General features: G+C 41.1%; 1 protein-coding gene across 3 annotated transcripts; it reads right to left on the bottom strand.

Moving 5' to 3' along the window:
- Nucleotides 1-6,459: 6,459 nt before the first annotated feature.
- LOC133981753 (SH2 domain-containing adapter protein F-like) lies at nucleotides 6,460-103,396 on the bottom strand. 3 transcript variants are annotated; one of them, XM_062420598.1, is made up of 7 exons: nucleotides 102,715-103,396; nucleotides 87,391-87,523; nucleotides 33,572-33,790; nucleotides 32,530-32,628; nucleotides 15,949-16,123; nucleotides 15,617-15,736; nucleotides 6,460-9,949 (listed from the first exon to the last, which is right to left on the bottom strand). In XM_062420598.1, exons 1-7 carry the CDS (start codon nucleotides 103,144-103,146, stop codon nucleotides 9,763-9,765), a joined length of 1,365 nt encoding a protein of 454 aa, XP_062276582.1. In that variant the 5' UTR covers nucleotides 103,147-103,396; the 3' UTR covers nucleotides 6,460-9,762. The 3 variants fall into 3 exon arrangements, with proteins under 3 accessions (XP_062276582.1, XP_062276590.1, XP_062276598.1); XM_062420606.1 differs by lacking the exon at nucleotides 32,530-32,628; XM_062420614.1 differs by lacking the exon at nucleotides 6,460-9,949 and having other exon boundaries at nucleotides 15,613-15,736.
- Between the last annotated feature and the right edge of the window lie 18,648 nt (nucleotides 103,397-122,044).

The raw sequence follows: 122,044 nt of genomic DNA, 5'->3' as shown, positions 1-122,044 counted from the left end.
TGTGTTTTTTCCCTCTCCTACATCTAAAATCATCCTTCTGAAACCCTCTGTTGAACATGTTTTTGATAAAAAGTGTTTTATTTGTTGTCGGAGACGGCAACATAAAACAGGAGAGATAAAGGTGACAGCTTTATTAACATCCAAGGAGATGTTTGTTGTGCTTGTTGGAGCATTGTTACCATTAGCTGAGCTCTTTTTTTTCTCTCTCCCCCTCCCTCAGCCTTATAACAGGGAGCAACATTTGCTTTGTCTCGTAATCTCCCATCAGTGTATTTTAGGGGAGGACATATTGCACAACCCCCTCTGCTACCTACCGTTCTCCATCTACAGTAATTGCCCTGCTTAGTTTTATTACTGCACCTGTGAATGTGACAGCTCAATCAGTGGATTGCCCTTTCATGAGCACAGCACCCAAACAGCGCTTTGTGTCCGTCTGTCTCCATTACCATTTTATACGCATGCACACCTGCGGGCAATTTCCACCTCCAACTGCCTCCGAGGGTATTTTAAAAATAAAGCATTTCCACTGAGCGGAGGAAACGGTGTCATGGCTTCAACAAAACAATAGTGAATAAAAGTGTCATTGCCTTTCTGGCAAATTAAAAAGGAACCTGTTGTGGTTGCCAGGATAAATTTGTGGAATTTTAAGCCAAGCAGAAATAATGTAGTTATACACTGATTTCAGATTTAGACTTGTGGGGTTTTTTAGTGCGTCACTTGCTACTAAGCTGTGAAATCAGATGTGACATTTGTGACAGCATATATACTTCAAAGTATATCATGTCTATTTACTGTTTTCTAGTTATGGTCTATCATTCCTAGCTTGTAGCTGCAGCTCCCAGGATATTCTAAACATTTTAGCATGTCAAATCACCATGTGAGTTGTCATGGAGACACTCGACGGTGTGAGAAATGCCATCACACACATGGTGTAGAAGAGCTGTTATTACACACCGTATTTAGGTTCCCTTTTGTTGTCAAATGTCAGCACACTTCAAAGTAGTCTTGGCTATATGTTATCTCCAAGGACCTTGCCTGATATTATGGTCAATCATCTCTACCCAACCTAATGTGTTAAAAGAGAGCTGATAAGTACAGTTTTTAAATGTTGCCTCTTTTATCGCCTCTTTCATCAAAATGTATGAGAAACTTCAACTGAAATTAAAGCCGCAAAAGGCGATGGCGGGCCCTCGCTCACCCATGCCACCGCGGGGCCTGAGGCATGGCGGGGCTGTGGCGTGAAGCAGAAAGTGAGAAAAAACCTGGAAGGAGGCCAAAAATGCAATGTTTCGTTCATCCAGTAGGGGGCAGTCACAGGTAGTTACACATATGGTCTGGTGTGTTCAGGGCGGCCACTCATCAGTCATGTGAAGTTTGGAGTGAATTGGACAAAGCATGAAGGAGTTATGAGAGGTTGATGGTTCATCCACCAGGGGGCAGTAGAGTGTAACAAAACACAAGCGGTTGCGTTCAGGGTGAGACAGTGATTACACATGTGAAGTTTTGTGGAAATCGCATAATGATGATGTAAAATATGGCACTTCCTGTTTCCACTAGGGGGCGACACGAGTGAGATCGCCTATGAGCGAATGGAGACGTTGAGGTCGGCACCCTGGACCTGTGTACCAATTCTCATGATGATACGAGTTCAATAAAGCCATCAAAAAGCCAAACGTATTTTCATGGCGAGGAATTGATGGTCGCCGCGTCGCCACACGGACGCCATTACTCGTAGCTTCACAGTCTTCATAATGTAGCTTCACCAACTGGTTCTGAATGAAGTTGATGGGGCAAAGTATGTAATTTTAATGAATCTTAGTTAACTTCCTGTTACCACCGGGGGGCGCTATGAGTTACGTGGGAAGTTAATATATCGGGACGTTCAGGGCGGAGCCATCATCATGTCCAGCAAGTTTGAAGCTGATTGGATGAAGTATGTGGGCGTGAGAACCACTCGTATGTACATGGCGAGCACGCCAAAGTTAGTTGAGCCCTGGCAGACACGCCCTTTGACCTACGGATGCGCAGAGCACAACTTAAGCTCAGCTAGGTCTGGAGATGTTGCGTACCTAATTTGAACTTGATCGGGCGAACGCTGTGGGAGGAGTTAATTTTAGGCGGGAAAAATCAAAACCAAAATGGCCGACTTCCTGTTGGGATGAGGTCAAGAGGCTTTTTTGCATATGTGGGTATAATACATATGTGTACCGAATTTTGTGAGCATAGGACAAAGTTAGCAAAATTCCCTATGGGCATTTTTGGACTTTGTAGGGGGCGCTTTTCCGCCATTCTGCGTCGACCATGTGCGACCACCCAAAAATATCGAATTTCGGATGAGGCCGGACGTTCGTGCAAAAGTATAAGCATTTTCGCATTTGGGAAAGGGGCGAAATTGGGGCACGAAATGTCGGAAGAATAATAATAATAATAATAATAATAATAATAAACATTACAATTTCAATAGGGCTTTCACCAGGCGTCTTGCAGTCCCCGCCCGGCCCTAATAATAAACATTAAAGCCGCAAGCGGCGATGGCGGGCCCCCGCTCACCCATGCCACCGCGGGGCCTGAGGCATGGCGGGGCTGTGGCGTGAAGCAGAAAGTGAGAAAAAACCTGGAAGGAGGCCAAAAATGCAATGTTTCGTTCATCCAGTAGGGGGCAGTCACAGGTAGTTACACATATGGTCTGGTGTGTTCAGGGCGGCCACTCATCAGTCATGTGAAGTTTGGAGTGAATTGGACAAAGCATGAAGGAGTTATGAGAGGTTGATGGTTCATCCACCAGGGGGCAGTAGAGTGTAACAAAACACAAGCGGTTGCGTTCAGGGTGGGACAGTGATTACACATGTGAAGTTTTGTGGAAATCGCACAATGATGATGTAAAATATGGCACTTCCTGTTTCCACTAGGGGGCGACACGAGTGAGATCGCCTATGAGCGAATGGATACGTTGAGGTCGGCACCCTGGACCTGTGTACCAATTTTCATGATGATACGAGTTCAATAAAGCCATCAAAAAGCCAAACGTATTTTCATGGCGAGGAATTGATGGTCGCCACGTCGCCACACGGACGCCATTACTCGTAGCTTCACAGTCTTCATAATGTAGCTTCACCAACTGGTTCTGAATGAAGTTGATGGGGCAAAGTATGTAATTTTAATGAATCTTAGTTAACTTCCTGTTACCACCGGGGGGCGCTATGAGTTACGTGGGAAGTTAATATATCGGGACATTCAGTGCGGAGCCATCATCATGTCCAGCAAGTTTGAAGCTGATTGGATGAAGTATGTGGGCGTGAGAACCACTCGTATGTACATGGCGAGCACGCCAAAGTTAGTTGAGCCCTGGCAGACACGCCCTTTGACCTACGGATGCGCAGAGCACAACTTAAGCTCAGCTAGGTCTGGAGATGTTGCGTACCTAATTTGAACTTGATCGGGCAAACGCTGTGGGAGGAGTTAATTTTAGGCGGGAAAAATCAAAACCAAAATGGCCGACTTCCTGTTAGGTTGAGGTCATGAGGTCAAGAGGCTTTTTTGCATATGTGGGTATAATACATATGTGAACCGAATTTTGTGAGCATAGGACAAAGTTAGCAAAATTCCCTATGGGCATTTTTGGACTTTGTAGGGGGCGCTATTCCGCCATTCTGCGTCGACCATGTGCGACCACCCAAAAATATTGAATTTCGGATGAGGCCGGACGTCCGTGCAAAAGTATAAGCATTTTCGCATTTGGGAATGGGCGAAATTGGGGCACGAAATGTCGGAATAATAATAATAATAATAATAATAATAATAATAATAATAATAATAATAAACATTACAATTTCAATAGGGCTTTCGCCAGGCGACTTGCAGTCGCCGCTCGGGCCCTAATAATAATAAACATTACAATTTCAATAGGGCTTTCGCCAGGCGACTTGCAGTCGCCACTCGGGCCCTAATAATAATAATAATAATAATAATAATAATAAACATTACAATTTCAATATAGCATTTTTCCCCGGGGGTCTTCCATACCACAGGATTACTTGATTACTTGATTACTTTGGGGTCACTTGCACTTTGGGGTCACTTGCACGTTGGGGCATGAACGAATTTCAATAGGGCTTTCGCCAGGCGACTTGCAGTCGCCGCTCTGGCCCTAATACTAATAATAATAATAATAATAATAATAAACATTACAATTTCAATAGGGCTTTCGCCAGGCGACTTGCAGTCGCCGCTCGGGCCCTAATTATAGGAATAAAGGTGACATGGTTCTAAAATACAATACATGAAAGAGACAGGTGATTTTTAGTGTTATTTGCTTTTATCATGGGGACTGTATTGCAAACCAACCACCTTTAGGGAATAGAAACAATGGAACATTTCTCTGTTTGATCCCACCTACCACTTGAATATAGTCCCTCTTCATTGGACTTTGAATATAGTCCTTCTTCATTGGACATTGCCACAGTTATCCCAAGTTTTGCCTGGAACATACTTCAAATTATTGTCACAGAGGTTTTGAATAGTTGTTAAGAGTCACACTATTTTGTGAGTGGTTTGTTAGACTTTCTGTGTTGTCTCTAATGACACAGCGGCGTATGAAAAAGCTGTTTTAATCAGGAACAGGAAATAGCATAAATTAGAGAGATGTCTTCCTAATGAATCAAGCTGGGAGCTTTAAAGCTGGCACAAATCAAACCGATTACTCCCACAGTGACCCTGAATTCAGGTAATATAGGGAGGTTTGCACCATGCTATTATGGGCATTATGTTAAGCCAATAGAAATCATCAATGCCAAACCTTTTCATATGGTGTAAAATCTTCTCTAATCAAGCCTTCACAGACAACCAGAACAATAGCAACACTATTCTCTCCCAGCTGAAATCCTCAGACGTGCCAGATGAGGAGGAAAGGATAGAGTTGGTATAAAAGCCTCCATCCACTTTTGTCTTTGTGAAAGAGGCTACTCACGTGTTATTAACATAAGGTCTGTTACCTGAGATTGCTTTCTGCCTGGCGTGACTGAGCAGAATATGAAATGAGCTTCTGATGGACACAAGGCCATTTTATCCCCTTGTGGCCCACTCATTGCTTTCAAGCCATGCTTTTATTCGTTGCCTTCTTTTTCAGCACTCTTTTTTTTATGTCCACAAAAGCTTCTTTGATGCATTTCATCCCAGGTGCTTTAAGCCTTGATGGAGCTTCTCTGGAGCAGAGGGAGAGGCAAAGACCGTGCAGAAACCACTGGGATCTGGAATGGAAACTTGAAATAGCAACTTTGCTTCTTGTTTTGTCTGAAGTTGTTGGATTTGATCGAGTCAGGGGATATGTGGGAAATCAAAGGCTGCATCTAAAACGGTTGCATATTCTAAAAAACTAATTCAGTGCATAATGTCAAATGACCCGAGAGATTGTGGATGTTCTGCATTTCATTTCATCATCACCCTGCCTGCAGCACTCTTCATGAATGGCTGCAAGTTGTTTTGTGACCAAAGTGCACTGTGTAAAACGTGATTTTAGGGTAAGGGATTAGGGATTTTACTATTAAAATTGCCTTCAACAGTGCTGTGCAGTACTTTACTGAAGCCATCTCATTTACATGGCGCAGTAACAACCCAGAGGGTCTGATAGTTTGTAAGTATCATAGTGATGTGTCTAGCTGAAAAATATCCACAATCACAATGCAGTCCACTGTACCTAGTGTGTTTTTGTTTATGTCTATTAATAATGTCATCCAATTGGTATCTATCACTTTATCCATCATCATTTGTAAAATATACATTTAATATCCTGTATGCTTTTGTTTTTCTCCATTTAGCGCTCATTCAGCCAGACATTGTATTCACTTGCAGACCTAATTAAACACAATAGTACCTACTTTCCTAGTTTATTTATTTATTATTTATTTAAGTGCCAGATGGGGCTAATTGCAGTCTATCAGAGAGAGTGACTAACTGTAGGAAACAGACCAACCACTAAAAAATTAACGATGCTTCTCTGTCTCTCAAATGGTGAGCAAAAAAGTTATCTGGATCTGCGAGAAATGCCAAAAATCATACTGATTTACAATTTCTTAAATTTCTAGTGTAGGATTAAAAAGGCGCATGTGCATAAAATGCTGCTACTTTATCATCAAAGAAAAGATAGAGGTGTGTTTACTGGAAGCAGGGAATCTAATTGTAGAACATATGAACTAGCAACCTTGATTTTGGCTTGCCTAGAGAGGCAGAAACATCAAGGAAATCCTACTGGGATGAACAAGAGTGAAACAAATATATATTACAGGGCTTTGCTGCAAAGTGGATCAATAGAGAACAACAAGTGCTGGAGTACTGGCTTGATAATAGCTACAGCATTCTGTCCTTGCCGCAAACAATGGCTGCCCTTCACCATTTACCCAAGCTTTTCACCACGGTAACTGACGTTAGTCATCAAAGCACCAGGTCACACATTTAACTCATAAACCCAATTTTATTTAGTTTTAAACTTGATGCCTCTATGTCCCCACACAATACATTCAGTATATACATTTGGCCATGAGGGACTGTACAGAGATATGTTATAGTAGTGCATACATACGTGGCACGAAAATGTACACAAAGGAAACTCATACATGCCACTTTACCACAGTAAAGTGATACACAAGATACACACGGGGCAAGTCAATGGCTGATGGCTGCTTACACCAGTACACACACACATATGCACCTGCATACACACATAAACACTGTTTTATGCATGCACAAATGTGTCTCCACACACACATACACACACAAACACACTCACACGCACTTTAAGACACTTCTGAGGGAGGAGTAGGGCTCTTTCAGGTCAGAAATATACGAATGTGAAGAGTGTGTCTGCTGATTGCAGCAAATTCTTCCCTCTGTCAGAAGACCCTCCCCTCTGTCTCTCCCTTATTCTTCCCCTCCATGTCTCCTGTTTTCCTTTTCTCCAAAGCTAAGGCCTCTATCTAGGCAGTGCGGCCATCATACGCAGGCTCTTTCCTATAGTAGAGTAATACTCATCAGCAGCAGTAACTAAATAAAGAGCATCTACTGTCAACATTTGATCTCTTGAACATGGAACATTCGGAGCATAAAGGATACATCACACATATAGTTTATTTAATTTCTTCTTAGGATATCTTCTCTCAAGGAAATACATAGGTCCACTTCGACAACATACTGTCTCCTAATAAAGCTGCAGAGGTTGCCTCATCACGTGATCAGACACATGACATACTAATCTGATGAGTGACATCTGTCTGCTCACTTACTACACCAACTAAATAAACATTTGCGTACATCCCACTTTCTCCAAACTACTTTTTACTTATCAAGTCATTCCGCGGATTACATATCTTCCAGGTGGACATTTTGTACCATCACATTTGTCATAAACATTTGGTGGAGGCACACACTCCAATCATTTTTCCCTTCAATGACTGCAGTTTAGGTTTGCATAGCACACAGTGGAGATATAGTCAAAGCCAAAACTGATTTGACTTTGTTCATACAGTGGTCATGCTTGCTTAAGTCAGCCTCTAATTCTTAGTGTCAGTGATTCCCAGCTTGGACAAAGCCCCCAAAATTTTCATTTTATTTGGATTTGCTCATTAAACCACTTTACTTTTGCAAGTCATAAGACTGACAAGGATTTCCTCTGAAGAGCCAGTTTGATCATACAAGCATTAGGCACTCTCATTAGATTCAGTTCATAGTGTGGATAATGTTGGCTTGTATTTTGTGTAAATCAGCTGTTTCTCATTGTAATTGGTCAGCAATACCTTGTGGGCTGTTCCACTAAAAGACAGGCATGCCTTTCCTATGAATTGCTAAAATCAGCTGTGGTTAATGAGTAAATGCAAGAGGAAATGAAAATAAGTGAGTCATAGGGCTAAATTCTAGTTCCATGAGTTCAGGAGAGAAAAAATAAATCTCTGACAACCAAAGAGGTTCAAGCGAGGGCTGTCACCAGTTTGTACCAGCAGGGTAAAACACACACTGGAACTCAGAAAGTTGCATATGCATACCTACAACATACGCAAGAACATGTTGGACACATGCATACGTGCACTCTCTCGCATTCACACATGTATGCACATCTGGTAATAAAGAATAGATGATAGAGAGATTTAATGCTGAGGAAGTATGACAGGTTGAAGGTAGGTGTTTTTTTTTGTGTTTTGTTTTTTTTCCGGTTTGAACAGGCTGGGCTGTGATTGGTCCGGAGGAATTTGCAAATTGTCTCTCGCGAGAGGCTTGACAATCTCGTTGGTCAGGAGACGCCGTGACTGGAGTTCCGAAGCCAGGCCACCGAGGCAAACGTGCATTTAGCAGAACTTGATACAACGAAAAAGCAAAGCACCACAGTAAAAGAGGCTGATGTAGTCCCAAAAAACACGATCACATCGGCACAGAACGATGAGGGCGAGGGGGCCGACGGGCCATCACAAAGGAGTAACACATCAGTAATAATTACCCCAGAATAAATTACAGTCACAGAACAATCGTTAAAAGCAGAATTGGAAATCAGCTGATCTAGCGGACTGATTTGACCCATGCATTATAAGGCATTAACCAAACATTTGTTACTGACATCACACAGTATCATATTAGTGACTATACATACAGTTGCTGATCTGGAACATCTGCTTATGTTTTCATTTAAAAAAAATATTGGATTAACTGTATAAAAAAAAACATATCCCTAAACGAATGATGCAATTTTGAGGGAATTGGGAATGTCGAAGGAAGGGCAGATCGATGTCTGCAATCCCATTGTACCTATTGATCTGCAGATGGGTGAATGAAATTGATTTTCTGAGGTAGACAATGCAGGCATATTTCATTCTCCCAATGCAAAGCCATTTTAAGCAGGGGTAGCAGGGGTAATTTGGTCCATTTGGACAGGCTCTGGTCTCTAGCCTCAGCCAATTGTACTATGTCGAATGGGTTGACCCATCCATCATGCTCTCCTGCCTGTCTCACCACTATGGTACTTACACTGTCATTGGTGTGATACACCCACTCAGTGATGGATAGCAGACAGCATGCACTATGACAAGATAGAGAGATCAGTCTGCACAGCTCAGAGGCCTGTTGTTTCCGAGCAGCTGGGGGCACACCATTCATACAAGGCCAGTTTATTCAATATCCTGGACACCGTATGGGGCCCATGTGGACAATATTCCTCAACATGCCTCATAAATGTCACTTCGCTTACACGGCTCTTACAATCTTCAAGTCCCCTTGAAATACAATTACTTGTTCAGTATCAACAGAGCCTAACCAAATGAGAGAAGTCAAACAAACTCCTACACAGTTGTCATGATGTGCACTCTTACGAAAACAGGTACAATATTTTATGATAAAAGATACATCCCAGTGACAAATGCTATGTTGTGTACCTTTCTTTGAGTGTTAAGTGCTAAGGGAAATATGCTCAAGAATCAGTGAAATGATGTTCCTCAGATAGTCAGTCTGTGATGTCATGAAGTGGGTGTCTGTCATAAATAAAATAAAATAAAATAACAAAGACTTCTGCAACACTGAGTCTGTATGTATGAGCTAGTATGCAGTAGGCCTTCAAAACAGGTCTGGAATCTGTCGGCCAGTGAGGTGAGTCAGAATCAGCAGTTTGGGATGCCACTGTTTATCTTCCCATGAGCCTGTAGAGCTCTGTTACGAAGGACAGGAACTGTGGAGCCACAGGGTGGCCCAGTGAGTGCTGCAGGGGCTGACACCTGCAGGTGACCCAGAGCACTATAGTGTCCTGATGGCTACAGGGTAGAGCAGGGACATGTGTTCGGCACCCTTGATTGGCAGCTTGCGGCTGGAGTAGAAGTGGATGATCTCGGGCACGCTGTCAAAGGGGCAGCTATTCTGGCCTAGGATGTACTTGTTCTCCTTGGTCCGTGACAGCTTCATGTGCATGAAGCCTTGGCTGCTCCTGGGGAGAGACAAAGACACAAAAGAGGGACAGAAAAAATGTTTAACTCTACTAAAGAAAAACTAATTTAAAGAGAAACATAATAAGCTTGAGTAAACCACAACTTGACAGCTCCTCTCTCATTTACTCCCACAGTAGCAGCTCCCTACAGTACGTGACAGCGTTCTGAATGCTGGATTACCTCTGATAACTTTGGAGCTGTCTGGGGATGACTAAAAGGCAGGTTGCTTAAGGTGCTGGGTTTCACACGCGGAGCATAAGGATAAGGCAAATGAACCCCCAGGATAAATCACTTAAGCTACAGCTATAAATGCACAGAAAATTAAAAGCTCCCTGTGTGTTTCTAGAAGCCTCCGATCAATACATTTTACATCTCACCAGTAATCTTTTGCTTTGGAATAGAAAATTACTTTTTTGGGAGTTGTTAAGTGATGCAACAGTATGCTTTAAAAAGGACCGGATACAAAATTAATGTTCCCTACAGTCTGCTGTAAATATAGTGTTTTGATCATTTGTCTTTACCAAATACATTAGCATAATGGCTTTTTCAAACTGCAGCTGATGCTTCTAGCAAGTTATGATTGCCTTATCCATAAACTACGTACTCACTGGCTACAAGTGGGCATTATGACTTGTCATCAACGTAATGCACACCAGTTCACTCAACCTACTTTCTGTTATATGTTATTTCATTACTTTTCACTAATGTGAAATAAAACCAACGTTGCCGAAATGCAAAATAAGGCAACAAATACAGAACTTTTTAATTACACTGGAAGACAGAAGAGGGAAGAGCAAAAAAACAGCCTTTTTCACAAGCCTTTCAGTTGCATCAGGTAAGCCAGAGAGCTGCAGACCCCATTGACTTATGGGACCAGTCAGTGTTATCTGCACTTTACATTCTGTTTACGTCAAAGATGTTTTGGAAAAGGACTCTCGTGAGGACTGTGCATGCAGGATAAGTGTTTACAAGGTGTTTAGCAGGGGGAGACATGATTTAATCTCTCAACAAAAAGATGATGTGGGAATAGCCTACAGTATGTATGAATATAGCTACAGATACAAGCAAACACTTATGTTTGGTAAGATGCGATGCAGCATCATGGTGGTCATGTCAAGTCACATTACTTCCTTGTTATTTCCCATATATTTGCCTGTCTATAACTCTTTATTAAACTGACAGTTACAACTAACAAAACGTATGTTTTTTAGGTCAGTGAATATATTCCCGCTGTAAATTTGTAGGTATGCCCATTATCTATGATGAACAGGAGCAAGCAACTGGGCTTTAGGCACCTTAAACATAACGCAAGTCCATTCTTTACTTATCTCATAATTGCATGTGTAAACCCCGCGGATGTGTTCTCCCCCTGATGCACAAAGAAAACGGCACAGAGATAACGCTGAAGTGTGGAAAAAAAGCTAAGAGTATACAGGGTTCAATTTAAGGACATCCATCAAAAATAGAAATATACTGTGTATTTCTTCCTGTGAGACTATTCTTTAATTCAATAGATGAGGCCAATCCTCATATGTTCTGTGTTTGGCAGCTGATGGAGAATTGTTTAAAAAGGCTATGTCAGTACTAAATCTTTTTTTTTTTTTTTTTTTTTTAACTACGGGAGCTTAGGTAGACAGCTGCAAGGCTTGCTGGGCTACAAAATTGAAGTAAACACAACTGTCAGATTTCTCTACTTCTCTGCCTCCAGCTTCAATATTTTGAGCATGTCATTAACAAGTTCATCATGATTTGAGGAGAGCAGGACACATTTCCCTTGCCACAGGTCTCCTGCAATCCTACTTTTCTGTGAGCTGTGCCAGGAGAGCTCATTTTAAAACATCTTCCCTGCAAAGTGCCTTTGATGAATCTTCATGCTGTGCCCTTGGAGACAGGCGTTAGGTTACACAGAGCCACACTTAAAAAGGCAAACACATCAATAGCATCATTTTTAGATTCCCAACTGATTTTCCAGTCAGTGTTCAGTGTTGCTTATCACGTTACAGTCCTGCAGAGATAGAAACCAGGACAACAGAGCAATAGAGCAGAGCCGTTGATAAAATGAATATGGGGCTATTTTGGAGGAGACAAGCCTTTGTGGTGTTATCATATCCCTGTGTTTGTGGGCTCCTGTTGTCTAATCAGGATTAATCTCACTGGGAAGGTCTGCTGTCCTGTTTATTGAGGTTTATGACTTTGATTTGAACCCTGAGTCCTGAGAGCAGGAACAGCCTGACAGCAATCACTGCTTATCTCTACCTTCAAGATATTGAATTGCTCCATGAATGATGCTCTCAGTGTTATGAATCTATGGCATCAGAAATGGCAGACATAATCCGCCAAAAGATAATGATCCTTGGCAGATGTGATGACCTTTTTAAGCATTACTGGGCATCAGATATCCTATGCACCCATTATTTCATATGAGCACATATTGAATGAGTCAACTTGGGGATGATCCTTACCAATATGTCAGACATGATTGATGAACAAAATAATATGGTTAATAGTGTAAAGCAGCCTGTAAAGTTTAAGAAACAAAATCTAGGTCCAATATACTTGATAAATGAAATAGGAGGAAAAACTGCACCAGAGCAGAATATTTGGTGTCTTAACTATTGGCTTGGACAGGCTAAATAAGCTTAAAAAGACAGAATCAATATTGTTTTGTATTCTAGACAGCCATGTGTCTCATCTGTGCCACATAAAGGTCATCTGATCTTTTGTGTCTGAACATAATCAAAACAGAAACCAGAAAACCTTGAAGTGTTTTTGGAGTTACATTTGCAGATGCTTTTGAGTTTTGCTTTCAATTGGCTTTTTACTTCCCTCGAGCTTGTGCTCAGGCATCAAACAGATTTAGTTGGATGGATTTTCTTCATTCACGAACAATTTCTCTTTTCAGCCAGTGGAAACATGCTGTGTGAAGCTCTGTCATGGGGCAAGAAACAGGATGAAACTAGGTTCTGAGAGACTTGTGAAGTGTTTAATACATTTCATAAAGATAGAAGTTGTTTTGTTTTTGTTTTTTTAATCAAAAGAGAGAAAGACAGAGGGAAAAGAAGGAGCAGGAAAAAAAGCTAGGAGGGCACGATAGACAGAAAATGCTTTCCGTCAGGCCAGAGGACTCTTGAGACCGGGGGTCTCAGCTACGTTTGTCTTTATCAATAATGCAATACACATATGTGCCACTGCATGGCCTTATACATTTTTCAGCAACCTCAGACATGGAGGACCTTCACCTTGGGTTTCCACTCATTTTCAGTGGCAGCTGGGGAGTCGGGCTCGTGTGAGCCAGCTGAACTTAGAGTCACCTCTGCCTGTGGTGTGGTAGCACCTGTCATTTCCACCAATCAGTCCGCTGATTGTTCTCTAGGCTTTATGTGACTGACGCCAAAGGCACAAGATGTGATGTTCTGTGACACCCAGGAGCTAACTCACAAATGTGTATGTGTGAGAATGTCTGCACACAAAGAAGACAAAGCCCCAAAAAACATTTAATATTTTTTTCAGCATTTTCTATTTTATTTTTTCCTACATGTGCTTTCCCTGCAAGCCATTCAGCTAGCAAAAACAGTAAATTGAGTTTGCTAAAGTATGTTACTATAATTTACAACTTTTGAACAAAAAAATTAAGTAAAAAAAAAAAAAAATCCATCTGTGCAAAACAGTGTGCAGTATTAGGTTCAATAATCCATGTTTTAACTGTGTTAACCCTTGGAAGCTCCTGTGTCTTTAACTTTGGCTCTTAATAATGGGGAAAACATTAGCCTCCCCACAGCGGGTAGAACATCTACACTGGTTGAAAGTCCAGGCTGCAGTTCCCATTAAGCCACATAGATTTAACAACTCTGCTGCCCAGGAAGTAATGCAATATTCTCAGCATGATTTATTTCTTTTTTTTTCAACTTTACAAACAGCTATTATAGGTCAAACAAAAATGTTCCCATGACTCTCTTTTAGTTTTTCAAATCAGCCTTTCGGTTAAAGAAGCAGAAGATGGCCTGAATCCCTCCGGTACTTCCCTATCATCGGCTTTAATAGTGCAACTCATTATTGAGAGTCAGCTGGACAGCTGTGGGATGTGAGTTAGTTTCCATGAATGTTAGTAAGCCCATTACTGAACCAGAAGCTTAAATTGTGTGATTTATTTTAAACCACACAACTGAATATTATATTCTGCTTTTATAATTGCCTGGTTGAGTTCAATCTGTGAAATACGTTTCAGCCACATGAAAGTGTCAGCATGTTTCTTCTAGTGCCTTCTAGTCTGCCTGCTTAAAAACTCCCTAAAGTTTTAAGGGGGCTCCTAAGTTACTTATTAGATTAGTACATTGAAGACATGGGTCAGGTCTACATATTTACAAAGACAATTCTGTATTATGCCCTCCCAATAAACATTCACTGCTTTTACTGAAGTCATTTTATCATTTGCCACAGAAAAAAATAGAATAGAAGGTGAAACTGTGTTGTTAATTAAGTGGTTGAATATGGGGCCATTTGTGTGTGTGTGTGTGTGTGTGTGTGTTGTGCTGAACCATGTGTATTGGTCTTCTTTTGCATTTAGCAGATATTGATCATGGGTCTCCCTATAAGTCGTAGCTATTGTGAGTATTAAATAATGGATTCCCAGGCAGTCTGAATTTTAGTTTCATAGCCCGGCAGTTAGTAAGGCTTTTTGCCAGTCAGTAGGGCAGAGAAAGAAGCATCACATAAGCATAAGCTGATGATCAGTCATTGAGCCGAGAAGTTAGACAGGCAGTGGGCTACAACAGCATGATGAGAACTGGAGCAGCAGTGAACAGCGTTGTGTTTCCCTGCCAAGACATACAAGCCTCCAGCTAGATGAGATCTGCTGTAATAACAAAGGCTAATCAATGTCTTTCAGCGTATTAGAGTTTCATCTCATCTCTGAAGGTCATCATGGGGCTGTGGAGATTTTTTGAAATGTCATATGGTTGAGTCTGCCCCCAAATGTAAAATGGATTTTACACAAAAATAAATGTGAAAAGACCACTTGTCAACAGAGATACTAAGATTTCATAACTGATACTTTAAGCAAATTCACCAGAGTTGGTCTTGGCAAGTTTTAAGACGGCCACAAAATGGCTGGTTATGTTTTTGAAATGGTTGCCATGGCACCTGGTCCTGACACCCAATAGTGAAAAATGATCAAACCAAACCCACCAAAGCCGCACTCTCCCCGTCAAAAGAATGGGATGTGACTGCGCCTGGGCCCTTCATGCTAGAGTAACCTCTACCAAATGTCAGACTAGACTAAACCAATCAGAGTGGCTCCTTTAAACCCTCTGCTGAATGCGGTAAGGATCTGGGGTCGCTGATGAAGGGCAGCAGTAACTGAGTTGTGGGCACATCAGCAAATCAAGGAGCCGACAGTGTCAGACGGGTTACCAGGGGGAGGTGGAGGACAAGGGACGGGCAGTATGTAAGTGGGAACTAAAGGTCTGAAAGGTGAAAATTATTACCATACTGAAAAGGCAGAGTCAGCAAAGACCTTTAAAACCAAGATGTTAGACTAACACATCTCTGGTGTGTGTGTATGTATTATCCTGTTGCAATTACCTTTTCACCCAGCTATCATGTGCATGTGTGTATGTGATTATATTGTTTGTGCATTGTTTTTAAGGAAAACAGAGTGCTGTTCTTACTTGAGGGAGAGGGAGTAGTCATTCTTGCTGGTCTCGCTGTTCCTCACCAGGTAGCTGGCTTCCTTACACAGCCTGAGAAGGGACTCTGCGTCTGTTCGGCTGATCGCTCCGTGGTACCAGCTGCAGTAAACAACGAGAAAAAAGGAGAAAGAAAGAAAAAAAAAAGATAATAAGCATGAAACAATACAAAGGAAATGAAACAACAAGTGTCAAACCTGCTCACAAACACAAAATTAACAAAAGGGCCTTTCATTTCATTTTAGAACAAAGCTGTTTACTTGAAATCATTTACAATTCCAGACATAATTAAGCAACACCAAGATTAGACTCACAACTGGCTTTCCAGTGACATGGTGGGATCAATGCGTTCCCCAAGAGAGGAGCTGCAGTGGTCCAGCGAAGTCATTTTGGTGTTTACCAAACAGCCACTGGAGTGACGCTGCAGTGGGCGAGTTTTCCCTTCCATGGTGGGTGACATTCGAGACTTCTCCACACCATCAAACTGGACTGTAATATAAAGGAAAAATCAACAGTTGAAAGATTTTATTCCTTGAAGGATAGAATTATATATTATTAAACAGTAAGACCATTCACAACTATGACAACAACACAACAAAGGCCTGTACATAAACTTCAGTTAGTATTAGTAAGGTCACTTCAAAAAAGGATAATATGCTTAACAGAAAGTAGAAATTTGAACCATGTTAGTGACATAAATTGCTGTTAGATGTTTCTTCTAAACCTGACAGAGCAGTAAAGTGTGTGTGTGTGTGAACAGAAATCCTAATTGTGCGTTTACACACCCACCCACACAGTGTCACTTTGTGTAACTGAAGGACATGTACACACAGTGGAGAGGCATAAATCAATCCTTCCACACTGTGTACACATTCCACCAAGAGAAAACACACACACACACACACACACACACACACACACACACACACACACACACACACACACACACACACACACACACACACACACACACACGCACTCCAGGCTGCTGAAACAACCCCATGTATCTTCTGTAAATGCACCCATATATGCCACAGTATGTGAGAGTGCGCAAAGAACACACAAAAAACGCATATGCAGTGTCATACAAACACAGACACGGAACAGTTCAAAAGCACACAGACACACACACAAACACGCAAACACACCGAATCCCAAGCACCAGTACTGCAAGTTAAACATTAAACTGGCTTTTCAAAACTCTCACGGTCAACTGTGGACATGACAAGCTCTCTTGGCAACCTCACAGGGAAGTGTTTGATGGTATGCGGGGGCTGGAGGTGACCTGTGCTAAAATTGTGGACTGGCAGAGGTCACTGAGCAGCTTCGAGGCCAATCAAGGCACAGAAAAAACAACATTTACTGTTAGTTATCAAAGCTAACATGAGAACAAAGAAGATAATGTGCACAGGGACAAACTCCCACTTCTGAAATGTTGGCTGGAGTAGTGGTGTGGCTGTTTGTGGGTGTACATGTGTGCTAAAACCATTTTTCCTTCGTCATCCATCACTATAATTGATGTCATAGCACCCTTGACTTTGGAAAGACTTATTTAGAGGCACTGACATGCTTCTTGAGCAATAACGGAAGGCAGATTCCTGCACCAAACATATGACAGGCTTTTGCTGGAAATTGCTGTGCTGCTTGAAGGTTTAAGATCAACATATCAAAGCTGATCCCTCAATAGACTGAGTTAATGTAAAGAACTGGCAGCCACTTAACTGCCTCTATTTTTGCAGCTCCCTGTCACTAATGGCCAGCCTTGTGTCTGGCGTTTAATTACATGGGCTGAACATGGAAGGCACTTTACAGACAAACAGGCACTGTGATCTTAACAACACGTCGATAGAGATGAGCCTACATCTGTCTAGACTCTGCATTCCAGTTAGAGGATTGCATTACACTTTTACAGTTTGTGAGCTCGCCAAGTGTTCCTGCACCACACTGAGTGGAAGGACTGACAGTGTCAATCAATCACTTTAGGCTAGACTAGACACACAATGTCAACACATTTCATCAGGCTTGTTGAAACAGAGAAACTTTTGGAGAAACTGCCACATATTTACTTTGTTAACATGGTTATGGGTATGTTTTCCTTTGTGTGTTTGGCTTTCCCCACTGTCAAAACATTGTAAATGTTAATAATCATTAACTCTCTAGTGCTATCAGGCTTTAACAGAGATTAATACAATTTGAAGTGAGTATACCACTAGCTCATTTGGAGACAGTAAACCTGTGCTGTTGTTGCATCCTAAGACCTATTGATGCAACACAGTCCAATATAAGGATGTTGAGACTGAGCGCTGCTGTTTCAACACCCACCGCCAGGGGCTCCCCTTAACCTCCTCTCAACTCCAGGTTGAACTCGCTGGCCTTGAGCTCACTGATGCGTTTCCCTAAACATAAACTCATGGAAATGATTATTCCAAATGACTCTGTCTACCATTGTTATCTTGGCCTCTGCACTTCTCTTCGTTATAGGGCTATGGCTGAGTCTTAAAATGATGGCCAAATTGTACTGCTTCATTACAGCTGGGTAAATTGTGGCTCTAACCTCAGACCCGTGGAGGAGTATGTGAGACAAGAGCTCCGGTCTGACTCTTGGACTGAGCGGTCAAATGATGCTCCTGTGTTGAACGTAAGTCCACATGAAAAAAATTATTAGTAACTGTCCTTTTTTTTTTCATGAAGTCCATTTAAACCACATGCTGACAGCTGGGAACAGCGTGGGTAGGACGAACATACAGTATACAGTATGTGTAAGGGTGAGAAATAGCGTTTCCATGGAAACTGACCAAGGGGACAAGGGAGATGCATGTTTGCACCGCTCATCCCTGTCAACGCAGACAGATCACAACATGAAGATGCAGCCAATTGCTCTCACTCCCTCCTTTCGCTTTCAATTCCCCTCTTTCCTGTTTGCATACATCCGACCCTTCCTCTCTTTCTGCTCCTTACCTTCTCTTTTGATCCTTCTATCTCACACCCTTTCACTCCCTGTCTCTCTAACTCTTTGCCTTTTTCTCTGTGTTTTTGCATGTGGAGGACAGAAAAACACAGAGGAAAATGGACTGTGGAGGAATGCTCGAGAGACTGAGTGGGAACAGTTACTGATTATATAAATATTATATAAATTGTACATTGAACATTATATATTATCCCCTGAGTCCACCACTGTTGTGAACATACAAGGCTGGAAAAGGTAGGTACTGGTGTGTCATAAAGATGAATGTTGCTATCTTGGGTTTTCCCACACAGTCCATCTCTCAGTGTATCTATAGCCCAATCAACCATCCATCTGACCTCAGCTCTTCACATTTCCTCCATTCTTCGGGTGCCCACACTAATTCCTCCTCTTGCCACGATTCAATACAATCAGTGCTTTATTTGACCTTGATTAAACCCTTTTTTTCCCCTCTCCAACAACAAGTGGCTAATCTTAGTGGAGCTCATCCCATCAACCTTCCCTGTCAGAGCTGAGACATTTCCAGCGGCAGAGTGCATAGATTTTGAAAGAAGAGTATGGCTTTTTTAAGATTTTGTTTGTGGTGTATGGACCCATGTCGGCTTGGACTGCCAGCCATCCCACCAACCCCAGCTTTTCTAGAATTATGTTTTAAGGCTGAATATCAATGGGAATGAGCTAAACTCATTTCACTTTCATTCTCTAGAGCACACAGTCCGAGACATGTCCGACAGGAGAGTGACAAGAGGATTGGCCCAGAGGAGAACAAAAGCCCTGAGAGGCAGCTTAAGAAAGACGAGAGGTTGCACATATAATATATCCAAGCGAACATGCACACACAAAGACACCTACATAAATGTGCAGGGGCATCTGTGTGTGTGCTATTGGTATTGTTGCTTGTGAAGCACAGCAAATGGAATCTGTGTATCAGATTGAACTGTCAGTCAGATGGTGACTGATGGCTGAGAGACCTGCCCCCTTCAAACACATAGCTTCCTTTAGAGACCTCTACAAAAAAAAATAAAAATACATAGGAGGTTGGGGAGAGGAGATTGTCTGTGAGAGGGTGATTGGCTAGGACAGAGATAAACACAGAGGTCAAAATGACATTTCCATAATCACACTACACCCAATTCACAGAAGGAAATCTTGCAATGTAATGCAGCAAAAGACAATACAGTGTGATATAATGCTATAAAAAAACAAAGGGAGGCACTTATAGTGAACATTTCACCCCACAAAAAAATGTGCGAGAAGGAAATATTATATATTGAAATTTTAAACTTTTCAAAAGTGTTGAGGTCACAAATTGCAAACCATTTATTCAGGAAATCTCCCACTACTGAAGGAGGAACACTGAAAAATAGTTACATCACTAGGACTTTGAACAATCGGACTTACCACGAGTCTCCTTGTGCACACTCTCCTGAGCAAATGTCTCTAATTAAGCTAGCTAATTAATTCTCAATTACTAATGGTACTCCTATCCGAAATGATGAGTAGTCTGAAGGGCGATGCGTGCCATCAACCGCTGTACTGTGAGGTGAAAATTAAGTTTTCCAGCTAGGATGTGTGAAATGATTAACAGGTCTGCATATCATTGTAATGTGATGCATGGTAAAAATAGTCCTCAGCCTTGTATGATACCCAAGGAACTGATAGCTTTTTAAAAATATCCCTCACTTTTATGTTGATATTAAGTATGTGCATAGAGGACTGCTAAATACAGCCCTTAATCTCAGATGATTCTGCCATCTAGGAACATACTGTCTTCCTTTATATAAATCCCCAAATGAAATTCTAATTAGTTTTTCCAAGACAAAAGAATGACCCTCCAAAGTGTCAGCTAGTGAATCTATTTAAAATTAAATCTGGATTTCTTTTAATTACTTTGTTTTTTTGTCTGCTTAGATTAAAGGGCGAAGAAGGTAAGAGAAAATGCTTCAAAGTCTGGGTAATTAATTCATGTCAAAAAACAAAGAGGAAAAGCTCTTCATTATATTCAGACAAAAGTGCCCTCCATTTATATGTAGATTTAATATCTGCACTGTCAAGCTGCATTTCAATTTTGATAATGAGGTTGAAAGGATAAATCAGATTCCCCTGAAAAGTAATGGATACTGGGTTTTTTTTTTTTTTTTTTTTTTTTTTTTTTGCTGGTCTATATTAGAGCAAAGGACAACAGCCTTTTAGCTCTGCATCCTGGCTGAGTCAATCTAGAGTGTGTAAGACAAGCAATCCTGTGTATAATGGATGACTAACGTCTTGGTTGTGACTCAGGGTCTGTCTGTACGCCGAGGTCAAGCGGGTACATTGTAACTGTATTCACAGGGGTCATGGAGGGCATCAGGCCCCCTGTGGCTGCCACCGTGACCTTTGACCCCAAAGATGTAGAGTGAGGCCATACTGGCTCAGACAGCCAGAGGATCACTTTACAGCTGGACGCCAATCTTAAACCCACTCACATCACAGAGGGAACCAGAACCTTTCCCATGGATTTATGGACATAAATCAAGTCCTTGCCCTGTCCTCGCCAACAGCACACAGTGGTGTCCTCTTACATGGTCTCACTCTAAGTCTTCCCACTCTGCCAGGGGAAATCCCATTCCTGACATTAGTTCTGCTACACGTCCTTCTTTTCCCTGGGTAATTACGGCAGTGTGAGCCTGTGTAAAGGCTTTAGAAATCAACTAATGGCTGATCTAATGGATGATTGAAAATAGGTTAATTACTTGTCCATTGTGTTTAATAATATAGTAAATATGACTAAACGTGAGGTGAGATCGCCTCAAATGAGTTTGAGTTTTCAATTCATGTAAGCCAGTTGTAGAGAACAGCCAGAGAAACATCTGGGACAGTTATGAGTATGTTGACAAGAGGAAATGGGGGTCACAGCGAATGGAAATTGCGCATGCAGAAGGCAGTTCAGCACAATTAAAACTAAAGAGCCTTTAGCCCTAAAACCTGCACAGGAGTTAGTTATTTTCTGCCAAATGTAATCCAGATGGGAAAATGTAGTCATTACTAAGATAATACCTAATGTCACATTATGGAGTGCTTCTAAAAGATGTAAATCATTTCAGTAAGGCACCACTGACGAGCTACCCTTTATACCAGATGTATAGGTAATGTCTTCTCTTTTACTATGTGTTTAGTTACAATATTCAGGCCATCTGCATAAAATATTGCATGTCCTGCAAAGGTGGCTCTAAGCAAGAAAATTAGATGTACAGATGTACTTGATGCTACTGATTTAGTGGGAACACACATTCTTCACTATTCAAACTGTTCATCAATGAGATTAAAAATACAGATAACCACAATCAATGAAGTGGATGGATGAATGGATACAGGGATGATTGGATGGATGGATGAATGGATGAATGCATGGACAGACGGATGGACAGGGGGTTAATTGATGGGAGAGACGCTGGACAATGGGAACACCAACACCCACCCTGGTGGTGCTGGTCACAGGTTGTCTGTCCTGGCGAGGGCTGAGCTGTCTGGGAGGGAGACTCCAGCTCCTCCACTGGGGGAGGGCTAGTGTTGAGCTGCCCGACAGGAGGGGGCCACGGAAGGTCCTTGATCACTTTAATCTCTACTGCAAGTGTTGCCCATGTCACCAGAGGAGAGATGGAGGGAAGGAGAGGACAGCAACGAGAGGCATAAATGGACAACAACAGAGGGAGTGAAGGGGAAGTAATGACAGAAAACATATAGAATAAAAAGAAAAAAAGGAGGCCAAGTGAAAAATAGATAAGAGCAGAAGATGCCACCATTATGGAAGAGAGCTGGTTATTGTGACTGAAGAATCAGCTGCAGCTGTGGACTAGAAAAGGAAGGAAAACAGCAGGACTGAAAAGGAAGTAAAGTTAGTAGGGTTGGGTTCCGACAGCTGGTTCAACATTGGATCAAGTTCCAGGTTGAAATAGTAAGTGCCGAAGGATTTGAGAGGTGTCAGTTTAGATAAATGAATTTAATACTAGATTTAGACTCAATAAAATGCCACTGTACCCCAACCCACCTGGAAATGTTGGAATTGTGGGCCTACCCCTCTCCACTATACCCAACACCAACAATCTGTGACCCAGCCTTACTAACATAAGTCTCACGTTGGGATATAGAGATGCACTAGAAAAATACAAAAGCAAAATTCGCAATCCCTTTCACAATAAATACACAACAATATGACAGACTTTATTAAAGAGGCAGGCCCAAATAATACCATGCCGTGCCTTATGAGTGCAGACTGTAAAGTATATACCTGCCTTGAGCGCAGCTCCAGATACTCACTGATACAGTGCATCAGCATACACTCTGCTATTATTCTTAGTGCTGACTCCGAAAAACAAAAGACCTTGGGCCTCTATATTAAGATAAACAGCAATGGAGACAATATCCTTCACTAGAGAGGACCTCAGTGCAATCCATCCTGGCAGTGGACATTCCCCAGGCTTTGCCCCCTTAAATAATGTATGCCTCAGCTGGGATATAACCAGGGTAAATCGAGCGTACTTGCAAAAGCGTACCGGTCACTGAGGAAGGGGCCATTTGTTAAATAGCTGAGGATACTTAATAAATTGGATCAAGAGAGGAGTGTTATTCGTCTTTCAAGAGCATGCGAGCATTAGAGGCCAAGAATAATAAAGACACTTAGTGTGGCAATAGTAGCTTTGGAAAGCCACTACACTCTTGGGAGACAGGAGGATCCTGCAGATGAAACAACCATCTGCTGTACTCTGCTGCCCTGTTTCACATGTATTATCGTGGAGATTAAGAAAGTATGATTCTATGACTGCACTTCTACTTTTACATAGATCTCACAGATCTTCCAGCGAGGCAACAGAAAACGTTTTAATGTCACTGTCCATGGTGCTGGAGATGTTTTTACCGAGGGTGAAATTAATGAAAAAGAAAGGGAATTTAGTGTGCTTTCATCAGTCTGGTCACTACTAATGGGAGTCCCTGCCTTTAAAACACAAATTAAGAAGTCTAAAAACAAGTGATGGTTCTTCAAAGCTTCAAGAGGAAGAATCAGAAACAAATCAAGTGTGTCCACCCATTAAATTGTCACAAAATTCCTATAATTTCACCTGTCAAACTATAAATTCTTTAAAAAAGAAGAAGCAGATATTAAATATAGCTAGATGAAATTTAGCACACTGGACCAAAATCTCAGCGTTTTTATTAAATTCAAACGCATACTGATGAATCAGATTGAGATGAAAGTATGGGAACAGTGAAGTAAAAAAAAAAGCCTCCAGTGAAAGCCTACGTTTCTGTCAGTCAAAGTGCTCTGAAATCATCAGTGTGACAGTTATACTGCACACCATCCGTCACATCAGTCATGTAAGGGCACTGATAGCCTTATTTGACTCAGGAAGAAGTGAATGAACGTAAGGCGAATAAAAACAAGTCAAGCATCAAGTCCGCCAAATTGAACGAAACAGGTTATTAGATATAGAAGCCTTTTCTAATATGGTGCCTCTATTGGCAATAGTCGGACATCATCATAAGTCTGTGGTCTCAAAATCTGTTCCAAATAACTGTAACAAATGTGTTATGGTGTTTTATGATGTAATATGGTGTGTAATAAGATCTGGTTAGATTTAGGCACAAAAAACACTAAGTTCTGATTAGGAAAAGATCATAGTTTGGGTTAAAAAGATAATTGAAAAGTGTTGTGGGTTATAGTTACTACTCCACAATAATCACAATAAAACACCATGATACACCAGTCCTAAAAAAACTCTGTTTGGACACGTGACCGGAAGCAAACAGCAGTCTCCTGCAGCTAAGTCTACTTTTAGACTTAAGGATCTAACTGGTTCACCCAACCCGCCACCTCTGAATATGGAAATTTGTCACCTTAAATAAACATCATATGAACTGTGTAACTTCTCTGGGTCATAATTACAACAGCCACTAAATAAATATTATTTTCATTATGATTTCTATTGAGGTTTTAAGGACTCAATATAGTTAATAAATCTATATTTAACATTGACAATTTTAATCTTTAATGGATGATAATGATTTAATCTTAATGATTGACAGCAACAGAGTCACATTTATTCAGAATTACGCTCTTCATCTAAAGCGAATTGAGTAAGTGCTACTTCAGATGCCTCAGATTAAAAGAACATAGCTGTATTCATAACTATTAGTGTGTCAGTGTGACAGTTTTGTATTGGCTGGTATACAACCTGGTTTTCAGTGGGAGCATGAGCATAATGTTATGGACTTGTCTGTCTTCCAACCTGCAAGGGATTGCAGCAGGGTGGTACAGGACATACTAATGAGAAGCAATATCTGCAAGCTAGATGAAGGGGGAAACTGGAGAATATTCAGTCCGACAAGCAATTAAATAGCTGGGCCTGCGGTGTCAGGGGGCTAATCTAGAGAAAGGTGGCTGGAAGGAGGAGCTGGTTGCTGTCTATTCTGACGGGAGAGGTGTAGGGTGGTGGAGCTGGGAGGACATGGGGAAGGAGAATAGAGACAGAAGGTCAGAAACTCTGGAAGATAATATAACTTCCTCTACTTTGGGGTGAAGTGGGGGACTCCTCCTATGAGATGAAAACCCTAATACTCATTTCACATTGCAGATTAGCGTGTAATTGTTTGGGGAGCAGAAGCCTGCCTGCACTCTGCAGCCTAACTGTGAGGACGAGGACACGAGTGTGGCTCAGAATCGCATGGTTTAACAGCTGAATAACAGCCTTTAGCACTGTGAAAATTAAACTAATTCAACGGTCAGGTGTTCTTATTTTTTATAGTCCATGCAACTGGAATCTCCCTCATTTTGTAGCGTATTCAAAAATACAGTCAGTCCCAAGGTTGTCTTGAATAGTTATTGACTCTAGATGCCATGTTGCTGTATTGATGAGTGCATCTTCACACCTTAAAGTATTCTTCAATGACAAATTTGATGAAATTCAGGACTAAAGTGACAACAGCAGTTGCCTACACAAACTTGCATACACACTAGAACTGATTTACATAAATACCCTGAAGGCTCATCACACCACCACAGACAGTTTCATATATCCGTCCTCATCACACTGCCCTATGTGAAACATACACACACTGTGCTAAATAAAACTCTTTATTGCAGCACTTGCCGATGGAGATTTCAACTGATCATATATCAGTATATGGTATTAGTGGGTTGAGTGTCTTAGAGAGTGGAGGTGAATATCAAGTAGAAAATGTAAATCAAACTCAGTTCTCAATCATGTCCTAGTAATGTGTATGTGTGTAGTGTTTAACTGGTTATTTATTAGTAAGTCTGCTCATTGTAAAACACTCTGAACAATGTTTATGTAACAATACACAGAAAAGTCCAACTATAACATCTAATTATTTGATATATTTTGGAGAATGAGATTAGTTTAATGTTTGGCTGCAGTGTTGGTATGTTACTTTCTTGTATGAAAAGACACATAAATGATCCAGAGGCAATGACTGGGGACTATAGCTGCAACACCATGTACAAAGATGGCGAAATCTTTGTCATCTAGTTGCACTCATGTGATTGCATTTCAGATCAATATGTCACCTCTCATTTGCATAATCCTGGATCCATATGAGTACACTACGCCTCCTGTTGACATAGGAATAGAAGCTATCAACAATTCTAAATCGACAAAGTGTCTTTCACTCTAGTTGAATGCACAAAAGTGGCCATGTTAGGACATCAAAGGAGGAATGAAAAGCCTACAGAAAAATGAGAGAACAGCCTCATGTGTCACCTGCATGAGCTGAGAGCTTTGGATATGTGGGATCCTGGCAGGATGTCATCTGAGCTGGACACTGCCATAGCACCAGTCTGGCAGTGTATCCAGTACACTCGAATGCTGTAAACACTGCAGCTGATACTTATTTGTTTCACAGCTATGGTGACAGCACAGTTCATCAAAAGAACCAGAGAGTGCTTGAACAATGGACAACGGGCCCCCTTTTAAAAACTGTGTGTTTACCTTCCCTTTGTTCTTCCAGGAGCAGATCTATTTTAAAAGCCAGGTATTTGTTTACCCAGGCTTTTCATTAGCCTGTGGCACTTCATCATTGTAAACAGTGCTGCACCATAAATCACCAGCTATGCTTGTTTCCACCAGAGCCATTTAATTTAGTTCTGCTTAATTTGGTTGGCTAATTGCATGCATATTCAAAACAAGCTGCAAGATTGTGATGTTTATGCCACACATTATGAGCAGAAGAGCCCAGAACACAATACCAGCCTCTTCTGAAGATGTTTTTGTTCCATCGTCATCCAAATCATTACAGATAACAACTGTGTAATGCTTCGGGGGGGGAACTGAAATGCCACCTCATAATTCTCCACGTACTGTATCCTTCACATTATACGGTCTGTCTCCTTTTCAAAGCAAAGACCTGTTTTGAAAGACCATGTGTTTGTATTAAAAATGAAAGTGGCACAAAAAACAGGTGATGAGAAGAGACGACAGCAAAGCCTTTTCCCTGCTCTTCTATCAAGAAAAAGAAGGGAGAGATGAGTTAGTGACGGCCGGCCAGCAGGAGCATCCAGGGGGGCTGCTGGTGGAGCGGAGAGCTGCCTCCGTAGTTTGTGAGGGAGGTTTACTGTTGCTGTTGTGTGTGGCCAATGTGTGTGAGTGAAGATAAGACCCGTGGCAGCGCTTGGTGAAAGACAGGCAGGACACATTCGAGGCTCATGAAAAGGGGGCTGTCAGGAAGATTATCAGCAGGGTGCTGCAGCAGAGGCCAGCAGGACAAGACAGAGCGGCAGTGTGGAGTGACAGGCAGCGTTTTGGAAACCAGATCAGCCAAGCACGGAGAAACAGAACCATGGCACCCTCAAAACAGCTGGCCCTAACCTCAGTGCAGGACTGTAACTAAATCAATTATTTATTTTAGGACATTAGACTAGAGCCTCAGATTTCTGGGTCGTTAAGCCCATGAAGATTCATTAAAAAACCATAAAGCTCACTAAGACCTAAGGGAGTAAGTGACAGCGCCTTCTCTTATCTACCGTGTTAAATGCATGGTACCCCGCGGGCCAGAAGCCAAGTGAAAGGAGTTACTAGCAGGTAACAGAGGGCAAGGAGATTAGGTAACAATGGCTCTCAATTCCTTTCCTGCTGTGAGGAGACTCAGATTTCTAATGGCGGCGTGTCCATGTCTGGGTGAGTGAGTGAGTGAGTGTGCCATATGCATGGTCAAAGCATTAGGGTTTACACTGATGGACATGCAAGCACAGTTTTTCTTGCTTTCACACACAGGCCTCTTCATATGGTCAAATTCTAATGTATCTTCCTCACTCCTTGCATCCAGTCTCATCCATCACCCACTCAGCAGCCAGGAGGGAGGGAGGCAGGCAAGAGGTTGTGGCAAATGTGTATGTGCGTGTGTGTTCATTCTAGAAAGAAGTGGGGGTACAGTGAGGATGAGTGATTAGCCAAACCACAAGTACACAGACTCCCACCACCCTAACAAGGCAGGGAATTTACATTCCATCGCATACCTGTCAGGAGATAGCCCAACAGTGAATAATAACACCAGCCCAAGAGATGTGAAGACGCGACTATGCAAGCAGTGATAGGTACAGCTGTGGAGAAAAAAAAGGGCTGCGGCAAGGAGCATTAGTCTGCTATCCTTACCCTATCATTAATGAAGACAAATAGTCTTTTATGCAGATTGCATTATCGTGTTATACCATGGTGGAAGGTTGTTAGGAGCACTTGGTACTTATTTAATACCTCCTCTTTCATAAACACCCACTCCATGGTGAGATTATGCATCTTTTTTCATTATCTGCTAATATTTTGTTTGCAGACTTTCATTTCCCACATAATTGTTGGAATATAAACTGTGAAAGTTTTGATGTGCCCCTGAAATCCAAACAGTCGACAGTGCCATTAGTCGTTAATATTACACAGTCATAAAGCGCTTCAGCAACAACAGAAACATAACCAAGGAGAATTGCTGTCTAGAAACCTAAATACTATATAAGAGCTATAGCTATACTTAAATAGCAAGTTTCTCTAAAATAATTTATTTTTCTTAGTATTATTTAGTAAACCATACATCATTTTGATTAGTTTCCAATTGTCAGTCTTGGTTTGAATAGTTTTTGTGAAACTATGCTTTTGCAGCAAAGAAGATCCTAAAAAATGTTCCAAAAAGTGACACACCTGACACAATCTAACATCAGGCAAGTTGATTCTTAAAGGATAGCTTCACTTTTGCAGGTTTGTCCTAAAATAATAGTCAGGTGCCCAAATGAACACTGACACATATTTGTCTTGCTGTAATCATTATTCCTGTTCCTGAAGGCTATAAAGAGATCCCTCCATAATGCACTTTCAATGTAAGTGACAGGGGACAAAATTCATAAGCTTCCTTCTGAGGAAAAATGCATGAAAAAGTTCATCTGAAGTTAATGGGAAGTGTCAGCTGTCCAAATTAGTCTCCATCCTTCAAAGCTAGTGTCATTTTAGTGTCTTTTTGTTATGATCCTTCCACTTCAGCTGATCAGGGAAATACTGTCCATTGGGACACAAAAAGAGAATTCTTTACTAAAAAGACTGCAACTTATTTGAGTAATCTTCAGATAAATGTTTGAGGATTTTTGAATGCATTTGGAAGCAGAGATCTTCTCATGATCAGTATTAACAGGAGAGATTATTACAGTGTGCGAAGTCTGTTTCAATATTTATTTGGGTATTGTTTAAAGCAAGACTTGAACAATCGAGAACCAATCCTTCAAAGTACTCCCAGGAGGGATGGCACATAAATGACTGGTAAAGAGAGAATTATGGGATTGTCAGTAGTACTAAAAAATGGCTCCCAAGTGGACTTTGGTGTTGAAGCAGTATATAATTTCTTGACATTTGAGGTAAGCTGGTTGCAAAGATCAGAGCCTGGATGTAGATCCAAAAAAATAAAGCACACACACTCAAACCATGAAAGGTGGGAAACTTTCTCTAAGCCCCTTGATGTCTGGATCCAAGGCCAGTCTGCACTGACACCTGCACTAGCAACAAGCCTGTGTTGACAAGCCTTGTCCCGAAGAAGTCATTCTCATCTTTCTTCCTTTTTTTGTATTCCAAAAAGTGGGGAAATATTTCTCCCTGAATAAAACATGACACAGTATGAGGACGTGCAATATATCAAAGTTCTTTTGAACGGCAGCTCTCTTCTTTGAAAGACAACTTAAAGACTTATCGCTCCAATCCCCAGCCAACACTTTGACATCCAATGGAAATTAAATTAATCATCATCAAAAGGGGGACGCTGTGTGTAAAAAGGGGAAATTGAAAAAGGGACGCGTTAGTAAATAGTGCCCAAAACAAACTTCTGAGTGCTGCTTGACAGAAAAATAATGAGGGAGAGACGCAAAGTGATTAAGAATGCAGCATCCCTTATTTAACTAATCACTGGCAGAGGCAGAACAGCGTGACTCTTCTCCTTCACTGCCTACACTACACAGAAGTACACAGGAAACAAGAATTAAGTGACAACTCTAGGAAAACATAGAAAGATGATGAATCAATAGACAAACATATGATACATATGTATATGCATAAAGTTTGATTTGAGCCAGTCCAAATCCAAACTAACTGCTTCTCCGATTACAATAAATCCATCTTAACATTTCATTTGTCGTTTTTTTCAATTAAGTTTTTAAAATCTTTAAAACAACCCAAAAATCCTTAAATGAACCGAGGTCATTTCCCATGCTTTCGTCTCTTTCAAGAAGTGATTGTGCCTAGGAGGTAGGGAAGTACAGCGTGGTGCTCTCATTACCTCCAGGTCTGCATCAAATACTCCCTTGAGTCTCTTTTTCTTTTTCCACAAATGAGATTCACAAGCTTTCTACCCTGAAATGCCCCATAGGAGACTTTACACACACTTACACACAACATGTTACATACTACAGTGAAGACTGGCTCAGCACTGTGTCTGTCTAGACCCTGCTGCTGTCACTATGGCTCACTCACAGGCATTTTGCTACTAATATTAAACAGTAAAATTACCGTAAAAGAGAACATTCATTGTGCTATCTCAATGATTTTAGACAGTAAGGTGAACATCTACAAACACACAGCAAAAAAGTAATTCATTTTTCATGACTTTAACTGATGCTGTCATTAGGTGAGACTTCTTGTCCATTAACATGAAATTATTGACTCAATCATTAGGCTCATGTAAGTTACGCTTGAGACACTGCATTAAAATTTAATTTCAATATTGGGATACCAGTCGAGAATAAGAAAATGTTCTTTTATTCTCATAAATTCACAGTGGGTGCTTTCAACTTTCTTTGAAAAACTGTACTCTGGTATTCACTGTACATGAAAGGTGGTTTGAAGAGTTGGTTTAAGATTTGCTTTAATGTTTGATATTAAAATTAATCTAAAAAATGATGACATTAATGCTACATGTGAATTAAGTTTTGGGATGTACTTTCCTTCAACTGTGTGAAATGTGATCCACCTCCAGATCTATAAAACCAGATCAAGCTTGTCTGCTCATCAATGGCTCAAAACCATCAGGAAGTTTTTCTCCCACTCTCTTTATTTCTGATCAACATTGTTTTATTGAAATGCCATGTATACACATCTGTGTCTCCAAATTTCCCTATAGAAGGAAAATAAAATATTAAAAATATGCAAATATTAAGAAATGCTAATAATAAAGTATTAAAAAGTAAAGAGAATATAATCTATTTATAATGACAGTGTTGATGTGCATTGCTTTCATCTTATGTCTCGCTGTGTGAGATTAGATTTACTCTCTGTAATGCTCGATTATTCTTCCAAGTGTAAAAACAAATTAAAAACATGGAAACTTATTTTCCCTACTGTGGACCACAGTGAGCCTTTGGGCCGTGCATGTTTTCATTGAGTTGTTTTGATTAAGCTGCAATTAAAAAAGAAATGATTCATTCATTTAGGATTTAGTCATCCTGCTGATATTATGTGGAAGACACTTAGGGACCTGAATCTTAAAACAGATAGAGCTCTACTGAGGTCGTGTTTACAGTTCAGATATTTTATCATGTACAAGCATAACTATGTTCCTATTAAAAGCTCACCATGGCTAAAAACTTGTAAAACACAGCTGTTTAAATGTTTGTTCTTGTTAACATTTACTATTTGGGATTTATATCTATGAATGACATGTTCACAGCATGTAACTGGGAAAAACTCCTCAGCAAGAGTCAGGCTGTCTGTTCACAGCGCTGGTTGATCTGCTTTTTTTGCACACTGGCAGTACAAAAAATCACTTAGGCATGAGTCAGCTTTAGATTGGTTTGCAGCCCATTCCGACAGCAGGAAATACAGTGTCTCACTGTTTTCCTAATGGCAGTGTTAATTATTCTCTCTTCCTTTCACAGCATTTGTGGAAGTAGAGGAGGCGTCTTTAAAGTCAAAACAGTTCCACTCTCCTTCTGTGCACCAAGTAGTGTTACTGCACTTTTTGTACTTGTCATGTGACCACTGAAAGGCTGATTTGTGAAGTACTTCTACAGCGCAGGTGCCTTTTTTGGTCCACTTCAAGCACTGGGCAATCACAGCAGTAGCATCCTGAAATGTCATTCCAATCAAGAAAATGTTCAAAGCAAGGTGATTTTCATGTGAAGTAGGTGACCTTTTCTCAACCTGCTGGTGGATTTGAGTTTGAGAAAAATGACAATTTAGGGCTCCCATGATCTGGGAGAGGGTGATGTTTTTGCAGTGTTCCAAATCCAACGATTGCTAACAACCTGCACAACATGTTTATGACTGCAGTTCTTAGTAGCATTTTCAACCTGTGTGCAGATAAACCCCAAAACAGAATTCCCAACATTCAGTGCTTTCCATACAATTTAGGCATCAATTATACAAACACAAATTTATACAGACAGATAAGAGACACTCCCCAGCCCCGTCTCCAATGGTACCTGTGAGGGATTTAGAGGTGCAGTCCTTTCTTCTGTGGGGAACTGTTCCAGTGCCACTTAAAGAGCCCTCGTAGCTAATGCAGTCATAACAAAGCAGAGCTGTTCAAGGATAAAAAAGAAAAAAAATATATATAAAGAGAAAAGGGGCGATGAAAAATAGAGTCAAGGGTTGCTGATTTTCTCTTTTATATAAAACCTGTGAAAGGCTTGGCATCTTTCAAGATTTTGGCTGCATATTTATATTCCAAAGCCATGATCTTTCCAGGAACAGCCCTGTTTGATGTTATGGCTGTGTTAGCCATGCTGAAGCTCTCAAACCAAAATGACTACCTGCACCTACATGCACCTGCAAAACCAATCAAGCCCCCCGAGTAGCAAAGATATCATCATAGTTTAAACAGGCAGCAGTCTGATGGGAACACCATACAGTAAACTGGACATCTGCAAATAAACTTAGCAGGTGCTTTAAGAGAACGGAAAAGGAAGTGTTAACAGAGAGTGTAGAGCAGCAGCAGCAGCAGAACCCTCAGATACTGATAGAAGCCGTAATCATATTTGTTAGAGCTGGAAAAACAGACACCTGAGTTAGTAAAGCAGAAGAGAGGATATTTCAGATTTAAAAGTGTTAAAAAGCTTGAAATTGAAAAAATGGCAACCCTTACTAAAAAGCAGTCATTGTTCAACTGGATTTGTACAAAGTTAGATTCACTGTCTGTCTGAGAGCTTAAAGACTAACTTTAGAGTTGCACATTTCTTGAAAACATGACATTTTTTAAAAATAAGTAGAAAGACAAATTATAAGAATGAGTAATTCTAAAATAATTTTGCTTTGTAGCCAAGAAAGAAAAGAGCAGAGATAATTTGTGAATTTATTCCTACAATCATTTCCACTAAAATGTAATGTTTACTCTATGCATTTGTTTTATACACCTCTCCTTATGTTATATATTGTCTCGATTGTCATTGTAAGGCACTTTGACTCTGACTTTTCATTAGCTATAATAACGTTTTATCTGTACTCCCTCTGTCCTGGCTGTCATACCTGCAAAGGCTTTGGAAATCCTCTCTTTCTTCCACTCCCAGGGCTGATCGTACTCTTCAGGGGGTCGCTCGTCATCCTGGGGCAGGCGGCTTTCTCTTGGGCAGCGTAAGCGCTCGGGGTCTGAGTCACCGCCATTCTCGGCTGGCTCATACGGCGTGTCGTACAGGGGCAGCTGCCTCGCCGAGCCTTCCTTAGCCCCTCGCCCACCAGATCGTATTTCTACAGACAAGAAGAATGATTCATCATTAATGCTACATTCTGAAGTAAAACTTTATAGGTGAAAATAGCTCAGTGGGGTTAGAAACCACTGTCAGCAACTAAGAAATGGAGATTTGTGACTGTAGTTGCACTTACAAAACATTAAGGCAAAAAAGGTTGTAAATGCTGACTTGCACATTTATTTCTATAACATATGATTTATAAGAGAAGTGATTTCAATTTGTGTGACAATTTGTTTGACTGAAAGACAAAATAACAGTTCTACAGTGTGAAAAGTAGCCCATAAAAATAATGGTGTTGTACACAGTGTGAGTGATACGACAGAGCCACAAGTAGTGAATCATGGTGACAGCTGGCTGTTACTGAACTGATGACAGAGGGCGGAAGCACAAGAAAGAGTTGAAGCCTCGAGTTTGACATTTGGATGGTCACCATCTTGGTTTTTTGGAGCCATAAGTGACCATATTGGATGAGAGAGTGGGTGACTTGGGAGGAACTCCCCTGGCTCCACCTTCAGCACCTCACGCACCAGTGTGGTAGCAACATGTCAATCACAAAATAGCCACGTCCTAAAGTATACTCTGCTTTATTGTTTATTTTACTCCAAATGTGATCCCTTATTTCCAAAAAGAGCATCATGTTGTACTGAAGAAGTGTTTCAGGTAATAAATAAAACCAGAAATAGGGTAATTTTCTCATAGTCTTCTATACAACTGGGCTTCTTTTTGGAGCCAATGGAGTCACCACCCTTCTGCCCATTAGAGAGAATGCAGGTTTAAGGATCTGCCACATTGGCTTCACTTTTCAGACCTTTCCTGATTGAGTGAAACGTGTCCGAGTACAGAAAAATCACATCATTGTTCTGAATAATCCTGCCCCGGGCTGCACATTGGAGGAACACTCCTTTGATTAACTGTTTTGGTGGATTGAGACTCTCTGCTACTGCCCTAAATCCTATCAAGTCAGAGGTAAAGTTGTGAAACTCAGCTTTGAATTACAATGTGCAGCAAAACATCAATAGTGAGCAGGTATATTCTTATTGACATTTCTGAAAATCAGTGTTTTGCCAACAGGTCTAACATAACTAAACTGAAAGTCTAATATATTATATATATATGGATTTTATCTACCATAGTGGTTGGGCAGAAACAAATGAGGGGATAATGGAATTTCACCTTGTGCAATCTTCACTCAGAAAGGGATGCACGTTTCATATGTAAGCATAACTCCTTAGTACATGAACAGTTCACGAGTGTCCAGTGTCCATACTGTGTATTGTCTATGCAGTCATGGAATGTAAACATTTTTCAGTCCTGGCTGCTGTAAAAGGATATATTTAAATATGTGTCTCAAAGATTTCAAAGACTATGAAAATCATCCTTTTTTTTTTTTTTTTTAACAATTTCAACATCTGTACCTGAATATGACAGTCTTCTTTTTAAAGTTGTACGTAAGGTTTACGATCATGAATCCAGTGCATGTTCATATTTTTGTTTTTCTATTCATGTTGTAAATCTACTTAACATCACCTGAGAGAAACTTGACTACATACACACCCTTTTGTTCTCTGTGTGAGGAGGGGAAACAGACCTGACTCTTAATTGAGCATCATGCCCTTGAGAACTGTCCTCCTCTCCCCTTTCCTCCGCCTCCTCCTCCCCTCTTCCATCTCCCTCTACTCATATGAAGTTGTTAGCTGCCCGCACCCTTCCTCCTAGGCCACATGAAGCTGTTAGCGACCAGCACCACCATAGAGTAATGCAATGTGAAGAGAATGAAATATTATGCCACACTACTGCATAATTGCCTTTTAGCCCAGGGGAGCTCTTGCGGGAAAAATGAGCAATGTGTTGAGCCTAATGGAGCTGCCCGTCGGTGGGGGTGGTGGAGGGGTGGAGTGAGGTGAGGCTGCCAGGTCCCGTATCTCAGCATAATCCTGCATTAGGCAAACTCGCACTCTTTGATCTTGCTGTTAAAAGACTTGGTATTACAAGATCCTGGCATGATTAGGTCCTACCTCCCCTGCAGAAGAACAAATAGTTGTAGATGAGGGTGAAGGAGGCAAATGGAGGCTGCTGGAGGAGGTAAAAGTAGAGGGGGGAAAAAGAGACGGGTATTACTTGTGGGGTGGTGAGCAAACCTTGTGGGAAGAACCCTTTAATTGGTGGCACGCTTCCTTCGATAAACTGCTGCAGTGGATTGAAACTCCCTGATAATTCTCAAGACAAACGCCTTATTGTATTTGACCCCCCTCCTTCCCAGTCTCTTTTGGATTTCTTGGTTCCTTCCAACCTCCCTTCCTTCCTTGTTTCCTTCCATCCTACCTTATTTTCTTTCTTTTCGCCAGGTCTTGTCGGGGCATGCTTGGTAAACTGGGTGGGGACATATCTGTCTAAGCAAATTACAGTGATTGGCATGACAGTGGGCTTGCATGTTGCAACACAGCTGCAGTCTATCTTCCGTCTTTGACCCTTACCCTCTGTTTCGGGTCAGAGGTCAGACGCCGCACCCTCCCTTGATGTACCTCGTACCTCCCCCGCCCCGGATGTCAGAGTTCCTGTCCAGATGCCGCCCTTCCCCTCTTTTACATTTTGCTCCTTGCTTGCTTGGCCTTAACAACCCCTACCTTCAAAAATGAGAAAACCTTGCAATACAAAATTAAATATTTGATCATGTGTTTTTATACAGTGTAAGCAGAAATTTCACTGATGACACTGCTAAAGCGAAGTTCTGCAACATTATCCTTTTGAATGTTTTAGAGCACTGCAAGTATTTTGAGAAATAATTAAACTTCTACAAAGTGTGCTGTACTCAAACAGGCCATGTAGCAGCAGGAACAGCACTGACCACAACCATCTGTTAAGTGCCACTAAAAAAGATGTGTTTTGGGGGAAGAGCAGAACATACTGCTGAGAACCAAACAGCTGCATTTCAGCGAAAAAACGTTTTTCTCCTAATGAGGAAAGACATGAATATTGACTCACATGAAAAACACAACTGTAAAGCCAAATCCAGTTGAATGTATGGTTCCTAATGCAAGCTAATAAATCAGAAGCAGGGAGAAGAAGCGTTAAGCTTCTAAACAAGTGACAGATCCAGTCTTTGTAATCGTCTTCCTCCCTAGTTCATGAACTTGAGAGAATAATCCTATAGGAGGGAGATGAATATATACTATCCAATAGAGGGGAGGCTCCTGTTTCACTTACTACAGGAGGGGCCCTCTGGGCATATTATCATGGAAGTGCATGAGCAGGCAGAGAGCTCTGGATAAAATCTAAAAACATTAACTGCAACCAACCTGGCAGTCACATCCTGCTGCACATAAACGACTGACGAAGCCATAGAGCCCTCATAATCCAGACCACGTTTGTCTTTTGTCCTCCTTCTCCAATATTGCCATCAAGTAAAGGTGATTGCATTTGCAAGAGAGGAGTAAACAACTGCATGGCTGTGCTTATATTGCAAGGCTAAAGCTACTCATGTGCAAAGGAAAAAACAGATTCATCTGTCTTTCTTCTTGACTGCCACCCACACACCTCTACTGAGCCTGAGAGCATTTGCTGCTGCAGAGTGCTTGCAGGGGCACACTGAATATCTGGATTTGATTGAGGGGATCTCTTGTGCACTAGTGAAGGATTAAATGCGATTGACTTTACACCTGAGGAAAACAATGGGCAGAAAATACCCAGGCTTCAAGGATTTGCTCTGCCTGCCCTGCCAGCCAAGTCACTCTCAAATAAATCCCGAACCTGTGTAACCATTATCATTTCAGATAGCTTGGTTATTAAAAAAGTGGATATCTGCTGAGTGTAGCCATCTGAAGAGTATCAAATAATGCCTATGAAGAAAAAATGGTAAAAACTGATTGTAAATTAAAACAGAGCAGTGGCTTACCAAAACACTTCATATTTCACACACGTAATGACTGTGTTGGCCTGCTTATGAATGCTAATGCTAAAATCTATTTTAGTAAACTTAGCCATGTGTGACACGCACCCAGAAACACAGGTTTAAGAGGAGCACAGGGTTGATGAACGAAGCGGCCTCAGCAGGGCTCTCATGTTGCTCTGGGTCTTTTCTGTATCTTTGATTTCATTTTGTTTGATTGTCCAGGTCTGCGCAGGGGTCGAACTAGCAACGGCAGCCAGGGATTTGAGCTATATCGGATGCCACCCACAGGTATTGTGTGTCAGTCACAGTGATGGCTGACAAGAGAAGGTGTTTGCTCCTTGACCCGTGGCGGCCTGCTGTTGAGTGTCATTCCGCTTAGTGAGTGGAGCTGAGAGGAGGCTCTCGCGGCTGACTGTTCCCCACAGACTACTGGGAGAATAGCTATGATAAGCAAAGACAAAACAAGCCTGTCAGCCTTGTGCTCACATCACGTCCAAATTTTGATTCCATTTTCATGTCTCATAGCTTTTTTGAAGGAACAAAAGAAGCAAAGACAAAAGGAATAAATTGGCATGTGTGCTTCTGCTGTACGTCTTTTTTAAAAGCCTGAACCATTTCAAAATGTCTTGAGTTACTTGAGAATTTGAAAACAATTTGTATAGTGTCTGCAATCAATGAGCTATGATTTCCCCAGTCATGGATCTGTCTTTCTTTGCACATGACAGGTCTGTCCATCTGCATGGAGACATTTGTCTGCTGCTGCATCTCCATCAGTCTCCTGCAGACAGAACAAAAGCAACCACGCTGTTTGTTCTCTCTGCCTCCTTCTTCCTCCTGGCTCACACTATGCCGAGCCTGTGGTAGCTACACACTGAGGCCTCTCCCTGCCTGTCACACATATACTTTTGGGGAGCCTGGAAGCCAAGTCTAAGACATAGTCTATCCATGCTTGGCCCAGAGAGGAGAGTATTTTGGGTCTTGCAACACTATCTTTGGTGTGTGCTTTCTTACAAATGCCTTTCTGTTTTAGCTGGAAGCCATACTTTTTGACAGACAAATGACACACAGTGAGAGGCAATTGTTAGCCGACCCACAGAACTGTGTTGCATTTGTGAAATAATGTTAGGAAAGTTTTAAAACAAGTCACAAAAGCATATTAATTTGTTCATAGACAAGATGCAGATGCACAAGAAACTATTCAAGAACTCAAGAACTCAAGAACACTTTAAAAAGAGTAATGTCGCAGTGAAGGCATGCCCGTGTGGGTGTGAGCACTTGTGTGTATGTGTAAATTTGCCATTCCCCCAGCTGGTCTAAGGGGAATAGATGCTGTGTTCTACGCTGACATGTATATGGATTCATTCCCTTACTGGAGCAGAGAGTAATCCTAAAGAGGCAACGTGCACAAAGCAGAAAACAAGAGGCAGGCGGGTGATGACGGAAGTAAGCCAGACAAAGTAACAGAGGCAGAGAGAGGAAGAGAGGGGAGCGTTCGAGGGAGACAGTGGGGAATGTATGAAAAAAGAAAGAGACAAAGAGCGACAGCGAGTGAATAGAGAGAGGGAGGGGAAATCTGAAAATTAGAGACAGGCAGGTGATGCAAGTTTGTCACAGAGAGAAATAAACAAAGAGACTGCGACAGGAAGTGAAGGGGAATGATTGAAGGAGACAGTGGGAGATAGAAGGAGAATGGCAAGAATAATAAATATGCACAGCAGTGAAGGGCTCTCCATATCCAGCAGAATGAACACGCATCACTTGAAGGCTCACTCTAGATGAAAATAACTGTTAGGTAACTTATGAGATTCCTTATTAACGGACCACTTCTTGTATATGCAGCATTATGTTTGCAGGAGCTTTTCAAATAATTTTCACGTTTTTGTGTTTGCTTTCAGTCTTCACAGCAGAAAAAAAGCCATACTTTATTATTTATATACATCAACCCACTGAGATGTTTATTCAAGAAACGCAGACGTTAAAATCCATCTTTCAGAAACAGAATGGGGTCAAGCTGCAAAAACAGATGAGCTTAAGATGGAATTGAGTTTCCGGTTATCACTGAGATGATTGCTAATGAACAAAGTCTGGCTTCTACTAATGAGTAATTAACTGGATTTTCTGTTCAACATGGGATGATGTAACACCAAAGGGGGGACTACCTGTGATCTGATCCTGCCTTGCTGTATAACACTGGCAATGCCTCACCTATGTTAATGCCTGTCCACTGCAGAGCTACCACATGGACGGTGGCATTGATTCTACGCAGGGCGCAATTGCAATTACAGCTCGTTAGGACTGAGGTGAAAGCTCATTAATGGAAGATGAATGAGGACAGCAGCTTGGAAAGGTGCCCGTCTACCTACATGAATCACAGAATAGGCCTCGCAGTGAACTCAAGCGGCTCCAAAATGAACAAACAAAAAGATGAGCGGTAGATCAGCATACTGACACGGCAACAGTGAGTACAGATGCGATTAGTCATTCACCGTTACTGTTGACTGCACTGCAGTCATATAAATTCCATTTGGACGACAGTCAAACACACAGAAGCTGGAATCCTTTCACGACAAACGGAGAGGCGGACTTAACACATTAAGACCGATGCAACATTTGCGTGTACTGTTTAATGTGAGGCAGTGACAGGCTGCTTGGCTGACGCTGTTGGATTCAGAGGGTCCCACAGCCTTGTGGGAGTTGAGCTATTTTTCTGCAGGCTGCGGTTCTGAGCTGCGCTCGCTCTGCGACTATTGTTCCTGAGCTGAGATAAGGCTGGTGGTGGATTAGAAGAGAGTGCAAACAGAGTTCAGGTTGTGTATGACTGCTGGAAGGAGAAGACAGAATGGGAATGGGATTGGTTCTGGGAAAGGGAAAAGGAGGAAAGTAGAGAAGAAAACCAAAAGGAACGGAAAGACGAGTTCGCCGTGTCAGTGAGTGCCTCTTGTCGTGATGTCTAATCAGCCTGTGTGGTCGCAGGGGAGGGTGAGATGACACGTGGATGTGGCTATGATGAATAGTCACTTCATGCCCCCGCCCCAATGGGGGTCAATAGCCCATTAATGGCGATAGGCCTCCAGCAACAGTCAGCAAAGACCCACTCGCCCTCCTACCACCTCGCTCCTTCAATCTTCAACCAGTTCACATTCCCCCAGGGGACATCAAGGCGAAACATCTACACTGCTTTGCTGGAAACACAATAGAACAGCGAAAGAGATGACATGAGGTGGGGGGAGTACCATCTGTGGCACAAGGAGAGCACTGTAGTAAAGGCCTTAGCATAATGCAGACATGGGTCAGACAGAGGCCACTTCTGTATCAACCACAGACACTTGGTACTTACATTTTAGCTTTTAGAAAACCTGAGCAGGCAAGATATGGGACAAGTGTCTTACGTAAGCTTTTAAATGTGATTACACATTGTCAGTAGCTTTTGGTGGGGAATCAAGCTTGAGATCTTTCAGTACAAGCACGGCATCATGATTCTGAATGGATCTCCACCCATTTTTCCTCAACAGCCATCTGCACTGCTCAGACTCAGACAGAACCAGCACGCACAGCTGTATACTTAAAAAGTCGCTTTTCGGAGGGTAAGAATAAATCTCATACTTTATTGTGTGATAATCCGATAATCTCTCCCTGCAGCACAACAATGCAGACAGACGCTGCAGCCGAGAAATCTGTGAGAAATTAAGTTCTATCACCTCCACACTGAGTGGAGCTGACAGTCACTTTACTCTCCTTGGGCTGTCTCTCATTAGCAGAGATGGATACATGCTGAAACGCTGACATATTTCACTCCCAAACTGGGTTACAATCATAGGACAGCAACAAATCTTTTCTTGTGGCAACATTACACAATCTGAACTGTGTATGACCTCAATTTTTACTATTAGTACTACACTGGCAAGTCTAAACTGTAGAGGCTCTTACAAATATACCCCATAATGCCACTCATACTATTCCTGAACTTCAAAGTCAAGGCTAATTATGAGGCAAATCAAGCTTTAAATGAGAATGAAACTGTAGCAAATTAGAAAAATATTGTGTAACTAGGCCAACAGAGAAGCATAAATATTCATTATGTCACAAAAAAAAAAAGAAGTAGTTGCATCTTCAGACTGAAAGCGAAGCAGATAGGGAGACACTGGAATGCTTGGTATTGATTTGTTCCCTTTATTCGAAATGGCTCCTTCTGTTGGAGCAGCATTGTGACCTGTGTACCAATTCTTCCAGTGCAGAGGACGTGCATGTCATCGGGGAAAACGTGCATTACTAGGACTCTGGCAATGCAAATAGTTACACAGCAGTGACCTCGGTCTCTCGCTACGTGTGTGTGCTGTTTTGACCTTCAGACGAGGGCCACCTCTTGCTAGGCGCTTCACACGACTATACATGGAGAGGGTAAATACAGTGAGGGTGGATTACCACAGTAAGCTGCTAACAGTGTTTACATGACTGTGTGTGATCTGATCCTCGTCACCCAGCTTCAGAGCGAATAAAACATAACATGACCTCCAGCAGATTAAACTATGGGAAACACTAACAGACTCTGATAGGTCTAGCCCTGTCTGGATGTAAGTGAGCAGTGGCATATATTTATTCTCCATTAAATGAAATTATAATCTATCATTTCTTTTTTTTTTCTTCCAAAATATCCTACGTAACAAAATTACAAAACTTTTTAAATGGCAGAAAAGAGCAGCTTGTGTCCGTGGAACACAAAATGATACAATTTCTACAAACTAGATGATAGTTATGGAAATATAAATATAATAAATGATGTGTATTCTACCAAAATGAATATATCGCATTTTGCAAATGAACTTATCATTTGAGGGCAGCAGCAATTTATAACCTAATCAGACATATTGTCAGGCTCCTCTGTGGTGCTGCATCATTTTGTTTCTGCCTGACACAACATGCGGCATTAATGCTGAAACTTCTTTAGCTGCAGGTTCTAGAGAGAATCTGGCGAGACAAACGGCTCCAAATAAATATTGTGAAACTGGATAATGGTCATTTGTTTTTCATGTGTGTTATGTTCCTCCAGAAAAATGCACACGTGCCTGACTGTACCCGCGGCTCGAGGTCTGACATCTGATGCATCCTCTCCAACTATCAGATGTGAGACACTGCAATTAGCCATAGCCTCATTAGAAGCAACTGTACAAGTGGTAGCTACAGCTTTAGGCTGTATTGTTGTTTATTTCAACCTTGCTTTTATTCACACATACGCACTTGGCAAAAAACAAAAAAACAAAACATGAAAGCCTTTTCTTATGCATATTGAATACTATGACACACTTCACCTCTCACTTACTGCTCTTATAACGCCTCCACACTCGGTCCCAGCTTCTGTTTATTTGTTCTGTACCCTGTGAGCTGCATAGGACTAAAACTCTGTAGTTTGGTGCGTGTGTGTGTTTGTTTGTTTGTTTGTGTGTGTGCGTTTGCTATTTGTTCTCTTCAGCTTCCATTAGTTCAGACAATCAGAGAGCCCAGAGACAAACTTCTTGAGTCCAGTAAGACCTCTCAGCTCTGTCCAACCTGATTCACTCTGACATGGAAGATGCACTAGGGCAGGCGGGGCACATGAAATATGATCTAGCTGCAATGCCACCACTTTGCAAACAAAGCTAAGATAAGCGGACATAATGTGAAGGCTGTTAAACACTAATAGAGTAGGTGCAAGTACATGTGCTTATGTGCGTCTCCCTCTGTTTTCCCACCGTATGGAAAGCAGACAACATTAATGTCATCACAAACAGGGCGTCAGTCTTTGAAACAGACCAAGAAAAAAGTGAGGTATATGCAACTTGATGTTTGTTCCCGTTTTCTGCCTCAGTGCTTCTCAAACTTCTCCTTATACAACCTCTCTATCTATAGCTCCCCCACATGCCAACCAGTTGTCACAAATATGCTGATTAATACATATAATAATAAGAATAAATATGAATAATATAATAACACATATGAACTCCTCACAGGTGCAGTTGAGTGCGGACTTGTCCATATAGTGGCAGATGATCATTTGCATCCCTTCATTTTGCACTGCTGTGACGTTGAGGACATGGCAGATATGGAAAATACTTTGTGTTCTGGGCATCTTTAGCATTGTTCAGGAGCAGTTTCCTGTACATTTTATATTGCTGACTGTCATACATTATCAATAACCAGCAAACAATATTGTTTTTCCAGAAGATCCTGCTGATGACCAATATTATCTCTCATTTGTTTGCCAGCTATAAACCTGTCATAAATATTGCAGCAGGCATGAACTTAATCCTGTTTTTATTAAAACTGTCTCTGTTATGTTATTACATTGTCTTGTCTCCCTGACATTTCATGTTTCTCATAAGCTATGTGATGGCTTTGTCACACAGTATCAAAACCAAAATTCTAGTTCCCTTGTTGGCATTTGTGTCAATATTTGACAACACTGCGTGGGATGCTGCATAATTTATTTTTATTTTTTTTTACAAGGGATGCCTTTCTGAAATTTCATTAGCTTTGCACATGGCTCACTGTTAATCAAAGGTCTTTAAAATTCATGGGGACAGCTTACATATCAATACTGCTGAGCACCTGCCCCAGAGGAGTAAACCCGGCAAAACACAACAGCAAGCAGAAAAAAAGAGGATGTCATTTCCACTGAAAAGACAAAAATACACTTCAATTCTATTATGAATTCATTGTTTGGCCAACTGAGGCTGATTTTACTAGTACACTACTTAACAGGGATACATACCTACGGTGACACACAACAAAGATATTACAAAGCAAGGCACAAATCCTGCCTGCAATGTGTATGCATCATGACAGCAAGTAACAAATCTCCAAATGAACTTCCTAATTCAGTCCTTTTTCATATTTGCATTATTCATATTCTGGCTATCCTATAAAGGCAAGCTCATAATCCTTAAAGAGTCAAACACGCCACAAAAACTCAACAATGAATGCAAATTGACCCCAAGGGTGCACTGTAAAAAAAATGAGCCCTTGTAAACAAAAATGATTACAGCACAAAGAAAAAGAAGAAGAAGAAGAAAAAAAAAACAAGCTGCAGTTTAAACCTTGACTAAGCTAGTTCTGTTACTGGATAATGAGCAAATCCTTTAACACCTCCTACAGTGCTGCCTCTTCTTCCGTTGGCTATTACATGCAGCGGTTTATATACTGCAGGAGTAGTGCTGGTTTAACGGCTGTTGATTGATGGTGTGTGGGACTTAGTGTTAAAGATTTTTGGCTTATTCCTCTGTGACCTTCGTTTAAAGTAGCACTACTGTATGCCAATACAAGCATGGAGAAGTCACTGATATTGGCATATTCTGTTTAGGCTGGATCTCTGTGATTGCTTAAGAAAATATGATATATCTGTAGCATAAGACATTTACACAATTTGTTTAGTTTGACATTATGTTATAATATATTTTTCTTTTGTTTTGGGAATACTAACATCAGTAATACTCATCTATGTCTTACACCAAAATGTTGAAATTATTGTTGGCCAATGTGGTCTTGCTCTGATCATAATCAGAGATTGGAATTGCAATCCTAACCTCATCATACATTTATTACAATTCATGAAATAATAATCCCCAAATGGTTAGAAAAAATGGAAAAAATGATTTAGAAATCAAAACATAAAAGACAACAATTAAACAAGATTAAGGAAAGACAAACACAGCTGCCTTCATTAGTGCTCATTGCTGAACAACGATTATAAAGTAATAATACTATGTCAGTGTCTGCTGTGTCAGGCACTATGCCTGAGTTTTATGACGCTTCCCTGCTGGCTGGGCCCCAGACATGTGGCTAGAGCGTGCCACGTGGGCTTCTCCACCAACCTCGCCAGCAGCAACAGCAGCACCACTAGTCGCTCGGGAACCTCTGCCAAACATCCGTCAGCACACCACTGACTTTTATAGCCCAAGTCCCAAAAAAACTGCACTAATGAAACTATGGCCATGAGTGTGATGTCTGCCAGCACAGTGTTTTGGGAAAGGCAGTGTCACTATTGCAGAATTGTTATTAACATTTGACTGGAATTGACTGGCAAAGTCCCATAGAGTATCTGTGTACCATGCAGTCAAAAGTCAATGGCAATCCTGTAAAAACACTCATGCCAATAAAAATGAATGATGCTGAGTGAGTAATCTGTGCCTCATCCTTTCCCGGATCCAATAACGTGCTACTGCCATTGTGGGGGGAAAAAAATCACAGCAGAAGTTTGATTGGAGTGCCAAGCTGTGGATCACACCACTAAAGTCAACAGAGGCTGATGTGAAAATATAAGTCAGGAGAGATACTTGGTCAGCTGAGTCATAAACTCTGAAAACCGGCCTTGAGTTAGGAAATCAGTTCTTTCAAAACTTCAGAAACAGAACCAGAAAAAAATTTGAGGGTGATTGGAACACAAGCAATTCTAACAGACACACACTTAAGCTTTATTATCGTGGCCTGAAAGTAGGGGGAGGGAGCGAGTACAGGCGGTGAACAAGCAGTACTGATGTGCCCAACTAGGTTCTCCCATTGCATTCGCTGTTTCCCTCAGAAGTGTAATCATCCTTGGTGCGGTTTGGCCGCCTCCTTCAACCCCAGCAGGAATGCCAACTTCATTGCCAAAATCCCTTTCACAAAATGTGGATGCAAGCAAAACAAAAAGAGCCTGACCGTTGAGCGGGATGAAGCTCATTCTGTCACTGGGACAGAGAGCGTGTTATCATAGGGTTATGAGCAGCTGCCGAACATGTTTCGTAAAGGAATGCCAGTGTTGATTTAAGCCATCTCCCTCTATACGTCATGCTGTTCGAAAGAAATACCAAACCGCCCATTTTATACTATAATTACTCACACGCTCAAATGTATGTGCGCTGCACACACAAAGGGACACACACACACACACAGATCCTAAAAACTCCACCATGTTGAGAAAAACCATCCATTACTGAGGTTTAAAATACCACGTCAGGGCCTCACAGAGCTGCATATCTGCTGTTAGCCTGGTATACAGCTGGTAAGAGAACCAGCAAATGGAAGGCCTCTGGATTCCTCTCCTCACCCCTCCAGTTATGTGGGCAACTACACACATAGGTCCATGTTATAGGAAGGTCAGCTGGCATGAGTACAAATATGAGGCCTGTGCTAACGCGAACACATTTAAGGGGAACACATGACTGGCACAAATGCATACAACACACAGGGTGCATACCATGGGCTGACAACGACGCGCACACCAGTGAGCGCACGTCACACAGCCACAATAATACACCCCCACCATCTCCTTATAGTGTGCCAAGGGTGGGCTGACAAGACCCATCCCGCTCAGCTGCTAACGCATTCTTGCACCTGCTGCCTCCCTCCAGACTGCTGCTCATCCGCTCTCTTCAGGGAGCACACACACTGGATTCCACACTGGTGAGGTGGCTGAATGTCGAACAGTCATAATCTCTCTGCTATGCGCAGTTGTGCTGTTAACCTTTGACAAGTGTAATTCTAACTCGAGTTCTCTGTTTTCTCCAATGAATAAAACATATTTTCGCTGAAGAGAAGTCTCTAAGGGACTGACAGGAAATTAGGCAGATGAAGAAATGTTAGTGGCGGGATGAGGCAGGGGCTGGTGGTGGTGGGGGGCAATCTCTGCCAACTCCGCTAGAGTGTAAAAGATTTGATTTATGCTGAGTGGGTGTTTGGAGTCTATAGTTTGTGTCTGCTCTGCTATATATGTCTCTCTCTGTGTGTGTGTGTGTGTGTGTGTGTGTGTGTGTGTGTGTGTGTGTGTGTTTGTGAAATGTGAGACAGACACCGGTAGATAGACAAACTGACAAACATGAAGGCACATTGTCCCAGCAGTGTACGAGACAGCTTATTAAACATGTGGAAGAGACAGAGGCTCCAGTCCTGTGGGCGTGCATGAAAGACTGAGAAGTCTGACTTCTTGCACTTCCTGCTGAGACATAGGAGGCTACCAGGATCCTGTCAGGAACAGGAGGGGCCGACTTCTTTGTGGCTCAGATTCTCCAGAGCTTGTCAGTCTTTCCTTCGCACACAAGCTCAAATGAAAGAAAAAGTATTTGTGGAGTGACATTATCGCCAATTCCTGTCTGTACGCTGTGTGATCGTTCCCAAAGACAACAGCGTGATTCATCACTTACTACGCTTGTTTGCTGAAAAGTTGTTATCTATTAATTCCCCGAAATCACAGTGCGGTAGACGAGAATAACGTTGCAAGCATCTTATCACCATGCTCTCGATGTACTGACATTTTCCACTGCTGTTGTGTAAATTCTTGTGGACACACTGTGGAGGATGTGGCACCAGCAAACACATTCTCCGCTGGCTAAATGATGGCTGACCTTTCCACTGGCAAGTATGTGAAACAGGGAGAGCGGCTCACGAGCAAGTCCTGATAGGACACAAGACTGGAGTGGCAGATGCAGCTAAAAAATATTGACGACTCCGAGAACTCATGAATAAAAACATGAATGGATGAAACAGATGATGCGGTTGTTGCGGATGAGGGGGATTATTCCATCATAACGGTTTTGTTCCCTTGAAACAGTTACATTTGAATGGCTGTCTGCTTGCATTAGCCAGCTTCATTAATAACATTCATTAGCCATTCAGGGTGTATTTGAACAGAGCACTGAGAATCTTCAGACTCCCTTGGCTCCTGTCCTGATACACTTACATGGACCGTGTAATGCCTGCAGGACAATTCAATTAGGAGGGAGGCATTTGATCACTATTAAGACTTAAGACTCACGTCCTAAAAGCATAATTTATCACCATCACGGTCCATTGTATGACAATGGTAGATTAGGTGTCCGGATCATTTTCTCGAAGGTGACACATGGCTTCCTAGAACTGTTAGGAGTAAACCAGATTAGCCTTGTATGTGTCTCTCCTAAAAATGGAGCCTAGTGTAATTTATGTCTCTGGCTTACTTGCTTTTATTGTTTTTCCTACAATAGATTCTGGTAGAACATGATCCATTTGTTGGCCTTCTCATCATAATTGCACCGCTTCCTGTAGGCAGCGGAGGGAGATGAAATCAATCAAAATAAGCCCATCTGCAGACTTCACTTTAAATCATCCTCAAATCAAGGCCAAGGACAATTTCCACCTAAACAAACAAAAATAAAGGAGTATTGTGTTGAGGCAAAAGTAGTCCAATATCTAACTTGCACAGGCCGAGACTTCGTAAAGTGGAAGAGGAAGAGCTGACAGGGAAAAATGGGAAATAAAGGAAACGAAGGGAAAATGAAGACGCAGGAAGTGAGACAGGGCAGTGTGTGAGCAGCCCTCTGTGCCAGCTGACCCACTGTTGGCAGGTCTGGCTGCTGGGCCCTCTGTTGCTCTCGACAGAGCCCAGGCACAGAGGGGAATCCTAGGTAATTTGTTCGCTTGTTTGGATAATCCACCATCTGCCACATTGTGAAAGGCCCCAGGCCCATCCACAAGCCTTCATGTTGGACCCAAATGCTCAACATATGGGAGCAAGCAAAAATGAAGTCCAAGTTCCTCTGAGGGCACGTGCAAAACACGATTCAGTCAGGGAGCTATAGTTAGAAGACATATCAATCTCAAAAAATGACTGCACAAACAGTGGATGGTGTAGAGATATTATTTCTTTAACATTTTACACATTTAGAGTTGGCTATACGGCTATTTGTATTACACTGCAAATAAGTTCATCAGTTGTCTTTTTTGCTACCAATGTAAGGACGTGTACTTAGAAAATATGAAGATTGCTCTCTCCATAGTTTAGCGCTGCTACTTTTATAGTCTGCTGAGGTACCAATTAAGTGTGTAGTTTGATTAGGAATACATACCCAGTGGGCATATGATATCAATGACAATGCATAAAGACAATGGTGGATTTCATGTCCCAGAAGGCATATTCAGCGGCCGACATCAACAGTGATATGGTCACCTTTTGTTTTCTGGCGCCTTTCATGGATAGCATCATCACCTCCAGTCTCACTTAGCGTGTCCTCTCTTATCTGTGTCCACCTGACCTGGCGCCTTTCAAGCTTGCATGAATGAGATGGATTGAATCTGTCAGAGTGGCACGGGCTAAACCGATGAAAGCCACAAAAGGCATCTTTGTGAACGTGCACACAAATTGCAGGATGTCAAAACAATGGGTGGGAGCTCTAAAATGTCATGTTGACATGGTGGAAATGCTGAACAGAAACACTGATCAGCTACGTGGTGTGCCGTGGCTTTCATCAGATCTTTTCCAATAATAATGTAGATTCTATTAGTTTGCCCAACCTCTTCCCTAACACTGGACAACTAATAGACAGACTGCCTGTTCAGTTCACTCACATGGATCAAAGACTATCCTGATCCTCTGATGTTCTTCCTCCGGTGAGGAACAGAGCACACTAAAGAATGAAATAATCATACTCAAACACAAATTGTGAAACAAGTCTGCACCACCCACATGAGCACAACAGAAATGATATTTGCAGACGTGACAGAGGCGTAGAAGGATAGGAAAGGATACTCAAATGTCACGCAAAACCCATCTCAGACAGGTTTGCCATCCTGTCAAGAATTATTACTTTCAATTTCCTGCTTGTTTGTGGGGACAGGAAACTGCAAAACGTGTGAAGCTTTATCTTTTACATGACTGGCTTCTCAAATGACCTTTAAGAAATAGGAAAATTACTTTCCAGATCTATTCGGGGTGAAAGCAGAATCGGGGCAAAGATAGAAAGTGAGGACAGCAATATGCAGAGGAATTGGTTTCCAGAACTGGCAACAGGGTTTAAAATCTTATTGTGTTTATGTTTGCTTTCAATACAGAGAGAGCTCCTTAAGCACTGCTTTAATAGACCAACATGCTGTCAAATGTGTCATTAGAACATGATCTGACAAAAAACTAACCTAACCCTTACAAACTAAAAAAGAAAGAAATCAGACCATCACCTGTTGAAAATGATTCACAATTTTATGCTTTAGCTATTTTTAACCACATATATATTCACTTATTGTACCTCAGAACAGCTAAGAAAAATGAGAAGGTGACATGACAGGAGAGAAATGGAGCAATGAGTGAGAAGTAGGTGAGAAATTCAGAGAATACAACAGTGTATTGCGACACCGTCACGTAATACTTTGAAGTGCTGTGAAATGACAAAAAGAGCACTTTCATGAGAGGATGTACTGAGTCACCTGTCAGTGGGGTGACCATACCTTGAGAAGACTGAGGCTGGGAGCTGAATAATTTGAGTCAAGGTATTCTGCTTTTCAGTCCTTAGCCTGGCTGAGGCACGGCTGAGCTCTACAGGGACGTGCCAATATTTTAATAACCATCTAACTGACAGTGAACTAAGTTCATCACACACAAATGACTGCTGTTACAACAAAAGATGGAGTTTTCCCTTTGAGTCATCAACACAAACATTATTCCCCTGAGGCCAGGCTGAATCTCTATTATTTGGTAATTTAGGCAGGCTTGCTATCACTAGTTAACCATTCAAAAAAAACACTGCATACTGTATTCAGAAAACAGCCTGCAGATAGAATGTCAGAAGAACAACATTTGGTGCGTTGTTTACTGTGGAATACTCCAACTGTTTTTGAAAAGAAGGTCAAATGTATTCAGGCTACTTTTCAACACAAGCATTATATTTTCATAGAATCTGGTAAATAGACTGGATTCTAAACTTTTCACTTTTAATTTTTATTCACACACACACACCCACACACTGTTTGTAGCAAGCTACCACGCAAGGCGCTGGCATCGGGAGCAACCTGGGTTCAAAGTCTTGCTCAAGGACAAATGTAGGAAGTTTATTTTAGGGGATTCACTAGCCATTTTGGAGATGTTTGATTAGCTGTGGGAATACTAGGAGCAGCATGCATGATTGACCAAACCAAAGTGGACACAGATGGGACATATTACATTATGATGTCTATTTAACTGCATTAGACCAAAAATGGCTTCTACTTTAGGAAATTTAAATTTCCACGAAGGCAAGCACATACTTACTTGGAACTACTTGATACACAATTATTTTTCATTTGTCTGAATAACTGCTTTAATGTAAGGGTAAATATTGGGAGTAGGCTTGTTGTTCTGGCAAGTAAGAGGATACAGACTGATTTTTGTCTCAAGTCTGAGGTGCCCTTGTTACATTTCTTCATTTCAGCTGTGCCATAAGTACACAAGTGAAAGGATACATGTGTGTATCGGAGTGCACATGTGTCACTTAAATATGTAATTTGACGAACACTGACTTTCGCTTTTTGAAGAGTTGGACTACTTCATTTTCTCAGCGCTTACCGGTGCAACTTGAGCATCTGCACACTCTCGCAGAATGCTGAATGAGTGCAAATTGCTGTAATGAAGCTATTTCATTATGGGGATGAGCAGTGCTGAATAAACAGGAATAACAAGGCAGAGTGCTTCATTGAGCCATCTGTGGAAGTACTTTGGCAAGGAGTGCTCCTGTGTTTACAACACTGATGGCTGGCAGGGGGACAGAAATTACTTCTAGCTAAGGGGAACGACAGTCAACTCCAACTTCCACCGATCTACAAACAAAAGTTGCACACAGCAGGGGAGAGAGAGAATCAACAATAACAAGCACCAAATAGCATCAGGAAAGATTTCCATAAATTGCCTCTCAGCCTCACCAGATTCACAAAATCTCCTATTTGTATTAAACAAATGAATTTGCCCCTGTAAGAGAGGATATACTTCATGTATGTATTGACTGAATTTGAAAGGTAAAAAACTGAATAAAAATACACCAAATACTAAATAGATAACACAGAAATTTGGGAGATACAGTACACAAGTATATATGGAAGACAAGGGCCAGTGGCAGATGCGACTTTCCCGCTGATGTTCTGATAATGCAACATCAAAAATATACTTTCTTCACTCCCTTCTTTCAGAGCACTTTAGGATGACAAGACACAAGTTAAGGCTTAACAACACAGTGAAAAAGACCACTTCTGCTGATTTCAGGGAGTATACAGGAAACAGAAAATAGGCTACAGGCAATTTCAGCATGTTTTACAGGCAGCCAGGAGACACAGACTGAATAACAAAATGAGAGTCAGAGAGCAAGGTTAAAAAAAAGGAAAGTATTTAAACAGTTCTGATACATTATCTGTGAATGTAGTTCATACTTTATGTTCATACTGATGTTACCAAAATGGGTTGAGGGGCATTTGTGTTAACTGTTGTATGATTTTTTTTAAGTGTCTGGCATTTTTCATCTACAAGGGTGCAGTTAAGAGTGAGCACTTAAAAAAGTCCAAAGACACCTTCATCAAATAAAAAAATATGCCCAATCCTCAGGCTAGTGATCTTCTGCTTATATCTAAGTCTTTACACCAGTCATTCACAACGCTGGTGTTGGAAAGGCAGAATGAGGCATGGAACTAACCCTCACATGAAATAGAGAAAAACTCCAAAAGTATAAATCAATGTTGTTTTGGTTTTTTTAAATGAAAAATTCAACAACCGCAATTTGACTGTGCAGAATCCACTTGATGCTCTGAGTACACTGCCGGCTCAAATTCTAGCACTAAATTTTAAACTTTATTATGAGATCAGACAAGACGATTTTCCATGCATATAAAAGAAAGTCCGTCACATCCGTGCATTCAACAAAAAGAGTTCATGCTCGCAGGGGTCAAAGTCTTCTTTAAGATGGCCTCTCTAATTACCATCCCACACTGCTGTATAAATCAGCTAATTCTCATTCACAAGTCACGCTCCACAGATGGGCACACGCTACAGATGAATACATCCTCAACACATTAATCGTTACTCTCGCTAATGCTTTAGTCCGGATCAGCTCATTTTCATGCCGGAGTCACATTCTCCAGACATGTCATAATTACTTGTTTCCTGACATTCATTAAGTAACATGCTGATTCCCCTCCTTCACTCAATTGGACTTAATTGACCACTTTTAAAAGCCAAGCCAGTTCTTCCATTAGAACAAAAGCCAGACAGCTAAATGTGTCAGAGAATGAAAAGTGTGTGTGCTTGTATGTATATATGTATGTGTGTGTGTGTATGTGTGTGTGTGTGTATGTGTGTGTGTGTGTGTGTGTGTGTGTGTGTGTGTGTGTGTGCGTGTGTGTGTGTGTACGTGTGTGTGTGTGCGTGCGTGTGTGTGTGTGTGTGTGTGTGTGTGTGTGTGTGTGTGTGTGTGTGTGTGTGTGTGTGTGTGTGTGTGTGTGTGTGTGTGTGCCTGCCCAACCCCTGCACATTCCCAGAACAGCAGTAATGGGCTCAGGCAGCTGGTCTCAGTTTTTGCTGTCATTCTTGTCACAGTGATGGAGGACTGAGAGCCAGCCAAAGAGCAGTTTCTCTCCCACTGCTCCGCTCTGCAGCTTATCCTTTCATTGCACTATTTATGAACATCAACGCTAAATGAGCTACAACTCATGGAGATATACCGGTGATGCTGAATCACTCAGGAATAGGTAGCTAGATAAAAATCTCCAAAGCCCTCAACGGCTCACACAAAACTCCAACACTCTGTTAATGGGATTGTAATTTCAGAGCCTTCTATACGAGGACAATTTTGAGAGCCAGTTGGGTCAGTTCATTACCTCCAGTTCAATTATGTTTGGGAAAAAATGTGCAGAAAGCCTTTAAACTAATAGTTGTAAATATACTTAGAGAAAAGCAGCACACCTGCAGGGTATGTTGCTTCTATGAGAGTTTGTTAGTCTAGTTTGCACCTGCATTGTGCTGTTTCACATGCCATGACAAGCCAAATTAAACAAACATTAAATATTCCACTTAATGGCCCCTATAACGGAGGAAACCAGATGGGTTTAAACCACAGTGTATCCATCTCAGGTCTGGAGTTATCAGATTAACACAATCAGCAGTAACTGAGCTTGCCCGATCTCTCATTTTCCTGCCATTTAAACACAGCTTTCCATAAGATTGCTGACCGTCTGCCATATCTCAATTACACCTGCTCGCACTCAGACGATGTTAATACCCTTAATTCTCCATAATACTATTAGATGCCACAGCCAATCATCACATCACACATGAATTCAAGTTAAAGAGAGCAGAACAATCTCATTTCAGCTTCTTTCATTTGTTTAGCATTCTATTGTCAATGGTACCAGCACGTTAAAATATCTCTGCATAAAATTGAGGACATTTTAATTAAATGTGTCTTGACTGAATAGGTGTGTGCCGTTAGAATCTAGAGCTTCAGGGTCTGTTAGCTGGTATAATTACAATATAACTGTACCAGAGACGGCGCCGGCAGGAGGTGGACAATGGAGGTGGAGAGATCGACTGTTAATTGAAAGGTTGCTGGTTGGATTCTTACCAGCAACAGGAGGGTGTGTGTTCCTGCTGTGAGCTGGTAAGTGAAGAGAGTCACTAAAGCTCAAACTGCACTTGGAATGCTTCACTGTAGGTGAGTCTGCAAACTGTGCTTAACTAAAGAAGTGCATTCATGCAGTTTAATCGCATGAGTGCAATGAGGAGTGATAGTCTATGCGGCCAGAACAAGTGCAATTTGTGTCTGTAGAGGGGCAAAATATCCAAATGTTCTCATATACTCTTTTAAAGGATTTAAATGTGTACGCTGTAGCTTATCTCTAACTCTATTGTTTTCTATTTAAACAAAGTTGAACAAGTAAATAAGTCGGTTTGTGTCTGGAGGCTGATTTTCACCTCTCTCTTGACATCAGGACTTTTTTCCTTATCGTTTTACTCAGCCAGACAGAACTGATAGTGTCTTGTGGTCTATCTATTTGTTTTACAATCACTGATGCAGAATTGGTAGAGACAAACCTAACAAGATAGGACAGCATTTCTCCATGCCTAGTTCCCCATAGAATAAAATTCTTCGTTAAGAAGGGAGGTGTTGTTCCTGTATTTTCACAGAAGACTGATAAAGATTTCTCTTTTAGAAACAGTTGAACAAGCCTCTCACAGGTTCTCTTGACAGGGTGCAGTCAGATGTCAAATACAAAACTCTTTCACATGGCTCTTAACAGTGAAGTCTGCTATGATTCATTCATAGGATACAGAGATCTTTCACTCAGGAACTGACAGCTTTTACTTCATCATTGGTGATATGAAAGCTGCTATGCAGCTGCAGGCTGCCCTGTTTGCCCTGAACTGGAAGGTCACAGGTTTCATATTTACAACAGCTTATCTACACAAAAAGTGGTTCGGCCGCATTTTTCAGTTATCTGCCTCGCATGCTTTTGATGGAACAGATATATATATATATGTCTGTTCCAATTATTACAGCTGTCTACACAGGCCACATGAACACAAAAGTGCATTTTTCAGGCTCAAGTCCATTTTCTTCTATTTTACATACATAACCACTGTGACTGTGTACTGGGCTCTGAGTGCTGCACAAACGTGGGTGACCTAGACTCACTCCTGTGTATACACTAACGGAGGAATGCAGCTGCTGCAGTTGCTCTGCTAATGTGCTGATTCACTACAAAGGCTGTGTAGACTTCATGTAATATGTCTTGTCTGTGTCCTAAAGCAGAACAGTAGACTGCAAAGAGTACAATTATAATAGCAGCATTCCCATTCATCTTGACCCACTGGTATCAACGTGGTTATATCACAGTGTTTTGTTTAAATAAGTAAGAAAATTTGAATCTGACAAGTTTACTCACATATGGATGAGTTTAAATGAGGTTGGGGCCCATTGTTTACTGGCTTCTACGAAACTATTTTACATGGGTAATTGAAATAAATTAGTTCAGTCATTGTTTAGCTGCATATGCATAGTGCAGTGCAGAATTATGGGAATAATTACCATGAGAAAACATACACCACCAACATCTGCAGTGCCTATTCCTTATTAATGTGATTGTAACAGCTATGTCCATGTGGGAGCACTGTCCTAACCACATTTATCAAGCACAGGGATCAGCAAACTACTTCCCTACAACAGGGACAATGATGTTTCAAACATGAAATATAAGGTCATGTCAGGGCCGTGCAGGACACACTCTATGAATATAAATCAGATATGAAGTAAAGCTGCCAATCCAGAAGCAGAGATTTGGCTGCTGCACGCTCCAGATGGGAGAGCAATGCACCAGTTCCACGGGTCAGAAGACTCTCATACTAGCATAACCTCACCACTTCTGACCCCTGCTTTAAGGTCACATGATGAAAATGGAAATGACCACAATCACAGTCATTTAACTCCTTTCCCAATTTTCAAAATAAGATATGGCTACATTTACTGGAAAATGTGGCAATGGATCCTCCGTACTGTATTCAGCCAAAAGCTATAAGCAATGTGTTTTGTTTTGTAACGTCTCTATTGTTGATAATATTGCTCATTAAAACTGCTCATTAAGACAGTCACTGAGTCATCCTCTCAAGTTATATACCAAACTGGATAGCAAGAGCAAAACACAAGGGTGGAAATACCACCAGTGTGCTTTCACATTTTTAGCCAAACACGGCAGCAAATTCTGTATTTTTGTGAGCTCATGGGTGAGTTTGTGGGTGGGTTTTGTGGCTTATACAGTAGGTGGCATCACCTCATCCTATCAGTACATCCATTATCCCTGGTACAATCTAGATCACTGTTTTTAAGCAGCAGCTTATCCGTACACATGAAAATACCTCTTCTAATGTATGTGATAGGACATTAATTGAACCTTATAAGAAGCAGGCAAGATGTGTTTATAGTTTAAACGGAGATAATGATTAAAAATTAGCATTTTTACACATTGAAATATTGATATTTGTATGTTATTTTTTATAATATTGTAACAATAATATTATTATCTAATATTTGCATAAATGATGCCGTTTTTACAGGCTTTGAGCAGAGTTTGCTTTTTATGTATCAGAAAAAAAGTGTATTTCAATTTGTTGCTTGACATTTGACAACAAATACATTCACACTAACAGAAAATGACATATCTCTATTTGAAAGGCCTTTTATAGTGATATAGTCAAAAAGCAACCTCATAGACAGCAACAGAGTGGATCTCAATCTCAGAAACTGTAAAACTGCCATAGAAACACTATTGGACCTGAATCTGAGAACATACTTGGCAAAACAAAGCATTTTAAAGTACCTGAAGTGTTTTTATAGTCTGACTTCTTGCTGTATATCATTCTTTTTGTGTATTTCTTCAATCAGGAATGCCTAAATAAAAACAGATTGAGCATCAAAGCAGTAGCAGGACTGCTGCTGCAACCACAACACTGTCTTTGTATGCGAGTAGACAAACAGCCAACTGTTGTGTGCTTACACTATTAAAATATAAAGCTTGTGCTCCTGCATCACAAAGTAAATATAGGCTTATTTAGCAAACCTTGAGCTGTTTTCATATTGTGTGTACTGGGTATTGTTTGGGCATTCAGTTAGAGTTACAGTTTGCAAATCTAACAGTGGCTCCACAGGTAACAACAGCTCTCTACTTGCTACACTGTTGCATGTCTAAGAAGAAGCTTCACAGAATGAGCAGAGGGTCATGCTCATCAGGCTGGGTCTGAAATCACTCATGATACTGATTCAAGCGCAAGTGAATTCACTCAAGTTAACGAATTCCTGCACAGCAACAATCAACAGTACGAACATGTTTGTAAGGATTAACATCTATGTTGCATGTAGGACAACCATGTAAAACAGATCAATGGGTAGCCAAAATGGAGATTCACTTTTTTCTAAAAAACATACATGAATCAGCAGATCCTGCAAACATGAGGTAAAAACTATTCATAACATTCATACCATTCAAGTAGTACTGAGACAGAGCTAACTAGAGAACATATTTTATGTAATTAATATATTTTTAGTTTATTATATTAAAACTTGTTAACCGACTTCCGGTCGGAACACCGTCATGATGGCCGCATAGCGAGGGAGCTCCCGGCTGAACCAGAGCAATTAGAGAAATACCCCCATTTAAACCAAACAAATAATTCAAAAAAAACGTAGAGAAAGGGGTTAAAAAGCGATATCACCACTTTGAGCAGTAAACGTCGTCTGAAGACAAGTGGGAGAGACAGACGGAGCGCAGCAACAATTAGCAGCTAACAGGTGTGAGCTAGCAAACAACGCGGTGCAGTCCGGAGAAATGGCCGACTTGGAACTGATTCTGCAAGAACTAAGAGGATTTCGCCAAGAAAACAAAGGACAACTAGAGACAATAAGAGAGGAAATTATAAAGGCGACTACCAGACTGGACGAGGCGGAAGGACGAATTGAGAAAGCAGAAGAGAGGATCCATAACACAGAAGACGTCATCACGGCCATGCTAAAGCTACACACCAAGCTGGAGGACAAGCTGCTGGACCTGGAAAGCCGCTCCAGGCGTGAGAACATAAGGATTTATGGGGTACCGGAGGGGTCCGAGAAGGAATCAACCACGATGGTTTCATTTGTGGAAAATTTACTCCGCGAAGGTCTCGAGCTAACGCACGACATGCCCGACCTGCAGATTGAAAGAGCTCACCGGTCGCTGGGACCGCAGCCGCCGGGGGACGCGCCGCCACGCTCCATCGTAATCAAGTGTTTAAGTTTTAAAACAAAAGAGACAATACTCCGCAAGGCATGGCAGAAGAAGGGGTTCACCTGGCAAGAAAACCGTATAAACCTGGATCACGACTATCCACCTCTAATACTCAAGAAGAGAAGAGAATACACAGAGATCCGCAAAATACTGAAGGAAAACAGAGTTCAGTTCCAGACCCTCTTCCCTGCCAGGCTGCGCGTGAGACACGAGGACGGAACCAGAACCTACGAGACGGTAGAGGAGGCGTCAGAAGACCTGCTGAGAAGAGGCTACGCTGTGACAACCACCACCGCACCTCCGGAGACGCTGATGGAGCAGGTGCAGCGGCTCTCCTGGACGAGAGTGGACAGACGAGCAAAGAGGGGACCAGCCGACCGGGACCAGAGCTACAAGGAGAAGCTCCGAGCCTTCAGGAGAACATCACCGACCCCCTCCGGGACTGGAAGGATTTAACCCACGCCAGAGGACGGCGGACTAAACGGCGAATTTTTTTTTATAATGTGCTGACTATAATAAGTGGTTAAAATACACTATTGGTTCACTCGGGGCCAATTTCTTCACTTTGGACTTTTTTTTTCTTTCTCTTTTTTTCCGACATGCGGCTGTTGCAGGTAAGGGCCTCTTCCTCCGGACTGAGGAGGGAGACTGTTTCCTTCGAGCCACCTCGGGAGGCTCAACAGGGTCGGACTATCAGACCCCTACATAGGGAGTCACACGGACAAATTGTGTTCAGTTTGATGCTGTTTAGCGTGTTAGTTGTTTATTCCCTGCTGGTTCTTGCAGGGAGGGGGAAGCGCACCGGGTTTTTTGAGTGGGAGGGAGGGGGAAATCACATAGATGCAAAACAGGTCTTTAAAAATAGCGTCATTTAATATAAATGGAGTACTCAATCCAGTTAAAAGGTGGAAAATTTTATCAAAATTGAAGAAAGATAAAATCCAAATAGCTCTCTTACAGGAGACACACCTCGACGACTCCGAACATGCTAAATTGAATAAATCAGGATTTAAACATGTTTACTTTTCTTCACATGTATCGGGGAGACGTAGAGGAGTGGCGATTTTGATATCCAGTGCGGTAAATTATGAGCACATAACAGAACATAAGGATAGGGAAGGCAGATTTGTTATGGTCACGGGGAAGATAGAAGGTACTGTGATAAGTCTCCTTAACGTGTATGTGCCGCCGGGCAGTGACTGGTCCTTCTATAAACATATGGTTGATTTAATGACAACAAAGAGTCAAGGGATTTTAATATGTGGCGGAGATTTTAACATCCGATTAAATCCCAGAATTGACTCATCTAACGGGAAATCTGACGCAAGAAACATCAGCAATAGATTAAACACTTGGATGCGTGAAGTGGGGATTGTGGACGTATGGAGAGAGATAAACCCGACGAGCCGAGACTACTCACATTACTCGTACGCTCACAATGTTTACTCACGCATCGACTACTTTTTTATGCTTAAAGGAGATCTTTTCAGGGTGGGCAACTGTGAAATAGGACCTAGTACTATTTCAGATCACGGTCCCATCTATATGTCAATCCATCTGAATAATAATAAGAAATCTACTCTCTGGAGACTGAACTCAAGCATTCTGAATAACCCAGTTATTAAAGATAAATTGAAAGGCGAAATTAAATTGTATTTGGAAAACAACGATAATGAAGAAGTGAACCCACCTATTCTCTGGGACGCATTAAAAGCAGTATTGAGGGGCAAAATAATAGCCATCTCCTCATATGAGAAGAAAATTAGGGAGCAAAAACTCAAAAAATTAGAAGAGGACTTGAAGAGACTACAGAAAGAACATGCAAAGTCTCACAAAGATGACGACAAATGTAAGATTAAAGAATTAAAAAAAGAAATGGATGAAATAAATACCCAGGAAATTCAGAAAAAGCTTCTTTTTACAAAGCAACAATACTATGAGACAGGTGGGAAATCACTGAAACTTCTATCGTATAGGTTAAGAAAACAACAAGCGGATAGAACTATATATAAAATAAGAAACTCTGAAACGAAAGTAATAGAAACAAGCCCGGAGAAAATACAACAATGCTTCCAAAAGTACTATAGAATATTATATACACAACCACAGATGAGCAACGACAACCAGATTGATGCCTTTGTGGCCCAGGTAAATCTTCCAAAGGTCACTGATGAACAAAATGGGAAATTAATATCCAAAATAACAAAGGAAGAAATTCAAACAGCAATTAGGAAAATGAAAGGGGGGACGTTTCCAGGGACAGATGGTTTTTCCACAGAATGGTACAAAACAATGCAAGATCAACTAATTCCAACATTATTAAAGACATTTAACTGGGTTTTGGAGAACAAAAATATCCCCCCCTCATGGAGGGAGGCAATGATTTCGATCATACCTAAGGAGGGGAAAGATAAATTGGAGTGTGGAAATTACCGTCCTGTAAGTCTTTTAAATAATGACTATAAATTATTCACCTCCATATTATCCAAACGAATAGAGTTGTTATTACCATTATTAATACACAAGGACCAGACTGGCTTTGTCAGACAAAGACAGACCCAAGATAACGTCAGGAAAACACTGCACGTTATGAGACAAGTCACACATCAAAAACTGGAAACACTGATATTAAGTTTGGACGCTGAGAAAGCATTTGACTCAGTGAGGTGGGCATTCTTATATAAAGTACTTTCAAAATTTGGCTTCCATACAACTATAATTGACACGTTTGCAGCACTATATAACAAACCAACAGCTAGAATCAAAATCAATGGAAACTTAACCAATTCATTCACTTTAGAAAGAGGGACGAGGCAAGGGTGTTGTGCGTCGCCGCTCCTCTTCGCCTTGTTTATAGAACCCATGAGCCAACTAATTAGGCAGAGGAATGATATAAAGGGGGTAACAATGACATCTGGGGAACAAAAACTGGCCCTATTCGCCGACGATTTATTGATAAGTATAGCACAACCTACTCAGACACTACCAAAACTGATGAAATTGTTAGAGGAATTTGGTTTAGTTTCTGGTTATAAAATTAATATTAATAAAACCCAAGCATCAACATTTAATTATGACCCTCCACCTTCAATTAGGACCATGTACAATTGGAAATGGGATGCCGAGTCCATTAAATATTTGGGTGTCTCATTACCTAGGGACTTCACAAGACTGTATAACTTAAATTATGGCCCACTAAATTCAAAGATAAAAACCGATATACAAAGATGGAACGTTATTCCCTTTTTAAGTTTAAGCTCCCGGATAGAGTCAATCAGGATGAATATTCTTCCACGGATGTTGTACCTTTTTCAATGTTTACCAATTAAAATACCATCTAAACAGTTCTTAGAGTGGGACAGAGTAATAGCGAGGTATCTGTGGCAAGGGAAAAGGGCCAGAATCAAATTTAAAACATTGCAATTAAGAAAAGAAAAAGGGGGAATGGGCCTTCCCTGTTTACAGGATTACTACCATGCAGCTCAGTTGAGGCCTTTAGTTTGCCTGTGCTCGCCTATGTATGATGCAGCATGGAAGGAAATTGAAGGAACGATGATAAAGGGAATTCCAATAACAGCTTTATTAAGTGACAATAAATTACAAGAAGAACAGGAGATCCCAGACGACTCTATAACAAGTAGCCTCCTGAAGTCCTGGCAGGAAATAGTCAAAATTTGCAGATTAAAAGACACATCTAAGATTATGAGGTGGTGTGCCTATGACTCGGACTTTACGCCAAATAAAACCGACGGCAGATTTAAGACATGGATCACAAAAGGCTTAACTACCTATTATTCGTTTGTCCACAAGGGGACATTTCAGAGTTTTGAGGCCCTACAGAAGGATCATGGTCTAGGGAGAGACGAGTTTTTTAGGTACCTGCAAGTGAGAGATTATTATAACAAAAATATTAAAGAGGCGTTAAGAAAAGACGAATCAGGGTTCATGGAGGTATTCTTATCATTAACTAAGTCCAGATATTGCAACAAAATTATCTCCAAATTATATAACGCCATACAACTAGCCAAACAAGAGAATACAGAATACATAAAGAGAAAATGGGAAAAGGAAATAAGGATAATTATTACACAGGAGAGTTGGGAGAAAATATGTCAACTACAATGGATCTCAACCGGGTCAAACACCTGGCGGGAGTTCTGTTGGAAAAGTATAACAAGATTTTTTATCACACCCATCCAGAAGCGTCATCAGGGTAGCGGGGATGCTTGTTGGAGACTCTGTGGGTCTAATGGAGCCAACCACTTCCATATCTTTTGGGACTGTCAAGTAATACAATCTTACTGGGAAGAGATCCACAAACATATTAAAAATATATTTAATGTGAACATTCCATTAAAATGTGAAACTATGTTTTTGGGCAATATAATGTTTGAAACATGGAACATAAAAGACAAAAAACTGCTGACCATATTGTTGGCAGCAAGTAAGAAATGTGTCACTAGGAAATGGTTAAGAGTGGAACCTCCCACCATCGACGAATGGATTGAAATTGTTTATGAGATTTATGTTATGGAGAAGATTTCTTTTTCCCTCAAAGTTGAGAAAGACATTTTTTATAGGATCTGGACCAAATGGACTGAGTATGTAAAACCAATCAGATCTGATTTTATCTGATTATACTTGTGCTTTGTGTGAACCTACCCTCTTCTATTTATTTTTTATTTTTTATTTTTTTGTGAATGGAGTATAGATTACATGTAGGGGTGCGCTCCCCGGTTTTGTTGTTTTTGTGTTATTGCTTCCACCTGGTTTGGGTCCGTGGGAGAAATATCCAGAAGGGCAGAAGGTACAACATCATTGTATCCTTGACAATCTGAGTAAATGTATGTGTGAAGTGATGTATGTGATGGATGTCTGCCTTTCTGAATAAAAAGAGAATTTCAAAAAAAAAAAACTTGTTAACCACCAGCTCTATGAATATTGTATTGTAATCAGTTTTGATTTGGAGAGTGACATGCCTGTATCCTGTCCTGAGGTGGGCATACATCAGTATTAAGCCCTATATATCCAGTGAAGAGAATACCTAAGTGTAACACCAACAGCACTAAAAGGTCTGAGTCATCTTATATTTGTGGCTGCAAGATAGTAGGACATTCTACATGTGTAATAGGGATTGCCATTGTTCATTATTGATATGGAATACAATTCTCCAATTTCCTGCCTGTACATCTCAGAACACACTCCTATTCTGCTAGTGCACTGCCAAAATTTCAGCAAGGAGCCCATCCGGTTCCTGCTCTTTGCAAGCCCATCTATCTGATTCAACACTTTCCAAGGCCCGCCTTAGCTCACTTAGGCTATTTTAATTATGCATCAACTACTGATCAAAGGCAATTAATAGGCAGAGCAGCCTTTTGACTCTATGGTTCATAACCTTGTAAGGCCTTCAGTTCTGCTGAATAAATTATCATCCAAAGGGATCATGTTTGCATAGTGTCGTTTGTAGATTGAGAGGTCTGCTGTGTGGGTAGCAGAGCACACTTATCGTTTTAGACTTACTCAGGCCTCCTGAGTAAATCTGCAAGGCTTAGTACATCTGCAGCCTTAGCAATACTTCACTTCGTAAAAAGCACTGATAACCATCAGCTGATCCAGTACCACCTCTGTCCTTGGACAACCATTCCCATTAGTAAACATCATCAGTTTGCTGATACAGGTTTGAGGATCAGTGCATTAGGGCTCAACAATAGGTAGTGTGATGTAGGCACGAGAAGCTCACACATAGGTTGGTATTCTCAAAGGACGGACAGCTGAAGAAACAGATGTTGTGGTTATTTGTGCAAGAAAGCACACGTGCCCTTTATCAGCATGACCTTATTTCACATTCATATTGTTACATATCTGACCCACCCTTTATAGCCACTATTTAACTACTGGATAAAGAGCAACTCCACAAGTGGAACTTCAACATGTTGGTCTAAGTGCCACTTAAGAGGAGTTGCAATCTCATTCTGAGATTAAAATCGGCCTAGAGAATTTTTTTTCTTCTGAAGACAAGAAGGCAACTCGCTTTAGAAAAAGTGTGGTTTAAAAAAAGCTACACCTGCTATCTCCAATTCTACCCTGTGCAGAGACAAACAGGCTCACATATAAAACTCACATTTACCAGCTCATACGCATCTATCACTGTGAGACATGCTGAAAGCACACATACATTCAATACACAAACAAATATTTCATAGTCTACATCCCAGAAGGTTTCCTGCAACATAATTTTATTACAAAAAACAATGGTTCCAATACCTCTTTTATATTATTCTATACACTTCAGACCAAATGTAATGCTGCACTGTATTGCTGAGACTGCCAACCTTTTTCTGTGGACAGAAAATATGTTGTACGTCATCAGTTTGTTAGACTTCATTTAAAAAAAAAAAAAAAGGAATCAGGATCATTATAGGTAGTGCAGAGACAGGCGGCATGTCAGACTCCCTCTCTTTCATTTTGTTTTAAGAACATGACCTATTTCTTTCACTGACTCCCCTGTACATTTCGTCTTCTTTCCCCTGGTACATTTCCGTGCTTTCACAGAACAGAGGCCTGAAAAGGAATGGGAGTTTTCATTCCGGATCTCCTTTTCAATTAAACTCCCTCGCTTGCCAGGAGGAAAAGCAGTCCAGTGCTTATGCAATCCTCCTCCAAACACTGAGGCTAAGTGACAGAGGGAAAAAGAAAGACAGAGAGAGTGAAGAAAAGGGAAGAGAGACAGGGAGGAATGAAAGGAGCGCAGGAGGGGTTATCCTCCAAGTGTCTGGCACTGTCTGACCCACTGAGTGGCTTTCCTTTGTCAGGATATGGAGAGTGTGGGTGGGAGGGAAGCGGGGTGCTTCCGTCTCCATTCACACGCTCACTTCACAGAAACGGCCTTTCTGTCGCCACACGCCTCCACTCAGCTCTCGTAATCGTGCCAGGCAGCAGGTAAACACACTGTCAGCCCACCTGACGTCACGGGCCCCAGACTCTCATCAGATCCCCAATAGATACATTACAGGAGTGGCTGCGGAGTTGGCGGAGATGTAAAAAAAAAAAAAAAAAGGGAGTCTGGCTGGAACTGCAGAGAAACTTTGATAAATATAAGTGTGATAACAAAACTCCCCAGGGAGCAGGAGGGAGGCTAGAATGAGAAATGGAGAACAAAGGCAAGCCGCAAAGTTTCCAAAAAATAAAACTGCTGCGGTGGCTGCACATAAACCCCCTCTGCTCCTTCCAAACCCCCTACCAGTCTCTGTCTGCATCCTCAGAGTGCACAGCCGCTGCTGAAAATACTAGGTCAGACTCGTCTGAGAAAGGCTGCAGGCTGCTCATGCTGGCATTTTCTGCATGGCACTTCACTGCTCCAAGAAAGCCCGAAGATTCCAATTACCAAAGATGAAACTGCAATTATGCAGTATGCTGATCAGCATTATAGGAAAGATGTCAATTCTGAAGTGACATCACAGATTAAGATTTATATGTGTACAAAATACCAGGTCTTGCATTCCTGCAATGGTTTATCTTATTATGAAAAAGCTCATATAGTCTTTAATGTAAGGAGACATAGCAAACCTTTTTTAAATCAGTTATTTACAGACATAAACATGTCACTCTTCTTAAAACACTCTGGCAGTCTAATCACTCTGTTCACACCCACAGAAGTGCATACACAGAGACACTTTGCTGTTTGCCTGCATAATCACTACCTGCATGCATAAATGTAATATTCACAGCAAACAATCCCAATAGACCTCCAGTTAAAGATGAGGAGAGGCTCCTAGGAGGAGAGGCCTCTAAATATTCTATGCATCTTTAAAGTAATGAGGGTATGAGTCTGCTACTTTTTTTTGCCTTGGGATATGCGCATGGGGCGGAGCAGCTCTGCTGCAAGGAAAAGAGACACCAAATGCATAACATATGCTTCCTACTTTCTAACATACACACCGCTGTAGCACAATGACTTGTACTGTAACTTAAATAAAAAATAATCACTAAAGAAGCACAGACAACCCTCTCCCAAGCTACTTCCTGGAGGATGCCAAAATGTTCAATGGCAAAATGTTAAAGATATTCTATCCAGTGTATTCTAGGTCTGCCCTGGGTCTCCTCCCAGTTGTATGTGCCTGTAATACCTTGACAGGGAGGTATGCAGTGGGTCATTCTAATCAGACGTCCCAACGACCTCAACTGGATCCTTTCAGATGTCCTAGCTTCTTCCAAATGCCCACATTCTCCATTTCTAAGGGTGAACCCAGCCACGTTGTGAAGAATGGGTGGCTTGATTGTCCATCTCATTTGGTCACTTCACAAAAGCTCATTAGCAAAAACAGGGTTGAATCTGCTGGTAAATTACGAGCTTGGTCCTCAGGCCACAGCAGTGATAATGAACAGTCAATGTATGCATTACCACTGATGCTGCACCGATTTACCTGTCAATCTCCAAGTTACCGTGACCCCATGATGAAGTTCTTCAGTTGGAGTAGTGACTTGCTCCCTACCCAAAATACAGAATTGACCATTTTGGAGGGCATGGATTCTCATCATGACCATATCACACTCTGCTGTGAATTGCCCCAGAGCATGCCAGCGGCCACAGGTCAATGAAGCCATTTTGGGAATACTAAAATTACAAATTATTATCCTTATCGAAGCTTAGCAAGCAGCCCAGTCATTTCAGCTTTGGTTAACTACCATCCACGTTCAATGAAAAACCTATACACATTATGTTCTCACAATTTTCACAACAGCAGAATCTCCTAAATCAAACCTCTTGTTTGGGTTTTGCCCCCCTTGTAGGGTTTTGCCCCTCTTAACACAGCATACTATCATTATCATGTTTATTTGATGCCCTTAAAGATGGCTTTGGTATTGTAATAATTTGCAGTCTGCTCTGGGTGAAAGACTAATACAGGGTGAGAAGAGCCCATTGTTATTCTAATGGTCCTGTATATCCCACACTCTGCCTTTCTCTTGTCAGGAAATGACCCACCTGGTGCAATCCAAGTATAGAGGCTTTACTGCTTGAGTGTTTTGTTGTGCTGAATACTGCCCCTTAACACAGAGGGAGCATTTGCTACTAAGCAGAGGTTGAAGAGGGTAAGGGTCTCTCTTCAGATAACCCCTGAGGGGCCTTGGTGAGTTTCATCTCTGGGGAATTCATCAGCGCATTATAAACATATAATGGTAATCAGCTATGGGGGAAATCTGGCTAAGGTTGAAACATAATGGAGTTGGGAGCAGCAAACAGTAGTGAATACAACACATACATTATATGCATGTGTATCCTGAACACTTGCATAAGGACACACACACAACCTGAAGAAAAAGCAGTATTGGCTAGAAATCAAACTGCCTTGGTGTAATGCTGTTATTGTGTTTCCAAGAACCACATGAGAAGGACTTTGTCAGTCTCTCTTCTCGCTTGATCAGTGTAATCACATTAGTCTGCTTCATTCCTTCACACTTTGAGAGGAGAATATGAGCTAACACACCGCCTGACTAATTAACAACAACACATACCAGCATAGAAGCACTGTCCACAACTTCACTCTCATTCTCATTTTCAGAGGCTCTCTGATTAGTGCTTACACCATGTCCATAGGCGAAAATCACACACATAAAATCACTACGCACCATGTAGTCTTTGGTGTTGAAAACTGCAGTCTGATTTTTCAGAGTAAGTTATTAACTTCAGTGTTCTTCATCTGTCCCGTTTATTCTGTTTACTAAATCCAAACCGAGAAGGCAGCCAGGGGACACAAAGGCAGAGAAAAGGAGGGCAGAGAGAATGTGAACACAAAGAGCCAAGTCTCCTCTGTGTGTTTGTGGGTGCTGATGAGCTAGGCTGAGAGGATATGGAGAGGGTTTCCTGCAGGGCAGCAGTCTGCTCTGAATAGGCCAGCTGTTCTCTGCTCATTCTTGTGTCCCAGTGCCCACTGAGAATCCAGTTTTGCCAAAAAGAAGGACAGACACAGCCTCTCTGTGGCACAAACAGTGACAAAGCCTGCTTTTTTACGAGGGGTTCCATTCAAAGGTAACCAAAAGGCTCCAGGAGACTACAGAGACCATATGCTCCAACCGGGACCGAGCTTCTGCTCCTCCATCCGTCTCTCTCCTCGGGACACAGTCCACCTCCATTCAACCCCAGAACTGGCCCGGCTTGACCCAGCACGACTAGCCTGCGGGTGGCGTCAGGGCCCCCAGAGAGGTGTTGATGGGCTTGGTGTCCCAGCCTGGATGCCATGCTATAGCGGCCTGCTGACAGTGACATGTGGGCCTGCTGACGGAGCATCGAGGGGGAGCTGAGAGGAGCATGGTGATGCAATGTAGCCAGACATCTGTGGACTTGTGTGGGGCAGGAGAGGGTCAAACCCGAGGCAGAGGGGTGGAGAGTAATGCTTCTACTTTGGTTGTCAGTGAGTGCAAAGACAGGTGCATAGGGACAGAGCATAAGGACTTAATGGATCAATTGAGTGCAGTTAGTTAATCATTCACTTCTGCAACTGACAATTTTCTGAGAGTGGCAGACCTTGAATGTTTTCACTCTGCTGGGAATGAATCCACTCTGTCGCCATACAAAAAGTAGTGGGTTCAAATTGAACCATCATCTTTAGAGGCTCTGAAGGAAAGCTTGATAGTTTTCAAATTAGCCTGAGCTGCTTGTCTCATTGAAATGATAGTGTGATTAAAAGCATATATGCTCTGATGACTGAGATACACTGATATAATCATGAATAATAACATGGTCCCAATCACCAAAAAGCAAAACAGGTACTGGAATTGTCCTGAGTAAACAAAGTGATTATATTCACAAGGCAATAATCATTCAGTGTCATGATGTAATTACTCTTTAATCTCACTTCCAAATGAAGTACAAGGCAGAATCCATTTTTCATCAGAAATAAATGACATGCTGATTCTCTAATTTTAAAAGATCTACTTGAAAGGCTGTACAAAACATTTTAATATGCAGAGTAATATTCTAACATTAGGTTTAAAGTCATGGCCAGGACACTGATATAAGAGAAACTAGTTCAGTGAACCGTATGTTCAGATCGCTTTGACAGAAATTCACAACGAGGCAATACATTGATGAAATTTAGTGTAACATTTAGTCCTACATTACTCCCTGCTCAGAGTCTGATTCATCTGTTAAATCAGAAAAAAAAAAATCCCAGCTTGCAAATCTGAAAGAGCGCATTTGAGTATCTGAATTAACTGGGTTCAATATCGGAAACAGTGTTAGAAGCCCAGAAAGAAGTATTAACTTTCAAAACCTACCTTCACCCTTATGAATGTCATTTGACCTCATGAAATGACCATAAGTGTGAGCCACACACACACACACACACACACACACACACACACACACACACACACACACACACACACACACACACACACACACACACACACACACACACACACACACACACACACACACAGCACAAAGAAAAAACACTACAGTGACCACTGTGTAGATGCAGCAACATCACCAGATGTAGATTTGTTTGGGAAAGGAGAACTACCTAGATCACCCAGTCCTGCATACAGACTGTTACCATCATCCCCACCACTACAACACAAAGCACTAGCCTCAGTAATTCACCTGCTGTCCTGTGTAAGCAACACATCTCTTTGTCTGCCACATCTGCTCGGCCTTAATGAGCTCTGAGGCCTGATAATGATATAAGTGACTGCAGAGAACAGCACTGAGAAGAGGTTTCCTTCTTCTGTGAGCACAGGGGACAAACACAAAACAGACGTTCATACAGTATGCTGTCAGTAGTCATTACCGAGAGTGCAACCCTAATGTGCCTGCATATGCAAAAAAAAAGAGACAATATGCATATGGATATATAGACATGTCTGTCATCTTGTCTACCATCATTACCCAAAACACAACACTGATATGTGTACTGTGTAAATTGATGGTACAGCACTTGATGTTGCTTTCGCCATGTGTTGCTGTGCTTGATGCATCGCTTCAGTTGTAGCTGACCTCCAACAGTGACCAGTGCACCGTAAAGCCACTCTTGACAGGATGAAGGATTTCCTGTAGCTGTCAGTGAGGCCTGAAAAGCGGATGTGTCATCAACTGAGATTTTACGATATTTATTGCCGAGCTACTCCCCCACCCCCAAAGCTTCATATGCTTGTCAGGACGGCCTGAATCTGAGTCACACACAGGTCCAAATATAATACAGGCTGACAGCACTCGATACAAATATGCTTTGACGTTAATGCAGGACATGATGTAGTACTCCATGTTTGATATTTTGTGTGTCTCCGGAAGTTGAAGAGAGGTACTATGTAAAGGAAAATTATATCAAACATTTTTATTCTTTTGGCAAAGTAAAGAGCCTCATCTTGATTTAAATATTAAAGACTACATATAGCATTTAATAGTGCATAGCTACATCTACATAAGTGTGTGTGTATCTGTATTCTTACTGTATATCAAATATGGGATTTGAAGTAGTATCCATATAAACCGATTTTAGGTAACATAAGATCACAGTAGGGGTGGACGGTATAAACGGTATGAATTTGCCTTACGCTATACTGACTGTACTGTGCCACAAGCCGAAACACAATATAAATATTAAGCCATACTGCCCAGCTCTAGACTTGATGGCACTCAGATGCTGATTAAATTTAGCTTAGAAACTGTCTGAGCTTTCTTGTGTTTGGCTGGGATTACAAAGCAGGACGCCAAAAATAATATCTGTGTAGGTGGACGGTAAGTTAAGGTCCAAAGAGCTGCTATCACCTCATATAATCAAAAGCTGTTTACAATCCAGCAAACCGTAAGATGGTACTGGGTCAAATAAGGTTGAAATGCTGAACTCACACCCATTGAATTACCCAAATCCAAAATTGCATAGTGACTGTAAACCTTTACATCACTTTGAGGAACAGTCCAGTTCCAGTACAACTGATTAGGACAGGCATTTGTGTTTCTAAGAATGTAAACAGATGCAATGAATTGTGTGACTCAGATCTTCTGTGCACTGTGCTTGGTGTTCGGATCTGATTACTCAGCAGCAAGTGTCAGTAACTCACAGCGAGTGACGCCAGGAAGGTTTAAAGAAATGTTAGGAATTATTTGAGCCTGCGTGTGTGTATGTGTTTGTGTGTGTGTGTGTGTGTGTGTGTGCGTGCGTGCGTGCGTGCGTGTGTTTAGCTTTGCTTGCTCAGCGGCTAGCCTACAGTAAAGTGACAGGATGCTATGTTTCTTCAGGGGATGAGTCAGACCACAGATGACATGTCTGGCTGGTTAAACGAGGACACATACTTATCGAATGTCAGACTGATGTAATTTACATACAAACCAACAATTAGAAACGTTCACAGCAGCTGGCAGTTTGGCCGTAGAGTCTTATGTTTTTGAACGACCACCATCTTGAAGTTTACCTAGCTGGAAGGAGTGGTCCTTTTGTCCTTTTGGTATCCTTTGGTATTACGTGTCACAGATCACACAGACTGGAAAACATCAGCAAGCTGTACAAAGTTTACAAATGCCTTTAGATAATCAAATTATCAACAGTTTCTTTGCCATTCAGAGCCACAAAGTTGCAGTGTTGCCTCAGTTCTGTCATATTTTCAACCATATAACATGGCCTTCATAAACCACATTGGTATCACAGGGTGCAACTGAAAGCTCTGGAAAAGCATCAGACTATTTCAGTGGTCAAAAATGCTTATGCTTATTGATGCTTAGCTATTAAGAATAATATGAACAAAAAGTCCTAAAAGTTCTATTGATGAAGTCACAAGTCAGTAGGTCCATCTTCAACTTAGTAAACTAATTAAGACAATGTGTATTAATGGTTAAAAGCTCTGGAAAACAACTTCTTTTTTGTATTATTTGTATCATTATTTACATACTGATTGTGGATGACTAACCAACACCTATTGTGCAATATCAGGTGACTAGTAAATATTTGTAGTTTAAAAACTCCTGATGTTCATCCACTACCATTAACACTCCACTGTGCTTCTTGGTTGTCTACCCCTGTAAAAAAAAAATCAATAATGGTTCTGTTTTCAGAAGGCATGGATCCATGTAATCAAAAAGCCAAACTGTCCACCAAAGAGACTCCAGGCCCAGGTGAGGCAGCCTGTGCTTCATCCCCTGTCATGATCCCCTGAAGTTCAATTCAATTAGAGGTCACCTTCCTGTAGGATTTCCTTCAAGTACCTTCACACTCCAGTAAAAGACAACATGCCTATCTTTCTCTTAATCTTACTCACTGACTTGCTTGAGTGTTTTGTTTCCCTGTCTCTCAAAATCTCCCTTTGTGCCTTAAGTTCAGACCATCCACTGTGTCATTCCAGGCATGACTCATGTCTGTTTCACTGCGGAGAAGGCAGGTGGAATGAGAAAAAAAAAGTAGAGATGGAAAGATAAATGTAGAAACAAAGACAGAAGGTATGCCTCCATCCAAATGCTGCACAAGTTTGAAGCAAATATCTAAAACGTTACACAAGATGTGATTCAGTGCATTTTTTTTTATAACAACTGCTATGTGAGAGACATAAAACGAGGGCATGACAGGATCACCAAGCCATCAAGTGCATAAACCCTGTCTGATTTAAGCCAAGAGAGCTGAGCCAAATCGGAAGAACATGTAGTTGGAAAGAATGTTAAATAGAAAGTTTGCCCCGTCAAGTTTTCATCAGTCAACATTTCAATTAAGTCTCAACAAGTTATGCGAATTTCCCAGTCAGAGTTTTGCCCATTCACTGGGAAACAAATGTGGTGGGAAAAAAACACACACAGCAGGGCACACGTAATGAATGGTGATAAAATAAATCTGAAATGGCTAATCACCAAAAATAAAGAATGTTATAACTTTCCAGAAGGAAATCCATCAGGCTGTAAAAATGTTTGTGTGCAGTAATATATCAAAGTAAGCAAACTTAACAGACATGTCTTTTTTATTTTTGAAGCCTGGATTTCCTGTTAGTGCCAGATGCAGAAAAAGTCTTTAGAAAAGAAAGCAATAGAAAAAACAGAAAAGAGAAAAGAGAAAAAAAGGCAGTCCAGCTAGCCTTTCAGTAACTCAGCCTGCACCGTTCCACATCGATACAGCAATCAGTTTTTCCAGATCACTGAGCGACGGCTCTGTGCTCTGGACAAAGGTCACCCAGGATAGCCTTGCTGTGAGGTCCAGTGACCCACCCCGAGGAGCCAGACTCTGGGCTCCAGTCTGGCCTGGGCTCCCTTAATCACCATGACCAGAAAGTCAATACTGTGCACAAGTCAATTACCCAGGGAGGAGAACTCATGGCGCCACGTGATTCTGGAGTTTCCCTCATCCAGACCACCAATCTTTCTGACAGCCAAATCATAGGCAACTTATTGGATTCAGTGGAGAACGAGATCTTGACATTAATAATTCACTCTGTCCATGGCTGGAACTCATCTGCCTCTGCCACCGAGAGTGAGACCACACTCATGCACACAGTGGGTGAGAAAATGCAATGCTCGAATTGAAATGAGCCTCTCTTGCTGAGCTATATCATTCTCTGCTTCTTTGCCTCCTGTGGCCTCTTATTTGTTCCTCTATTTTTTTTCTCCTCTCCACCTCTGTCTTCTCACCCACTCTGGCTGACTGGTGATAGCATTCCTGTGCCAATTCATTCACTGTCGCCCATTCTCAATTTCCCAAACTCCGTATACTCATCAGTGGTGCAGTTGAAAATAAAAACAGTGAATAAATTATGGCCATGACTCTGCTTTCTGACTTTCATATCACAAAAGATTTAAGCCAATCTAAAAGGTGCATAAACTTTTCAGATAAAAGCACTTAAAGTCTACTTTTAAAAAAGCCAATTTCTGATGCCTTGTTTCTTTCTGTCCTCATTCCCTTCTTCACTGACCCATGCTGGTCTGATGCTAAAAGAAGTGTAATCTTCACTCCTTCCTTTTTCTTCTTCACTTTCATGCCCTCTTTATTTCTGCAGATCTTCCCTCTCTCCTTGTCTCAATCCCATTTTGCTCTTGCCAGTGGTGTCCTAGTGGTGATGGAGAGCCCGGTCTCTCTCTGTGAGCTGCTGTCCCTAATGAGGCTCCTCAGCCACACACCATATCAAATTAACAGGCTGCACCAACCTATTACAACCCAAACCCACCAGCCGGGCCTCGGGCGGAGCCAGCGCCTCACCTCACCGCACCGGCGATCTCACTCGCTGATTGATAAGATGTGATGCAAACAAAGGCAGCAGGGACAGGCAAAGAGGGGGATAGAGAGATAGGCAGATAGGCAGATAGACAGCGATGAAAGAGATGGAGGGAGCCAAATAAAAAGATATACACATCCGTATTTGTTTGCTAGGAAACATATCAGCCTTTCCAAAGAGTAATTATTCTCTTGATGGAATAAGTAGTGAGTGGAAAAGGTCACATGTCGCCTCTGTGAAGAATTTTGTATTCGTTGAGGCAGCAGTGAAGACTCTCCAGAGCCTCTCTAAAGTGCAAAACTGTTGGACTAAGAATACACGCAGGTCATTTCTATGTATTTACCATTGCAAAGTTACTAATGCAGATTATTTTACAGTCTAGTTTTCTGGTGGCAGAGACATCCAGAAACATCTGGATTGGTTCACATCGCTTAATACATCGCTTGGTTGGGAATGTATGCACAGGATAGTGTGTTATGCTGAAACCATCCAGCTGGCTAATTGGATCTCGAATCTTGGAACACACACTTGACATGCTCTGATAAGGTTATAATCTCCCTCGTGCCTTTATGGTGGTGGTTGACTATTTTAATTAATTAGTCACCTCAAGTTTAAGCATGGCACTCTTTTATAACTGTGCAGAAGGAGCGGACACAGTGACACAGTGTCTGCTTGTGAGAAAGCAGACATACAGCTGTTCAAATTACAGTGGACTAATACAGCATTAATTGATATAGTACATGCATGTTCATTGTTCAGCATGGAGATGTATACAGACATAAAAAAAGGAAAGGGTAAAAGTTTAAATCAAGCTACAATAATGGTTGGATTACCCTGCAAGGAGAGATAACAGCATGTGTCTCTGGAAGACAAACCAAGAGAAGGTCATTCCTGAATAAATGTCACCAATAAATTGGCTCCCAGAGAGAAAAAAAGACCCCCAGGTTATTTTACAAGACAACAAGGCTCCTATAAAAGAGCTTAGTCCATAGTCTATCACAGTGAAAACAGGAATCCTTAACTACTGCCTCCTGGCTAGAGTGATAGAGAGGACCAGTGAGGAAACGAAACATACACACAAAGACATATGAGGGAGAAAGAGAAAAGTTGATTCAACGTATATCAGACAAAGGACAGAAAGACAGAGTCGAAAATAGCAAATTAAGATATGGTGAAGAAAAAGATAAGGCGCGTGGGAGACAGAACAAAACAGAACAAACTAGACCATGAGAGACAAGGGAAAATGTTGAGAGGCTTTTTACAAGAGTTGGAGAGAGGAAATACAGATAGGGAGGGAGAGGAATACAGAGAACAGAAGCTCTGTGGAGGGATTCAGTGCTGGTTTGAGATGACAACTTCATCACTTTGTGCCAGCTCTTCAAACCCTCCTCATCCAACCATGTTGTCAACAGGCTTCTCCAGCTACATTACTCAAGCTGCAACAGCAGTAACAGGCTGGTCTCTTCGGACTGCTCTGCACTACAGTTCACACACATTTCACACAAATGCACACAGACATCAATTTTTTTTATTCACCTACTTTTTCAAAGTTCAACAACGGTTATAATGTGAATCATCACAGACATATTGTGCAGGTTGTCTTTTGCCTGCAAAGCATCATTTCATCGCTGTGGATGAGCTTGTCCTGAAATAAACCGAAAGGTCAGAGTGGTCTTTTCCAACACCCGAACTACGCTCAGCCTCCTAGACAATTACATAGTTTAACCGAACTTCATTTATTTTTTTACACATACACACAAAACAAAAAAAATAAGCATTCTTAAGACAGAAGCAATGGGAAACAACTAAATATTAATGCAATTATAACAGTATCCACTATTTCGTACATGAAGCCATGCAAAGCAACACAAGGTAAGAAAATACAACAAATCAATGATGATAGTTGATATAGTACATACTCAGAAGGGTGGATACTTTTTTTTAGCTTTTATTTGAGGTTTTTTTTTAAAACACACTTATTTTTTTTTTCTTTTCTGTGTGACACACTCTCCAAGTCATACAGGTGATATTTGTGTCCAAAGGTAACATCGCATGAGCTAATTACAGCAATTTAATGAAGCATGTTTGTGTGTCTTACTCTAACACAGCGCAGTATACCACGATATTTCTACAGGATTCAGTAGTGCATTTGTGTCCTTGTGAGTGCTTATCTGGCGTTCCCTTGTCTGTCTTTCTTTCTTGTTTTTTTTAGTGTCCATCTGTTCCTGTCCTATCCTTCAACAGCTGCAGAGTGCTAGCCGCCCACTCGCTCATACTCACACCTAAAAGCTCTCTGTCACACCAGAGTGTCAACAGGCCCGTTTTCCTCTCCAGCTTGACTGCAGTCACTGTGCAAAAAAGCCCAGGCCTGCAATCAGATTGGTGCCAGGCCAGCCATCTCCCTCTCTATTACTAATTCACTAAGTCTGTCATCTCTCTCTCTCTCTTTTATCCAGACCAATAATCTCCATCAAGTCACTGCCTGCAACAAAGACACAAGTTACAACTTGAAGTTCTTTCACCACTTCAGGGCAAATGGATACTTGACATATCAAATGACCCACAGGAAAGTATGTCTGTGTGCACAGCAGCTGTGTACGCATGCATCTGTGTTTGTGTGTGTGTGTGTGCATGCATTAACAGACCTCATTCATGCATGCTGCAGGCCCTGGGTAGCCAGCAGCAGGTATGAATTCTACCCTGTCCTCTTCTGCAGTGGCCCAGACATGGATTAATGGTGTCATTAATCTTACCTTTAAAATGAATGACTTCAGCACCTCCAACCTGCACCAAAGTGGTTTCCCAGTCCCCCCCTCTCCCCCACACTCCAACCCCTCCTTACCCACTCAGCTGTAGTGGATGGCTAGTGGGTCTGCCATCCTATCCATCCTTGGCTTGGCACAGCCTGGCACAGTGGGATATCAGGAATGCTCCTGCCAGTACACACCACATCCTCTCAGTATTGCTAGTTCTGTGTTTGTGTGTGTGTGTGTGTGTGTGTGTGTGTGTGTGTCTGTGGACACTAAGCTAGTTAAAAAAAAATGCAAAAATGCATTGGCCATGCAGGGAACAGAAAAGGGATTGTCACATTTCTTGCAAAGATTGCCTAACTGCTGCCAAATATGGATCAAAAGCTAATGTACTCACTGCAGCTCTCTATTTCATGATGCTGCCCTCAGACAGGGGGGTTAGTGAATTGTGATGGGAGACGATGTGGAGGGAGGAAAAGACGGAACAGGAAATAGATCTGTCATTGTTGATCAAATGAATGTACAACCAGGCGTTAAATAAGAATGAATAACAGCCAAATGCAACATTTTGTTTTGATTGAAAATCAACCAAGTCATTTTAGATGAGAAACACCTTAAGGAAGCATATTTGGTTCCTGATATGGTAACGGCTGGGAGTGTCTGTGGATGTCACGCTGCCTCATTAACTTCAATCACACCAACCTGTTTGAATCCAGGAACCAACTGGTACAAATACTGCTTTGTGTGATACTGAATGGATTAGAACTGCTAATCTGACACCAACTGACTAAACGTGTTGAGGAATGTAAAAGGCATGAGGCCATATGTTTGAACTGTGTGAGTATACAGTTTCTTCTATGATTTCAATGATTCCTTGTAAACCCAGTGGCACAGCTCAGTCTGTTATGATATGAAACACTATGCCATAAGAAAAAAAGAAGGTATAAAATATAAGGTGCACAATGACTATGAGTAAAGCAGCACAAATGTAATGCTTGCTCTCACCAGCACTGCATGTGTAGATATTCAGTGAAAATGTCAAATATATCGACAACTACGTGCACAAATCCGTGTGAGTAGTCAGAGCCGCAGTGCTGGGTAGCATTTATCACTAAGTGAGGGGGAGGGAGGTTATCAGGCTGGAGCTGGAGATTTCTCATTTCATCAATAAGTCGTCAGTCTTCCTGCTCTTCCCCTCTCCTCCCACCTCCCACACCTTCCGCTCCTCAGCTTCGCCAAATGAGTCTCCAAGCCACAGAAGCCACTGGCCATTACCCAGTAGGCCAAACACACACACTCACACACACATACACACACACACACTCAGTATTTGAACTGTACGTCACGCACAAAACTATTTTTAAAATGTCAGTTTAGCCAGGAAATGGTTCGCTGAGAAGGTGTGCTGTTTCATAGCAGATTACAGCTAAACAGCTCAAGTATACCTCGTTCTTATGGTTGTCAGCATCACAGAAATTAAAATGATGTTCTTTAATATGTACTGTATGTTTGTTACTATATAGTGACACAACTACACAAAGCTTACATGGTTGAAACCTCTTGATTTGTTTTCACAGCCAAGCCATATTCATTTACTAATATGTTTTGTTTGGGCTAATAAACTAACATTTTTCATATTAAACATCTTATTTGTCAAATTGGCTTGAGCTGTTGTATTATGTTTGCTCGCACTGAATTGATGGAGAGAGCAAAAAAATGTTTGACTAGGGAACAAGAAGGGAATCTTTGTGGAGAATATTTGTACAATATCATGAAGCTGTGGATCTGTGGTTTATCATATAACCAGACTACTTCATATCTGGACATGACGCACAGTAAAACTGCTGTAAAACAATATGTGGTACACATTATTATTAGATGACATTACAGAATACTATGACAAACTAGCAAATATTAAACTTTAGACTTCCACTTCAGCAGTTGTAGTTCACTCCGGAGGGATCTCGTTACTGTTCTGTTTTTAAGAAATAAAACTCGGCTCTGCTCTCATTACACTGCATTTTGTTGACAGGACCATTTTAAAAGTTGAAATAATATGTGCCTAACAATAGCAACGAGCCAAAACAAACAAAAAACACAAGACCACCAGCTCTGGCATAGTAGAGCACTGGCATTGCATCACTTAGTACCACCCTGTCAGATCAGTGTGTAATAACTATCAGTCATTTTTCGTGGGATCATGTAGATGTGACATAAGTGGGTAGCTGGCTCCTGAAAAAATCTGGCAACCATTGAATGGGGCGTGGATGTAATGACTAGTCAGAGAGCAGGGTGGAACAGTAGACTGTTTCACTGTTTCTACAAAAAAGAAAAGTGAACTCCCAGCAAAAAGTGAACACCCTGCAGGCAACAGAAAACCTTGAAAATAAGATTACTGTAGCTGCAGTATGTTACTTAGTTGTTAATAGAGGCCATGTTTTTGTGCCTAAAAGGGGGCCTGCTATAGTATCAGGAAACTAAAATCCTTCCTTATCTAAGCTAACATTATCAATAACCATCTGCTGTGTTGCAGGGTGTGTTATGTCATCCAAGGAAAGTTACTGCTCTACCTTTGTGGCCAGAACTTACCTTATCAAATGTTCTTGTAGGCTGTTTTTATCATCACTCAACTGAGGAAAAAATGGCCATCACCACTCAAAAAGTGTATATCGACAAGTCTTGAATATAGCCTAAATACAATATGGGTCCCACTGCGAAGACAAGACTTATGGAGCTGCTTTGGTCATTAAATAGCTTGCAATTATACTATTGTCTTTAGTATAATTAAGGATACTTTTAAGTGTGTGGTGTTCTTTATTTTAGATATGATTTCAGGTTTTGGGATGCCTGGTGAAGTTTGTCACTGACAAAAAGGTAGCGAGTTGGGGGGATAAAGTGAAGTCATGCATTAGGAAGGCTCTGCCCGTGATACACTTCAAACTGTTTCCTGTTAAATACTCATCTCATGGCATCTATGTGAGACCTCACAGCTTTTAGCAATGTCATAATAACTACGTAATTTGTGCTGTAGTTTCACTGCATGCTAACCATGTTGTATTTATGTGTACAATAATTTTGTGATGTGAACGGTGTCTCAGAATGTCATTATTTAAGGAACCAGCTGTCCCCAGTCTTGCCTGGAGATAGTTAATGAAAATATGGTATAATTCATAGCAAAGATTGTAGTTTTGAATAATTTGAGCTGGTAAAATGAGCAACTGGGAGTTGATTGCATGGCCCAAATTCCCTGAAACAATAGTTGTGAGGCGTGAGAGGAAGGAGGGGGTGTTAATTATTCACTTCCCTGTCCAGTTTTCAGCTAATGGCCATGCAGTCTGTGCTTATTTATAGCTGCCTATAATCAGCTGGAGTAATGCATAAATGTGTTTCTGAGGTAATTCTTTAGCAATCTATCAAACATACCAAGACAGATGTGAAAGAAAAGAAAAAAAGAACCAGAGGTGAGAGGACAACTGCAGAATTATTACATGCATACTAACACTAAAATCAAATTCCCATACTAATGGCACAGACTTGGAAAAAAATCACCTTCGAGAAGTGCCATTGTTGGTACATGCTCCGGATATTCCTCAAGTTACAGCTCGGGGCAATAAAAGCAGGGTTAGAGGCCAAGAAATGTGCTGCCACATGTACCTGCCATCGCCTGGGGCGAGTTTTCACTCTTGTGAGTGAGTAAGGAAGAGATGGAAACCATTCAGCACACCATGCCTCCATTCTTTCCTCTTAAATTATCCCCATAAACTCACCCACAGGTGCTGTAATATAAATTTGTTCCCACTGTCTCCGCATCTAGTTCTCTCTGCTGTCACCCTCGTTACGTTTCTATTTATGCCTCAGTCTTTTGTCAGTCTCTATTTTCTCTCAGTCTTCTCTTTCACTCTCTTCCTCTCTCCTTCCTACCACCTTAACTCTCTCACACTGTCCCAACCTATGAACATGGTCTCTCACCCACCCAGGCTATTTTCAAACCGGTAATGTTCCTGGCATTTATACTGTAGAGCCAACAGGGGGCTTAGAGCCACGCTATCATGAGTAATTGAAATAATCAACTCCATTGCTAATGACTCATCTCTTTGGCACTGGATGCTAGCTTCCACATCACTGGGAGTGTGGTAGAGAAGGTGCCAGTGCCGGGAGACATTTCCCAGCACATCTCTCAGACAGAGAGTGAGAGAATACTGTGAATCAACCATTATGGAAAACATCAAGGTTTTTCCCTCTGGGCTTTACGGCCCTGTTGCTCAACTCTCCTGTCGCTAAATGATTGAGTATGATCTGAAAGATGGGATGAGGACAAATTGAAGTTACAACTTTGACACAGAGTGTAATAAATTCACCACTAACATAAAGTATTTCACACCGGAGGGGTTATTTTTGTACCCCCCCCAACACACAATTCAGGTGCCGTGGCCATTGCTTGAGGACAAGAAAGCAGACTGGGATGGAGCGTGTTTGTTCGAGAGAATTCAATCATACAAACTGTTTGCACAACAGGCCTCCTCTGCACTGTGGGAAAACTCTCACATGCTCGTCTGCCTAGCTGACTGGGGAGTATGAGTATGAGTGTGAGTGTGTGTTCATTGAGAAATGGCTTGACGCAGTCTGCCCTGCAGTATTAACCCCGCCCCTTGTACTTGTCAGTGTAACAAGTCTCAACAGCTACAACAATGTATGAGGGAAGCGGAGTCAAGCGGAGCAGATAAAGTAACATTGCAAAAGTTGATTCGAGCTTTTTCTTCCGACAGCTCCTCCTGTGATTAGTTAGGTGCTGCTTGCGTTGGGGTATGCCAGGAATGGCTGTGCTGACAGCTGAAGAGGTGTGTGTGTGTGTGTGTGTGTGTGTGGGGGTCACCATAAACATATCTGTGTGTGTTTACATGCGGGAGAGAGACAGAAAGATACAGAGAGACAGTTCTGTTCAAGTGTGAAATGTGTCACAAGCTTGCACACATGTAAAATACATATGCCGACATGAGATACACACCTAATAAAAAGTAACTCAACATGCCAGGACATCAGCTGACAGCAAGGGGAAAACCGTCTTTTCCCAAGCTTACACGTACACATGCAATAGACACGCACGAATACAAATATAGCACATGCAATAGCTGACGCGTGTAGACATGACAAACATTCGAGGCACTCTGGAAAAACGCACATGTACACAAGCAGGAAATGTTTTAGAGACAAAGCAAGGCTCCGCACACGTCTTCACGTAACTGCAGGTGGTGCAGTGAGCCCCGGCCTGCAGCCAGTGTGGAGCAGCTTATGGGTGGGTGGGGCTGGCTTTTCAGGTTAAGGAAGTTGTGGCATGCCCCTCTAGCAGATCCATAAATCAGCCAGCTCAACCTCACTAAGGATGGCTCTTGGGAGACAGAGAGAGAGAGAGAGAGAGAGAGAGAGAGAGAGAGAGAGAGAGAGAGAGAGAGAGAGAGAGAGAGAGAGAGAGAGAGAGAGAGAGAGAGAGAGAAGGACATGGAATTTGCAGTACACACACAAGCATGAGTGCCAGCCCATTCAGCTCAATCAAACACACACACACACACACACACACGTGCAAAGTCACGTACACATGCACAGTATACATGTGCGTCAGCAAACACACACACACATATAAACAGCAGGAGTGCACACACTGTTATGTAAACGCCTGTGGCATTTTTTTGCCTCGGGCCTTATGTGCCACACCTCCCACCATGTGGGTGAGCATATATGTTTGTGTGTTCAAGGTGTGTATGTTGTGTAATCAAGGAATCATAATTGTAACTTGAAAATAACACATCCGGTTTCTTTTTAAGGTTAACTTGACACTAAACATGTGACATCAGTATGCAGAGCTTATTGGTCATTTTATTTTTTTGCTTTGTGTTTAACGTGTGGACGGGGCCAGAGACTTCTTGCATCTATGTTGGAATCTGTAGTTCTTATAGCAGATCAGAAGGTCTGACACATATGAAGCTTCTTATATGTAATATATATCTAGAAAATATATGTTATAAAAAATAATGGTCTTCCACTCACTACTGAGTTGCATTTAGTTTTAGTGTAAATATCAGATACCTTTTCTAATCAGTATGAAAGTGCAGACTGACCTCCTACTAATGACATATAGCATCTGTATTAACTGATATGTTATTGTACATTTAGAGCTATTTGACCATAGGGTTTGGAAATTTCATTGGTAATCCATTATATATCATGTGAATGCTAGTTATGTGTCTCAAAAAGTGTCAGAGCAACTGAGCCGACAAATTATAGTCTGCTGTACTGACAGAGGCTCTGACCCATTCACAATCTGTCACACAACTACTTTTTACAGTGATTACCGCAACTTTTTCTAATGTGAATGGAATTTTTTATCAAGACTACTCTATTTATTGTTTATAGAATGTGCACTGATGATAGAGATTTCACAAATTGTTATGCAGGACTGATATCAAAGCCACTAATGTAGAAAATTACAAATATCACTATCAGTAGCTACTCAATATTAAATTATCTTGATTGACAGAGAGAAATAGCTACAACATGTGCTGAAACTTGAAACCAAAAGTTGTCAGTGTGACAATGCACTATAACAGTCAACTTTTTTTTTTCTTGCAGTCTGCTTCCAAGAATTAATTAGACACTTCATATAAGAAGCTATCTTTTACGCACCTTTGAGTTTTACAAGTTGAGACAGTGAAAGTCTATTTTATGAGGAGCTAGACTGTTTTATGGATGATATAAATTTGACTAGTGGTAAATTAAGAACTTGCTTTGACAGCCATAAATAGCTACGTTTCTGTTGTGCCGGCATATTCAGAATTTGGTGTTCATCTGCGCCCATCTGTGAAAGCGAGCACTGAGAAAAGAGGAGGTTATCTACCGCCAACAGTCTGAGAGCTCAAGAAGACTCAAGTATTGTTAACAGCACCGGTTGCCTGGATAGTGCAAGGGAAAAGAGATGAGAGACAGAAATAGGGACAGAATAAGACAGAGAGAACGACGTGAGCCTTTAGCTTCACATGAGTGGTTAGGTCCTTTCTTGGCGACAGTGCAGCAGCCCGAATGCTTTCTCTCTCTCTCTCCTTTTCAGCCAACTAAAATCTGAGTGTGCAGTTCTGCTTGACCAATGTACTGTCAAAATGAGAGAAGCAGAAATTACTCTATAGCCATAGTCAGTATATTGATGTATTTGTGCACAGGTCTAGCCAGCTAATACTGGCTTTGCACATTTGACAGAGAGAGCAGCTCTTGACCATCATGACACTGTTGAGGTATACTTGAGAAAGGCACTTAATGTAGACCAGTGTTTCTACCCTAAGTGTTAAATGAAATGCCATCCAGTACCAGTCAAAAGTTTGGACACATCTTCCCATTTACTTGAGTAAGAAAGCGTGTCCAAACTTTTGACTGGTTCTATATACTGTACAACCCATAATGCGCCAGTAGAACGTGCATTTGGGTATTTGATATTGTCACTTAACCATTTAATCTTGCAAAATCCAAGAGCACACCAGCTATAATTATGATTAATATCATTTAAAGCCTGCTGTCACCAGTATGGCCAGTCTGAGTTACACTTTTTAGACTTCTGACAGTATAATTATATAGATATTTCACATGATCACCATGCTTGCAGATAAAGATATCAAATATTGTTAATTCTCCCCTGTGCACCCATAGGTTTGAATTTAAAGTATTATTTGACTCAGAAATATGAAAGCCTCCATCCATCACTAGAGAATGTTAATATTAAAAGAATGAAGAAACACACAAGCAGCTCTGTAAAAAATAAAAAAAAAAACCCTGCCAGCTCATTCAAAACAGTTTTTTTTAAGTAATCAATAGATAGGAGTAATAATAAAAAGGAGCCTGAAAAAAACACCACCTGAGGTTTCAAAGACAGGAGCGACAAAAAACAACAAAAAAAGAGACTGAGGACATCCGATCTGACAGACAACTGCTTCCAACGTAGCTTCTTTTTTTTTTTTTTTCAAATATAGCCAAACATGGAACTGTGTCTAGGTACATTTACAAAGCACAGAAAAGACTCAAGATTCAAGCGATAGCACAAAAGCCTCACTCCAATTTTTCTTTTTCCTTTAGAGCTACTTCCACCTGAGAGGGGGGCGATAAATCTTGAGTTTTTGTGCTCAGCTGAAGCAATGATTGGGCCAGAGGTCAAACCAGTAAGACAGATGAAAACATGAGATTGTCTGGAGGCCCATTAAAAGAAAATTGCTGAGGAGGGACAGAGACATTCATGTCCTGCCTTTGAAAGGAGAAATGTAAAGTGTGTATTTGTATGTGTGTGTGTGTGTGTGTGTGTGTGTGTGTGTGTGTGTGTGTGTGTGTGTGTGTGTGTGTGTGTGGGTGTGTGGGTGTGTGGGTGTGTGTGTGTGTGTGTGTGTGTGTATGAGAAGGTGAGAGGTAGTGGTTTATGGTAAATGATATGACTGCGTCAGCTTATCAAGGCCCAAATACCGATATCTTGCAGTCATCCAATTTCCAGAAACATCCACTCGAGGTCTGACACTCATACAAACATCTGGAACATTCCTCTGTTAGGTACTAAGGTCTGTTTAGGACAGGAAAACAGCTGCCACATGTTTTGTTTTTCCTCACGTTTCATTATTTCTCTCCTTTATGCACATTCTTTGTTCTTTGTCATTGCTGTGCTCACTACGCCACAGAGTGAATGTACGCTCTGACAAAGCTGTGTGGAGAATGTGGTTGAGCTGAATTCTTATGTTAGCACACAACTATTGTTGTCTCGAGAAAAAAGAAAAAGGAAAAAAAAAACGTCTTCCTGGAAATCCCAGCAAGTGGCTGCCTCCACATGCACACAGCTCGGCGGAAAAAACATTTTTGAAAAACACCCTCTCTTTATTGGTCCTATTCCTCTGAGGTGTGTTTTTAAAATCACTTATGGGCTGGTATGACTTCTGAGGTCTAAGTCACTGCTTTTGAAAATGTTTTGAAACCCTCGATGACACACATTTCATCTCTGCACGGCTGCACCTGTCATGTAAAGCGGCATTGGGCCATCTGAGCCTCTACGGTAATTCCCAGCTTGGAAACATATGGCCACATCACACTACATAATAATTTACACTGCACTGAGACATACAATATGAAGTCATAGCAAACACACAAATACATTACTAGATAGAGGTAGCTAGGTGACACCAAATAGATATTTTAGAGAACTTATAACCAAGAAAGGGGATAGAAAGGGTTGGTCTATACCTGCCATCATCTTCTGGGCCTCATATGGCTCCATGTAGCCATCATTCTCGGTTGTCACTTTCTCCGTGCTGGTCTGTGTGCCACCAGCCTGCTCAGCATCGAAAGGGTCCGCATAGTCTTCAAGGATAATGAGCTGCAGAAGAAAATAACAAAAAAACAAGGAAAGGTGAGATGGACGAGAGGAGGGAAGGGGGGTAATATAGCAAATTTTGCTGCTCTGTTGAGCAATACAACATGGATAGGTGTCGGGAGAGCTGCATGACAAATATCGCTGCGGCCCAGGACAGGACCAACTGATATCCACTGAGGCAGGCCTGATGATAAAGGGAGAAACACATAAATAACACCCCACCTCTGTATGCCTCAACACACCACCACAATGCCTCAGCTTTAGCCTTACAGCACGTTCTCCGCTACTGCTGGTGTGCCTAATTATATGATAGCCCAGCGACAGGCCTACATTTCAAAAGTAGAGGAGAAGACCACAACTGCTCAACTTTCTTAAGAAAAACAATTTGGCAGATTTATGCCGAGCTGGCAGTGAGCCACGGCTAATTGCAGTCTTGCTCTTTTTGCCGAGCATTTTGTGCAGTAGATGGCAATTAGGTGGACGTCTTGAGACCCAGAAATACAGCTCAAACCTTTAGGGAAGGGAGCAACTGTCCACTGCTATAGTGCCTTGGGGGGATATTTGCTTCCTTGAAATGTCTGCTTCTCCTACCAGGTCACCATTTGGAAAGTAAAGGTCTGCCCTATGAAAAGAAATAAACTCCCATCTGGGGCTTCATCCTCTTGGCCATTGGATCTAATGATTGTGTGTGACTGCACTGGTTTGAGCCAGCTGTTAGGAAATTGACTTTTTCTCTGTTGAGACTCCGGACAGTCTAGTCTTGCCAATCAGTGGGCACACAAGGGCCTGACGAGGAGGTCATCGCATGCTCTGTAATTTGAAAACATTTTAGTGAAGGCTTTTAAACAAATAAGGAAACACTTATGCCAACACCTAAATGAGCATGTAACTGTGTGCATGACTGGCACAACTCCCTATGAGTCATGTTACAGAAAGGGATTTGGTCTCATTATAAACAAGCTCATCACTCATCTGGTGGATGGGGCCGGGCGGGGCACACTGGAGGTGGACGGAGCCTCCACCACCTAGCCAGATTTCCCAAGAGCAACCACAGTCCATTTCTGCCGCAGAGAGAACACACTTCCCAAAAGCAAACTCAATCTGCAGGGCGCCCATGAGAGTGCCACACACACAGTCATACACATACACACCTGTCAAGCCTCAGGGGAGTATGTAAAATATATAACTGTCTAACTTTGACATTTCTCTTCATTTGGGAAAGCACTGACATTTTTACAGCGCTGATTGAGGTCAAGTGTCATTTAATGCAGACATACACAATAAAATACAATTTTAAAAAATATCTTGGGAAAAAAACATGTTTGGAAGTGTTAGATTCTAGAAAGTTCACTAGGGATAATTTGTAAGCCACTTAGTGACAAGAGAAACGCTGGCAGGTATTTTCCTGCACAGATCATCTCCACTATAGATGGATTAGGCAATAATAGCAAAGAAAGTAAGTAAAGCGGATGTGTTTCAGAGCAGCTACTGTGTGTTAAATCCGCCTTCTTCAATATTCCCTCTCCATCTGTTTTGGGGAAAATAACTAGAACTTTTTTGTGCTGCAGCATAATTATGGGTTCCTTAAATGTTTTTGCTTCTGTGAATTCAAGCAGGGAGGGATGGGGGGGGGGGGGGGGGAGCAGAAAGGGAGGGGGGTCCAATACAAACATTGTCCTGGTTTGTTTTTGTGCCACAAAAATATACATATTTCACTCACAAGTTTAATTAAACATTCAGCAATTCAGATAAGCAACAACTTTGCAGCCCCAGAGAGACCCCAAATCTCTCAGCAAATTATGCATGGCAGCCACATTGTCATTACCATCTCGTACCTTGTTGCATGGAAACATAGCCATCGGTAATCAGAACGTGTGCCAAACCCACCTCAGATACAGTCACTGCAAACGCAGCCCAAACCTAAGAATAAACAACCCTCACTAAAAGAAACAATGAATCATCTAAATGCCCATCTGACTGTGGTCCGCATACTGCAGCAGAGTGGCTCGAGGTTAGAGACCATATCCCACAAATGTGATAAAAAATCCTTTAAATGCAGCAATTTGCATTCTCTGCAGCATAAAATTACTTTGCCTCATATCAATACCATTAAATAGATTAACACCTGTGAACTTCATGAATACAATCTTCTATCTCAGACTGAAAGCAGCTGTGTCACGCAACTGGGTTGAAGTGCCAGGACACTCAATGCAGATTTCCCCAGCTTCAGATTACAGAAATGATTAATGCCCGCATGCAAGGGCAGACATCAGCAAGGTTTTCCTACAGCAGAGGTCACACCTTGAACATCTACCATCTTACCACTTCATGCACCATCATGAGCCAAAAGGATGTTTGGGCATGTTTTCAGGAAATAATGGCAATCAATTATTGAGTTATGTGTGGAGCCACACCAAATGCATGACATCATCTTTGCCTTTCCTGTTGACATAATGTAGGACAAATAAAGGGCGGGGTACAGTATGTGATGAAAACTTCTGATAGCTTAAGACATAATCATGTCTCGAGACTTAATGCAATCGTGGATTAAAAGAAATCTTGGATTAAAGACTCTAGACACTAGGCTTTGCTTGGCACATCAGCAGTGGTTCATCTTTATGACTCGGAAATGTTGGTTTGATTCAGTAATGCCTAAAGCAGCATGAAGCACTTTACTATTATGTATGTGTTTCAGTATGTTTTATTGCTACTTAACAATCAAAATCAGATTCAAGCAAGTCTAATAGACCTGCCACTACTGCGAAAGAACGACAGAAATCTGTTCTCTGAAAACAACCTCTGCAGAGGCTGAGCCACTATTTAAAATACTTGTTTTCGTAATTTTACCTTCAAAATATTATATGTCAAGATGCAATCAAAATGTACCTACATCGTTTGTCTGATTATGAGGAATACTACTGCTGTTAACAATGTGAACAACTTAATTATGGCCCCTGTTTCCACATATATACTTTACAGGCATATATTTAGCACTGAGTTAAGCAGGCACCTGGTCATGTTCTTCCAGTCAGTAGAGGGACACTTAGCTTTTCTTAACCACCAAAAGCAAATGAAGTTGATGACAAACCAGTTTCCACCCTTCTTACAGTTAAAACAAAAATGAAACAAAAAGAAGAATAAGCACGCCTCTTGCTATTTCACTTTCTTTTTGAATTATTAGGCAACTGTGTGACAGAAAGTCTCAACTAGGTAGCAGTAATATAGATGACTAATTTAAGTTGTTTGCTCCACAGTGTCATATTCCTACTTTTTAGTAGTCTGTTGTCGCCTGCTGGCAGACAACAATGTTAATAAGTTTAGTCAACATCAAGCCGTCCTAGGCATCTGGGGGATTTAAGCCATCAAAACTTTTGATCTACAGCCTCTTTAAGGTACCATCTCCCTGCCCCAGAAGCCTAGTTGATGTTCATGAGTGGAGGAGGTGGTTAATATTTCCAAATAGTTCCAATGTGTCTTTCCTGTCCCACTGCACTAATGACTACTCGACAGCAGGAGGAGCACGGGGTTGTGAGGAGAGGGGTGCTAGAAAGTAGTGGCGCCTGGGGACACACCATCTGCCTTGTGGCATGCCAGGGTGTGTCAGGACTGTAGCCAAGCCACACTTGTCATGAAAGTAAAATTCACCCCTCAGCACAAGACTGCAGTGCCTCAATATATCAGATCTTTGCTAAGCTGTGATGTAAGCCTATATGAATCTCACAAAGCTACCTCACAGGCTTAGGCCATGTTCCCATGGTAGCTGGGTCCTTTACTGGTCTGCAGCAGAGAGCAAGAGAGCGCTCACGCAATTACTTTCATTCCACAGTCCAGATCCCAGGTTGGCCGTGTCTTACACCTGCCAACTCGCAATGGAGGGAGCAACAGACTTCTTGAAATTCGCTGTGGATCTCGGGCAGTGAAGCTGACTTCAAATCAGTGGGAACAGAGGGAGAACATTAGCAAAGGAGGGAGACTATAAGAGGCTTCTGCCACTTTGGCTCAATATTCTACGATGCTAGAGCTTCTAGGATTACAATTCAATTGGGCTCCGGTTTTCCATTAGAAGTGAGAAAACACAGGCTAGAATTCTCCTGTTGCACTGTTAATGGTGAGAGAATGCGTACGGCTGTACCATCAGATAAAAAGGAAATAATAAAAAATTGAAAAATTGCATTAGTTGTAATTTGAGCACAGGGCTGGAAATTTGGTTATAATAATTAGGAAACAGGCTGCTGCACATTTCTTTGTCTACATTTTGGGCGAGCTTCATATCCAATGCTGGAATTTTTGAACAATAAACAACCGGAGGCAGAGGCAATATAGCAGCAGACTGATGGCTCTGCCACACAATAACCAGATAACCTAACCCAAAAACATAAAAATTGGTGAAAATATAGAGTAGGCTCAGTCCTGCTGAATGAGTACTGACAGGAGTATGATATTAACGTCATGCCTGGTCCAGGAAGGATTGAATGTGTCAAGGTTGAAGCCCCCCTGAGTCTGCCAGAAAAGTCAGCAGGCTGTAGAATGAGGGGGGGGGGCTGACGTGTGTGATTTATGTCTCACGCCATGAGGGATTTCAGCCACTGATAACCTAATACAACTCAGTGCTTAGCAGCTCAATTGCATTAAGGCATTTCAAAGGCTTTTTTTTTTTGCTGCTATTGCTGTTTTGTTCCTCGCAACAACAAAAAAAGAGAAGAAGGGAGGGGAGAGAAGATAAAAGTGGAGGGAGGGCACTATTTTTTTTTATATTTCTACAGAATACACTGCTATGCATACAGTATGTTTACTCCTGTTGGATGGAGAAATGTTCAAATATGTAAAAGCCAAACTCAGCAACCTGCACCTCCTTGAAGTGCTTCTGCTGATAGCTACTCCACCTTATCTTTGTCTACAAACACAGGACGAATGCTGTGTGTGCCGTGTGCAGCCAACTGAAGATAACTTGGCCACAATTTTCTCAAGGCAATTTATTTAAGCAAAAATGATCACAGCTTCTCTGTTGACATAACGCAGTTACTATCAATAAGACACTTTTATGTTTCTAAGGAGCAAGCGCAAATCTGGTTACAATTCATCGAGGGCTGCTTGTGAGGACTGAGCTCCACTGGGTTCTATATCTCCCAAACAGATTAGGCAGATGGAAAACTGGCTTTAGAGACAGTGCAGGAGTGCCTTTCTCACCATATAGACCTGACATTAATGAAACTTTATTGTAGTGTTTCAGAAGAAACGTGATTGCTGTTTGAGCGTTCAGCCTCTGCGTGCTAGTGATGACGATCGAGAACTGGTTCCAAATTGCCAGATCCATCAGAATCATATGCCTCCAAGCTTATCAATTCCTTGTATTTATATTTATATATCAAACTCATGAGTCTACGCTGCTGGAGACTTGCAGCAAAACGGAGTAATGGTGACAGGACCAAGACAGCAAATAAAATAATAGCTATAATCCATAGAAAACATGGTGCTGACCCGGTAATGTGACTGGGCTGCACTGCAGGGAGAGCTGTTATTCTGTCGGTCTGGTGTTGGAGCAGAGCTAACCAAGCTAACTATCAGAGAGCAGACTGTCAGCTGTAACCAACCGGGGCTAAGAGGCTCGCTGGTATAGCTAATACTGAGTGAACTTGAAGATGAACAATCCCTTCTCTGAGTCGATCAGTTCCTCCAGCCACGGTTTCGACAGTATGTTCAGACCTCCCAGAGAAGAAATCAAGAATCAATAAGGGAATCAATAAAGAAACAAACTGATAAGCAGAATCAATAGTGGCATTGGCATCCCTTCCCATCCCTACTGTGAGCTCAAGAGAGAATGATGTGCTTCTTCTAAAGGTCTACTTTGGAACCAGAAGACACAGCTAATCAAATTATTAGACTTGCTATAAAGATGCTTTTGCACAATCAGTCACAAGCTCCTTCAGTCCACATACCAATGAAGAGCACTTTACTACAGTTAAACAAAAAATCTGTTTATTTCCAAGGTGAATACATTTGCTTTGCTTTTAATGTAATTGGAGAATCATCCAAGAGGAGCTGTAAGCAGGCTACTCGACCTTGTACCTCAACCAAAAGAAATAGTGACTTCAAGAAATGAGATCAAAGCACTCCAGGACCTATTTAGAACAGTTATGTCCTGATGATTAGTTTAAAAAACAGGTTCATGAAAAAAAACCTCTTCCATTTTTACTTTCTTACCACTAAGCCGCAAAAGTGCATTTTCTCGACCATAACCGCTACTGTTAGCCAGCTCAGGATTTAAAGAGTCTATACGGAACAAGCTTTACTATATATGTTTTAAGGATTAGATTTAGCACCCCTCTTTGCACATTTATGTGCTCAGCCATCAGTTTCACATGTATCTCCCATCTGTGCTGTTCAAAGAACAGCTCGCTTCTGGCTGCCGACTTATTTATTACACCCCCCCTTTAAGATTCAGACCACATTAAATGTTGGTTTGTCAGATCTTTGCACTCTTGCCCATGTGGGGTGGCTTTCGCACGGCAGCCGGGGTGAAGTCGGTTCTTTTGGCACAAGTGATTTAGCCTGTTGTTGATCATGGTTTGCAAGAGAATGCTTCCAGATGCAGCAGCTACCACTCTGATACCATGCGCTACACTTTGGTGGCAAGTGAGAAAAACACCAGCAATGCATAAAATAGTTGAATCACTATAGCATTCGTCGTTTTGTGTTGAAAGGACAGGATTCAAAGACACATTCATTGCACAGCACGTACGTGTGTGTGCATAAGGCACACTAATGCACACACATTCACACACACGAGACAAGGTAAGGACCAGGCCTCAATCAATTCTGAAGTAGAATGTCTAGTGTTCATTAAGAGTGCTCATTTAAATTAGACTTTCTCAAGACTTTCAGTCTGTACAAATTAATACTCATCAGCTTCCAGACAATCACAAAGAACTTCTCAAAACTGAACTTTTACATTTCACATTTTCACATTGGCTACACTTAACACACAATATCCCCACCCCAAAAGTTGGTAGTATAAAGCAGTATAAAAATGTATGAAGTAGTATAAAACTACTTCTGCTCACCCATTCTTCTCTATAGATAAAATTACACCCAAACAAAATACACCACTCGGCAGTCCTCCTGCTTTCGCAATTTTAAATAGGCATGTAGCCTTACTTTTCAATAAATTTATAAATTACTCCCGCCATCTCCTGATGAATTAATACTTCTTTCTTCAGTACCCCAGGCAGTGAAGCAAGAAAAGCAACCCAAGTTGTCCCTAAGGACCTCCTTCACTGAAACACACTCCACACAGCCACTTAAGACCTCTAGTGGAGAAAGGAGAGGAGGCCGTGGCTCGCACCTTATGAAGGTGCTCTTAATATGCGACAGATATTTGAGATTAAGTACTTGACGACACGCTTGACAAAATCCAATTTCCTTCCTCTGCCCCCATTCCTCTGTGATAGATTTATTGGCAGTGTTGCTGTTACATACAGTTAGTGGTGCGACACAAGAGTCGCGAATCATTCAGGTGCTACAATGGCACGTTGGAATTGTATAAAATATGATCATGTTATACCCATGTAAATGATTTATCCTCAACATAGGCTACACCAATTTTCAACAATACAGTTAACAAAAGTTGTTATAATGGAAACATTATTTTGTTTTGTTTTTTATTTGAGAAAGGGGCAGTAGGTTGAAACGGGCAATCGTTTATATTGTTTGTCCACCAAACACACAAGTATGCCGACACTTACTGTAGACTTATGATGTTGCTCCCAAAACGCAGTGGCAAAAAAACACTGTTTTTTATCATGCCTTATTAGACAAAAACTAGCACAATTAGGAAAGTAGAGCTTCATGAAACAACATGTGGAAATCCACTGGGATGGAAGCTTTGGTTTTTGGAGAGTGATTTACAGAGCAGGGAGAAAAACAAGCCATAGTCAGGCTGTAAACAAAGCTAGAGATTCTGATGTGAGGACATCTTGATTGAGGCTGGAAGCTCTGTGGCCTCAGATAGCCTCTGTGTGGTCAGGATGCACTGCAGTCTCTGCAGGTCGCCCAGACTGACAATAGACTGAGCATGCAGGGTGGAGTCCCATACCACTGCCATTGCTACGTGGCTTCCCACCTCACTGATCACGACAACGAAGGGCGAGAGAGAAACTATATTAGGAGGGGAGAGGGATCGCCAATCTGTTACCACAAACAGCACTCAGCGTAGCATGCAACAATTACGTGGCGTCAGTATTTGTCACAATTTATGACATCTTGATTGCTCAAACCAGCCGAGAATATTAACCCTGGTTGTATTTTAGCAAGCAAGCAGCACTCAGAATACCCAGCCTGCACAGAGGGGCGAGCATAGACTTGTCAAGTTAAAAAGGGAATGTCACCAAGTTGTAAACACTTCCTGTCAGGAAGGGAGCACTTCCTTAATCCTGGAGCAACCAAGCCATTCCTTATTTTCCACCAAACAACTGCAGATAGCGGCTTGCTTTCTCTACCCACGTTCCTGTCACAATAACGACTAATTTTAACTGCAAAAAAAAACAAAAACAGTCGAGCGTGACCTCTTATGAGTAAATCATAGATGTGAGAAGCAGCACAACAGACTCAGAATTATTGACTAGAGTCACTTCTCATTTACATAACGCATGAATTCAAGGCCTGAAGTCCCGCTAAGAAGAAATGGAAGTGTTCAGTTTCCTGGTGGGCACTCAGATCACAGGGAAGCTCTGTTTGCAAGATGGAAGTCTGGCTGCCTCCTGCAGTGTGACACAAAACAACAGCCTACACTCACACGCAGGAGATAAAAAGGCAAATCAGTTCTCAATGACCTCAGCAGCACCCTCTATTCTGATTCAAATATAACTATTTGGGTACAGCTGAAGTTTGAATAGTTTTAATTTATGGGAGGGAAGAGCAGTTCAACTGATTTTGCAAAAATAGTGCAAAAGTGCCAAAGCTTCATGCAGATAGTCCCTTTGTGTCTCAGATGGAACGCAAGCTCGGGGCTCAATTTGTTTCCTTTTAATCGGTGTGAGACGACCTGCCTTCCCACCAGGACTCCCTCCTTCTAGACTCAACTGCACACACTGTCATTAAACAAAACAGAGCCATGTGTCTACAACTCCCCAGCGGCCAGATCTGCAGCACTAGTCTGCAGGCTAATTGTGACCTGGTGGAATCATGTGACTGATGTTCCCGTGCAAAGCTTAAAAAAGGCAAATCGAGCAAAAAAACACAACAGACTCCATCGGGACTCTTTAAACTGGAAAGAAAGCTCCCAGATGGAGGGGAAGAAGAAAATAAGCAAACAATGGCTAAAGCCAATCATTTCCAAGACCTATAACTTTCGGGCGCATGTGGCTAGGTTGTATATAAAACCTAAACCATGACTAGTTATTACACTCAATGATGCTGACTTACAGTGTCATGATGTGAATTTAACAGGAGTTGTGGATTCACCAAAATGATATCTTGATGAAAAGCTGAACTTTTTGGTGCTCAATTGAATAACCATGATATTATGGATTCCAGCGTATCCTTCTGTACAGGATGACTTCATTCTTGCTCCAGAAAAGGTGGGGCTTAAACATGCAAACTGTTTAGCTGTGGACCAAAGAGCACTGTGCTTCTTCCTTCCTTTCAAAGTGCCCTTCCAGGATTCTTGTTTAAATCACATGAATCCATGGTTTCGCTCTTTTGTTGTGGACTGTAAAGCAAAGAGAAAAAACACTAAGTATGGAGTACCAAAGCATGTCTGGCATGAAAAGAATCGCTTGTTGTATTCTGAGCAGTGAGTAATTAAAACTCATAAACTTGAACTAGCCAGGTTGACTTTGAGAAAATGCTTTGGATGCTTAAAATAGTTCAGGAAATGCACAGCATTCTTTGACACCTCAGTGAGCGCTGGGTCAAACTGAATACAAAAAATCTCACAATCATGCCTGGTTACTCGTGCCAACAATATCATGGTCTAGACTTTACTGTGATGAGTCAGAGTATCCATGGCAACGAACTCAGTCTTAGTTATTTAACACAATTTATCATATCCCATTTATCCTAATTATCAAAATGATGATCTTCTTCCTGCAAAACGTGAGTCACAATCTGCCCACCACTGACCGACAAATTTGTCACTACTGAACATGATTAGGAAAACAACAGCTGCAAAATTCACAACACAGCTTTCACACCAATCTGTTGATTATTGCAGCCGATGTATCACATTATCACAGCAGTGTAAAATTACTTAAAACATTGCATATCCTTTTATCATAAACACTCTAATATATATAAACCATATAGACACTCAGAGGTTTCCTGAAAAAAAAAATACAACAAATACAAAACATGGCATTATGTTCAATACTCAGCCAAAGAGCAGATATAAACAGGTTTGTGTAAGTGCAGTGCAACAAGGCCACATCCTGCACCACTCCAACATCCAGTCGGGCCTGCTATCAACCTTACCAACTGCACTTAAAAAGGGTGCTGTAACAAAACATGATGGGCTCTGATGTTTTCATCCATTTTCTGGATCCCAGAAGAAAACCACTCTCACAGACCCAGGTGATATTGACGTTTGCGCTTGACATTTCTCCTATCACTGGCAGAGATGAGAGTGTGAAAGGCCGGTGGGATGCATTTATAAAACTCCACTGATGTCTAAAGTGCCAGAGTGAAAGGCCAGGCGAAGATATTCAGGTTGTGGGGAAATGAAGCCGAGCCAAGTTCAGCCATGCACTACAGGCACTGTAATCTGCAGGCCAGTCAAACAAGCCTGTTCTGCCCACGCTAGGAGACGGCAGCTTGGAAGGTGTGTCAGGTGAGTAATTCAACTCTTTCACATACTGCAGTGCACCATTTCAAGTTCAATCTAGCCATTACACATCCAAATGGGCTTAAAAGCATGCAAAAATATAAAAGGAAGGAAGCCTATAACTACTCTTCACAAAATGATGGCAACTTGTATTCAGGGATCACTGTCTTTGTATAGTCTCATGGAATCAGAGAGACATTTTTTGCTATGAAACACAATGGCTGATTGTTACCCCAGTACAGGGGCAATTGCATATAATGAAGTTGTGAGGTAGAGGTTAAACCATAGAATACATCCACCAACTTCAATATACACCACTCTCTTTTTGGAAAGGCACAGTGATTTGCTTGCCTCTCTGCTTGTTCCCTGGAAACCTCACGGCGATGACAACACTCCACTAAGTCACTGCACCTGGCTGAGAAATAGTCCAGCAAATAACCCCGTTGTAACATTGATTTCAGGATGAAGTCAACAAAACAGACAAGAACTGCACCGCAGCACTTCAGAAATATGCTATTCTGGTTTTTTCAGAGACGAGACATCACAAAAATAAACAAGAAAGGCGACACTTACCCATAGGAGAGGTGAAAATGGGTGTTTTGCAAAATGGCAGAAAAACTATGTCTGTGGCAATTCATCTCAAAACAAAGTGTATGAATGTATGAAAAGGACGAATTTTGCCTCAAGGCCTTCCAATTCAGTAGTTAAGAGAAAAAATATGCTTTTATAAATGGTCCCATAGTGGTGCTCTCTTCATCAAAAGATCATCACTTCTTCTTTGATCTTAAGCCTGACTTTCCACCATATTTCAGTGTAATTTTGAGAACATTCTTCTAACAAACTAAACACCTACAGCATGCTAAAAAAAAAAGGTGCATGGAAGGGAAGGAATATTAGCACATAAACAGAGACTGAATCAGTCGATCAAGATGCTTCTGTTGGTTGCATAATAACTGTCTCGGCTTCTGACTCAACGGCATACTTCTACAGACAGATATGCTAGCCGGCTCGGAGGATCACTGAGTAGAAAGGGACTCCGAGCTCTGAAGGGAGCCAAAGATAGATTGAAGCAGCAGTTTCCTTAGGTGCACAGACTGATACTGATGATGACAGACTGCATTTCACAAGGATGCCGCAGCCTGTCAGCTCTGCGCCTCTTCCTTTGTTTACACATTACCGAGTGGAGCTCGTCATCACTTTCGGGTGTCCTTGAGAGAAGTTAGGTTAGTGCTGAGCAGAGCGATGAGCTGGTAGATGAGGCCCTTAATTGGCTCCATGGCAAGATGATAATTGATCATCCCTCTCAGCTCACTCTACCATGAAGGGCTTGGCAACGTTAAAAACAAAACATACAACAACGCTTTAAAAACTCAAAACTCCCATGAACGCATCAACAGTCTGCATCAAAATATTTGAATTTCAGTTTTTAAGATGAGTATGAAGAGTGCAACTCCTTAGACTAAAGTCACCTAAATAAACTGTCACTTCTTACATGATGATTGGCACACAGAATGGGTAAAACTATGAGATGAAATAAGACGACCCGTAACAACGTAGCAGATACATTACATTTTGCTGAGCAGATTTACATTGTCGTCTTGCCTTCTTTCCCCACACGAAAGCTCAGAGAATAGAAATGGACTGAGGGAAAAAACACTTAAAGCTGCTATTGGCATTTCAGGCATGAGGTTTACCAATGATATAATTAGCATTCATGAGTCAAGTAATTAAAACATCAATGGAACCAAGCAGAGCTGTTAAGACACTCGTGTACTCTTTGCTCAGTCTCCAGCAGTCAGCGTTTAGTCTGTCCATTTACTATCAATCTGATGTGCAGGTGTGTGTGTGTGTGTGTGTGTGTGTGTGTGTGTGTGTGTGTGTGTGTGTGTGTGTGTGTGTGTGACATGTCTCCCATTTTTGCTGTGCTATAAAACAATGTCAACGCAAAGCATTAAAAAACAAGAACATACTGTGAACCCTGCACACTTTCAACCTTTCAACACCAATCTAAAGGGAGGGCGTATGAAACAAACTGCAAACAGTGTGTCCTCCCACAGAGACTGTTAAAACACGTTGCTGTACAGGAGACGATCCTACATTAACAGCACTTTCTAAATCCTCACCTGGAGAGTCCCTCTAACAAGGATTTACAAACAATTATCATGGCCAGCCACAGTTGGAGAGAAGACCCTTAGCTTCCAGACTAACAGTAATCCTCACATAAGTTTTCAACCTAAAGCCGCATTGCACGCTTGGAAGCAACAGTGGTTACTGAGTAGAAAGGGTTTTGTAAAATTGCTGAGCTGCTTTGGAAGATGTATGTACAATTCCTGCTGCAAACTTCCCTTTTCCTCCTGAGGGTTGTAGGTGACTCACAGCTTAATAAAATAAGGAAAACACAGAGAAACTCATTATTGCTCTGATGGATTATACTGCACAGACAATTTCTAACTTTCTGGAGGTTTTTTTAATATTGGAAACAAAAAATATATATCTCCAGTTTTGCTGAAAGTGTACACTAACCTAAGGGTTGGTGTGAAGGGGAGGGGACGACCTGGATGACATCTACAAAAATAGCTTCATTATCATTGTGTTCTCCATCACACATCCCTCTCCACAATGACACAATTTTTATTTAACCTTCAACACCTGACAAGAAAACCTTTAACCCTTCTCTCGACATACTGCTTAAGCCCAACAGCTGTCAGTACTGATTTAGCTTGTCCATAACATCATCCATACTTGGTAGGTGTGAGGTATTTTAAACCCTACACAATTATCTGCCTATCTATTAAAGCCATATGTGCACATGAAGAGAGACAGATAGGCAATTGTATCCTGACTGGGGGAGATTTAAAAAAGCTTCAATTAACAAGAGTCAACTATAATCTGTTTAAGAAGCGTGAACAGCTGCAGTTGTGGCGTGTAAATTACAAACTCCAGTTTCCTCGTTGTTTCGCTTGTGACACCGAGCTGTACGACTAATAAAACCTCAACGCCAAGTTGAGGAGGGCTGCTGAAAACAGTGGCTGACAGTCTGCGAGAGCAAACATCGACAGAGATTTTATGAGCTTCACATGGTTCCCGCTCTCTGTGCTGAGGGCATATGGGAAATATAGATGACAGTAGCAGTTGTGTTCTGTGATCAAAACTGAGGTGAAAAAAAGCCCCGTCTTCTTTCACACAGCACTCTTGTGACAGGTCGCAGACACTGTGGAATATAAATAACTGTGTTAAACTTAAACCGACAGTGGACTCGTCACGTGTCACAAGTCAAAAAGCGAACACAAGAGGAGGACGTAATCTGAAGGTGCAATCAAGATGACCAAAACATTTTTAGAATGCAGATGAGATTGAGACATGATCTCACTTTGGCACATGTCAGGAGGAAACAGTGTGTCTTTTCAGGTAGTTGTTGTGTTTTCTCTCTCTGTATCTAAACTATGTAAACACTGCAACATTCCTCAGCGGGAGCACACTCATCATACAGTTCATCCTTAAACTCACTGACACTGAACATCTCAGGTTTCTCTAAATGAACTCGGTGCGTATAAATTCCTGAGAAGCCTGACATGACAGCGTGCTTCAAGGCACAGCCTGCATGTGCACTGCTTGTCTGTCTCCATGTTCACTTCGTGCTTATTAGTGTGCAACAAGCTCCTTGCATGGGCCACAACCTAAGACTTAAAAAAAAGAAGCAAAGGTGCTAGTCCAATATTGTTATATGAAGAGAACACCACCAAGAGAGGCTCAAATTAGAGCCATGTATCCATAAACTCATCACAAATCATTTCCCCCTCAAGACAGCAGACATCACCACATAAAGAACATTGACTAAATTGATCTGTCTAGTTAAATAAGATTAAAGGAATTAGTTAAATTAGGGCACACAACACTCACATTTAACCCAGCAGACCCGTGTGTGGCTGCACTTGACACCAACTTATTTGTGGTGTTTAAACGCATATCTGCTGCAATATTAAGCAAAGTGTCAACACAGTACACAGACTGTTCCCTCCACAGCACTCCCTGTAGTGAAGGTTAGTTATTAGACTGAGGTGGATGTCGCAACTCTTGTGGACAGCCGTTGTGCGGCTGTGATAACAAGTTCTGCCGGTTGTAACGATTCATTCCTTACAGGAGTGGGTCAGCTCAAGCTTCACACAGATCATGTTTTATTTACAAAGAGAAAAAAGTATAATGAACAAGAACTTTAATGTTGGGACTTCAAATTGAGAAAATAATAAATCCAAATGTTTTTCTTTTTGTTTGGTTTATTCGTTTGTTTTGGTTATTTGGTTGAGCATGTAGACTAGTTTAGAAGCCCTATGCTTGAACATTTGACTACAGACTCATGTTTGGACTAAACTTCACCCACCTTCTCCTTGTTGTCGTGGTCCGAGGGAGGTGAAGTAGGAGATTTAACACTCCCCACAGCAACAGCTTGGGTGACTGTGATACCGCCGCCCGGAGCCGGGCTGCTCTTTTCGATTGTTTCCACCTTGATAAGTCGGTGCTTTGGTGACACATACTTGATATCCGGCGAGCCCACAGTGTTCAAGCTGGGGGCAAACGAAATATTTCCACCTGAAGTGTACGGGTCCTCGAAGTCCAGTTCCTTTTGTAGTTTGTAAGCAGCAAGGATGTCCGGCTGAGCAGGGCTTGGGAAGGTGGTCCCGGAGCTTGTTGGTTGGTAGCCAGGCGCACCGGGCACACCGGTGTGACAGTGTCTGTAGTCCGGTTTCGGGGGCGCCGGAGGGGGTGCTTTGGTAGTTTTGAATCCTAGGTGCTCCTTGAACCACTTGGCCATGCTGCCAGTGCATCGCTCACAAGTCAATGAATGTAGTTTAGTTCCACCTTTCCTGCCAGCGGAGCCCGAGTATGTTCGTCAAAGTGGGATCCTCGGATCACCCGCGGCCAGCAGACCGGCTTTGGAGCGCGTCGCCAGTCTCGTGCGACTCTGGTGATCCGGAGAAATGGTGCGCGAGCTGACGGGGGAACGCAGCCACAGGCACTTTTGTGATCTGCCCCGCCGCAACTCTGTCACACAAAAACACACATCTACACATACACTCACACACATACACACGCACGCCGCTGTCGCTCTGACTGCTCGGCTGCTCACCACGTCAGGTTTCAAGAATACGCAACACAGGAACACCCCCCCCCCCCCCCCCCCCCCCCACACACACACACACACACACACACACACACACACACACACATACACACAAACCTGCCCTCCCTACCTGAGAACATTCACTGCCATCTACCGGACTTGTGAAACTCATATGACGGGTGACTAGTGTGATGAATAACCAGGAACTGCTGCAGACATCCGTTGCCAATTTTGTCTCAAGCGCTGAGCTCTTGTTTCAGGGATCAACAAAGATACGTTATATAGAATACTGTGTCTGGGATAGCAGAGGTGCTATGATGCTAATCTGAATAAAAGGAGTAAGTTTTCTTCTGTTTCTAATGTGAAATAAAAGGAAAGAAAATGATTTCACAATTGATTGATTGATTGATTGATTGATTGAGACCCCTTGTGAATCATAGTAGTCTACCACAGGACAATTTAAATTCTCAGGTATGCCTACAGACAATTTAATATATATCAGCAATATAGCATTTGAAATACCAGTAAAATGATTCATTACAAATTACAGATTTTTTTTAATTGGCTAGCTATATTTTCCTCCCCTCTTCACAGCAAACTCTACATTCCATGTCAAGAAATTTTAACTTGAACAAGTGATTGCATTCATTGCTTAAAAACACTTCAGGTCATCATTTCTCCCACCAATAGAACTCAAGGGTAAAGTGTCCTTTGCTCATTTTCAGTGCTCTCATGCCCAGATGGCCACAGCAGACCATTTTAATTGTGCATTGCATTGCAAATGACCAGTTGAGAGGGTTGGCTGAGTCTATATTAACACAGGAACCTGCTCGAGCTAAGTTCATTAAACAAATCCATGAGTAGAGGAGGGGAATTGTTTAAAGCAACAATACAAGTAAACATTTCTCTCCAAGGTGTCTTTCAATCTCTTTGATGCAGAGGGTCATCGGTTCACATGCCAAACACTAATTGCCTTGGCAATCAAAGGATAGATGAAAAAAATCCTATTTCCCCTACCAGAGACATACTCCAACGATAGTCTGCATTAGCAGGAGTCATGGCTACAGCACAGTGGGATTTTATGAAGCAATATTTCTTTTTTAATAACGCCACACACAGCCTTGAGCAAGTCACAGTGTAAAGATCAGAATTTAACCCTGGCAGGCCCCTGGGAGAGACAACTCTATGCTCTAGAGATCAAAACAAAATCTATTATTTCTCTCCTGAAATCCTGCCATCATAGCACTTTGAGCATGCAAAGAGAAATTTGACCAGTGCAATTTCCCTGCACTTTATAGGAATAATTTTGCCCCACAGCCAGGACATTAATCTGTTCAATAGTGTATTACACATAAAAGCTTTAAAACAAAGGATGAGGGAAATGGATTCAAATGGCCCTTAGTTCATTGCGGCACTGGCCTTTTATGTTGCCAGGAAAAACAATCTTTCAGAAAAAGGAGCAAAAAGTGAAAGGCCTGTTCCAGCTCACATATTACATGATATATTTTAGGACAGCTATATACATACTATAAGTGAAGCCACATTGTATACAAGCATTTACCCGTACACAAGATGATCAAATTTTGCCAGCACTGCAGGGTAATAGCCTGTCTCATGTGGTAGGTATTAGAGAATCTGTGGTAAGCAGGAACAGGTGTCATTTCAGTTACCGAGCTTGACTCTCATTATAGATCTTTTATTGCATTGCCCCATTTCACTTACCAATTTCCATCTAGCTGCCATCACTGACACCCTTTAATATGCAAATTCTGTAATCCAGCACCTTATAGGATACAAATAGTCTTCAAAGTAGCCTGTGCACGCACAGTGCTCACCAGGAGGAATTTGTGTAGAAATGTATAGGATTCTGTGTAAGTGTATTAGCACAAATAGTCAATATCTCTCACAAGTTAAATCAACTGAAAACACTTAGCTGTGACAGGTGGTGAATGCTGGTTTCAGTCAGGACTTTCAGTTGCAACAACGGAGCTTAAAGAAAACCCTAACAAGTAGACTTTCCATTTTTCCACACTAGTATTGAACGTAGTCATTAGAAAGTTATTGTAACAGTCTTGTAACACTATGATCAACTGGACTGCAGCCTGTTAAGTGCTGACCCCAGGCTACCTGGTTTAATAAACTGAAACACTAATTAAACAACAAGTAGGTTGCAGATTTATGAACAGACTTCCTCTGCTATGCGTGTCAGCGATAATGGTGGTGCATGTATATAGTAGGAAGCATCACATTTACATAGCAAATACAAGATGACAGTTCTGGTTTGCTATAGGTGAACGCTAATTCCCTTGGCAGTTGCATGCAAGACATGTGACAAGTTTATTTTGCTCTTTAAGTCAGTTGCCTCTGAGGTTTCACAGGCACTGCTGGAAATTATTCTACAGCAGGTAGTGGCATGGTTAGGTTGAGGAAATCAGAGGAACAATTTGTCAGGATATACAGTGTGAGCCCAATATTTTTGGGGACACTTAGTGATATAAATGTCTCGTAATCAAAATATGAGCTACATTCCTTTCCGCGTTCCTCCTCTAAAGATCTAAGCATCATTAAATGCCTGTTTTGTGTAACATGTAAAGATGTCTTGGTCAGTTCTTTTTCTCACCGCAATGTGGACTGTTATCACATGCTCTAAGCTCATTCAGTCTTTGTTATTGTAATGCCTTGTTCATCCGCCTTTGCAAGTGTATGATAACCACACATGAACCGGTGAAGAATGCTGCTGAATGTCAAAATACTTCACCTGTAAGGAATTCAAGTGCCGTTAAAAGCACCAACTGGAAATTGCTACATATTTTAATTACATTCCTCATTAAATGCTCATTCTCCAACCCAAAGGATTCTTATTTATTTAGCAGAGAATGGTAGACCCCTCTCACTTTTGATTTGTTATGTTGCAACCGTGCCAAATGGTGCAGCTGAGAAGGAATTATTGTACAGTATGTGGAAAAACTGCTACACACGCAAATGAAGCATTTTGTACTAATATGTGTGTTTTTGTTCCATTTGTCTGATGCATTTCCCAGCGGAACAGAAAAACCCTGGATTATTTTACAATAACCTTGTGTCAAGTAAACTGTTTAAAATGAGAATTAGAAATAAATTTGGCTGCAAAGTTGTCTCAAACCAAAATGCACACTGAAGCAAGGGCATCCTCATCCAACTGTTGTCTCTTCATCAATTTTATGGCTGAAGAGACAACAGAATGCCAAATGTTATTGCGTTGTTGTTATGCTGCATTTTTCTCTAACCTACAAGTCTAATAATTTTAAAATAAAATAAAAAGTTGTTTGATGGGTTTGTGGTAGCACTAATGCAGGAAAAGGTCAGTGTCACAAACTTGCTGCTTTTGATTAAATGCAAAACACTGAAGGATGCAATAATGTGGTGTTTGGTTTGAATAAAACCTGCATTATACATGGCAACCAATAAAGAGTGTGTGTGGCCATAGCAGACATCACTCATAATAAATCCATTTTTCTTCTTTGAAGTACTGTTAAATGTGTATTGTTGTTTGAATCTTTTGTTTCATTCTCTCTCTCTTACATTTCACACTCACACGGGCACAAACACATGCACACACAAACTAAGACGGTTGTTTTCTCACACTACTGTGCAATGTGTGCTTTGTGTCAAATGCTTTTCTCCCTGTCATTCAAGCAGGTGGTTTTTGATTTGGTTTTCCAGACTGAGGGAGGTGAAACATTTGTGAAGGTGTAATAGTCTCCTGTCAGTCAACACCTGGATCACCAAGGTCCCGAAGCAGGGAAATCGATACTTAATTGCCCAAGACAGCAGAAGGCAGCGATTTCACTTAAGAGCTCTCGGTGTGATACGGTGTGATGTACCATATGAACATAAGGTGAAGCAGTGCTGATAAACAAGAATATTTTAAAATCGGGGTTCCCAGAGATCTGAGATCTGAGTTTTAAATCAATCATAATAATTCAAATGCTTTTGCAAAAAAACATAAAAATGCATTATATTCTTTTAATGACAAATTATTTATGATTATTTATTTGAATTTAGGCTTTAGTAAACACAAAAACATTCCAGTTGGTGCGTAAGTACAGATACCTGTGCAATGAAGCAACAACTCTAGTGACTTTTAGTACAACTTAATGTGTCTTCATTATTAGTGTATTGTATTTTGATAGACATTTTGACATTTTGACATGTAAAATCTACTGTATACTGCATATGTCGTGTATCATGTTGTTGACCTTCATTATTTATGAGAGGCTGCATTCATGTTGGTTACCAATAAACAGCCAAGCTGCAAAGTAAACAATCACTATATTTATAGAGTATATATATCGACACTCAACACATTTCCTTTTCAACTGTCTTTTAGATTAGGGTGGGACGTGAGGTCTCCACTGAGGTAAAGGTGAAGTTTAGGTTTATAACAACTTCTTCAGCAGAGAGCCAGCAACACAGATCACCATTTCTGACGGTCATAGATTTTGGTGTAACACCAGTTAAAACACGGGAAAATATATTTTTTCAGATAACACTTGCATAAAATATTACATTTTTATTACACTTTTCAGCTGAGTGATGTGAGAACGATCGCCACCGAAAGAGACTGAAGAAGACATTGGAGCCACCTCAGGTTACAGGTACTCATACTTTCTGATTACCCCAGCTGATTCATCCCACTGTAACAACATTAACGATGATAATTTACATACACAATCTTATTCACAGATGGCCTAACATATCCTTGGTTGTGTGGATCTAATTTCAAACAACTATCTGACTCAACTACACTCATAGATTATAATGTACTCAACTGCAAAAAAAACGCACTTTAACATTTACTTTTCAGCTGAGCGGTGTGAGAATGATCGCCAGTGAAAGAGACAAAAGAGGTCATTGGAGCCCTCTCAGGTAACAGGTACTCATACATTCTTTTACATACACAATCTTATTCACAAATGGCCTAACTAACCTTGGTTGTGTGGATCTCATTTCAAACTACTAACTTACTCTACTACACTCATAAATTATCATTTAGTCAACTGCATAAAAGCCACATTTGACATATTTACTTTTCAGCTGAGCACCGTGAGGACAGTCAGCAGCAAATGAGACTGGAGAGATCATTGGAGACACCTGCAGCTACAGGTTCTCATACTTTCCAATTAACCCTTTAAGACATTTGCCCGTAACCAACATGTGGCCCCTGGTTATGTATAACTAATTTCAGACAACACTCTGAATTTTAAGGTCAACAACGAACGGCAGCTCAGCAGTGGAAAACAACAGACAAAACCAGAAAGAGGAATCAAAACTTCAGGAGAGCATGGACAGCTCCACACCAAGTCACACATGCAGTTCCATTTGATACACCTCACATGGATTTAGTCTGCATTTCCAGGGCCCGTGTGTTTGGGACCTTCATATACAAATATACATTCTTCTCACTGCTTTAATCTATGAGCGTGTGTCTTTTGGCAAGTAAATATGCTGCAGCGCCCCAACGGGCGTATTGTTCTAGTTTAAAGAATGGATTTTTGAACCTTTAACTTTGATCAGTCAGTCACTCTAGTTCATTGGTGTGTGAGTGATATTAATGACACAAAGTGTAAGTGCATCACCCAAACAAATAGAGGGAGTCAATATAAAATTGAATATAGATCCATGATATCCACAGCGAACATACAAAGGGGAGGTTAAAGCACTGTGTAATATTTTGCTTGCTGCCCCTTATTAATAATTAATGATACCCTGAAGGGTTCCATCCCATGTGTTTGAATCATCAATCTTTCCCTTTTTTTAGTCTGACTGTGGAGATTTGTTTGCTTTCCCATGCCTGTCAATCAAAGAGCAGATCTTAAAAGCTCGCTCCTTTAGCCTTTCATCCAGCAACTGTGTGGCTGTCACCTCTGTTTATTACAGAAAGGCTCGCCACTGCAGAGATGAAATGAAGTATTAATGGGCGCCTGTGCTGTGAAGGAGGACAAGGACAGATTACTAATCTGATTTATGTGTGTGGTCCCCCCCATCTGCCCAGATGCAGGTGTGCATAGATATGAGCTAAACGTACATTTACTGTTTTATTGGAGACTTTGATGGCAACAGTGGAAAAAGGTGCAGTATATTGTAGTGTAGTGAAGCGTGACCTCTGTCTTGCGTAGTTCTATATGTGTCCTCTCCCTAAAAAGATAATTGCTCTGTCAAAGAACTGATTACAACAACACTATTTCACTGTTTGTACTACTCTGACATTCAGTGGAAGAAAATTCTTTATTTAAGCAAACGTACAGATACCATCATTTAAAAATACTCACTTATAAGTAAAATTCTAACATTAAAATGTTTACCTCAATAGAAGCATAGTAATTAAATGTAAATAAAAGTGAAAGTAAAAAGAGTCTATGCAGAATGTCTGCTTCAATATAAAATACATTATAAGATTACTGCTGATACATTAACATGAAAGCCACATTTCAAGGTTTCATAAGATGGAGCTCATTTGAACTACATTATATAATGTTAAGTGTGTTTAATATCAATTCCAATGTTTTTAAATAAACTAATAAGCAAATAGTAACTGACTGTAGCTGTCAGAAAAGATGTGAAGTAAAAAGTATAACAAAAAAAAGCAAATACTTGATTAAGGTACAAGTGTCTCAAATTAAGCTTAAGTACAGTTAGTTTCCACTGAAAGTCGAATGTCAAATTGTTATAAAAACCATTAACCATATCAGTATTCACAAATTGTGATGTGCAGTGGTATGAATATGAGTGCTGAATGATGCTTTAAAAAAACAAGAAAAAAAATCGTTATTTCATTGATGTTCATTTCAGCAACAGATTCTGGAATACGATGGGCAACATCACCATGATTGGTTAGATATCACAGTATATCCTTGGCCTTTCCAACTAGTTTATGTGTGGAAAGAGTAATTCCATGATCATACCATTCTTGTTCAGTATGTGAGAATATACTCTGCTTTACCTGCCATATAAAGCCATAGTGTGTCTCGCTCAAGCTCTATTCAAAGTTGGGTTATGTTGTGGTAATTAATCATATTCCAGTACTTGTCTGAGCTTTCATGTGCACAGTCTGTGTTGTCCTCGGCACATAAAAACTGTATTTGATTTTTCTCCTGGTTTGCATACACCGCTCCAGCATGAAATCACTTAGACATTTACGTTTTGATGCATATGTAGGACCTATAGCAAAGATCCAAGTCAAAACATTTCTCTGCTATTCTTAAAGGATCATTCCTCTCACTCTTGTACAAATCATAAAAACCTGTTATTGCAGGGTAAACACAGTATCTGTAGACTGGTTCACTGAGGGAATACATCTAATCTCTATATCTAATCTCAGAGTGTGACCTTACCTCAGTGGCAGCTTCTCTTCCTTTTGGCAGTCCACTCCATGCAATTCTCTGATCCAATCACGTCTCACTGGACTCTCCCTCTTGTACGCTTTTTTGCAGATCTAACAGCATGTAACAGTATTGCCAATTATTTAATGAATGCCTCTCCGAATCCTCCTAAATATTTCTTCTGCTGGTTTTACTCTAATTATTCTTCTGTCAATATCCTGTGGAAGCCTAAAATTTGTTGGCAAGGAAAGCACTTCAGTCGACATGTTACCTTTTGAACCCAGCTAAGTATGTCACACAGTTTGCTAGAATTGGCACTGCCAAATCATGCAAAATAAGGATTTACTGCCTATTAAGTGTGTAGCTGTAATGCTTAAGATGCTGCACACACTTGCTGAAAACGAAGCTAAATATTTGGCAGATATCCTGAATGATTTATGGCCTTGATGAAGAACATGAAAGGACAGGGCACAAATGAAATGCTGATGTGCAATTTCTAAAGCTGGACTACATATTTAAATGACGTTTGCACCAAACCACTTTATGAGATATTAGGAACAGTCCTGCGGCTGAAATAGAGAACAAAACATACTTTTTCAACTTTTGCTTTCTTTGTTAATTCAAGTTGTATTCTGGGGGATGACTTGGACTGTTGTGTGTTGCAATGACAGTTGTTTAGTGTAATATTTAGGGATGTGAGTGTGTTGATGGATTAGAGCAGCATGGTTTTGAAGCTTGCCTCTTCACTCAATGGACTATGATGAATGAAAAGTTTCTGCTTGCTCCTTTCTCTCTTCACTGTTGCTTTGTAATGCACCACTGTATGCAACACCGTATCTGCACCATTTAAAGGAAGGGACATTTAAAAGGAAACAGCTAATGTAATACTTTCAATGGATTTGAAGCATGATGTTTTGTAGTGGAAATGTTCTTAGTAGTTTGGTTAATTTTTTGTAAATGTAAATTTTCATTATCATTGTTGAGTCACTCATTGGGTCCAGCACATTTCAGAACTCCATGGCTGGACTTCTCACACTGAGGTTGTTGTTTGATTGCTGAAGAGGTTGTTTTTTCAAAAAAGCAGGATTTTCACCCTGTAATAACAATCATCTACATATCTCGTTTTTTTCTCCACACTCTCCCTCCGGTTCTCGCATCAACAAAATGATTATTATGTTGGTCATGCTTCACCTTGAATACGATTTCATTATTCGAAAGCACAATTACCAAAGGGAGACTTGCCAACAGTTAAAGTCATATTGATTGCCTAGCTGGAGGGTGCAGTGATTGTATGCCCACCCATCGCCGCATTTTCTTTGTTACTTCAATTTTAATTTCTACTGTATTACTCTGACAAAGAAAGTCTCCAGCTGTGCAGGTTAAGTGTGGCTCATGTACGATAAGGTGAATATGTCAATCTTAGAAGCTGGTCTCATGGAAACCTATTAGTGCCAGTGTTGTGTTAGATAGTGAGACACGTTCCCAGGCTCTGGGTGTATATACACAGGGAGTTTCGCCTAATGGTGGAGCTGTAGAGAGCTATAAAGAGCTGTAGACAGTCTCCGGGGTGTTTCTCACTGAAATACCCTGCACTGCAATTTCGGAGGCTGTAAAAGATGAGAAATATTACCAAGCGGCTTTGCATTACTGCCATTGTCATGCAAATGCATCAGCAATGATGGGCTGTGTGTGTGTCATAGGTTATAATAGGCTGATGGGGTTTCCATGCCATGTCAGAGCCAAAACTGATGATGACTGTGCCCTCAATTCTCTCTTGACTGACATTTTTTCACTGTAATTGCAGCCTATATCATTTTTGACTTATGTGGTAAAGTGCACAGCTCTAAACAGAGTATTCAACAGGGACTAGTGATATGTGGCCATCCCCCTGATTTCCACACACATGGATGCAGGCTGCCAGGAAGCAACTTAAGACAAAGAACATTGATGGGTCTGCTTGATAATTAATTGCCAAACTGATACTCAGATTGCTGTACTGTTTTTTATTGTGTGTTTAATCCTAACCTTACCCAGGGAACACTTTCTTAATGACAACAGCACGGAGGTTGCACCAAGGTTTACAAAAATGTCTTAATAAAGTGCTATTTTGTGAAAATGTGCAAAGGATGACACTGAACACCCTTACATTATGACATTTGGAAAACGGAAAAATAATATGATGACGATAGAGCTTATCTAAGAAATTGTGCTTTAATATAAGCTAACTTCACGTGTAATTGTCTGTAATATTAAATTTTGTGATTGTATTAATTACATATTGATCTGTGGCCTGCGTTCTAATGTTGTGGTTGGCTTGCCCTCTAGTATCTTCAGTATATCAATAACTTGTTTGTCTTGTAATTGCATATTGATTCAGCAAACCAAATGTGGCTGTTAGGGTAACTTTTCTTTTTGTAAATTCCCCTTTAAGACAGACCAAATCCCTGCTGCCTGATACAATCTTCATTTTCTTTTTAAAACTGTATGAAAACATTTATTCGCCATCCAGGTGCATAATGACCATCATTAGTATACCTTTGGAATTTGTTGAGCGCAGGGATACACAAGTTTACCATTTACGTGTGAAAACAATGCTTGAGTTGTGGGGGACTGCAGGTGTTGAAAGACTCTACTGTGAGATTTCACATGCCACTAAACATGAACATCCAGCATTCTTGAGTACCTCTCTAACACCTTCCCAGACAAATTAGACACAGCTCAGTAGCACTCAATGAGCTTCACCCCTGGGAAATTATAACAAGACAATGGGCTTCTCATCTCCGTTTTATGTTCTGAGGGGAAAAATGGATAGAATGGCCGAGAAAAAAAAAGAGTTTTGAGATTTCCCTTTAAAAAACGGAGGAGACTGGCAGTATCCAACAATCACAGAGCTGTGAATGATAAGTAATTTCCTCGCGGGTTTGTCAATGCACAAGAGCGGATCCCAGAGACTCCATCGAAGTGCTGTTTTCAGAGGGATGATTACATCTTGAAGATGATGGATGTGTGCTGGGTAATGTGGGAGACAGGAGGATGTCCAGGCTGCTCAATGGCTGATGACTTGCCGCTGGCAGCCATAACCACAGCCTCATTACACACATAGCATGAGCTAAACTCTTTATCTTGTGGCACGAACAGTAGACAGGTGATCTCAGGAGTCCTGCTCAATTAAGCAACATGATTCACACCCCTTTCTTTTGGGTGACTTCCAAACTATAATGAGGATATTATGAAAGGAAGTGCTTATAATCTATTTTAAAGGCTGCAGCTAACCTCCATGTTCCGAGGTACACAAGCAAAATAGATGAATTTCTCACTTGGGAAATGTCAGAATGATGTAATGATATTCAACTCATCCAAAAGTGAAACTCATCTTACTTTGGGGGATATTTTACAGCAGCTCATCCCTGTGTGAGCTTACAAAGGTCTTATTTGCATATGATTTTGGAACCGAGCAGGCAGGCAGCATCAAACCCTGTTATCCAGAGGCACTGACCTATTTCAGACTGTTGACCCAAACAATCCAGAGCACATTCTCTCAGCTACTATGGCTCAGTGACAGGACAGGATGAAGAAGACAGTTTTCACAGCTAAAGCCTGTAAAATTAAAATTTCCAACTGTTATTGTCAAAGAGAGAGGAAAGGAACATACATATAGCAGATTGGGTGAATTTAAATTCAGTGGTGCTGATTGACTAATTGATCAATCAATTAATTAGCCCTACTGTATATTGAAAATTAATCAGTAATGATTTTTTAATCGATCATCATTGTTTAAGTTATATATTAGGCAACTAGACTAGTACTAGTATGAAGCCATGCTGGCAGCACACTGATGCTTTAAGTCAAATGCTAATGGCAGCATGCTAACCTATGCACAATGGCAATGTTAACATGCTGATTTTAGGCATTTATAATATTTACTGTGTAAACCATCTTAGTGTAATGTGTTAAGATTAAGATATGTCGTCTGGGCAAAAAGAATGTCAATAACAAATTTAATCAATCCAATAGTTATTGAGATACTCCAGTCTGGACCAAAATTGGATCAATCAGCCAATAGACCAACAGTGCCATACCCAATAAAAATGCCACAGACTTGCTAACTCCAGATTATTAATTTTGCTAATTTTTCATTCAGCCCGCCTGGCCCCTTTTAGCAAGTTCTGGGACAATCCCCCACCCTTCCCCATTTTGGACTTTTTCGACAGCACCGTCTCTGTAGTTTTTTAGCATTTTTTCCCGTTTTGGAAAATCCTTCACAATTTTCTCAAAAAGCCCCCACTGTGCTTAATTTTGCTCATTCTACATTCAGCCGGCCCCCCTGGCACCTTTTAGCAAGTTTTGGGACAATCCGCCACCCTTCGTCATTTTGGACTTTTTCGACAGCGTCATTTTTTACATTTTTTGCCCGTTTTGAAAAATCCTTCACAATTTTCACATAACGCCCCCACTGTGCTTAAATGTGACAATATTCTGCTTTCCTGTTTGGTAATTGATTGTCCTTAGGTTTTGGATGATAATATTTGGTGTTTGGTAAATGTGATGGTCCTTCTTTTGCATTTTCTGACAGTTCATAAGCTGAACAAAAGAAAGTAATCTGCTGCATAATCTATCTACTAAAGGAAGGAATCTCAGTCTGTTTCTCTGTATGTCTGCATGTTTGTCCTTAACATATTTCTTGTCTTGCTGTTCATCTGATCAACTCTTCACTTGCATGTTGCATTGCTGGGGAACAAAGGGAATGCAGTGTTGAATTTGGTGCAATTTAGACACATAATATGTTTAATATTAATAAACTTTGAATACACCAGTGATAAGAATGCTTCTTCGCTCTGTGCTGGGACAGAGTGGAGCTTCAGAGTTTTACCGGCTGACTCCTGCATGGCAGGGAGAGACCATAGATGAGGCGTGACACGAGTCAACAAGTGACTACAAAGGACACTCACAGGTACATTGTCGAGTATAAGTAACCAGAATTTTGAAAGCGCTTAGAGCTCAATACACAATGACTGCAGATAAGTGATAATAAGACAAGATAATAATAAGATAAGATAATAAGCAAATACTTCCACAGGCAGTTCAAAACCAGTTTGTCTCATATGCTCCGAGACCATGGCAATTGTGAAGCGCTACTAAAGACAAAGCACAAATCTTTGGAGCAAACATACCCACTAATATTTGAACTAAAGGTACAGAAAATAGGATAGATTTCATATCCCATTATGATCCAGCCACTTTATTTTAGGATGTACTTTATGTTTAAATGCAGCCCTTATTTTACTTGAGAAGAGAAAAGAAGAGAAGAGAACAAGATGTATTATTGCCTATTATTTATATCATCTGTGTATAATAAAATGTTAGTTTATTTCATATTGTTCGTTTATATACTCATTGACACTTCAACTGTATACATTTTTCCATGTGATGAAGTAATGCCTGGAGGCCAAGCAGTCGGCTCATTCCAAAGAGTCATGTTTTGAACAGACACTGCATTTCTGGATAATGAAAAGATGTTGCAGCGATACAGAACATCCCCACCTCTTGGGGTAATTGTACAGTAAATTTCATCTAATCTTAATACTGTCATATGTTTCGGTTATTGGATGGAGAACTGAAGTGACACTGGCTGGGATCAGGATTTGCTTCTCTCTAGGGGGTCTTATACTATCTTAGATAGTGTTATCTGTTTGAAAAAAATATATACATGTATGACATCCAGTGTGTGCATACACCTCCCCAGTGTGTGCATAAACCTATATTTCCCACTGAAAGGCCCATTCTTGTTTTCTCAAGGAAACAGCCACCTTGACAATAACCAGCAGTAGTTTATTAGATGTATCTTTATATGCAGTGCAAGCTGGGATAGCTTCAGGTAGTTGTCTTACAATTCTTTTTCTCACTGACTATTGTCTCAAAGCAGCTGTAATTCTACGCCTGTTTAGCTGGTAGCAGTTATCTGAAAACCTCACATTTTCCACGTAACTCCTAGCACTGTTGAAGAAGAGGATGATCTCACCAGCAAATCTATGATAGGTGTCATGATCATCAGTAGAAAGTCACCAGCGATGCTCTTGAACATTATGAATAGTTCTGCTAACTAGTTCTGGTAAAATACAGGGTGTCCACAAAGTCTCTTCACAATTTAAAAAATTCATTACAAAAGCAATTGATGAGATATGTTAATCAGATTTGTCTATGTACTCAGTGGTTATCAAAGTTTTTAATCACAGTGCATTTGTGTATCGCGTATCGAACAAAGATACGGGGCATCAACGACCTGAAGCAAAAGATCACTGATGCCATTTCCACCATTGATGAGGCTATGCTACAGCGAACATGGCAAGAAATCGAGTACCGTCTTGATGTGCTTCGTGCAACTAATGGTGCCCATATAGAGGTGTATTAAATGATTACATTTCCAGAGATTTGTCTATTCATTTGCTTTTGTAATAAATGTGTTAAATTGTAAAGAGACTTTATGGACACCTTGTATTACTATTATCACACTCCTTTAACCCACTTACCACTTTAATACCAATATTGCTCAATATTGTTTTTTCTTCCTCACACACCAACATTATGTATACATACTTTGTTTCAGTGCCTCACTAAAAAGAAAGTGCTGTGGAATCCAGCATAATGTATGGGCTTGAAAGCTTGAATCCTTGACTAGAATTTAACAAAGGTTTATTTGGAGTTTATGATTTGCACAACAATGTCAACTGAGCTCTGTTTAAAAAATACAGTCTCATTTTCAATGACATTTGAAAATTGTCTCTACAAGAAAACATAAATTCCTGAGTCCACATCCATCATGTGCGTTGTTGCACACCAATCGACTGACTGGAAAGTGACGTAATGTTTACTGAAAATAATGTCATGGTCATAACTGCATTGTTGTGACTAACAGCGGATGATGAAAAAACAATGTCTTAAAGATGACTGTAATAGGATACAAATGATTTTTTTTCTCAACATTTACACCTAATATCACTTGCAGTGATGTGTAGGACACGGCAGTATCCCAAGATTGAGAAAACCCCAAAGAATGAACGAGGAAACATTTTAACATTGTAGTGTTAAATCTTAACCTTCACCTTAAAATGTAATGATTTAAGTTATGGGGACTTGCACCCACACAACCACCCACACATATGAGACCATGGTCACTTTTGGGGACATTACATAGACTTACTGTACATTCATTTCCTGGACACTTACCCTAAACCTAACCACTACCACTACTTGCCTAACCCTAACATTAACCACTGACCCCAAAATCAGCTTTTTCCTAGTTGATGTCACAGCTTTTGTCTCCAATTCGATAAGCTGTCCCCAATTAACTAGACCTAAGTCTGAAATTTGTCCCCAAAAGTAGCCTATGGCAGACTACATACGCACATACAAACACACATAAAACAGACAAATACAAAACAAAAAAACCCAAAACAAAACAAAAAATTGATTATTTTTCATGTGTATCGACTAACTTTAGCATGACAGAAAGGAATTGAGTTCTAAATGGAGCAGTGTACACCTTTTCTCTTTCCCCCAGGACACAATCCATGTGACAGCTCCTCCCCTGAGAGAACAGTCTGTATCTTCACAGAGAGGAAGTTCTGGGAACAACAGACAGTCAGTCAGACACAAAGAGAGAGATAGAGAGAGAGAGAGAGAGAGAGAGAGAGAGATAGAGAGAGAGAGAGAGAGAGAGAGAAAGAGAGAGAGAGAGAGAGAGAGAGAGAGAGAGAGAGAGAGAGAGAGAGAGAGAGAGAGAGAGAGAGAGAGAAATATGTTTACTGTACCTGCACTGTAGAATATTCATATGTACCAATACCATACTCAGATACAAGGTCATGAATTTTGCACTCTCTTTCATGGCTTGAAATAAAACTACATCTGAAAACTTTGACAGAATATGCATCTGTGTTATAATAACCAATGTCAAATGTATAGTAAATATAAAGTCAGTATGCACTGTAGATGAATAAACTCTTGTTTCATGTGGACTGCTTATTTCTCTTTTGTCCTAGTTAAGTTGTAAATCAATGACACTTTTTCCCAAAAGAGATGAGGTGCTGCTACTTCAATTACTGCTGTAGACATGTGACCAGACAATAATCTACACAATATAGTAAAGGACTGGAGCAATCCAATGACCAATGCATACAGTGCGGATTAGTTGAAACAGCCCGTTCTTCCCTTGCAGAGCTCCATTTTATCATTCTCTCGGATGGATTCGAGCCATGTCCCATCTGAGCGAGCATAATTAACACTGGGTGATAAAACCGAGCCCTGTGGGAGCTGTCCACTCACAATATATTTAATTGAAGTAAATGATATAAAAGGATAAACTGTGAATTATACCGAGCTGTCTTGACCAAAGGGTTCAACCATAAACTATTATACAGGCACAGTCATTTTCTTTGGGACATTGATTAAATAAAATGGTTCCATGCACTGAACATCAGGCAGGGATTTGGACAGTGGCGCTCACTCACCTCACCTTGCCCCCCTTCCCTTACAGTAATGTTTGACTTTGACTGTGTGAATAGGCACACGTGTGTTTGCATGTTTGTGTACAATATATACCCACAGGTTGATGTGTGTGTGTGTGTTTATGTCTATGTGCTTGTGTGTGAATATGTGTGTTCATGCTAATGAGTCACTTCTGTCGGTCTGCACTCACCTTTCTGCCCTGGTCTGATCAGCCCTCTGACACCACATCACACAGGTCAGGGCTTCTGCAGACAGGCTGCTGGCTTTCTGATCCACTGACTTCATCAGCATGCACATACGCACATTAATGCATGCAAATTCACCCACTCTCATGCACGCTGGCAGTCCCGCGTAAAGAGGAAGAAACAGAAGTTGACTGACGTGCACAAGACCACATTCACCACATAAATGCATGCATGCACACACACACCCGCACACTGAGACGTTTCACGTGTCTAGAGTGCTTCGTCCACACTTACACCTCATTTAAACCAAACATACTCAATCACAATAGAAGAAAAAAGTTTATCAGCTGTATCACATTTAAATCTTCTTACCTCTAACATTCTGCAGGTAGGAGTTTCAGACACAGATTGCATTTTAATAACAGGTAAATTAGGTTTTTTGTCAGCAATCACAGTGACAAGACAAAGCAATGTGAGAGCACATTTCTCAATGGCTTTCCCCGGCTTCAGATCACTGTGACTGTTTGCTTGTTTCACCTTTTCAACACAGTCTGTTTAACATCTGTTCAATAAGTAGAGAACAACCTGAAATGAATGAGAGTATTTAATATAAAGTGATACAGGGAAGCATTTGTCAGTTCGGCTGCATCACCATAAATGTCTTCATCTCCACAGAATGCAGGCCAATGAAGATATTGTAGGAGTTCATCTATGACTCGGTCCTCTTTGAAGTCTTGACAGTGACTGAGGTAAAAAGACTGCAGGTGGATGGTTGACCCTCTCAGTCAATTCATCCATGATAATCTGACAATAATGAAAGCTCAATGCTCTGCCTGTAAGAGAATAAAACATGAACTCTGTATTTTTTACCATCAGAATTCGTGTTGAAAGGGTATGCATTGGTTGATATAGATAAAGTGGAGTAAAGTGTGGGGGAAAAAAATTCAGTAAGAGAAGAACAAAAGAGGAAATGTGAAATGAAGATATCTGCCATATAGAACATTGGCAAGCTTTAATAAATAATTAACTGACTCAGTTCAATTCACATGATGATTTCATTACATCTACAGACACTGTTATCAAGAATGACATATAAAGTGTGAACAGGTAAAGGGTCACTGGCTTATTAAAGACCACTTTGGCACATGGCAGAAATCTTTCACCACTGACATTTTTATTTACAGTATAGCTTGTCTGTGTTTGGGGTTTCTGTCCTGCCAACAAATGAGTGACATTACAGTCTTCTGCTTAGAGACAGTCTCCAACATTACCTATGGTAAATAATTTAAGGGTATAACAACTTATTTAAAAGAATACAGCTGTCTTACTAGAACTAAATAAAAATGTCCTCAATTGATTACAAAAATGCATAAAAATGTTACATTTTAAAAAAACAACTCTTTCCCTCCCACCTAACCACATAATTAATGCCATTAAAATGATTACTCTTCCTCAACTATTATATCTTTTCAAAAGTCTGCCAATATTATTGCCAAAATGTGTTGCATTCCCTCACAATAAATTGTGCCTTCTCCTGCAACACTTCTTCATGCACTTGCAATAGTTTTGTAGTCCTATGTTTTCTCAGTGAACCCCCTGTGGGATCCAGATTCTTTCATAATCAAGCAGACATCCTCTTACTCGTGGGCCAAACTCTCTCCATTAGAATACATCCATCTGGATCCGTGCAGTTGTCCTGAGTACAGTAACTGGTCACGAATGAATTCGGCAGAATCCTGCAGATTACCATGCTGCTTTCTTCTGGACAGACCTCTTGATCTAAGAATTTGGTTATGTTTACTCTCACTAATTACATATCCATGTCCACTGAGCAGTATTGCTCTATCAGCATACTTAATACCCAGTTCAAAGTGACAAAAATGATCCATGCTGCAGTTGCACTGGGAGCAGGTAAGTAGAAATAGACACATGACTCAGAAGGAATGGAAGACGAAAAGTATTGTGAGAGAACACAACATATACTTGTCTGACTCAGTTTAAACTTTTACACTGATTGCACTTTTCCCAATCAAAACTACATAAAAAAATTTCCCCATACATCACCCAGCGATAAGTGTTCCATAGAAAAAGCAGATCTTGAACATAATATTGTCAATTGTTCAAAATTGCATAATTATTAGACCGATATCTTCAGTATTTTACCTAAATTATTTAGAAGACATATTGACATTGACTCTAGTAATTCTGGGGACATTGGAATCAACATTGACATAATAAATCACTACAACAACTTCTTTCCTATTGTTTAACTACAGCAAGGAAACTGCTTCTTTTGAACTGGATTAAATAAGGTATCCCACAGTTGTTAATTGGATGACACACTGGAATAATAAGGCATATGCTGTAAAAGAAAACTTGCTATTTATTATTACATTTGGGAGCCTTTCTGTGGGTTTTAGGGTAAATTGGTTAATTTTCCTAAATGTATATATTTAATCTTATACTCACTTTATTGATTATTTATTGCATGTTTGCGGTGTCATCATCCATGATGGACTTCCACCATAATTTATGAATTGT

The sequence above is a fragment of the Scomber scombrus genome, chromosome 1 (assembly GCF_963691925.1).
Source record: "Scomber scombrus chromosome 1, fScoSco1.1, whole genome shotgun sequence".
NCBI classification, from domain to species: domain Eukaryota; kingdom Metazoa; phylum Chordata; class Actinopteri; order Scombriformes; family Scombridae; genus Scomber; species Scomber scombrus.
This window is presented reverse-complemented; position numbering and strand designations above follow the sequence as displayed.

Bases quoted from the DNA above. Each gene is read 5' to 3' on its own strand.
- LOC133981753 (XM_062420598.1), bottom strand. From the start codon at position 103,146: ATGGCCAAGTGGTTCAAGGAGCACCTAGGATTCAAAACTACCAAAGCA. The intron at 87,524-102,714 runs GTGGGTGAAGTT...TTTCTTCTGCAG, and splicing joins ACCACGACAACAAGGAGAAG to CTCATTATCCTTGAAGACTA. The intron at 33,791-87,390 runs GTATAGACCAAC...TCTTGTCTGTAG, and splicing joins GGCCCAGAAGATGATGGCAG to AAATACGATCTGGTGGGCGA.